Raw genomic sequence first — 144179 nt, 5'->3', positions numbered from 1 at the left:
CACTTCACAAGCATGGGATAATAAGCTCCTCAGGAATTGGAATAGCATCTTGTAATCATACCTTTGAACAGTTGAAGAAGAAATCGCAAGTCATACAACAACAAAGAAGAAATGAAATTAAAAAAATACAAAGAGAGAAGAAGAGGAGAAAATAAAAAGGTAACATATCTATATAATTAGAGCCTTAAGCAAGAATAAAAGAGCCCACAGTATGACATCTCAATGTATGTGCAAAGAAACACATATTTGAATAGCAATAAGAGCAACAGTCAGATGTCACATGTCAAAGAAAGCGTTATTCACAAGCATGATCAAACATGCTGTATTTATTAGAGATGATATTTCAAAAAAAAATTTAAGCTGCCGAGGCTAGTTCTCTGTTTAAAACTTGTATCCGAGTCATTCCAGCATTTGGGTCCCGTGAACATCAGAGATTTTTGTGAGAAAACAGTTCTGGTAAAAGGTAAATTGAGGTTTCACTCTTGTCTTGTTTGATAAAAAATAAATTTGGTTGTTTCTGATAAATAAAGATTCTATGACATGAGGTAACATATCAGTATTCATTTGAAACGTGAGTATTCCTAAATTAAGAGAGTACAAATCATGACCTTTCAGAATCTTATTTCTGAGAAAGAACACATCAGTGTGAGATTAAAAACTAGTATTATTAAAAATAATTTTAACAGCTCATTTTTCAATCAATAAAATTCACTCCATGTGAATATTTGATGTGTTTCTCCAGGCTAAATTTCTATAGTTTAAATAACGTAAGACAAGGGTAGAATGTAAGACAAGTAAAACACGCACTGGGAAAAAACCCCTTCAACTTATTAAAAATGCCAACATTTTATGAGAGAAATGTATGCATAGTCAGTATGTATTTTCCATGATAAATTATGATCAATGAACAATCCAAGGATTTATAAGCCTGGTGTTGGCTTAGTGGTTAGGGTGGCTGGCTTGGGATCCTCGGGTCCTGAATTTGAGTCCCGTTTGCCACTGAATTAATACCAGGGGGTTGACTCAGCCTGCCATCCTTCCGAGGTCAGCGAAATGAGTACCAGTGTACTGGTCCCAGTGTATGCCCCGGTGAGAATAGGTGTACCATATCCCTATGTGTCATAAGAGGCGACCAGGGTTGGCGTCAGGAAGGGCAACCGGCCATAAAAACATTGCCTCAATAAGGGAACCATGATTGCATGGAGCCTGCAAAAAGCTAACCCCTGCTTAGCAGGGGAAAATGGCTGTGAAAAGGGTTTTTTTTTTTTAACAATTCAAGGATTTAGTTGAGTTAACTCTGTCTGGATGCATATCGTTAATACTAATATGACTAGGAAACTCTGTAATTGAATTGCAAAATAGCATGTAGTTAGTTTTATCAAGAGAAAGTTTGTTTGCCAGTATCCGATCATTAACAAGCTTTAATTCAATATTTACTGTGTGAAGAAGAATTATGGGGTTCTCGTTGTGATAATAAAATATTCCAATAATCAGCAAGCAATATAAATGACAAGATATCAGATGAATTTTGAAAGTCAATAATATGCAACCCCCCCACCTCACCACAAACTCCCTTCATAGACCCCTCAGACCCTGATTTTTTTTTTTTTTTTTAATGCCATGAACAAACTTTGGTACATCATGGGTGATGAAGGTTGTGGTCAAGTTTCATCGAAATTGCATGTGTAGTTTCTGAGAAGAAAGCAAATACCTATTTTGTCGGGGAGCCCCCATAGACCCCCTTTGGTCCTGATTATTTTAATGCCATAATAACAATGTTTAATGTGTGCAAATGCAACAATAACGACAATAAAATAAGTATAATTCCTCATGATAATACATATCGATATTGGTTAGCAAATCCACACTACAATTTATTGTACGATCACAAACAACCCTTCATGAGTAAATGGATGAACCCATGCGCACGGCAGAACGTTGCGTTTTAAATAAATAAATAAAAGCACCTATCCCAAGGATGAAATGAAACAACCCCAGCGGTGTTGAAAAGTGGAAAATAGCTGAACAAGGGATGAAAAGGGTTGAAAAATCACCCGAAATTAACTTTTATCATTACACAAATATGGCAGAACCAGAAAAGGGTCTTTGGTCTTGCACATCTGGGGTGTGTCCATTACCAGTCAGCTTAAGCCACTTGGCGAGCACTCTACAAAAAACTCTTAGCTCTTCCACGAGCCTCGTCGACGTATACAAAAAAAATAAGGAAATAAAAACTTGGTAACTGAACACAACCCTGCAAGTGCTGAGGTGTGTTCCATTACTAATCAGCTTGTAGGGTACTTGCCAAGTGGCTTAAGCGCTCAAGCAAGTACTCTAACAAAATGGTTTATAAGGAATGGCTGGCTTGGCAAGCGATAGCAAGCTGATTGGTAAAGGAACACCTGAATATGGTCTTTTTTCCCAAGGGGGGGAAAGGCAATAAAACATGGGAATTCCTCCAGATTTTTTGCAGTGGAGTCGAAAGCAACATCTGCAAAGCAAGTGCGAAAATAACATGGTCCCTTTTTTTTGGCGTTTTGGGTGAAAAAAATATATTTGGGGCCCAAAGAATCTTCATCAATCTCTGCTCTGAACTGTTCCTTTTGTCCTGATGGGTCCTGATCCCTTCAGTTATACAAATGATAGCTCTTCCACCACCCTCGACAATGGATCCAAAAATAAATAAATAAGGAAGTGCTCTTGCTGGTGAAGGCCAGTGTTGATCTGCGTCGACGGATGGGTAGAATGATGTATGAAATCACCATGACGTTGACTGAGGTATGCTTCGGGTGTTAACCCTTTCTTAGAGCAAAAAGCCGATGGGGATAGATACTAACCTTCACGAGCAAGACTACTTCTTCATTCTATGATGTAACACCCTGCCTGCGAAGCATCAGTCAGAAGTTGGATTTGAATCTGTTTTTAATTGAAGGCAGTATAGTCAACTCTCGCAGATGGATTGGTGGTTCTTAAACACTCTCACCGTCTCCCTCAGTAATCAGACTCTTCTCAGTTCCTTGAGGGCATAAGCATTCTTCGAGTAACCCCTCTTGGTTATATCTATAAAATCTAGTTTCCAAAAACCTCCCCCTTTTTATTATTCCTCTTTTCTCTGTTTGTGGAACCGCCTTCCAATTACTGTACAATAGCACTCTTTCCTCCAGGGTTTCAAGCAAGCAGTGCAACACCATCTCATATAATGTCCCGCTCCTAACCCATGATCTTTACTACCCAATTAACCCTACCTAACCCAACCTTCTTACTTGCCGGTTACTGTTTCATCCCCTCCTTCTCGCCTCTTTCCCTGTTCGCTGTTTCCCTTGCTTGTGTCTAACTGTTGCCCCAATGTGTGTGTGTCTTGTCTTTCTACCATCTGTGTCTTCATCATAAGCTGAGCTTTTGTTTACAAAATAAAATGAGAATGACCTGCATTATACCTCGGTACGACAGAGATATTGTGGATCAAAAAACAAACTCACTACTCTGAACGCTCGGCTTGCAATTACTACCCTGTCTTGACCAAAAGGGAGTTATTACAGTATTCTAATTTATTTGCTTCTACCTCCAGTTGCTGTAACAAAAACAAAAAAAAAAACTGCTGGATTATCTGTGATTAAAATGTCAATCATAAAGGATTTGAACATGGTAATCGATGGGTGTTGTGATACAGTGGTTTTTTTCTCAACAGGTGCAGCGTGAGAATGCGCAACAAGGAGCTGAGGCTCTGAGCACAATAACGCTACTGCCAATGCACATCACCGTAAGTGCGACCGGTCCAACCATGGAGCAAGCACAAGAGCAGGTACACAAGCTTTGCTGTGTCAGGACTTGCAACTGCTCAACACAATTTCAAAACTGGCAGAGGTCTTGGGCAACTGGACCAGTTTATGATTAATCCAATTGATATGATAAATCGGTCAAAGAAAATACAAAATCGCCATGATAAATGAAATGGACATTATAATGCCTCTGAATCGAAGAAAGAAAAGAAAATTCGTCTTAATACCCTCAGACGCTCTGCAGAACCCAGGCCCTGTTTTTATTTTCCTGCCAGGAACCAAGGACTGACTTGTTTTAATGGCGACTGTTCGCTGACATGGCTGCTTTTCACAGGCCGCATTCAATGCTCTGAAACACCTGTCGGATACAGGGCTGGACACTTCAGTTAGCAAAGAAACGCCTGAAGGGTAAGTGGAGCATGCTCGAAAGATGTTTCTTGTGTGCATTTCTGTAATGAATAAAACTCAGTTTGTTAGTAATCTAGAAAAAAATGGCACACGACATTTTTAGGTTTGCATTGGTAAATGGGCCATTTCTAATTCTACCCGACTCGAGCACACGAACCAAGCTATTCTTACCACATTCCATCCATGGACCCCCCTCATCCCATTCCAATATATATATATATATATATATATATATATATATATATATATATATATATATATATATATATATATATATATATATATATATCAAAATATGTGGAGCGTGATGAGCACTACCCCGATCTCCAATGGACAATCCTACACATAAAGTCCTACACCAAAGCGTCACCTCCAGTCAGAAGGCCTCAGCTCGGCAACAAAGATTACATGGTCAACATCAGTTAAATATCAAACGGAGCCGCCTATCTGGATTTCGGGCTTATTTGCCCTCATCAGGACGGCGTGCCGATAAATATCTAACCAATGATGACCACATTCGTCGTGCCTTCTTGTTGAATGGTTTGCATTAGCGGGAACAATCGTCTGGGTGGCAGACGGACGGTTGTTTTTGGTGGATTATGTGGTTTTACCGTGCGAGACATAATCTGCAGCGATGCTCACCATAACAGCAAGGAGGTGTGATTGATGTTTAAACGATGAATGTGGTCATCATTGGTTAGATATTATAGATATGTACACACTTGCGAAGTATGCTTACACATTTTAAGCAATGACGGACTTTGCTTCTCTATTGTCTTTGGTTGCTCACCTGCATTTATGTTTTTTTCATTTATTTATTTTCATTTATTTTTATTTTTATTTTCATTTGCAGACACTTTCCGATGGTTCTGTGATTTTTTGGCTTCGACGTCTATCGGCACGCGACATTACAATGCTTTCCCCATTGTCTCGGGTCGCTCTCCTGCATTTGTTTTTTTCCATTTATTTATTTTCATTTTATTTTTTATTTACAAACGCTTTCCGATGGTTCTATGATTTTTCCCGGTGTATTGGCTTCGATGTCCATTGACACGTGAAATTTCAGCTTTCTACCCAGAAGGTACTGAGCATTAATATCAGTGAGGCAGTCAGTCAGTGAGTGGTTCAAATGAGATGTATGTATATATATATATATATATATATATATATATATATATATATATATATATATATATATATATATATATATATATATATATATATACAGTCATGCGCCACTTAACGATGGGGCTACGTTCTGAGAAATGCGTCGTTAACCGACGTCGTCGTGTGATCATTATATATATATATATATATATATATATATATATATATATATATATATATATATATATATATATATATATATATATATATATATATATATATAAATATTTTTTCGTTTTTGTTTTCTAACATCGTACTTACACAAACCTAGACAACGAAGCTATATGGTATAGCCTATTGCTCCTCGGCTACAAACCTGTACAGCATGTTACTGTACTGAATACTGTCGGCAATTGCAACACACATCCAAGAGAGACGGAAGACGCGTTAGTTTTACCTTTTTTGCTGTTCATGACGGCCATGTGTGTTGTTAGCGGCAGCTTACAATCTCCTCTTGCATCGATTCAATTATAGAAAGGTGAATAAATAGCGTTTGGATTTTATAAATACGTAATCATTGCATCGATGTTATCATTTACAAATGAAGAAACGAGCACCTGTCAATTGTGAAATATATTTTCGGAACAGTGCGATTGTTTTGACAACATAAAAAGCTTCACTAAAAATAAATTTGTGTTTTAATTTTGACTGTAACAACAACGATTTATTCGCGGAATTATTCAATGCAAAGGTAATTTACTTGCTCGAAGGTAAACGTGCAAACATTGGTTCAGTTTAAAAGCCGATTTCCTTGAATCCCGATTTAGCACGACCCTGCTTTTTTCGCCATGACATTTTATGAAGTTTATCGCATTATAACGGAGCCACACTGTCGTTGTTTATTCTCATTATGAAGTATTATGTACTGTACATAATTGTATGTGCTATTTTTATACGACTGGCAGCGCTACGTCGGCTACATCACTCGGCGATAGGAATTTTTCAGTTCCATTATAATGGAGCTGGCAGATCCGTCGTATATGCGATCCATCGTTGCCCAAAACGTCATTATGCGGCGCATGACTGTGTATATATATATATATATATATATATATATATATATATATATATATATATATATATATATATATATATATATATATATATATATATATATATATTGTTGCAGTTCTTGGAACTGCATGCATACAACAGATAGCTGTCCCAAGACAGTTATTCCATTATTATAAGTGTAGATAGTCCCTTTCCTTTAGTCTAGCGGGACAACTGGGGCGTGCGTTGCGATGATCTCATAGCTAGGTTTGCTTACATCATTTTCTTCTTCATTTCGTCCCCCCTCTTCTTTTTGTCTGATTATTCCTGAGGTAAATCAGCCACGTGCACCTTCGCTGTGAGGTGGGCCCTCATGGAGGCCAGCGCGTGCGGCGCCGCTGTGAGGAAACTGCAGCGCAGAGCTTTCACCTCGATTGATGCAGTCGTTCAAGAGAGAGAATTAAAAAAAACAAATTTCCCCGCTATCTAATATGACTGTCAGACCATGTGACCTATCAATTATTCATGAACACCCTGGTATCCTCAAGGCATGGGGAACATGTGTGTGAAGTTTTCCCTCGATCTGTCCAGCCGTTCTTGAAAAGAAGATCATTTCAAGATTTTTGGGTAAATCCAATATGGCTGCCAAACCATGTTACCTATGACATGATTGGTGGGAACGTTTTGTTCCTCATGGATAGGTGGTTGTAGCTGTAAAGTTTTACCTCGATCTGCTGAGCCATTTAAGAGAATATTTTTGAAGGTTAAAAAAACAGGATATATGGCTGCTGATCCACATGACCGATGATGTCATCAGTTTTTTTTCTGTTGACCAATTTATCCCAAGATGACCCTCAAAAAATTTAACACCGATCGGATGTAGTATTCTATATATGCAATAATGAAGCCACCTATGACATCATATATATATATATATATATATATATATATATATATATATATATATATATATATATATATATATATATATATATATATATATATATATATATATATATTGTGACATCCACGGGACTTGAACAGTCCCGCCAACGTAGAATGAGCCGAAACGATGGAGGCGGTTTATTTATTTATAACCCAAACATGGCGGTTCTAATCGCTCTACCGCAAACGGGACGAGGAAGGTGGCACGAGTCACTTTTCACTGAGTTGATGATGTTTATTTGTTTTTATTTTCACCAGAAATAACAAGACTCGGCAAGAAGAGGGATCCGGGGCGATTCGACGGGATGGTGTGGGATCGGGCGCGGGGAAAAAACACAGACAATTCCAATGAATATACAGTTCTCAATCCCTCTAAGGTGCCAAGCACACACACACACACAAAACGTAGCTATTTCTGGTGGTCAGGCTGGACCGTGGTGTGGACGCAACTGTCCCTGGATCGGCGTCGGACGAGCCAGCCTTGCTCTCGTCAGGGGGGCAGGAGAAACCGCGGTGCTGTCGACCTCCTGGTCCTGGCCCAAGTCCGCCCACAGCCGCCAGGGAACCAGCTCCCACGCCAAGCCGCGAGCAGGAGAGGGAGGCAGGTCCGCCCGCCGCCCAACCCCGTACTCCGAGTCAGCAGAACCCCAGAGCCAACCAAAGCGAGGCACGAGGCTCGGCAAGGCTCCCAGGCACGATGAAGAACACGATCGACTCAGCACAACAACCAGGACGCTCTCTGCCGCCACAGCTTCCACACCAAAAAAACACGATCGTTCTGGTTGTAATCTTCTTCTTCTTCCTTTTTGACCCCGAACAGAACCTTTTTATCCTTCGTCCTCGTCACTCCCAATCGAGCCGTTTATTGGCCCACCGCCATCGCCTTCCGCCAATCGTGATCACGGGGCGGAGCCATCCGCTGCACTGTCCTGTGACGTCACGGCCAGTCTTCAGAGAATACCAAAAGGGGTTTACGCAGACACACTTACCCTATCACGTGTCCCTATCTAATTACGTGACATTTATCATTTCCCCCTTGAAGAAATGAACATTTACTAGACAACTTATCACCACTGAATTGCTACTTATTACATCGAGATCCTGGTAAACTCGAACAGGATGGCATACCTAATTAAACATCCTAATTACCCTTTGAATGCATACCCCCCCCCCCCTCAAACGTAACACTGCCCTCTCCTCTGGTACCGCAGCTCCTGCAAGGTATATCACAGGCGCTACCGTACCAGCCTCAACACTTACTGACTCACACCTAATTAACCTAACGAAATAAAGTAGGAGGGGCAATGGGCAGCGAGTCGCAGCTAACTTACCTATCCTGCTTAATGTACTACCCCCTTATGGCCTTATCCTCGCCGAAACAATCATTCGTTTTATTTTTATTTTATTTTATCACATGAGAGCACTGAGCGAAGTTGCACTCCATCCTCCGGATCATCGCTCTTGCCCAGCACTCTTCCAGTGATCTGGGGAGGGGAAACAAAAGGTTCCACAAAAACACAACACTTATACTTTATATTCCTACTCTAAGCCTTAACGACACTATTCACAGGATATTTACACTTGACCGCCTCCCCCAGTGGATGCTAATAGACTCAGCGTTACCTGGGGAGCCAATTTTCAAATTTGCTTGCCCCAAAATTATGCGGACATCATGCCCCTGCTTGCACCTGCCAAGTTGTGTGGGATCAAGTGGGACTCGCACATCTTCGCAACACTCACACCATGGTCACCACCACATTTCTAGGTCATGGTCCTCATTTTAATCATGCAGGCTGAATCCCGTCGTGGCCGTGGGGTGAGTTACCACAAGATGATGCGGGCATCTCAGGTGCAACCATGCCCACAGGTAAGCTTTAGTCCAACCCGGACGTTTCTCCGCCCCGCTCCCTTTGATTCCCTCCCCCCTGGTAGCCATCAGCTCTAATCCCGTACAACACTCTGGAAGGGGTCTCACTGGCTCCTCTGGCCCTCCTGGGTCGCCAAGGTCCTACCCGCCTTGGTCGCCCAACCAGACCCTCTCCCAGTTGCCTCCAGACACTGTCACCATTAGCCACCACGTGGTGAATCTCCTTGAAGGGGGTCGCAATTCACGCTCACCGTGAGCTTCAGCAATCCCTGTGGACAAGCACATCATCCCCACCCACAAAACCCACATGACTCCCCCACCCCATCGGCCTTACATGTGACACCTGCATTTCTAAAACTTCACCGACCATGACCTTCCCTGTTACCACACCATGCCCAACAAAAAAAACAATGTGTGCACCATACACCTCACCTCTTCACTTAAAACAACTCACACAGCACTTCCCACCCGATCCACGCACCAGCCATTGGACAGCCACTCGTGCCCGCCTTGTTTCCAATTACCCACTGTCCCGACCGTCACTCTAAAACCCAGCAGAACTTACAAACCCATGCCAATTTTTCCACAATTCACTTTTTTTTTTTTCCACCAAAGGAGGGCACTTCGCCACAATCTCAGCAGCCAAGCATGGCCGTATATGCTCAGCCCAATCTAGTCTCCCCGACCCCCAACAGTGATCTCCGGACCCGACCTATGAAAGGGCATCTCGGATAGACCTGGCGGTTCAGCAGGAGGATTCATCTGAAGCATTTGGGTAATGCCAATTTCTCCCAGCCCCCCTCCCTGATCCTGAATCTCCGCCTGTCGGATCGTCACCGATGGCCTCTCGGACACCCGACCCGGCCGACTCCACGAGGCCAGCCTGGCCGCGCATTCGGCCGCTCGGTGCACGGTGGATGGATCCTGTAGCTCCACTAGCGCTCGGACCTCAGGGTCAGGAAGAGCAGCTAAAAATTTCTCTAGTGCCAGTCTGTCCCACGCCTCCACTGTAAAGTCCCGATATGCGATCCTGACTGATTGGTAAATGTCCTGTGCCAGCTCCTGCACTGTCTCACCCGGCTTTAATCTGCGGTGCTGGAGCTGGGCCCGCACCAGATCACAGTTTGCCGCGAACCCAAACCGACGGCTCAACGCCTCGCAAATGTGGGAGCTGGTCAACATCCCCTCCGCGATCACGTTTAACACATCTGCGGCTGGTCCCCGCAACGTTGCCACCAAATTCCCTGTACGTTCCCGCTCATTCCACCCGTTTAGTCGGGAAATGCACTCAAATTGCGTCAGAAAAGCTTCAACGCTCCCTGTCCCGTCGAAATTTACCAGGGGGATCACTTTTACGGTGGCCCGCTTCTCAGTTTCTCCCTTGTCCGAATCCAGCCCAGGGATCAAACACCCTTGTGGCTGCGTATCCAATTTCGGAGCCCACTGTTGTCAAAGATGTTTTGTGGTGAGGGTCTCATGGGTCAATTTTGCCTCCTGTTCCAAACGTTGAATGGACCGATTCACCTCTTCCCGCAGGATCTTCTGGGCCCGCACAACCTCCTCCAAGGCTCCGTCGCGAGTTTGTAGCTGCTCCTCAACCAACCCGGACACTCTACTTGCAAAAGACGGCTCTACCAGGCCTTTATCCAAGACTTCATCTTGGCTCATAATTTTATCTTGTTCGTCCAAACGAGCCTCCAATCCTTTTACCTCCTCCGCCAAATTCATCCCTTGCTTCCTCAGCTCTCCCCACTCTTCAACCTGCAGCTGCATACGAGCATCCACACAGGCACGATGACGCTCCAGGCTTTCATCCACTTTATCAACCCGAATGTTCGTTGCATCAATTTTATCTACCAATTTTTTTCGTATATTTTCCCCCTCCAATGTAATTTCTACCTTTGTTTCCTCCAATCTATCCTCGAATTTACTTTGTATTTCTCCCAATTTAACATCCACACACTCCTGCATCTCAGTTTTCATTTTCTCCATCTTTTCCCCCAATTCATCCCTCATTAAATCAATCCGTGCACCCAACTGTTCCCCCATTACCCCCAATTGATCTGTCATCTCTGCCCCCTGTGCCGTCATTTCTGCCCTCTGCGTCACGAATTGATTTTCCATTTGTGCCGTCATTTCTGCCATTTGTGCCCCCTGTGCCATCATTTTTGCCCCCTGTGCTGTAATTGCACTCATTAAACGTTCCAACATTGTCCAGATCGTCATTGTGCCGGTTTCCGGCGCTGCCGGCTCCGTTACGGGCGATGAAGCACGGTCCACGCTCGGAATGGGGGAGGTTCCAACTCTACCCCCGTCTCTCCCTTCTTCCCCCGACTCGCTGCCAGACACGTGGCCTTCCTCCTCAAACATCTGCACATCTGCCATGGTGCAGAAGTCCCGTTTGCCGCCAATTAATTTAAATTTGAAAAATCCCGCCAAAATTTTCCCGCGCTCGCGCGCTTTTCTGTAGTAGTTTTATATTCCAATTCGTGGCGAGATTTTAATCCTGGTATATAATTTAGAGGGGTTCGAACATCCAACACCCTGACACCAATGTGACGTCCACGGGACTTGAACAGTCCCGCCAACGTAGAATGAGCCGAAACGATGGAGGCGGTTTATTTATTTATAACCCAAACATGGCGGTTCTAATCGCTCTACCGCAAACGGGACGAGGAAGGTGGCACGAGTCACTTTTCACTGAGTTGATGATGTTTATTTGTTTTTATTTTCACCAGAAATAACAAGACTCGGCAAGAAGAGGGATCCTGGGCGATTCGACGGGATGGTGTGGGATCGGGCGCGGGGAAAAAACACAGACAATTCCAATGAATATACAGTTCTCAATCCCTCTAAGGCGCCAAACACACACACACACACACACACACACACACACACACACACACACACACACACACACACACACACACACACACACACACACACACACACACAAAACGTAGCTATTTCTGGTGGTCAGGCTGGACCGTGGTGTGGACGCAACTGTCCCTGGATCGGCGTTGGACGAGCCGGCCTTGCTCTCGTCAGGGGGGCAGGAGAAACCGCGGTACTGTCGACCTCCTGGTCCTGGCCCAAGTCCGCCCACAGCTGCCAGGGAACCAGCTCCCGCGCCAAGCCGCGAGCAGGAGAGGGAGGCAGGTCCGCCCGCCGCCCGACCCCGTACTCCGAGTCAGCAGAACCCCAGAGCCAACCAAAGCGAGGCACGAGGCTCGGCAAGGCTCCCAGGCACGATCAAGAACACGATCGACTCAGCACAACAACAGGTCGCTCTCTGCCGCCACAGCTTCCACACCAAAAAAACACGATCGTTCTGGTTGTAATCTTCTTCTTCTTCCTTTTTGACCCCGAACAGAACCTTTTTATCCTTCGTCCTCGTCACTCCCAATCGAGCCGTTTATTGGCCCACCGCCATCGCCTTCCGCCAATCGTGATCACGGGGCGGAGCCATCCGCTGCACTGTCCTGTGATGTCACGGCCAGTCTTCAGAGAATACCAAAAGGGGTTTACGCAGACACACTTACCCTATCCCGTGTCCCTATCTAATTACGTGACATTTATCATTTCCCCCTTGAAGAAATGAACATTTACTAGACAACTTATCACCACTGAATTGCTACTTATTACATCGAGATCCTGGTAAACTCGAACAGCATGGCATACCTAATTAAACATCCTAATTACCCTTTGAATGCATACCCCCCCTCAAACGTAACAATATATATATATATATATATATATATATATATTATCACACTTATTCCCCATGGGGAGTACTTGCCACGTGCCAAGTTTCAATTTTTTTCCATGGTGTGGTTTCAGAGATACAGAGGTTCAAAGTTTTTCCTTTTTTGCAACATAGCTGCCACACCACATGTCCTGTGATGACGTAATTATCATTAAACCATTCTACATTAGTAGTTGCACCTGTGGTGAAAATTTCATGTCAATCCGAGAAGCGGTTGCAGAGAAAAACTGTACTCATGTTCTGTGCAGACAAACAAAGACAGACAGACAGACAGACAGACAGACAGACAGACAGACAGACAAACAGACAAAAATGCAATACCCTCTCCTCTGGCGAGGGTAACAAGAATGGCACTCGGTAGAGTGCAAACCTCCACCAAGCTGAACAGTTTACGGTTTGTATCCCACTGAGACAACTGAACCAAAATCTAATACGCTTGTTCTTGCCACCTACACAACTCATCCACTAAGTTTAGTCCACATCCACATAATTTAGTCCACATAAGTGTCATAATCCGTCCACAACCTTTTGAAATATCATGCTAGATATCGTTTTTGGCCCTATCTCTCAATTACAAAGAATCACTTAGGAATCAAAAAAGTATCGTATCTGGATCTTCATCAAAATCGAATGTTTGTCCTTGTCAAAAGCCCAATCTATCTCTCAAGTTTCACCTGAATCCGTTCATAACCTTTTGAGAAAACCTGCTCACAAACAAACAGACAAACAAACAGGTATGAAAACATAACCGCCACCGAAGGTGGATGGAGGTATTAATTCTTCAAATGTTCAAGTCCTTGTCATCTTCTCTTCCAGTTTACAAATCATGACATTTTACACAACAGTGAAAACCTTACTCATTTCATTCTACAACAGCTTCTTCCCTTGTTGTACATAAATTTCACAAAAAGGTGGGCTGTAGTTCCTTGCAATCAATTGCCTCAAGGCTTTGGAACAAACTCCCAATTTCAATGAGTAAAATAACTGCAGTTGTATATTTTTTTTAATTGAAGTACCTGAACACTTATTTATACCTTTTTGTGCAGCTTTTTTTCACTCCCTCTCCCCCACCCTTTCTCCAGTTGTGTTGTTTTTTTTTTCTCCACCTTATACCCCCTGACCCATATGCATTACAATAATCAGCTTTTATGTTTTTGTTACAACAGTCCTTACCCCACTTTCCATGACGCTTTGCATTGTAACAGGGTTTCCCGGGATGCTGGAGTTCTGCCCGCAGTCCTTCAAGCGTCTCCACAAAGCTCAACTGATGCTTAAGAAAAACAATGTGGATCAAAAACCGAGACGGCAAGATTACTATCCATCATTTTCAAGATATTTGGTCGTTTCTATTACAAAAACAGGACGTTATTTACAACCAGGTCAAATTTTGAGAAACATGCAGTCAACATCTGTTTTATTTTGAGTTTTTAATTTTTATCATGTGATGCTTCATTCATGCACGAAGTTTGATCTTTGACCTCTGCTTTAAGAAAGATGTGTGGTTCAAATCTATTGATTGGACAATTCAAGAAAATCTACCTATTTGGAGATGAGAAACACATTTTGATGAAATTGTGGTTTTTGTCAGAGGGGATCCCAGGTGAATACAACAGCTCAATATTCGTTGGCACTGGGTTTACAGTTGCTGTGTGGATATTATGGCCTTACCAATGTCTGTTACAGATGGATTCTTAGATATCATGCTTTTTACTTTTAAAATATTTTTTTAATTTGAACCTTTGACATGAACTGGCTGATTCACGGGCTCAATGTGCCTTCGTGCTTGGTCGTTGGTATTTATCGGAGAAGAAAATGAAGTAACTTGATATGTCAAACTTTGTCATTTTGAGCATCGCAAAGTGATGACGTTAAAAATCCAGACCAAGTGGTGGTGTCATAACATTGGACGGTCATGTAAATTTTGGGGAATTTTGTCCTGGTTCAGAATTTTTAAGTAAACTGAGATGCTGAACAATAAACACTCATTGACTTAGCACTTTCAAAGAATTCAGTATTTAATTCAATTAGGCATTTTCTTTAATGTGAACAAGGAACAACAATTTTGAATTGAATCTAGGTTACATTAGATGAAGAAGCCATTTTAAGCCTTACATTACCTAAATGCTTCATGAATACAATTATAATTATCTTGCATGATGACAGTGGATTGTCATTGCTGACTTGATGATTCTGCTGGTAAAGAGCAATTTGGTGCTGAGCAGGTTATCCAGTTGTGTTTTTTTGATGGTGGAAAGTTTTGCTGGAGCTGCATCTGCATGTGTGTGCTTGTGCTGAACACCGGTTCGTATGATCTGACTTCATAAGGACAATATCGACCCGATTTGAACGCCATTGTTCTTTGTTCAGAGTTTATTAACCTCCGCCATCTTCGAAGATGGATGGAGGTCACTGTTTTCACCCCTTTCTGTTTGTTTGTTTGTTTGTTTGTTTGTTTGTTTGTGTTTGTGTGTTTGTTTGTTTGTTAACAGTATTACGGAAAAACTCCTCGACGGATTTCGACGAAACTTGGTGGGGGGGTGAGGTATGGTCCAAGGATCATGCCATTAAATTTTGGACTTGGTCCCCCCCCCCCAAAAAAAAATTGTTCGAGAATTTTTTTTTTTTTTTGCATTTCCACATGTTTTTAGTGATTTCCAACCCCCCCCCAAAAAAAATTGTTACCCCCCCAAAAAAAAATTGTTGGAGAAATTTTTTTTTGCATTTCTACATGTTTTAAGTGATTTCCAACCACCCCCCCTCCAAAAAAATTGTTGGAGAAAAAATTTTTTTTGCAACTTTTTCAACAAAATTTCGATTTCTTTTTTTTGCATTTCTACATGTTTTAAGTGATTTCCAACCCCCCCCCCCCAAAAAAAATGGAGAAAAGAACTATAATTCTGTCAGCACTGTTGACATCATATTTAATGAATAAGATACAAGGTTCACTTGAGTGACCCAGCAGTATTGGCGGCGGAGGTTTTGCACTCTCCCGAGTGCTCCCCCTCTAGTTTCATTTCTGTTTTGGCTCAGCTGGGAATGCTCTTTGTGGAATATTTATTACACACAAGTGAGCAGGATGTTTTTGGATGATGTATTTGTCAAATTATTTGGGTGGATTTTAAAATATATCATGTATTCAGGACGACAGATTTTCTCAACCAAATGTTGGCAGGTATGGTGCAACCTTTTGGGATTGAACCCTTCTTGTCAACATTTGTTTGAGAAATGCGTTGTCCTTATTTTTACATTGATGCACACCGAATCTAGTTGTAGAGGAATTTCCTCTCTTGTGAGTGTCTCTCTCTCGATATGCAAACAAACATTGCTATTCCTCTCGTTGCTCCGCACCTTGCCTCTTTGTATTGCTGTTCTGCTTTTCTTTTGTTCCCTTGCTCTTATATTCTCAAAGTTTGTGGATCTTCCTTCCAGAGACTGGTCAATCCAATTCCTCCCTTGAGGACTTCAAGTAATCAGTGCGTCACCATCTCGCGTCATACCCCATCCCTACCTGGAATATTTCCTAATACAAGTGAACCGAACCAAACCTTTGCAGGTCACTGTGTTTTCTCCCCTCCTCTTTCTCTCCCCCCTTTTCATTAATTACTTTGCTCGTGTTCACCTGTTGCACCATGGTTAATATGCTGCCTTTTTATCTCTTTGTCCCCTTGTTCTTCCATGAGTCTAGATTTTGTACACAAGAAAAACAGACCCACCCTGAGACGTATTTTAACACGCACACCTTTTTGATTTGGCAGTTTTTATTTATTTGTTTTGTTTTCTGGAGAAGTCGAGGAGGCACGGTTTTGTACACATCCTGATCATCACCATATATCTCTGGACAACTGAAAAGCTTTCCATCATAATAGAGAACAATGACAGTTTGGTCTCCCATCATGAACAGTTTCATTTTTTGCTGATTTGTGTGTCCCACATCTCCATGAGCAGTTTAGAAAAGTAAGCATTTTAACAAAGTGTGAATATGAATTTTGAAAGTTGACAAGTTTTTTTTTTTTCTTTTCTAAAAGCATTGTTTGATTTTACTATTGTATTCCAGTTACACTCTCTGATGCATGATAAGGGTTCTGCTATGATTTTGACAGATATGTTTGGGTGAGCGTACTTACCCTTGCTGTGTCTGCTCCTGTTTTCACCTTTTGTTGTTTTTTGGTGAGCATTTCCACTGCTGCTGTACCAAAGCAATAAAATTTTGTCAAAAGCCATATTCTGGCCTCATTGCAATCATTGTGAATACGCAATTGGATAAAGCTGTCAATTACATTTGAAGTTTTGCGCGCATATGCAAAACTTACAATTCACAATTATTTTTGTGCAATTTTTTTGGAGAAGCAATCGTAGTTGTGTGTTGGTGTCAAATTCAGCCTGCCGATTGTCCCATTCTTTTTAAGAACTATAAACTCAAAGCAATACCTTAACTCTTCACTATAGCAGAACAGTGGATGTGCATGATAATTAAATAAAGCTAAACTTTCATTTTGTAAGTAGGTGAACAAGTGTCATGGTATTGAGTCCGAGACTGCAAATGCCCACAATGCTTCTTGCACTACATTTATCCTGAGGTCGAGGTGTTCAACATTTATATGAGTACACCAACCACCCCCCCCCCCACCCCTCTGTCCCAATCAACTCTTCCCACTCGACTTCTGCAATTGCTTGGTGATCCAAAACTTTGGTGCCAGATTGTCATTTGAATGTTGTGTGTATCAGCAGATATTGAGGCAAATGCATAGCAGCCCCGCCCTTATCAGGATGATTGACAGTCGTATAGTCCAGCCCACCGCTCGGATCCCTGTCGATTATTTTACGAAGGAATATGTTTTTCGTACATTTTGTGGAATCCTTTGAAGCGATTGAAATTACAATACAAAAGGATGATGCATGAGGTAAATCTCTGTTGGATGGTACCAGAATCATTGCCATTTATAGAAGCAGCTTGGAAATATGCCGTCTAAAAAATATTATTATTATTATTATTATTATTATTACTAGTGCATGGCCGTACGTGCAACAAAAAAACAAACTTTCAAACAACCACACAGGCCGTTCCTTCGCTCTCGTAAATGACAACTGGATTGGAGCATTGTGTTTATCTATAAATGCGGATAAGAAATCGAGAAATTATTAGAATACAGTAAGCCATCACTATCCGGAAGTCCGTACGTTGTAACCCGTAATGGGGAATGTGGCTGAGGATCTCTTCCCCAACGGCCACGCCTACGCAGCAATGTGTCCTATCATTGGTAACTAAATGGCGCCCTTTCCCCATCGGCCACGCCGACGCAGCAACATGTCCTGTCATTGGTTGGTAAATAAATGGCCATAACTTGGGAACCACTTGTCCGATTAATATCAAACCTTGAAAAGGCACATACTCAGGTCCCCAGCAATATACCTGGCAAGTTTCAATTAGATCGGACCAGTGGTTGTCGAGAAACAGCTGTCACAGACAGACAGACAGACAGACAGACACACACACACACACACACAGCTGGAATTAGAGATAGATGATGATGATTATTATTATTATTATTATGAGCGCGAAGAGAATTCCGAGGTTTGACCGATCTCGTGTTTTGGGGTTTGATTTTTGCTTTTTCCACGGTCTGGAGATCTGAAAAGTGATCCTTGCCTCGACAATCAACTGAACAAACCAAGTAGGTTCTCATGTGTAGCCAAAGTGACTTTTTAAGAGAACATACTCCAACTTTAGTTTTGTATGTAGCAGATGGGAGCAGCCATTTTTTTTCCCGCACCATCCCTACATAGAGAAGTATACGAGTGTACTCTCTGATGCCAGCGACAACCGCCCTGCCTGCTTCACTTTATTTCCATCTCACTCAAAACCCACCATTCAATCTCGCCTTTCCAGCCTTCGCCGACAACACACAAGTGTGCGCACACCATTCCATGATGTTCCTCCACCAGAGAAGACCACCTTGTTATCTCGCACGCCATCCGTACCCTTCTCAGGTTTTCGAGCGGCTGGGCCAATGAGCATGCCGCACTCAGAGCAAAGGCAACGGTGTGTGACCCTTGCTCCCAGCAGCTATGCCTACAAGAGGTGGGGAATCAACTTTTGACCCCGCTAAACTCCACCCCTCCCCAGCTGCTCAAATAGCGCAGTAGTCCACATGCTGTGTAGTCCAGCGGAAATGTGAAAAATCATGTTGTGGCATCATTATGAAGTTTTTTTTTTTTTTGTCGATTCATCATCTCTGAGCTTTCCTAATCAGAATCAGCCGGGTGCCAGACTCGCACCCTTGAGGAATTTTTTTTAGAGACGAAAAACAAAATGGCCACCACCGACTTTCGCTAAATTCCATTTTGGGCTATATCTTCACTTCTAATGCACTTACACACACAATTTTGGTGTCTACGACTATGTTTTCTTGGTCAAGGAATCCGATAATGATAAAATTGAAGGTGGATATATAAGACCTGTCTCATATTTTCAAGATGGCCACCATTTTAGTATGAAAAATGGCTATTTTGCAGTTCCACTGATCACTTCGAGTAAGAAATTGAATTTGATGAACCCTCAAATATTAATACTACACACAATAATAGTCAATGACAGCTGAAGTAACTTACTTACAATGATCAATGAATTGATGATTATATTGAAATACGATTTTTACACAAATATATCCGGATACATGTGGATAGTTGACGATGACTTTGGGTTATGTGTTAAAGTAAGTATGTACATGTATATGATTTTTAAATTACCTTTTATTTTTAGGCAAACAAATATTAACTTTGTTAAGAATGCAATGTTCTACATTATGTTCAATCTTCGTCATAGTCATCGTGATTAGCAGCTACTGCCCTTGTCTGTTCGTTACAACTGCAAAACTTCGAACATGACATCTGTGCTGCCACACAACCACACCTCCCGGTGGGACATGGCCGGCTGGTGGAGCATCCACACTTGATCAGCTGCAGAATGGTGACTGGTGCAGCAGAAACATCAGGTGGAAGTGTGGTTGGACACAACGTCGCACCGTCCTCACCTTCTTGCCATCCATACTTGATGGGATCCAAGTTCGGAGGGTCTGATTGAGTGGCCGATTTCCATATAATGACTTGATGATGAGCATGATGTACATATTGAACAAAGGCATCATGTGATGGGGGCAACGACTTCAATTTTGGAGCAGCGGTAATCTTGGAGTTGGCCATGTTAGACTTCCACAACTGATACCAGTATGTGGACATATCACCTTCGACTTTGGAACCATAACAGGCAGCAATGAAGGAAGTTGCCTCAGATATCATCTTTTCCTCATCTGCTTCCAGCTGACCAAGTAAGGTGGGATGATGTCCGCCCATTAGTACCTTCAGCGCTGTGGCCTTTCCAATGCCAAACAAATACGACACAGTATCGCATCCGGTCAGAGCATGTACAGCAGGCAGATATTTGGCGATGCTCTTGTGTTTCAGTGCTGTTTGGCGAATGTCTACGTTCACCCTCCCAGCACACGGACTCTCCATGCTGACACATCCACAGTCATCTTTTTCTCGAGGTAGAAATGAATCAGCAGGACAAAGACATCTGTATCGTCGCAGACCACTTTGATGTGTGTGTGTGTGTGTCACCATTGACATCTGACACAATTCTAACTAAGTGATGGATGATGATGACATCTGCTTCTTCATGGTGTGTTTTCAGATCCTGTCTCTGGAGAGTGGAATTGTTCCATACTTGTACTGGTGTAGGATCTTTTCCGGTGATCACCGGTTTGGTTTGGTTGTCCACAATGTGGGTCATCAGATACTGACAGATCAAATCGATCAGTTGTACTTTATTGTAGACTACATTTTCGACCACTTTTTGTGCTGGAAGTGTTGTGTGTAAGTTGAGTTGATGTTTTCGACTTGAATCATCAATTTGTTATCATATACTGGCCTTCCATCCAGCTTGATGCTCTTTTTAGTCGAAGTCATCAGGGTCACTTTCTTGGTTAGTGTCTTGTTGAAGCTTGTTGTCCATCCAGATTCAAATTCCGCCATTTGTTGTCATCCAATCTTGAGAGAATCATCAACGTTTACCTTGTCTGTCGCATGAAACATAGTAGTAGACACCAAAATTGTGTGTGTAAGTGCATTAGAAGTGAAGATATAGCCCAAAACAGAATTTATCGAAAGTCTGTGGTGGCCATTTTGTTTTTCGCCTCTTAAAAAAAAATTCCTCAAGGGTGCGAGTCTGGCACCCGGCTGATTCTGTTTCAGGATAGCTCAGAGATGATGAATCAACCAAAAAAAACTTCATAATGACGCTAAAGCACGCTTTGCCCTGAAATGGCTGTTTGGCATCTAGACTAGTATGTGGGCTGGTCTGAAAGCTGTTCACTGGTTTAAGAGGTGGTTAGCTGGGTGTTTGCTGGTCTTTGAGTTTGTTGCTGGTGAGAGGAACGGAGTGGAACTTCAATGCTGGGCGAGTTGGCGGTCCACGCACCGTCGAGTCCGGACGCAGTGTGGAGTGAGAAGCCAGAGCCAGGGGTCTCCAACCTGTGGCCCGCGGGCCACATGCGGCCCCTTAGATGGATTGATGCGGCCCGTGGTGCCATATTAAGTTTACATTACAATGCGGCCCGCGATACTGCCAATTTGTCAGGGTCAATGATCAAAGCGTTCTGTAATTTTTATTATGATTTTGATTCATATTAGACACATGTATTTTTAACATGATTATTCATTTATCATATTTGTTGGCAAGAAAAATATATTCTGCACTAATTTTTGTTTAAATTTCCACATATTAATTATATTTTTTTTCGGAATTTAGCATCCTTTTTTGGGTACGGCCCTCCGCCCCTCACCACTTTGGTTTTGTGGCCCTCTGCCAAAAAAGGTTGGAGACCCCTGGGCCAGACCAACAATGCCACCCATTAGAGTGCAATGGTTTAGAGTCTAATCTAGGTTTAGAGAGAAACGCCACCCATTAGTCTCATCTAATGATTAGACAATGCTATTTCTCACACGTTCTTTTTCTCCTCCAACTCGTCGATTGTGGACGCACAAAGAGGAATCAGCGAGGGCAATACCTAACCAAACGTTCTTTTAAGAGCAACTCCTGATTCGCACCTTGTCCATTCTTATTCTAAGCAGTGACACCGCACCCCGTTCGCACCTCTTCAACATGCACCCAGACACCCTTTTACCCCCACCCTCACTTTCCCCGCACTTTAGACCAGCACATGTCTGCGTTTTCATGCAGGGTAAGCAAAGTCGCCAATGCCTCAGCTTCTCTTACCTCTCTCCCTGATCTATCCTGCGGAATGAATCAAGTGGCGACTGTATTGTTAATATAAGTAAGATTGTATAAGCTATCTAGATTGGAGTTACTCTGCTATTTGTCCCGTTGCTACTTCATACATGTCTTTTGCCGCACCACACGAACACTGTATGTCTCTGCTGTACGGATGCCTTCACTGTGCCGCATGTACAGAGGTGGCATTAGTCATTTGGGGGCCCCAAGCAAAACATAATAATGGCCCAGTGGGGCCCCTGTTGACCTGTCAATCTGTCATCACACTGAAATACGCATTTTGACACTCCGTCTGTCTGACGTCAACGTATTCGGTCATCACTTATAAAATCTTAACCAATCAAACTTGCCAAGAGTGTTGCGTTTTGAGAAGAATCAGGTCTGGACCGCAGGAGTACAACAACATGCCATATCTCCATCTCCGCCATATCTCTCTACTTTTCTTGTTCACCCAATACCATTTGTCATTGTGAAACATCCTCACGTGTCCGAAGTGGAATTAGCATTTTCATCGTAATTACACGAACAGGACACAAGTCCATTTTTCTTGAAAACATTTAGACACTGCAAAATTGAATTTTGAGATGGTAAGGAAAGAAACAAGTAGAACAGAATGCACAACACAGTAATTGTGTCATTACTTGATATGTTCACACTCTAATCAATATACCATTTGATTAAAATTAAGTTGGAGAACATTGCTTACAATCACTCATAATAATATTGGATGTAAGGAATGAAATTTTAATTTTTTACATTTAGTAGTGCTCTCCATGAGCATTTAACATTTACTTCGCTGGTCTCACACTAATCCGAGTATCTCTCAAAATCTTTGAGCCAAGCAGATGGTCTTAAAACCCTCATGCTTCGTGCTGGACTTCCAACCATTTCATCCCTTTCATTCCCCTCTAGATTTGCAACTGTTTCATGTCTTTCATTCCCCTCTGTGACCGGCATTGGTGCAGTCTCTGGATAGAGGACCAGGTGAGATGCCTTCCATTTCTTCCCATCACTGAGAATGTATGTGCCTGGTCCAATTTTCTCCCGAATCGGCAGAGGATCAGTGTATTTTTTTTTTGTATACCTTGTCGAGGCTCGTATGAGAGCAAACACACAACACACAGCAAAGGGGCATGAGACAAGAGGGGCGGGAGTGGGTGGGACAAAACAGTGGGGAACAGAGACATTAGGAGATCTGTGGAAGGGAGAGGGATGGGGCGGGGAACATGAGGAAGAGAAGATGGACATTACAGGGACTTTCACAAAGGAAAGCAGGGGAATTGAAGGAAGTGGGCTTGGGTGGATTATCGGGGGTAGAAAAGATCGAGGATTTGGATGGGGGATGATAAGAGGTGGTGGTGAACAGCAGTTTTAAAAGCCTGGAGGGAAGAATGGGATTGAATAGAGTGAGGGAGTTTATTCCAAAGGCGGGAAAAAAAAGAGGAATGAAAGAGTGAAGATGAGCAGTGATTCGTGATTTTGGTAGTTTTACCAGAAGGGGGTTGTTGGCGGACCTTGAGCGCCCTGTGGAAATGTGGTGGGGACAAATCGCAGAGAGAGAGAGCAGGGGGGGCAAGGCTGGAGAGGAGAGGGTAGAAGACAGAAAGACCACCGACCAACCTGCGGTGATTGAGTGAGAGGCCCAAAGACTCAGCTTCATTGCAGGAGATGCCGATGATCCGAAATGCCCTGGTTTCGACAGCGTGAAGCTGAGAAAGGTGGGAGGCAGGAGCACCAGCCCAGAGGGGAGAGCAGTACTCCATCAGGCTACGGACAAAAGCTTTGTAAGTGGTCAGGAGCTCAAGAGGGCCGAGGAAGGACTTTGCATGACGGAGGATTCCCAGTCGGCGACTGGCTTTTGAGGTGAGGTTGGAAATGTGACTTTCCCAGGAAAGGTCATGGCAGATAGTGAGACCCAGAAGCTTGAAAGAAAAGACTTCTTCCAGACGATTGTTGAGAAAGTGGATGGGGGGGGGGGGTTCTAAACGGTCCTTTCAAAGAGACATAGTGAGAGCGTGAGATTTGTCTGGATTGAAAGACATGTTGGACCAGTTTGTGATTTTATCCAGATCTGCAGTGAGCGAAGAAGCTGCTGCTTGCCGGTCTGAGGGATGACAGATGGTATGGCAGAGGGTGGAGTCATCAGCAAAGAGATATAGAGGATTTTCCAGAGTCAGAGAGATCATTGATGAAAACCAGAAAAAGAACAGGGCCCAGAACGCTACCTTGAGAAACTCCAGCCTGGACAGGAAGAGGGGATGAAAGAACTCCATTTAGGCCTAAGTCACATTTGCTATACGACGAGGATATGGCGGCCGTACGCCCTCTGAATTGACAGAAACGTGCGGCGGCCGCAGTTTCTGAGGTGGCCTCAGGGTGGCCCTACGCCGTATGGCTATATTTTACAGGCCGTAGGGTCGCCGTGGAATTATAGCGCGGAGTTATAACTTTTTTCATTTCTACGTTCGCCGTAGCAATTCAACAAGCCGAAACAAAAGAATTGGTAAAAAAAAAACCCACTCGTTACCGTCCGTCTGGCCACACGTTCGCCTTAGGGCCCCCCTGTGGTCCCCCTGTGGTCGCCTTGCAGGCACCTTGCGTCTGCCTTGAAAATTCTATGGCCGCCGCAGGAATGCCCTAAGGTCACCGTGTGACATCAAATCAAAGACCGTACGGCACCCCCATGTTTTCGATCTCCACAATTTCTAAATACGCCGTGCAGCTACCCGAAAAAAAAAAAAAAACATATGTGACTGCTACATTGTGTGACCGTGGAAATACTGCGGCTGCCATATAATTGCTAGTGGCTGTAGATTTTGGAGACCCCACGGCCACCGTGGCAAATGTGACAGGCCTTAGGGCCACACGTTGACTGCGACAGGAGAGGAAGTCTGCGAGCCATGAGTGGAGATGGCCTTGGATACCATGGGAAGAGAGTTTGGTGAGTAGGGCAGGGTGCCAGACTGTGTCAAAAGTACGTGATATGTCCAGGGATATGAGTCGGATTTCCTGTCTGGCATTGAGGACCTCCATCCATTGATGGGAGAGCAGAAGCAGCATATCCAGGGTAGAGTGATCTGGTCTGAATCCAAATTGATGATCGGAAATCAAGCCGTTGGAGAAGAGGAAGGATTTCATGTCTGAAGCGATGATGGATTCCATAACCTTGCCGATGATTGGGAGAAGGCTGATTGGGCTGTAGTTGCAGGGATCTGTTTTTGCACCTTTTTATGCAGGGCAGTGATGTTACCAGATTTCCAAGCAGATGGCAGATGACGTTGAGCAAATGAGAGGGTGAATCGAACAGAGAGAGGGTGAGCAAGAGCAGAAGAGCAGGTTTTTAGGACACGTGGGCTGATGCCGTCTGGACCGGTTGCAGAAACTGAGTCGAGGTTTGAAAGCAAGCTCTCCACCTTGTCAGGAGAAAAGGACACAGAGTCCAGGGACAGTTGGGTGCGACTGGGTAAGGTGGGTAGAGAAAGTGATGGGTTTAGGACACAAGATTTAGCTGCAAATACCAAGTTTAGGCATTCAGCTTTTTCACGTGCGGTACCAGCAGTGTGGCCATTTGAGGTAAGGGAGGGATGGAGGGGGAACATACACCAGAAACAGATTTGATTAAATGCCACCAGGATTTTGAGGAGGGAGAGAGGTTTGAGAGTTCAGACTTGAGATAAGAAAGATGTTGTTTTCTGCCTCTCCTGAGGGTAGATACACACTTGTTCCAAGCTTTATGGAAGGAACTGAGATTGCCCTCAGTTGGGTTTGCTTTCCATGAGGCAAAGGCAAGTTGTTTCAGGACAACTGCCTCGCCACAAGCTTCAGTAAACCAAGGGCGGGAGGAAGGGTAGGACAACTGAAGACGAGAGGTTGATAAATCTGTGCATGAGGGAGAGAAAGTTTCTTTGAAAGAATTCCCAGGATGAGTTGATGTTTGAGAAAGTAGTGATAGGAGACCAGTCTATAAGTTTGATGGCTGCTTGGAGACCCTGCCAGTCGGCTTGAGTGAAATTCCAGACTCGACGGCGGTGAGGTGGTTCTCTGATAATAGCCAGAGAGATGTCCACTTTGACAAGGATGTGGTCAGAAGAACCGATTGGAGCGAAGGAAGAGCAGCAGATTTTGTCAGGGAAATTTGTCAAAATCAGATCCAGAAGAGATAGAGCACCATTGGTTGAGATCCGGGTCGGGAAGTTGACCGATTGAGTCAGTCCCAATGAGTCGCAGAAAGCTTTTGCTGAGGTGCCATGACGGGTGAAAGAGGTACCCACACCTAGCCAACTGGCATGATGGCAATTGAAGTCACCACATAAGAGGAATAGAGAGTTTGGATGAGAAGATAGAAGATGGTCCATGTTTTCGGATAGTGAGGTGTAGATGGAGTCATCACTGTTAGGTGGACGGTACAATACACATATAAACATGAGGTGGGAGTGGAGGGGAAGCCATAGCCAGAGGTATTCCTGGGGGTGTGCGGGAGTGAGAGCAGTGCATGGAGAGTGAGGAATAGAGTCTTTGATGAAGAGAGCAACACCTCCACCAGGGCGAGGCTCAGGTCTGTCATACCGGAGGAGGGATTAACGGGGAGAGATACTTGAGAGTCAGACATGTCATGGGACAGGAAAGTTTCTGTTAGGCAGATTATGTCTGGTTTGTCAGTGGCAACCTGTATGGAAAGACCTGAAAGGTTTGAGCGAAGGCCCCAGATATTTGAGGTCCACACGTTTAATGAAGAGGTAGGGGAGGAGGCTTTGGGTGCAGGGGGTAGGGGGAGGGGGAGGGTAGGACAAGGGATGAGGGGGGAGTTAAGGAGGGTTGTTGAAAGAGTGTGGGGGATTGCAGAATAGCTAGGGAAGGGGGCCGAATGAGGAGGAGAAAAGGCTCTGTGGTGCTGGGGGAGAGGGGGGGCAAGAGAGGGGGAAGAAGGCAGTTGAGGATCTGTGGAGGTGGCGGTGGGAGGGCAGGGGAAGGCGGCAGCTTTGTGGATGAGAGGGGGAAACTTTGAGAAGGATGAGTGAGGGGGATGAATGGTGGGAGAAAGGTGAGGGGGGAATTTTTGAGAGAGGTGAGAGGGAGGCTTGGAGGGAGAAGAGTGGGATGGTTGCTTTGAGAGTGTGAGTGAGGAGTGAGAGGGGGGAGTTGGCACTGAAGTTGGAAAAAAAGAATGGTTGATGGAAAGTGAACATTCATAGCAAACTGGGGTTTTTTTAAGTTTTAGGTCAGAGATGCGATTTAACACAATTCTTGATGGATGCAATGAAGGCGAATTCAGAGAATGGAGAGAAGAAACGCTGTAACAGTTGGATTTTTTCGGCAAGGAATGAAGGAGAGGTCGAATTGAGAGCAGTCTGTTAAAATAGCACAATAGTAGTGCATTATGAAACAGTAAAGAGTACCACACGTGTGAAAGAGGAAGATGAAGCATTATAAGATCGTTTTTGTTCTTATTATTAATGTTTGAGAGAGTTTTCCACAGAATAGGTCATGGAAGTGTTGTCGAGAAAATCGAGGAAGAAGAGGAGGAGGAAGAAGAAGAAGAAGAAGCATAATCGGGAAAAGGTGAGCGTATTGTTGTTGTTGTTTTTTTGTTTGTTTTTTAAGATAAGAAATAGAGAGATTCGTTGGGAGAATGGGGGAAGTTAGGAAAGTGGGGAGGATAGAAATTGAAGGTAATGGGGAGAAAAAAAAAACGATCAAACACTGAGGGGAACCGGCAGGCCTCAAGCCTAGGCCAAGGCCTAGGCCTCAAACACCCGGTAAGAACGTCGACAAAAACTCACAAAATAGCATGATTTTTGAAACAAAACTGAACTAGGAACACACAGTAACATGTAGGTGAGAAAAATTAAACAGTTAAAATGGGACAAATAACGACCGGAAACTTAACTTTGAGAACGTCAGCAGAGAGCCCCTAAGGAGACCTTTCGACGCTCCAAACCCGGAACCGGAAGTGAGGAACCGGAATTTTGTCGGCCCTTTCCTCACATGCACGGGTTTCTTTGCTCGCACGTAATCCCTCAGTTGAAATGTCGGAATCTTCGCTTCTCTTCTCCGGGCGGTGTACTCCTTGCGTTTTTGTCTGTCTTTTCATGACGGTGTCTCTCATGTTCAGGAGCGGTTCGGAATCACTGACGACTGGAAAGATGTTCAGCTTGGTGCGCATCTTCCTTTTGTGCAGCAACTCGAATGGCGATACACCAGGAGTGCGTGTGGTGTTGCTCGGTAATTTGGAAGGATTTCAGTCACCGCAAATTTCCAAGGTTTACGTTCTCATTCCACATTCTGCATACACTCATTCAGCACTCTGTAAAATCTTTCGACAGTATCATTAGCTTGGGGGAAGTAGACGCTGGAGCGACTTTTCCATATTTCCCTCTCTTCCAAAAACTGAAAGAAGGCAGTAGAAGTGAATTGCGGTCCATTGTCGATTTGTCGGTAACAATCCAGTGGGGATTTCCGTTTCGACTGAAAACCGAGCACAGGAAAGCAGTAACAACCTCTATGGTGACACTTGAAGTAAACACCACCTCAGGCCACTTATTGTGGTAGTCGATCATTGTGATGGCGTAGCGGCAATCCCATGTGCCAAGTTCGAACAGTCCAACAATGTCTGTTGCCACCTTCTGCCATGGTCCCTCAGGCAGTTTGACTGGCGGCTGCGGAGCAGGGAAGGTTTTTGCGGTTTTGTCGCTCAGTTGGTAAGACACGCAAGACGATTTAATAGATTGCACAAGATTGTCCATCTGGGGCCACTAGTATAGGTCATGGAGGTGCTGTTTAGTGCGCACGATGCCCTGGTGACTTACATGTGCCAGGTTGACTACTTTGGTACACAACGACAGTGGTACAATCAAACGGATCCCTTGCAACACATATGTATTGTCCACAGCCAGTTCATGATGGACAGTGAAGTATGAAGCAAGCTCAGGTGCAACTGCTTTCCTTGAGTTTGGTCAGCCTTTCCCGATCTGGTAATGCAGCAGACACAATTCCGGGCAGGTTTCTCAGGCAGCAGAGAACTTGGTTACAGACAGAGCAGTCAGGGCAGCCAAAATAGCAGCAATCAGCTCAGGTTCATCCTCGGCATCGCAACTAGTCGGCAGAGGAAGTCGAGATAGACAGTCTGCAGTGCAATTTCGTTTCCCAGGGCGATACATCACATCATAAGAGAAGCAAAGCAGTCGAGCAGACCATCTGGCAATTCACAGTCCAGCACGACCAATGCCTTTTGTAGTTAACAGTGTGGTCAGTTCGAATGGTTAAGCGATGTCCCCAGAGGTATTGTTGCGGGGCCGGACGTCGGCCGCGAGCACGACCCCCAGATGGAGCAGTACAGTCGGCTCGACCGATTGCCTGGAATTCAGATTGTACTGTTCGGAAAAGTCCGAAGAGTACGGGTTCCTTTTGGACCGTGAAGGATCAATATTTCCACCACGTGGTACAGGGTTATTCGCCAAATCTCAAAATACCTTGAGACTACGTGGCGATCTACCGAGTCTTCACACCCTCGACGGAACTCGTACGAAAACGAGCCGCTTAGCGCGCTCGTTCCGTGTGTGATTCCGAGCGGTTTAATCGCCGAGAACCGTCGGTCCAGATGTCCCCTTACGGCGGCACAACGGCCTTGCTAATTTTCCCCCACACGCGACACGCTCAGTCAATGCAAGAATGGACACGAACGAGCTGAAAACATTGAACAAATGGGGGTTTATTTATAATGCAATGGGGGAATGAGGGGAGCACGTAAGGCAGAGCTATACCGAATATAAGAAACTAGTACAGGTGCCCGTCTTCGACGGGCGTCACTGGCAACATATGGTAAAAGACAGATAGCATGAATGTATTTTAAACAATATTGTGACATCCACGGGACTTGAACAGTCCCGCCAACGTAGAATGAGCCGAAACGATGGAGGCGGTTTATTTATTTATAACCCAAACATGGCGGTTCTAATCGCTCTACCGCAAACGGGACGAGGAAGGTGGCACGAGTCACTTTTCGCTGAGTTGATGATGTTTATTTGTTTTTATTATTAACCAGAAATAACAAGACTCGGCAAGAAAAGGGATCCGGGGAGATTCGACGAGATGGTGTGGGATCGGGCGTGGGGAAAAACAGACAATTCCAATGAATATACAATTCTCAAACCCTCTAAGGCGCCAAGTACACACACACACACACACACACACACACACACACACACACACACACACACACACACACACACACACACACACACACACACACACACACACACAACGTAGCTACTTCTGGTGGTCAGGCTGGACCGTGGTGTGGACGCAACTGTCCCTGGATCAGCGTCGGACGAGCTGGCCTTGCTCTCGTCAGGGGGGGCAGGAGAAACCGTGGTGCTGTCGACCTCCTGGTCCTGGCCCAAATCCGCTCACAGCCGCCAGGGAACCAGTTCTGGCACCAAATTGCGAGCAGGAGAGGGAGGCAGGTCCGCCCGCCGTTTGACCCCGTACTCCGAGTCAGCAGAACCCCAGAGCCAACCAAGGTGAGGTACGAGGCTCAGCAAGGCTCCAAGACACGATGAAGAACACGATCGAATCAGCACAACAACAAGTATGCTTCCCGCGCAACAGCCTCTACACCAAAAAAACACGATCTTTTTGTCCCGATCTTCTTCCTCTTCCTTTTCGACCCCGAACAGAACCTTTTTATCCTCCCGTCCTCGTCACTTCCAATCGAGCTGTTTTACTGGCCCACCGCCGTCGCCTTCCGCCAATCGTGATCACGGGGCGGAGCCATCCGCAGCACTGTCCTGTGACGTTACGGCCAGCCTCCAGAGAATACCAAAAGGGGTTTACGCAGACACACTTACCCCATCCCGTGTCCCTATCTAATTACGTGACAATTATCATTTCCCCCTTGAAGAAATGAACATTTACTAGACAACTTATCACCACTGAATTGCTACTTATTACATCGAGATCCTGATACACTCGAACAGCATGGCATACCTAATTAAACATCCTAATTACCCTTTGAATGCATACCCCCCCCTCAAACGTAACAATATATTATATGATTTTTATCCATTGATTTATGAGGATGTTCAATATCACTATTAGGGTCAAGGCTCGGGCTTGGACTTGGGGGTGGGGGGGGGATGCTTGCAACAGAATTTTTATCAGAGGAGTGACTTGAGGAGTCTTCATATTCCTTGTTATTATTGGCATCTGCCATCACGATCAAACTCTTACTTGTGAGACGTTGAAGAAGTACTTTTACGGAGCGGTAGACTCAAGGCTCACTGAAGCACTGAAGGCTCGAAGGCTGTTTCTGTCGGTTCAAATTTCAAGGATCAAGCGGCCATTGTTGTTCAATTCAAGTTGGGTTGCCAGATTTTTATGTGCACGTGCTCAATCCCGCACCTACCCGGAAAAGACCCAAGTACACTGTCAGTACTCACCTCCACACTAAAACGATGATCATGATTTTGGGTTTAACCGTAACTGACCGGGCGATACTTTGTTGGCAGTTGGTCCGGCTGGGCAGCGGGTATCGGTCGATGAAAATTTCAAAACGGCAACCATGTATAAAAAAAGCAAAGAAATACTTTGTACTTAGTCAGAAAGTCATGGTTTTGTGAAGAAACTACGGCACATGTAAAGTGCAAATTAGTCAGGTATGAACTCAACTGTTTTTCTCCCCAAATGGAGCGTGATTCTATGAGCCAAACTCATCTTAGTGGTCCTCTAAAAAATGGGAAACATTTTAATTTCTTTTTTGTGCAATAATTCCTCCCATTTTGCAAATGGAGTTTTTGAACTGTTTCACCACAATAATCATCAAAACGAATTTTGAGGGGCCTCTTAAGGAAGACAATAATATCATTACTATATATGTCAAAGCTTGTTTTATTTCATGCAGTAACAAAAATCTGATGGTGGAACAAAAAAAGGGGCGTGCCGAAATATTAATTTAGATGTAAGTATATACAGCAAAAGCACTTAAACAATTCACTACTTACCAGACGGGCCCACGGACACACATGCACACACACACCCAAAGATGACCGGACCAATTGGTCTTTATTGAGACCTATCTCGGACCTGTCCTCATTGTGCGGTCTTCAAGGACCAGGTCCTCTGGGCAGGACTGGACCGGGCACCAGCGAGGGCGAGCTGGATCCAACCACCGCGAGCCGCGATCAGCATTTCGAGCTCCGGCGGATCCTCTCGCGCTCCGGAACACGTGCTGGGGAGACGAGGCGCCGATCCTTCCCGATCCAATGTGTCGATTCCCCCGAAGAACGACCGACCAAGAAGGGCACAGGAACCGAACCAAATCAGGGCGAACAAGACCCATGAAAATGAACCAAGAAGAAGCCGCAATTTCCGTCTCTCTCTTCCCTTCTTATCCCTCTCAGGCGCGGCTCGGTTCCGGCGTGACTCCCCCTCCCCCTCCTCAGCCAGCGGAGAACCTCAGGACGGGGAATCGTTGCTCTTCGCTGCAGCGTTGCTTTAACCGTCATTCTTGTTTACGTTTCTGACTCCTGGGGCGGGAGTTGTTCTCTGGTGCATCGTGATAAAACTAACTATTAAAATAAATCACAGCGCATTTACGTTGATTCACCCACTTGACAAGGGAGGGGGAGCTATCTATAAAACACATACTTACTGAAATATCTGAGCTAAAGGACCTGAATGTTGAGTGTGATCATGGCTTCCAGATTCGCAACAGTATGTCCTCCACTTTCCCACAGCCCAGGCACAGGCTGGAGCTTCCTTCTCAACTGTCGAGTATTTCCTTGCGGCAGGAGACAATGTGCATGATGCGAAGGCCACTGCGTGCTCAGTATTGTCAGAATGCAGCTGTATTAACACTCCCCCCAGTCCGTAAGCAGACAAATCGGTTAAAACAAATGTGGGCAGGTTTGGATTGAAAAGAACAAGAGCAGGGTTCTCCACAATCATCAGAGTCTTCAAAGCAGTGAAACTCCGCTCAGCTTCAGCAGTCCAGGTAAACTTTACGTCACTCCCAGATCTAAGCAGTGCGTGCTTTGGTTCAATGACAGTGGCATAGTTTAGCCATAATTTCCTGTACCAAGAGGTAAGTCCCAAAAAAGAGCACAAGGAAACAATGTTGAGAGGAGCAGGTCCCTCAACTATGGCTGCAATGTGGTCAGAATCAGGAAGGAGACCGTCTTTTGAAATGACATGTCCCAGAAAACGCAGGCTGCTTTGATTGAATGAACACTTTTGAGTGTAGTGTTTTAGTCCAGGCTCATACAAGTGGTGCAGAACAGCACTGAGGTCGTGGAGACAAGTCATATGTGTCAAAGTGAAGTGCAGGAAATTCTTTAACGGCCACAATTACTCCCACGTTCTTGTGAGGTTGGTCGGAAGAAGCTTGACCCAAGTCTTTCACGAACTGGCTGGCCAAGCCTGACGTTCAGCTCAGGTTGGAGCAGGGATTTTGAATTTGTTCAGAGTGCCGGCGAGAGCTCGCCTTCTCTTCACGAAGGACACCGTGGGATCTTTAACGTCCACCAATGAATGCTGGCAGATGTGAACGGCCAGTTTAACGTCCGGCCGAGGGATGGCACACACGTTGATGAATCACCCTACCTGTGTAACACCGGGATGGCAGTTTATAGTTGTGTCGGGAATCGAACCCAGGCTAGACAGCTCAATTCTGTAACAATTCGAAGTTTCTTTGAATGAGATGTTACTCACTGGTGGATTAATCGATTAAGGTAAGTTCATCTATCTATAATTCCAGCAATCTCTGTGTGTCTCTGTCTGTCTGTCTGCGACCGCTGTTTCTCGACAACCAATGGGCTGATCTAATTGAAACTTGCCAGGTATATTGCTGGGGACCTGAGTATGTGCCTTTTCAAGGTTTGATATTAATCGGACAAGTGCTTCCCATGTTATGGCGATTTATTTACCAAACCAATGACAGGACACGGTGCTATGACGTCACAATTGACATCACAATTCTTTTTTTTCGCACGTACGGGCCCGCACAAGTGTATTAAAAGTGGAATACTGCGCATGATTTCCTGGGTTTGGGGATTTTGTAAAGCCGTCCGTCTATCGGTGTTGCGGGCATGCTCCAAATTTACCGATGCGATAAACCACGATCTGCAAAGGATCGACTCATCTCATCGGACCGAACCACGAACACGTGGTTAAACCGAACTGGTCACAAGAATGACTGACATGAGGATGGAGCAAACGTTAATTAGGAACGATTTATTCTCGAGTTGGATCATGTCGAATATGTTTCCGTTAATTGTAATTTGGCACAAAAGGTGTAAATGCGACTGCAGGTGTGTTCAGTTACAAATAGTTTACTGTAGAGCGCTCGTCAAGCAGCTTAAGCACTCATGCAAGCGCTCCATTGGAAACCGTTGATGAGGAACGGGTGGCTTAACAAGAGCTAGCTAGCTGCTTGGGAACTGAACTGTGTGCACTGCCAATAATTCCCGGAAGGTTCCCACGTGCGTCTCGGCCCTTTCCAGAAGGTTCCAGATCTGAAAAGTGGAAATACTGTATCGCATCAATGGAACTTGAAAATTATCGGATTTTCAGAGAAATTCTCGTACATTCAATGGGAGCATGACTTTAGCGGCCACCGGTGTTTCGAGCTCCACGGGAAGCTGTGGTGTTGGGAATCACATGAATATTCATGAATGCATGATGACGCGAACCGAGAGTGACGTCAGAGAGCTTTTCCTCACACACACGCACACGCACACGCACACGAAAACACCGCACGCTGTGAAGTGCAGAGTACCGTACTGTTTAGTCAAAGGTCAAGATCATCTGAAGCGTGTAAAACCCCGATGAAGTCACTGTGAGAAAATGTATTCGCCAAATTTATGTACAACACTGGATGTTGTAGTTATAGTTGTAGTCGTTGGAATTGACACATAATATTAATACGCGAGGCCATATTTTGTGGACGTATCTCCTCCGCAACTGTCGGACGGATTGTCGCCATTTTCGGTACGCGGGTGCTCTGTGGTCTAATGAACAGCATGGGCTATGTGAGATCGCGCCACACGGACAGGTTTGGGAAATTTTGGCGATTTTCTAATTTTTACGTTCGTTTGCACGGCGACGTGTGACGTCACCGCTGAGGCGTAATGACGTCATGACACCATCGATCATCCTCCTGACGTCATTACGTCCGTCGTCGACAGACCGTCACCGCCGAGAGGCGTAATGCCACTCCTAGAAAACAGCGTCTGCGATGTAAAACCCTCTTCTGCACGTGTTGACTACCTCAGAAGGTGCATTTGACACAGAAAATGTAATAAGAAACATCGTATATAAAGAAATTCGATAAATCACATTGTGAACACTGGATATATTGACATCCTAACGAATCCTCACTTTAGAAACTTCACGCGGAGCGCGGGTTTGGCGAGTTCTGTTTGATGTCGCTCGCCCTCCTCATCGCTGGGCGCTCCGAGTACACTGTTGTTGGTAGTAGTTGTAGTAGTAGAAGTAGTAGTATCATCAGTGTCTGCAGGCCGATCGACACCAACATTCCAGGGTAATACTCACGGGGTACCGACGAAGGTTTTCCGGAAATATGTCTCAAAAAAATTCCCATCGGTGTTATTTGGGTTATTTCTCCATTGTGGCGAAGCAGGGCCGAGAACGGCACTCCCTCTCGGTTGGGAAAGTGTAGCCGCAAGTACAATATCCTATTAATCTTGTCTCGCTTCTCAAATCCGCCAAACTGTTGGGGAAGAAGAAGAATCGCACTCGGCCCCTTTTTCGCTGGCTCGGTCCGGCCTCGCTCACGTGGTCTGTATCAGACCAATGGCGTGCGCCTTCGCTTAGGCTTGCGTGAGTTTATGGCGCGGATTTAACGCTACGATCATTTCTCCAGCTTATTCCCATAAGGTGCTTTCTCCGTCAGCTGTATTGTCGTCGGGGTCACCCCCTCAGAGCTGTCGATGGCGGCCGCGGGGGGTGGGAAGATGCGGGCGAAGCGTCGCCAAGGCTCTGTCAAGCCCTACGCCAGGGACAAGGTAGGCCTGAATGAGGCGCTCTCGGATACATCGAAGCCGCGAGGCCTACGCGTAGGCCTTTGCCCTGGTACTAGGCCATTCGCATCGGTTTTATATTTGTCGGGCAGCTTTGGAATTCAGTCAAAGGTCATAATTTATATTGTTGTTTCCTGTTTTGTGAACCGTCTGTGGAACCTGGAAACTCTTCTTGGTCATTATGGGCTGAATATAGGAAGGTTGTGTTTTTTTTTTTTAACCGTTTCTAAGGAACAGGGAAAAATTGTCTCAGGTCTGTCATCGTTTATTCAGACTGAAGTAATTTTTATTTTGCAAAACCGAAAAGAGACCCGGTAGATGTTTTATAGCGGAACGAATTTAACGTGAACTTGTACTGGTTAGAACTTTCTGCGTACCTGGAGCTTTGAACACGCCGCGGCCTCTTGCTCGGTGGCGTCTCAGGAAGGGGGGACAGTCAGGTAACGAGCGAAAGGGCGCGCTCGCAGCACGTGCTTGGGCTTGCTTCACGCGAGGAAGCATGCAGGGTTCGGTGTTTGTCGTGACTTCAGACTCGCCCTTAATCTTCTTATTCACTGGTTCCCTACTCCACGACTGTATTCACATTCAATGACTATGTGTATATACACACACACACACACACACACACACACACACACACACACACACACACACACACACACACACACACACACACACACACACACACACACACACCTACCTGGTGCTGGCTTAACGGTTAAGGTCGCTGCTTTATGATCTTAGGGTCTTGAGTTCGATCCCCTGTTCGGCCGTTAAACAACACCAGGTGGGTTGACTTCGCCTGTCACCCTTCCAAAGTCGGCAAAATAGTTACCAACTTACTGGAAACAGGGGGGCACTGCATCAGCTACATATCCACGCTCCCAGCAGTGATGCAACCAGCAGCCACAGCCTACATACGAAACGAGAAGGGCACTCGGTGGAGCGCATGTGAGAACATATCAGGCCCAATACATTTTTGAAATATCATGCTATACAGTACTATATATAGTTATTGGCCCAATCTCTCAATGGTGAAGAGTCACATTAAAAATTAAATAAATCCCGTATCCAGATCCAGATTCAGATCTTCACCAAAATCTAATTGGTTCGTCCTTGTCACACACCGAACCTGTCCACAAAATTTCATCCGGATCCGTTCACAACTTTTTGAGATATCCTGCGCACAAACAAACAGACAGAATGGGGTGAAAACATAACCCCCTTCACCTTTGGTGGTGGAGGTAATAATGATAATCTGGAATATCCGTGCTCCAAGTTGTGCAGAAGGCGGGATGGCGTGAGCAACTGGGTCCATGCCTGGTTTGTGTTTGCCGAGGCTCAAGTAGACCCATTCATGTTTTCATGAAGAGACCTCAGTCTTCAAGCTTTGTAACCACCTTTCGGTGGTGTCATGGTTGGAGCCTTTCCCTTCCGAGTCTGAGAGGTTGGTGGTTCGCACCCTGGCCAAGACACATCAGAGACTTTAAAAATGGTGCTGCTTCCTTGCTTGATGCTCAGCATTTGAAGAGTATATAGCATGGACATAGGTTGGCAACATTTATGTTGGTTTGATGCGTCGAATGGCCTCTTGCATTGAAGTTCCTTGTGAGGGAACTCGTATCGAACTGTTCTCATCACTGACATCGATAATCTTCATCATGACGTCTGGTCGGATCGACGAGTTCAACGTCCGTGATGGTGTGGGACATTTGATTTCAAGTCGAATGCTTGGATTACTATGTTGAAACCAGCAATATTGAAGATGGTAAGATGATGACAAAGAAGGCAGTCCTGCTGTCATCATGCAGTTCTGCAAAGTCCTCTCATCTTAATAATGTGGACTTTCCAAGGTCTATGAAGGTCTATTTTGTATTTCTTAATCAATTGGTGGCTAGGACTCCACTTGGTTTATCTCTGCCTTCAATACCTACTTTAATCAACTTTCATAACGATGTGAGTTGGATGATGTGTTGAGGGATATGCTTGTTGTCGGAGTTGCGCAGGATGGCATATTTCGCCGCAGCTGCCGACGTTGCCCCAGTCATTGAGAGTGCAGACAGAAATGGCACAGACATTGCTGGTTATGTATGCAGTATAGCCAGCCTGCTTGCACTATTTCTGCCATCAGTTAATTGTGTGGAGCATCAGCATTCGGCCTAACAGACCACATGGAAACCATCGAGGAAGACTTGCATTCACCCGCAACATTCAGGTTCCAATAGGATGTGTTTTAGCTAAAATGGAGAACGTATACCACACTTCAATTAAGCTGTCTGCTATTTCAGTCACAAAACTGGACAGCATGCTACTCTTGCAGACTGAACTAGATGGATACAGTAATAGGTGATACAATACACATTTCCTTGATGCAAAACGGGAAAGGCCCAAGTGCTTTGGCCGTCCTGATGTTTGCAGTCAGCTGTTTTATGGCATGTCACAAAACAAGTACTCAGGACGACAGCGTGCTGCCACAGTGTGGATCTTCTGAATGGAGCAATACATGACAAACTCTAACTTGGTCGCCAGGCCGTAGCTTGGAAAGGCAGTTATTCCACCTGTCTGGCAAGTCCAAGAGAAGGTCCCCTCAGATGGCAGAATTTCATATTCATGCCGCAGCTCTAATTTCAATGAGATTTTCATATCTGAATGTGAAATTTTATTTCTTTGAAAGAAAATGGCAAAGTCATAGGTTTTAAGGTGTGAAATCATGAAGTAATTTACATATATGCAAATTAAGTGTTCGGCATGGGTTGATTTGAAATAGTGATGTAAATTAAACCAAACTTTATAATTTTTTTTTTTTTTTACATCAACTCGAATACTCTACCCTGCCCTTTTAACACACAAGAAAAAAAAATTGTTCACTTAATTCTGCAAATTAGGCCTGTTCTTAATAAGTGATGTCCCGTACGTAACAGTTTGCATGGACTTTTTTAGGATTACACGAAAAGCTCCGAAAATTTTTCATCCCATTTTCAGAAGTTCTCATCTATCATTTATTGGCCATATCCTGTATTTCTAGCTTAAAATATAAGTAGATAATTAGTTCACAAGTAATTTTAATATGATGCGTATGGGACAACACTGTTATGTATGGGACAACAGCATTAGGCATGGGACCTTGCCTGCAAAGTCTGTGGGAAAGAAAACTTCAATTTTGCCAAGATCTGACCACTACTTTGTCCAGTAGACATTTTGGCTATTCATGTATTCTCATGAAATCTGTCCACACATGACCCAGTTTCAGGCAGATTAAACAATATGGGATCACTCCATTTGTAAAGAGGGGTGTAACCTCCTTTTGAAGAAGATGTGAGTTTTTGTTTATCATAATTTCAGGCACCTCTAAGTTTCTGGTTTTTCTATAAAACATACTGGAATATGTATTAACCTTTTACAGAAAATTAATACCTTCTTCTGTTCCCTTGTGTAAGTGGAAGTAGTCCATATTTTAACTACGTTGCCAAATTTGATATTTTCATTCGAGTTGATAAATGTTTACATCTACATATAATTACCTCTATTGAATGTGCAAAAGCCCTGAGGTCCTGAGACAAATCAAAACAAAAATCTATATGAGCATTTAAAAAACAATTACTTACCAACAAATTGCTCTATGCAAATTATTTTTGTTTATTTTTTTCATTACTTGAACACGTACTAACACAGATCTATCCAATGTGTCCTGTCTGGGTTTAATCATCTTGTATAGTACATTTTTGTGCATTTCATTTTCTTCAGAAGTACTTGCAAGGTTTCCAAGGTTGCAAGGTTAATAGGTTTCCAATTGAAAATAATTTTGCATTTTTAATACTTAATAATCAAATGATCATTTTGTTTCAGGTCAGGTCAGGTATGGGAGCATGTGCCAGAACAGCACGTCGCTGCGTCCACTTTCCGCCGGTACTCCAGGGGCCTCCGTCTGGCCATCCCCCAGGCAAATGCCAGGCCCATCCCCATCTCCTTGAGATGATGGTCAACCTGTTGCAACCATGAGGCACGTGGTCGACCCACTGGCCTCCTCCACTCATGAGACTCCCTCGCTGAGAGAATCTGGTGAGCAGGATCAGAGTCAGGAAAACGAGCCACATGTCCATACAGCCGCAACTGACGCTCACGGACTATGCAGGTAACAAATCTCATCCGAGTCTCTCTCAGCAACCGCTCGTTGGACACAAAATCCGACCAGCGATAGCCAAGGATTCTCCGAAGAGACCTGGTACCAAAGGAATTAAGTCTCCGTCTCAGATCCTTGGTCAGAGTCCAAGTCTCGCACCCATAGAGCAAGACTGGAAGTACCAAGGACCTGAAGACTCGGACTTTCGTCTTCCCGCACAGGTACCGGCAGCGCCACACCCCATGATCCAGTGAATCCATGACTCCCCAGGCCCGACCCAGACGTCTATTGACCTCTGACTCGCAGCCAGCAGAGACGTGAATATCACTGCCAAGGTAAGTGAATCTCTCCACGACCTCAACATCCTCACCACAAACAGACACAGACAGGACAGCAGCATCCAATATGTCACCGAAAGCCTGGATCTTAGTTTTGACCCAAGAAACCCATAATCCCAACGGCTCAGACTCCTCATTCAGCACCTCGAGGGCCCCCAAGAGGATGTCTAAAGTCTCCGCAAAGATGACTGCATCATCTGCAAAGTCAAGGTCCGAGATCTTGACATTCCCAAATGACGCACCGCAACTTGATCTCTCCGACATCCTCCCTAGAATCCAGTCCATACAAGTGCTCCAAAGTGTGGGGGCAAGTACACATCCCTGACGAACTCCAGTAACAACTGGAAATAAGTCAGATGGTACCACCACACTTCACAGCACTCTCAGTACCAGAGTAGAGTTCAGACATCAGATCGATCAGTTTTGGTGGCACCCCACGAAGACCAAGAATCCTCCAGAGGACATCCCGATTCACTGAATCAAACGCTTTACAGAGATCAACATAGGCTGCAAGCAGCCCCTGCCGAAACTCTCGTCTGCGTTCGGTGAGGACACGAAGTGCAAGGATACGGTCAATCATTGACCTCTGGTGTAAAGCCTGACTGCTCTGGACGCTGGTGCTCAAGCAGATGGTGGCGAACCCTATCGAGAATTATCCGAGCAAAGACCTTGCCCGGCACTGAGAGCAGCGTCACCCCTCGGTAGTTGTTGCAGTCTTGGCGATCACCCTTCCCTTTCCAGAGAGGGACAACAAGGCCCCTCTTCCAGTCAGTTGGGATGATGCCTGTGTTCCAGGCAGAGCACAAAACTGCATGCAACGACACGAGTGCAGCATTTCCACCAGCCTTGAGAAGTTCGGCATGGATGCCACAGATCCCTGGAGCTTTGCCCCGTTTCAACTGGTTCACCGCAGCCCGTGTTTCCACAAGCGTAGGTGGACCACAGTTGATTCGAGGGTCAGCAACAGGGATTGTAACACCCTTGACGTCCAACTCGACAGTTGGGGGATCAGCCTGGTACAACCGCTCAAAGTAACCGGCCCAGCGGGCCTTCACTTCAGACTCCTCTGTCAAGAGCCTACCACTCTCTGCTCGAACTGTAGTGCTCCGAGGGATGGGCTTGGATGAACGTAATGCGCGAATTCCCCTGTAAACGGGACGAGAATCACCTGTCCACAGGTGATGCTCTACCCCCTCACAGATTCCTCGCACATAGGCCTCCTTGTCCACCCTCAGTGCACGTACAGTTTTACGCCTCAGCTCCCTGAACAGCTGAGCTCTGCCATTCAGCCTGGCCCTGCGACTCTGGTCAATGGTATCCAGTGTCCCTTGAGAGACAAAATTCTTCTTTGCCCTGCGGTGAGCTCCAAGGCATCCACCGGCAACATCAAGGACGGTGGTCTTGAAGGCGCTCCACAACTCTTCAGGACCCCCCAAAGCACCCAGACCCCCCAAGTGTCCACTCAGCCTGTTCGTAAACTCCTCAGCTACTCTCTCATCCCTGAGCTTGGCAACATCCAGCCTCGGCTGGGATGGTACCATTCTCCAGGATTTAAGGTGCAGCTTTAGAGTTGCTACAACAAGCCTGTGGTCAGTATTGAGGAACTGAGCACTCCGGTAGACCCTGCAGTTCTGGATCATCCTCCAACGACCGTCAATGAGGACATGGTCAATCTCCTTTGCCACACCGCCAGCGTTGGAATACCAAGTCCAGCGATGAGCTTGTGGGCGCTGAAACCATGAACCAGCCACCCTAAGTCCATGACTTCTTGCAAAGTCAAGGAACTTAGTGCCATTCTGGTTCATAGTTCTTGACCCATGGGGACCAACACACACCTCATAACCGTCCCTATCAGTTCCAGTCGATGCATTGAAATCCCCCAAGACCAGAAGTGTATCTCGTCTGAGGCACTGATCAACCACAGACTCGAGTGTGGCGTAGAATGCATCCTTCACGGTGAGATCACTCGCCTCAGTCGGAGCATAAACAGAGACCAGGGAAATGACACCTAAGGAGTGACGAATCCTTAATCTCATAATACGCTCGTTGACCGGTGTTACCTCAATTATCATTGGGGTCAGCTTATTGGACATAGCTACAGCAACTCCTTGGGTATGGTAACCATCAGAGCGACCAGACCAATAGTAGGTGTAACCACCCACCATTATCTCGCCGCAATCCGGTCTCCGAACCTCAGAGAGAGCTGCAATCCCGATGTCCAAACGCTTGAGCTCAGATGATAACAGAGACAGGTGATCATCCTCTCTTAGGGATAGGACATTCCAGGCACCCACCCGAAGGGACCGCCTCAGGTTAACCCAAGGAGACCGCCGTCTGGTGGACGACACCTCAGCACCACTCCGACACACTCTCCCGCAATCTGACCCAGGGATGTTACCCCGTGGTTTCCCTCCTATCAAAGATTGGGGGTCCCGAAGGCTTTTCCCCAATCCCGTCATCTGGTGAGCTGCCCTGCGAAGGGAAGCTGCACAGGAGGTACTCCCACGGAGTGGGTTTTCAGATTTTTCTGCGTTTTTGCGTTTTGCGGAATGACGGGTTTTACGGTGGCCGGAGTGCAAATCCTGCCACCAACCTCCTAATAAGAAGTGACCCAACTGCAGGAGGAAGTCCGCAGACACAGTTGGGCACTAGATATGGATGGCCGTTGGCTCACAAGGAGCTCCTCCGCCCTTTGTAAGGTTTTGTTTTTAATCCTGCTGGGTGTCCATTTCCAAACACCCTCCTCACCAGAAAACCTGGTGGGGGAGACGGTTTAGTCGCCGACAACCCGACCATGGAACAGGTTAGTGCAGGTTTACATGGTACCTGTAGCAGGTCACAGATCGAACCTGACCTGACAGACCTGACCTGACAGACATCCTACAACATGAATTGCTGAGTTTCTAATGGTTATATGTTGGATCTTTTTGTCAAAATATGCTCAAGCCTGTTGATTGTGTTATGAAAGGCAATTTACACCAACAATGTGTATATCGCATGTAAAGCCGATGGAGAATTTTGTCCCATACATAACGCGTCCTTTGTAAACACTAATTAATCTCTCTTGACTGCTGTGTATTTTTTTTATGTAAGAGAATTTGTAACGAGTTGTGTAAATGTTTCAACTCTCTCCGCACTGAAAATTCTGCTGAATGATAAATATTTTCAGAGCACTTTGAACTTGAACACATTTCTTTGAAAAATCGTGTTTCTTGTGATCCCATACATAACACACCACTTTTTCTTTAATTGCATAATCATCCCAAGGACGAATGACAAATAAATTGAAGTGGGTATTCTCCTTTCAGATGCCCAACATTTGAATAAAAATCATGACTATCTTAATTGCTTTTCAGAGGGTTCAACTTTCTTAACGTCCCACACGTAACGTGTGTGAATTATTGGACTTTCCCAGTACACAGCCACGTTCTTTCGGCACCGCTGTGGTTGTTTAAGGTTATACTGTGAAAGAAGTAAACGTTAATGAATAGAATGCAAGGTCACATTGGAAGACAGGATGTATGTAATTTGCAGGGTGCTTGATACACTTGTTATAATTGACTGGAGATGTTGCATCTTCTCTCTGTTAAATCGCAGGGTCTGTTACACCGTGTAACAGAGAATGTGAAGAACTACATCCCGTCGTGGTTGCAGAGCTACTTTGTGCAGCATGATGAGAACGACGTGGCGGCTGACCTTCCTCTGGAAACCGGAGCCGATCAATCCGATGCTGTGGAGGATGCAGAGTATGTGGAGGATGACGACTGTGCGTTGCGGGAACGGAATCATATTGGACGTGTAGGTGGAAACATCAGTGAAATCGATGGAACATTTGACGTTCCTTATCCTGGTATGTAAATATTTCTCTTGGAATAATGCTTCTGTAATCGAGCTGAGAGATGTATTTATCTTTATTGCATGTGTATGAAAACTTATCTCTTCTGTTCAGTAATTGTGATGTTCATTTGTTTGTTAATTGCCCTGTGCACATGGTGTGAACCAGGATTAAGCAATTGTTTGGTTCTGTCTGTCGGTCTTTGATCAAGGAGCTATTTGATTTCAATCGACTTGTGTATTCTGAACATTGTAGAACGTGAACCTGCAGTTTAGCTGTACTTTGGCTCTGAATTTGGCAAATTGTAAGGAGTCTCGTCCTGTGCGTGCATGCGCACATTGTGGTAAAGCAATTGCATCAGTCGGTTAATCAAACATAATTAAAAATCCTTCAAACCTCCGATTCAATGCTTTGCTTTTGGATGTTTTTTTTTTATACACTCTTTAAAACTACTATTTTATTTCATTTGAAATATGTATTTGAACATTGTAGAACACACATCGCCTTGTTTGCACCTCCAAAAGTTTTCAGTTTAACAGTAGTTGAGAAAAATGGAACACCCTCTCGACTAATAAAATTTTCCGCAAGCTCTGAAGGTGTAGTAATAGTGAGATTCAGACAAAATGGCAGCACGCAGTGATGCAACCACATAGCTAACTTTGTCCAAAAGTTGTTTGTTTGGTACATCTCTTTCTCAAAGATTATTCTTAAATCGTTAGTTTCTCTGAGAAGATTTGACAGAAGGTTCAGCTCTGAATTGTTCCGTTTGACCCTTCGGCTTCGTATGGTTGCCATAATGCCTGTTATTCAAAGTCCATGAACAAGGCTTATATAGATCGTGCTCAGAAATGCAAACTAATTGAAAAGTCCCTTTCCATGTCCTTTTTTCGCCAGACTGCACGGGGAGAGGTGTTCTATGTACCTTGTAGTTATCTCCACCACTGAAGGTGCAAAGCATGTGCAGGATTGCTGCCAAAAGTGAATTGCCAGACTTGCGTCAGTAGATTTGCACCCACATTGTTAACGTAGGGGTGATACCATCTGGGGATGCTACGTGGTCTCGTATGAACGGTAATGTAAAAACTCATCTGTGATGTTGGTGTTCAATTACCCATTGTGTGCATGTTTAAGCATTTCCAGTTCGTAATGACGTGCATGGCTCGTCACTCCAAGGTCTTTGATGCTACCCTGATGAAAGGCTGCTCAATAAAAACAGCCAAAATGGCAAATTTGTGACTCTCTTGCCCCTAAATATGTTTTCATTATGACCGTGGATATTTCTCACTTCGCTATTCACAGGTTGCTAGATCTGTGTCAAACTCCAGTACAAGCATTCACTCATGGCTCAAATCTCGAGTTTGAAGGTCAAGCTTGAAATAATGTGGTTACGGATACAGGAGGAGGACATTTTATACATCCAGGCCTGTTATATGAACATTACATTAATTTGATCAGTTTATTCACTTGATCTATAACTAAAGGGTGTGCACGCATGTGTCCGTCACACTTTAGTCGAAAGGGTTCCTGCTGCCATAGAGTAATAACAATGGTACCATTGGAAAACGAATAGCCTATTTACTTGGAACAAAAATTTTGAAATTGTAAAACATTTGCTTGATCACAAAAATACCTTTTAGCAGCATTTATGACAACTTACAACAATAGCAACTATTAGGTGTTATACATATACAGTATTTATTCTAATATAAGCCTTGGGCGTTTATTAGAATACCAGTTTGATCAAGGAGGGGAGGGGGCCTTTATTAGAGATGTTCTGCCTCTCCGGTCTGGACCGGATAGCATACAGCTAACCCCCATCCGCCAATGAACGTAACGTCTAACAACCATGCTGAGGCTTAGAGTTCTTTATTCTTCAGGTATGGTATGAGTTGGCAATCACTGTAACAAAACCAAAAATAAAATGTTATAGTAAGTTGACACATATTACGGTGATCGTTATACATGTACAAGATGTGTATATTAAAGGGCAGCTACTTTGTAGTGATATGCTTGGATGAGTTAGCTCCCTTGTTCCAGGAATTCGGGCAAGGCGTACTTTCACGCAAACAAAAACGAGAAATTAAATTAACCTAACTCAGTGCAGAGTACTGCACTGTCAATGAGAGCCGTTATTAAAATCACTGATCAGAGTAACGGTACAATAACAAATTAGTCACTAGAATAGACCGCAGAGCTTTACATTTGTCTACACATCAAAGTTGCAAGTTCTTTCCTATAGGTTGTTGTTGTAACACAATTGTCGAAGTTCGTCGGTAAAACTAGAGCATCGAACTGTTTCATGCTGACATAAAGTCACAGTACAAAATTCTGGTGTTGAACGATAAACAAAACGCATCACTCACACTGTTGTTGGACACAGTCTGGCACAAAATGCATTTTTCATCGCAGCGGGCAAAAAACCACATGGCAAGGCGAAATTTTTTTTTCAACAAGCGTTTCCTGGCTCACGGTAGGCGGAGCCACAGGGAAGCAACAACAATGAATAAGCATGACTAGTCAACCGGCACAGTGTGGCGGCACACTCCCCGTCTGACGTCTTTAAAGACGTCACACACAAACACAAATATATAAGAAAACAAACAATCAAAAATGGCATCACTGATCCGTTGGAACATATCACAAATTAACACTGCACATATTCATTTAACACCACAGGGAAGCAACACGACCAATTCACTAATAGGTCGTGTGTATGACACAATCTTCCCTTCCTTGGCAACGCGGATGACGGCTTTGCGAATCCTGCCATCTGAGCCAGGCAAGACTTGAGTGATGACTCCGACCGGTCAGTCATTGCGGACAGAATCCTTTTCCTTGAGGATTATAACGTCCCCGTCCTTCACTTCCGTCGAACTTGGAGTGAGTGGACGTACTCGTGGCGCCTTCTGCGCCAGAACTCTTCTGCGAGGAGTTGAACTCTTTTCCACTGGATACCGTATATGTATTTGATGTCCGCGTCGTAGAAAGGTTCAACAGGCGACCCCGTTTTCTGTGTTAATAGCATGTTGGGAGATAACAGGAAAGGAGAATCTGGATCGGTAAACACGGGAACCAGTGGTCGGTTGTTCACAATGGCCATTACTTCCATCATGAATGTTGTCAGCACTTCGTGGGTTAGATCCTTCGAAGCAAACTGTGCCATCATAGATTCAAGAAAACGTCTAACGACACCGATTAGCCGTTTCCAACTTCCCCCCATGTGTGAAGAATGGGGTGGATTAAACAGCCATTTCACACTACTGTTGTACAGGAATTCTTTTACCGGGCCTTCCTCCACGTTAATGGCATCAATGTGTAGAGGGTCTGTTGTGCCGAGAAAATTTGTGCCACGATCTGACCTGTACTGTACCACTTTTCCGCGTATGGCTTGGAATCTCCTGAGAGCATTTATGAAATAAGAAGAGGACATCTCTTCCACAATTTCAATATGTATGGCTCTGCTGGTTAAGCACGTAAACAGTATAGCCCAGCGCTTGCTACTGGCTGAACCACCTCTTGTTTTTCTGGTCAGGACATTCCACGGGCCGAAGGCGTCGGTAGCTACATACGTGAAGGGCGTCACGTGATCCACGGGGAGGTCTGACCGCTGGAGTGGGCGTCCACGCAGCTTGCGGCATGTGACGCAGTGGTGAATGAGGGAAGTTAACAACCTTTTACAGCCTGTGATCCAAAAACCTGCTGCGCTTATTTTCTCCGAGGCATCGGAGAAAACATGGGCTTCTCCTTTAACAGTTTCGTTCGGGCTTGGGGCGTAGGTCCTGCGAACTTGTAACTGTTCTTAGTCACTCAGAGAATTTCTCCAATCATCCCATTCTTTTTCTTGGTGTGGAGACAATGGCTCGTCCCAGATTACAGTCTCCGTCATGAGATCTCGGAGAAGTAATTTACCTTGAACAATTATGGGGGCGATGAAGCCTAGGGGGTCGAACACACTGCTAATCGTAGACAAAACCCCCCTACGTGTGAATGGTTTTTCTTTGGTGTTGACTTCAAACGTGAAGACATCATGCTGGAGGTCCCACACAAGGCCTAAGCTTCTCTGTTGCGGTCAGGTATCTCCGTCAAAGTTCAAGTTCTTGAGGTTTTTAGCATAATCCTCAGAAGGAAATGACTTGAGTACTTCTGGGCTATTTGACGACAATTTGTGGAGGCGGAGGTTACCGCCGTTCGCCAGAGCTTCTTGTGTGGCAGACAGAAGTTGTACCGCTTGTTCCACAGATTGACATGACGTCAATCCGTCATCAACATAAAAGTTGTGTAGTACAAAGTTTGTGACGTCATCATTGGGTTTTTCTTGTCCAGCGACGACAGCTTTCCGGAGACTGTACGTGGCCACAGCGGGAGACGGCCTATTCTCGAAGACATGCACTGTCATTCTATAGTCAATCAGCGGTTTCTCGGGATCATTATCTTGATACCACAAAAATCTGAGGTAATTGCGGTGTTTTTGTTTGACCAGGAAACCATAAAACATGGACTGAATGTCAGCTGAAATCGCCACTTCATCAGAGCGAAATCTTATCATAACACCAAGTAAGTCATTGGTCAAATCTGGCCCTTTTAGCAACACGTCGTTGAGTGATACGCCGTTGTACTTGGAGGAGGAGTCGAATACGCCCCGTATCTGGTCGGGCTTATGTGGATGGTAAACCCCGAAAAGTGGTAGATACCAGAATTCCTCATCTTCTCGAAGGGGTGGGGCGATTTCTGCGTGGTTTCTATCGATAACCTGCTTCATAAACTCGACCATGTGTTGTTTCTTTTCTGGGTTTTTAATGAGGCTGTGGTGCAAGGAACTAGCTCTTTTGATGGCTTCCGGTTTATTGTTAGGTAGCCGCTGTCTGTCTGCCTTAAACGGCAGCGGTGCCACCCAATTACCTTCAGGTGACCGATGCATCTCATCTTCCATTACTGAAATGAATTGTCTGTCTTCAGTGGACAGGCCAGATTTGTTGTCATCTTTATTCACTTGGAAAATGTCTGAAAAGTTGTCGTTTTTGCAGGTAACAATTTCTTCAACAAAGAGCTTATTGTCACATGGTGGGAAAATTGATGGACGACTGTCCGGCAAAAAGTTAATTTTATTCACCACAGGAACACCTGTTTTATGAACTTTGCCGATACAAGTTTCACCGATTATCGCCCAGCCAAGAGTTGTTTTCTGGGCGAATGGAGATCCTCTCGGGCCCGTCCGTTGTTCCAAAATATGATGCGCTTCTGGAATGTCACGGCCGATCAAAATTAATATCTCGGCGTCGCTGTCAACAAATGACATTTTTTTTCAACAAGCGTTTCCTGGCTCACGGTAGGCGGAGCCACAGGGAAGCAACAACAATGAATAAGCATGACTAGTCAACCGGCACAGTGTGGCGGCACAAGAGACAATCTACAAACGTACAATTTTTTATTTTTTATTTATTTGTTTTATTATGAAGATACAAGTATTGTCAAGGGAGAGGGGTATAAATTATGCAGAATACGACACCACACTGACTTGACCGCCGTCAAACACACCTGTCAACAAAGCCGGGTCCCGGCCTGGCCAGGCGGGCCAGGCTCCCTCTACAGGCTACAGCTGTCTCAATTGTTTCACACCGAGTGATGGGTAGGGGGGAGGGGGGCTATTATTAGAGACACCCTTGAAACATGAAAATTTTCTCAAAGAGGGGGGGGGCTTTATTAGAAGGGGGGCTTCTATTAGAATAAATACGATATATATATATATATATATGCCTGGTGTTGGCTTAGTGGTTAGGGTGGCGGCTTGGGATCCCAGGGTCCTGAGTTCAAGCCCCGTTGGCTGCTGAATTAACACCAGGGGGTTGACTCAGCCTGTCATCCTTCCCAGGTCGGCGAAATGAGTGCCAGTGTACTGGTCCCGGTGTATGCCCCGGTTAGAGTACCATATCCCTGTATGTCGTAAGAGGCGACCAGGGTTGGTGTCAGGAAGGGCATCCGGCAAGAAAAAGCCAAACCCCTGCACAGCAGGGAAAAATGGCTGTAAAAACGGTCATTTTATTTTTATATATATATATATATATATATATATATATATATATATATATATATATATATATATATATATATATATATATATATATTCATTTTTCACGTGTTTCACTGCATTTTACATCCTCACTGAGACTCACAGATAGACATGTTTGTGAAGTCCGATGTGCTTCTTTTGATAAAACCTGTCGGCAAAGTGATTCGTAGGCACTGCTAATCTAATTGAAAAGGGAAGGGGGGCAGTGGGGAGAATAAAGGTAAGGTGGGCATTTTTATTTTTTATTTTTAGCGACACAAGTCACGACGCATGTATGGAATCATCCATTCATTAATAAGGTACCTACCAATATACATGTACCCCTTCTCTGCCCAATGTTTCTTAGGACTTGTTTAACTCTAATTTAAACCTAGTAATACACCCACTCCCGATGAGAGTGGCAGGAAGGTTCTTGTTATTACCCTTTCTGGGGCATATAGATTCGAGTAGATCGAGGCTCGGGTCCATTGGTCTATGGTGGACGCGCAAAGCATAGAATGCCTCAAGGATGCTGGGATTCCTCCAAATTTCTTTCAGTTTAGTCTTAAACAGTAGTAAAGACTTTAAAATGGTAATCATACATGTTTGTGGTTTATCATATTTTTCACTCCTGGTAGGGGTGCCCCACAAAATGCCAACACGGCATTTGTCCAAGGAGGAAGAACCCATCGGGGAGGGGCAGGTGGATATTATTAGTATTTATATTGTTTTGGAATAACATTAATATTATGCGATTATCATGATTGTTATTACTTTTGTTATTAGAAGTGGCCTTGGAAAAACACGATACGCTAGCTATACACCTTAACACGGATTTTGCTGAAGGTGGAAAATCCCCTTGGGGAGGAGGGGGAAATGCAATCGCTACAACCTCTTCTGTGTGACGCTTCGTCATCCTGTCTAGTTTGGTTGAGATTGGATAAGTAAGGACCGAATGTATCACAGACAGACAGACACCAGATTTCATATTTTAGTCTGATTTACTGTTTGTTGGCACTACCCTTGCAGGGAGACCATTCCATGCATTGACCACTCTGAGTAAGAGACCCCTGCCAATTTACTGTCATATCTCATTTTCTGATTGGAACTTTTTATCAAACCTCCACAGGGATATAGCAATGCTATTATCTTTTACCAACAGAAATGCAAACATGCATGAAGGCACAAAAAAGTTGTAAGCATAAAAAAAACTATTATCATGGAAACCATTTTGAATCGAATTACCGTGACCAACATGTACTTAAAATATATTAAAATCTGTACTTCCTCCCCTTTCCCCCTTGCTGAAATTTTTAAAAATATTTTTATTTTATTTTTAATTTTTATTATTATTATTATTGTTATTATTTCCCCTCAGATGATCACTTCAACAATGAAACTCTGCAACAACAGCATTTAACCCTCAAAGCACGTAGGCCAATTGGACATGGCCTTCTCTCTTCTCACACTAGCCACTCGGCATTTGCTTTCCCATCGTTAAACCAGTCTAGACATGAGCCATCAGCAAGCGGAGTTAGCAGGGATCGACGAGGAACACTTGCTGAAATGCGGGAGTTGACCGAAGTGCGTGAGTTTGGTTCTCAGTATGAGGATGACAGCATATCGACGACGAGTGGATTTTCTTCTCGAGCTTCTGACAAAGGTTGGGTTACAACACATTTTACTGCCTTGAACAGGATGTACATGTATTCTATGATGTGCAGTCGAAACAAATACCCCATGTTAACCCTTCCTGTTGGTGGGCACATTCTCATCACCTCATTTTGGCATCCATTCTCATTTTGGAGTGGTCCAGCCACTCATTTAAAAGGGTCTTGTTATTTTCATCAATTTATCTCAATTAGATTACAACAGTAAGAAGAAAAGGCTTGTTTAAAAGTTACTGTATTTTTACGCAAATTAACCGCAGGCTATACGTTAAATTAGTTCCCAAAAAGTCCAACTGCAGGGTCGTCTTGGGCAAATCTTAAAATTTGAGAATCAATTTTGAAGGGAATAGATTCCGATTCTTCACCAAAATGTCATCAATTAGTCTTTGTCACACACCCAAACCTACTCAACTAGTTTCGTCCGAATCGTCTATAACTTTTTGAGATATCCTTGCACAGACAAACGGGTGAAAAACATAACCTCCATCCATCTTCGGTGGCAGAGGGAATAAAGAGAAATAACGAATAATATTTATGTTTATGAGTAAATAAAATCAGTGGCATGATTTATATTACCTAAATCATGCCACATAAGTAAAAGTTGTTTCAAAATTAATCCACAAAACCTCTGGGAAAATGGTGATTTTCTTTTTTTTCAATTGGATTAATTCGAAACGATACCTGCTGCTGTTTTTTTTCTTTTTTACTTTTACGATGTGGTTAGTTAATTTTTCATGAATCGAGAACTGCCGGGAACCTATCCCCCTTTTTCCCATTGAAACAATGCCCCACTTTTTGTGGATTCACCATTCTCGGCATTTTCCAGGAACGTATCCCCCACGAATAGCAGGGTCCACCAGTACATCTATATCTAATTCCAAAGCTATTTAAGGTACCGGTAAATTGTCTTCCGTAAAGCCCACAACGTCCGTCCTCATCTTCTGTGTTGCTGTGAAACAGCTGAAGCACCTCAGAGTTGGCAGGTGTGGGTCTGTCACAATCCACACTCTCCACTTCTTCTCCAGAAATCGGCATGCTTTTTCGTTAACTTTCAGTTTGAATTTGGCTGTAAAGCTTTTACATTTTCTCTCACTTGCACTGACAGCAGGGGTGTATGTTCAGTTACCAAGCAGCTCGGTAGCACTTGCCAAACCAGCCATTCCTCATAAACAGTTTCAAATGGAGTGCTCACTTCAGTGCTGAAGCTACTTGGTGAGTGCTCTACAAGAAACTCGGTAACTGAGCACACCCCTGCCATTGTACGCCAAGGACTTTTAATGATGTGGACGATTTCGTGGAATGATAGAAAATTCATCAGCCCGTAGGGTATTTATACATTTCTAATGGATGAACAGCGTGGTTTCCCATCACGTCGGTACTGGAAACTGCACTGGTATTTAACACATCAGTACAGGAAACTTTAATTATTAGAACAACCCTTTCTGAAGATAATAATTTTAATGTCAATTGGTTATTTACCGTAGTTGACTTTGAAAAGAGCATTTCGTTTCTCTTGACAAAGCTGTGTCAGCTGCTGGAAATATGGAGCTCGCATATCTCCTGGTCACATGGAGAGGAAAGCTGGCTTGTGGGAGGGGGAGTTGTGAGGGGTATTCCCATGTGTGGGTGATACGTATGCCTGGTGTTGGCTTGATGGTTAGGATGGCGGGCTTGGGATCCTCGGGTCCTGAGTTAAAATCCCGCTCGGCTGTTGAATTAATACCAGGTGGGGTTGACTCAGCCTGTCATCCTTCCGAGGTCAGCAAAATGAGTACCAGCTTGCTGGGACGATTGAGCCATTCGAGTATCCTGCGTCGGAGTGGCGACCTATCCAGGATTGTGCCCAATAGCCCAGGAGACTGCTTTAGCAGCACCCATGCTCCACACAGACAGAGTATGGTCCCAATGGATGGATAGATGGGTGATACGTGCCTGAACTTTTCCTGGAGAACTTTTTTTTTTTCTCCAGGTGCGGAGGATACCAGCATTGGGTTATTTGCGTTAAAATACAGCCATCTCTCTTCTCCAAATACGAACGTGTAATGATGAGCTTTACCATACCCTTTACAGAACCTTGGTGGTCTTGGCAAGGGTTGTGCTGGGTGGTTTGCTTTTGCCTTCTCAGCGGTCAGGGCAGGAATTTGGAATTTGTTCAAGGTGCCTGCTATCGTTCATGGAATCGTGAAGGACACCGTGCGATCTTTAATGCTCACCGTTGAATACTGACAGATGGGACACCCAGCTTAATGTTCATCCGAGGGATGTCACTCACTAATGAATCTCCTTATCTGTGAAACACCAGGGTGACAGTTTATAGCTGGGTTAGGATTCAAACACAGTTCAGAGGAGGGTGTGTGGACCTCGACACTCTCCTGCCAGCCCCTATGGCCACATACAATTATGGAAACTGAATAACCCTGTTCTCGGTAGTGAATGCAAGTTTAATTCTTGAATTTTTGAATTAAATTTTTTTGTGAGTTGGAAATGCAGTTTAATTTGAAGTTTTTCTCCTCTTCCCCTTCCCAAAAATGTTTCTTTTGAAAAAGAGGTTTGTGAGGTTGATTTCATTGATCAGCATGTACACTCACGTACATGTGCGTAGTTGTCCTTTCTCTGGGATTTTATTATGATTATCATTATTATTATTATATACTAGTACGTGCCCGTACGTGCGTAGCCGTACGTGCAAACCCAAAAAAAACTTTCAAACAACCACACCGTCCATTCTTTCACTCTCGTAAATGACGACTGGATTGGGGCATTGTGTTTATCTATAAATGCGCATAAGAAATCGAGAAATTATTAGAATACAGTAAATCATCACTATCCGGAAGTGGTGTGTGCCCGTACGGAATGTTCACATGCATTCCACAAATTATCGCTTGCATTGAGACAACAACTGCTGTGATACCTCCACACACAGAGTTAATTAAAATCAAGTGCGTGCCCGTACGTGCGTGGCCGTACGTGCAAAAAAAAACAAGAAACTTTCAAACAACCACACAGGACCGTTCCTTCGCTCTCGTAAATGACGACTGGATTGGGGCATTGTGTTTATCTATAAATGCACATAAGAAATCGAGAAATTATTAGAATACAGTAAGTCATCACTATCTGGAAGTCCATACGTTATAACCCGTAATGGGCAACGCGGCTGAGGATCTCTTCCCCATCGGCCATGCCTACGCAGCAACGTGTCCTGTCATTGGTTGGTAAATAAATGGCCATAACTTGGGAAGCACTTGTCCGATTAATATCAAACCTTGAAAAGGCACATACTCAGGTCCCCAGCAATATATCTGGCAAGTTTCAATTAGATCGGACCAGTGGTTGTCGAGAAACAGCGGTCACACATGCACACACTGCTGGAATTTTAGATAGATGTATATATATTTTTAAGTGCTGCCAAAGCGTTGGCCAAACTGAAAATAGAAACGATTTATTTTCAAGGATTCACCATATTCTTTGTTCTGAATTTATCTATTGCCATGTGAGTGTTTGATCAAAGCAAAATGAATTGTATTAAACATAAAAATTCCTTCCTGTGTGTCTGTTTATCTGTCCTTGAATCTCCACATCGATCAACTTTCACATGAATCATTCATTTTGAAATGTAACCTGAGAGATGCAGGACTGCTTTTGAGGTCTGTGCACTCAACACAAAGCTGTCTGTCTTCAGATCAAATCTTTGCTCAACAATAAACGGTTATACTTGTGTTTCGCAGGCTGGAAGATGTATCCTGTTTGCTCTCGGATGAACATTAGGTTTTTGGATGTCCCTTCTGCTGCCATTAGCTTTTTTATATCTCTCCTCTGGTAGCAAAATGAATGTCCTGTCGGCAAGGATTATTTTTTTGGCATTTAAGATCCTACGGTGTCCTTCGTGAGGGTAGGCAAGTTCTAGCCCGCACCCTGTCCAAATTCCTGTCATCTTGATTTAAAGATGACTTGATTTTGCTTTTACCCTAAATGTGCATTACATCCGCTGCCGCCATACCCATTCCTTGAGAGTTCGTTCTCCATTTCTCGGAATGCAGTGAGTTCGTGACAGTTTCTGAACACTCTTGACTATCGACCAAACCTGGATGCATCACTTCAATGCAGAAACCAAAAGGCAGTCTGCACAGTGGAAGTTTCAGCCTCACATCCACCAAAGATGTGCCGCGTGCAGGCATCAGCAAAATAGATGGTGGTCATGTTTTGTGATTCTCTTCCCATAATTTTCATTCATTGCATTCCAAAAGGGATTACTGTTACCGTCAGGCATTGTAAAAGCATTTTCGGTCAGCCATGCAGAAGAAACGTCCTAACTTACACAGTCGGACCTCAGCTCCCACCATGACAATGATCCACGATATCTGGCTGTTCAGGTGCAAGAACTCTTTGAACAATTGCGCATCGAACTAATCCCATCCATGTCCACCATTTTCACCAGCCCATGCTCACAGTTATTTATTTGTGGTCGCAACTTTCTCTTCCACACGATTGTTTGCATCAGCCATTTATCAGTGGGCTCGACATACCCCTGAATAAAGCTTTGCTACAACCTTCACATCATGGACGGACAGGTGCCCAAAGTGTATAGCACTTATTATGGGCTATGTTAAGAAGTGAACTATGTACCGTATGTCGTTTTTCTCAGTCCTGCATGCTTCTTGAAATACATTGGGAGATCTTCATATTTGAATGCACCTCATTTCCTGTTAATGCTAACTCACTCATGAGCTGTTAATTTTTTGTTTTAACACCAAATGCATGCAACTTTGCGGATTATCAATTTTGCATTTAATATGCAAATGGTAAGTAGAAAGAGAATTAAATATTTGCATTTAAAGTACAAATGGTAAAACGAAAGATGATTATACATTTGCATTTAAAATACATACATGGTGAATTATGAAGGGGTTTGCACTCGGTGGCTTATTGTGTGTAAAGGGGATCGCCAAAAGAAATAACCCAGCATGGCTCTGCATTATTATATGTTTTATTGTTGTCTTGCTTTTTTCTTTTTTTTTCTTTTCTTTTAAACAAAATATTTTCCTTCTACATTTTTTTTTTTTTATATTGTCACTTTTGAACATTAGGTTCTCTGGCTGATGTTGACTGTCATGTGGTTATCATATAGATGTTGGTGTGAACCGTGGTGCCTCAATGCCTTCATACTGGTCTTTCCCAGCCGATCATAAGGGACGTGGTACCCCTCAGTCTGCGGCCTGCAGCTCAAAGAAGCCTTCCTTCAACTTGTCAACGTTCGACTCTCCTCGCTCAGTATGCGTAATGCTTTATATGATGTGGTTTTTTGGGGGGAAATTGTTTTGCGTTTTGGGGTGAGGTAGTGCTTTTGGGCAGTCTTTGTTGAACATTTAAAATGCTGATGTTTTTGCTTTATTGTTTTGGTCATTGAGTGGTGTCACATATACTGCAGGCTGGCAGGGAAGTGCGTTTTAATAAATTTGCCGATTCACCATTTTACCCTGGCAAAACTACTTACGGTGGGGCGTCGGCATCGCGTATGTTAAGGAAAGCCTCTACCATGCCTTATCAGGTTGGTGTACTTTCAAAAAATGTTTTTCATCTCTGCGGTTTTACATAATTTTGCGTTCTGATTCTTACCCTTTTTTTTAACCTCACATTCCAATCCCAACCTCCTTATGTCTACCCAGGTACCATATCGTACTAAAGTACGAGCACAGCCGGCAAAGGTGCAGGGTTCTGGTGTGACGAGCCTCACAGCACAACGCATCCTTGAGTCACTTGAGAAGATGTCATCTCCAGTATCGGTGTGTGATTAAATTAACACGAAATATCTTTGTAGCTTTTCTATTCCCCATGTGTGACTGCTTGTTTCTCGCTCTCTTTGACCCTCACCCTTTTCATGAGTATCATTTTGGGAAGAAAGAATCGGCCAACACTTTACTTCAAAATTATTGTTGTAGCTGTGTTTATTTACTGTTGTTCACTACCTTCTTAATTGCACTTTGTGTCTTTTTTAGGATGCTCGAAAGATTCCGACCAGCTCATTGTTTCCCCTCTCCAGCTCGGTATGGTTATTTACATGCCGACTATTCGGTTTCCTGCTTCTTCATTGGATAGTTTAAATACCAGTTAATTCGCATTGGATTATTTGTTTTTTAAATTTGCATGTTTTTTATTTTTATTTTTTTTTTTTTTAAATCGTTTTGTGTGTTCTTTTGGCTGTCCCACATGTTCTTTTGCTTGTCCGGTGTGCTTGGTGGGGTTTTTTTCCGTTTTGCTTGCTTGGTGGTTTTATGCCTCTGCTGACCAAGTCGTAGGCATTATCTCTTTGGGAGGTCGTTCCGTCTGTCCATCCATGGTTTTTGTTTCCTTGATAACTAAAGAACGGCTGCAGGGATCCAAATCAAACTTGGTACAAGTATGTAATAATAATAATAATAATAATAATAATAATACCATTACTTTCGCTCCGTAAAGGCGCATAGGGCTGCCGAGGCAGTTTCGTTGGCAAAGAGTACAGTCCTGGATGGGTCGCCCTTCCGATGCAGATTACCCCGAATGGTTATTACCCAAGTACTCATTTCGCTGACCTTGGAAGGATGATAGGCTGAGTCAACACCACCTGGTGTTAATTCAATGGCCGACAGAGACTCAAACTCAGGACCCTTAGGTCCCGAACCAGACACCTTAACTGCGAAGCCAACACCAGGCCGTTACAAGTATGTATTATGATATAAAGATAAACTTATTAGATTTATGGGGTCAAAGGTGAGATGTCGTTGGATATAAATACGATAGTTGAGAACAGCTGAAGAGGTTTAAACCGAACTCCATACAAGTATGTATAATGCTGTAATGTGGGCAGAGGCATATTGGTCGACGTCGCAACATCAAAGAGTGCCGTTCTAGTTTTTCATTCCTTTCGTGGGTGTGGTGTTTTTTGTTTTTTCATTCATTGCGCCATTCTTATTCACATAAATTTACCATTTAACTCACGAACAAGAGCATAAGCCGTATTATCTTTCATTTTTGAGTTTCATGTGACCTTGATGCTTTACAATGTGATTTGATTATCTTTTTTTCAATTTTTAATTCCCCTTACCAAGTCTGCACAGTGGAAGTTTCAGTCTCACGTCTGCCAAATATGTGCTGTGTGCAGGCCCCTTGAATTGTACGCCAGGGGCCTGCTGTTATGCCTTTTCAGGTTGGTGTACTTGAATGCAAAAAGCCAACATCCAACGGGTCCCTTCGGGTGGGTGCCTGGAATGTCCTATCCCTAAGAGAGGATGATCACCTGTCTCTGTTATCATCTGAGCTCAAGCGTTTGGACATCGGTATTGCAGCACTCTCTGAGGTTCGGAGACCGGATTGCGGAGAGATAATGGTGGGTGGTTACACCTACTATTGGTCTGGTCGCTATGATGGTTACCATACTCAAGGAGTTGCTATAGCTGTGTCCAATAAGCTGACCCCAATGATAATTTAGGTGACACCGGTCAATGAGCATATTATGAGACTAAGGATTCGTCACTCCTTAGGTGTCATTTCCCTGGTCTCTGTCTATGCTCCGGCTGAGGCGAGTGACCTCACCGTGAAGGACACATTCTACGCCACGCTCGAGTCTGTGGTTGATCAGTGCCCCAGACGAGATACACTTCTAGTCTTGGGGGATTTCAATGCGTCGACTGGAACTGATAGGGATGGTTATGAGACATGTGTTGGTCCCCATGGGTCAGGAACTATGAACCAGAATAGCACTAAGTTCCTTGACTTTGCAAGAAGTCATGGACTTCGGGTGGCTGGTTCATGGTTTCAGCACCCACAAGCTCATCGCCGGACTTGGTATTCCAACGCTGGCGGTGTGGCAAAGGAGATTGACCATGTCCTCATTGACGGTCGTTGGAGGATGATCCAGAACTGCAGGGTCTACCAGAGTGCTCAGTTCCTCAATACTGACCACAGGCTTGTTGTAGCAACTTTAAAGCTGCACCTTAAATCCTGGAGAATGGTACCATCCCAGCCTCGGCTGGATATTGGCAAGCTCAGGGATGAGAGAGTAGCTGAGGAGTTTGTGAACAGGCTGAGTGGACACTTGGGGGGTCTGGGTGCTTTGGGGGGGTCCTGAAGAGTTGTGGAGTGCCTTCAGGACCACCGTCCTTGATGTTGCCGGTGGATGTCTTGGAACTCACCGCAGGGCAAAGAAGAATTTTGTCTCTCAAGGGACACTGGATAACATTGACCAGAGTCGCAGGGCCAGGCGGAATGGTAGAGCTGAGCTGTTCAGGGAGCTGAGGCATAAAACTGTACGTGCGCTAAGGGTGGACAAGGAGGCCTATGTGTGAGGAATCTGTGAGGGGGTAGAGCATCACCTGTGGACAGGTGATTCTCGTCCCGCTTCCAGGGGAATTTGCGCATTGCGTTCATCCAAGCCCATCCCTCGGAGCACTGCAGTGAGAGCAGAGAGTGGTAAGCTCTTGACAGAGGAGTCTGACGTGAAGGCCCGCTGGGCCGGTTACTTTGAGCGGTTGTACCAGGCTGATTCCCCAGCTGTCGACTTGGACATCAAGGTTGTTACAATCCCTGTTACTGACCCTCCAATCAACTGTGGTCCACCTTCGCTTGTGGAAACACGGGCTGCGGTGAACCGGTTGAAATGGGGTAAAGCTCCAGGGATCTGTGGAATCCATGCTGAACTTCTCAAGGCTGGAGGAAATGCTGCACTCGTGTCGTTGCATGCAGTTTTGTGCTCTGCCTGGAACACAAGCATCATCCCAACTGATGGGAAGAGGGGCCTTGGTATCCCTCTCTGTAAAGGGAAGGGTGATCGCCACGACTGCAACAACTACCGAGGGGTGACGCTGCTCTCAGTGCTGGGCAAGGGCTTTGCTCGGATAATTATTGATAGGGTTCGCCACCATCTGCTTGAGCACCAGCTTCCAGAGCAGTCAGGCTTTACACCAAAGAGGTCAACGATTGACCGTATCCTTGCTCTTTGTGTCCTCACCGAACGCAGACGAGATTTTCGGCAGGGGCTCCCTGCAGCCTATGTTGATCTCTGCAAAGCGTTCGATTCAGTGAATGGGGATGCCCTCTGGAGGATTCTTGGTCTTCGTGGGGTTCCACCAAAACTGATCGATCTGATGTCTAAACTCTACTCTGGTACTGAGAGTGCTGTGAAGTGTGGTGGTACCATCTCTGACTTGATTCCAGTTGTTACTGGAGTTCATCAGGGGTGTATACTGGCCCCCACACTTTTCATCACTTGTATGGACTGGATTTTAGGGAGGATGTCGGAAAGATCAAGCTGCGGTGCATCGTTTGGGAATGTCAAGATCTCGGACCTTGATTTCGCAGATGATGCAGTCATCTTTGTGGAGACTAGATATCCTTTTGGGGTCCCTCGAGGTGCTGAATGAGGAGTCTGAGCCACTGGGATTACGGGTTTCTTGGGTCAAAACTAAGATCCAGGCTTTCAATGACATCTTGGATGCTGCTGTCCTGTCTGTGTCTGTTTTAGTGAGGATGTTGAGGTCGTGGAGAGATTCACTTACCTTGGCAGTGATATTCATGTCTCTGCTGGATGTGAGTCAGAGGTCAATCGACGTCTGGGCCGGGCCTGGGGAGTCATGGATTCACTGGATCATGGGGTGTGGCGCTGCTGGTACCTGTGCGGGAGGACGAGAGTCTGAGTCTTCAGGTCCTTGGTGGATGCGAGACTTGGACTCTGACCAAGGATCTGAGATGGAGACTTGATTCCTTTGGTACCAGGTCTCTTCGGAGAATCCTTGGCTATCGCTGGTCAGATTTTGTGTCCAACGAGCGGTTGCTGAAAGACTCTGATGAGATTTATTCCCTGCATGGTCCGTGAGCATCAATTGCGGCTGTATGGACATGTGGCTCGTTTTCCTGACGCTGATCCTGCTCACCAGATTCTCTCAGCGAGGGAGTCTCGTGAATGGAGGAGGCCAATGGGCCGACCACGTGCCTCGTGGTTGCAACAGGTTGACCAGCATCTCAAGGAGATGGGGATGGGCCTGGCATCTGCCTGGGGGAAGGCCAGACGGAGGCCCCTGGAGTACCGGCGGAAAGTGGACGCAGTGACGCGCTGTTCTGGCACATGCTCCCATACCTGACCTGACCTGACCAAGCTTGCTATTGAAATTGTTGAAATTTTCTTGAAGATTAGACCAGCTATTCCAGTCGAATGAAAGAGGATTGTTTAAATAAGTTATAGATTAGAAAAAGAAAAAAAATGACCATGTGTGCATCTCTTGCGTCATACCGGCTGTTTTTTGTTTTTTTTGGGGGGGGGGGTGCTCGGGCAGTCAAAGCGACCACAAGTTTGAATGGTGTCGTGTTTTTGTTTGTGGAAAATAAAATCGGTGTTTTTTTATTTTTTTATTTTTCAGTTTGTTGAGAAAAGTCTTATTGGCTCTTCTTACTCCAATGCATTGGCTGAAAGTCAGGTAAGCTCTCTCTATCAGTTAATTTTTTTTCTTTTTCATTTCTGTTTGGTTAGAGAAGGGATTGTTGCTGTTTGTGATTGGATGAAAATGTTTTTGAAAGTTGCTGTTTGTGATCGGATGAAAATGTTTTTGAAAGTAGGCTTTTGTCATTGTTCACCATGCTACTTAACGCCATGGCATTCAGTATGGCAGCACTTCACAACTTTCATGGGATTGGGATTGTCTCCATTGTTGTTTCAGCTTGTCATGTTTTTTATTGTTATATGACCGTCCCATCCTATCAAATGCCAATCCATACCATCATCTGCCCTTGAGGGGTTTTTCACCTCAATCATAATAAAAGGAATAATATCTTTGGTCTGTTTAAAATTATTTATATACACATATATATTTTTTGCCACGAATCTGCTTTTCTGTTTTCACTGCACATGTATTGTGGATTCTCCAGATAGCCATAATATAATTTCAGATTGAACTTACAATGTTCATTTTATTAATCAGTTGATTAATTTATTATGCTCTCCAGAGGTCGTTGCAGAGTCCTCCTGTACAGAAACTTCTCACACCAAGTTCTGTGTCGATGTCCCCGAAGCGGGCCATCCCTGTCCGGCCCTCCTTGGGCCCCGCACGCGTTTTAAAGCGAGTTGCAGAAACATCTGAACCTGATCCGATGGATACTCCACCCCAGGTTTCATGGAATTCACTCGGGGTAAATATTCATTTATTTTGTAGCTTTCAGGCATCCAGGATTGATTGGTTCATTGTTCATCGTCCACGAGTTTTTGGGTTTTTATTGGCACTCATGGCCATCAGCCAGAAGTTTAGGATGTACTGGTTTTTCTTTTAAAAGAATAGGATATTGTGCATTCTGGGGATGGTGTGGATTCGTACTTGAATTGTCCAAAAATCGTTGTGCAATTGAACATGGCCATTGCGATGCTTTCAGAGTGCCTGCTATGGAAAAAGAAGGTTGTGAATAGGACATGCTTTTATTTATATACTGACGGACCCCGTTATTTGGGGGTCATAAATTGTGATCTGCTTTGACCTTCGCATGTTCGCGTTTCATTTTTATTTTTAGCTCGCCTGTTCGAAGAACAGAGAGCTATAGCGATACCCCCGGCGTGAGCGTCAGCCTGAGCATGAAAATGTTAAAGTTTTTGGTGCAAGTTATTTCCTTTCTAATGTTTTTATCTACCACACTTTTTTTACTGATTGCAATATACAAATAAATCTATTGCTTTAAAATTATTTGGATCAGACCACTGCAATGCTTTATAAAAAATATTAGACTAGTCTTTTAAAAACGATAAATGTATAAACAGGCGAGTATTGGGTGGCTTTGACACCAACTCAGGTTTAAATACAGTTTAGTACTGGTCTCCAAAAGCCACCTGGGAAATTGGAAATTGGCCAACATCATAGAATTAGATAATAAAGGTGCAAAAGCAGATCCCCTTAACTACAGCCCAATTAACTTGTTGTACTTCCAATCATTTGGAAAATTTGCATTTATTTCATTTCCAATCATTTTTCCACATCAAATATTGGAAAAGCACTCCACCATCATCCATAAAATTGCAGTTCTAATTCTAGTCGTTCAGCACGAGGATCTTGAATCGTACACTGTGAGTGACGATGCACTTGTAACATTGCTAAATGGAGAAAGCAAGAACATTTGGGACTGTTGTGTGTTTTAGGGTAGAGCAAACCAGACTGTGGTTTCTCAAGTTTCTTCAAAGCCAACTTCCAACAGGTATTTATTTATTTCCTCTCTCATTCTTAATTTTCTAACTTCGACAACAGAGTAATGCAGTAATTATCTATGTAATGTACCCAAAAATTGTATCACCTTTTATTCATTTATTTATTTATTTTTGTCACTGGTTTTTGCATCGCAGCATGCTTGCCTTGAATTTTTTTTACCCGTGTTTATTTGTGGCATGCTCAATCACACTCTTATTCTTGTGCATGCAGCAAGACGTCTACTGCGAATGGAGTTAGCCGAGGTTTTGGAGAAACTAAGTTTGAATGCTCTTCCAAGCAGCCAACTCCTCGCACAGGAAAGAATGCAAGTATTTCTATCTGGGAGACTGGTACAGGGTGTGCGACACCTGTCGAAATGTAAACTTTGCCGCACATTTTATAAATCTGATTTGAACACATGTTTGGATGTGATGCGGGTCTACTGAAAAGCTTCTTTGTTTTCGGTCATGCTCGTTGTCAGCTGTTCACTGTTTCTTTTCATTCGTGTCACAGATTGGCCTACTAAGTAGCGTTACAAGCATGCTGGGGAAGTTTTGCATGATTTTCCTCATTTTTGTATTTGCTTTTCATTTGGTTGTTTTGAAATATAATTTGTCTGCACCTTAATATATACCTTTTTTTCTTTTGCTGTTTGGCTTATTTGTCGGATGAAGCAAGCTTGCTCTCGGCTAACTGTGAAACTACCTTTCAGAATTTAATTGATTGCTCCATATCAGTGGGGGAGGGAAGTGGGGAATGATATTCCATCTGCAAAAAACATAAAATCATTGTTTTCTGACTTCCAGGAAAGGAGAAGTGAACCCAGTTCATTTGTGGAAACGTGCCCCAAGCAACAGTTCACCTTCTCCTCGCCACCAGCAATTCACTCGGGGTCTTCCACCTCATTATCTCAGCACTCGACCGCAAGCAAATCTGTGAGTGAGCTACTCCAAGATATCTCCATGTCTTTCTGCTATTTCTCATCGCAGTAAAAAATTGAGCTCGTCAGGGAAGGTTTAAATTAACCTGACCCAAAATTGGATCGGGCATTGCTATGTTGGACTTGCCTACCTGTGCCTTCCTGTCTCTCGTCCAGTTGTTTGATATTTCTCTCAGCTCACTGTAAAGCCATAAAAATGTAAAAGCTTTCAATGCTGTCAGTGAAATGGGTTTCAACAGCTGCACATCAGGCCTGGTAATGACAAAAGCAGTGAGGTAGAAAAGGCTTGGGGTGATATGTGGGATGGTAACGATAATTGATCTGCCACCTTCTAGGAAGTGGCCAATGATTTATTGATTTTCTCTGATATCCTCCAAGGCTTACTGAAGAGTTCGATTATAGTAAGAGACAAAACAGGTAGACATAAATGCACACAAGTAGACAGAGTAATTGATAGTCTCGGTTTAAAAGCTATTGAAACATTCACACAATTTTCTTGGGGGTGGGGGGGGGGGTCGGGAAGAAAATGGTTTTCGAACAAAAGTTTATAACTACATTAAATGGCATAATGGTTTATCCAAGACTGTTAGAGCATCCGCTCTGAGTCTGGAATGTTGGCATTTCGAACCCCAGCCAAGTCCTGACCAAAGACTTTGAAATGGTACTTGCTGCTACCTTACTTGATGTCCAGGATTTAATAAGGATAGAGCATCAACAAACAATGCTAGGTTGACATCCATTACGCAGGCTTGATGAACCTAATGGCCTCCTGCATTGAAGTTCCTTGTATGGGAGCTCATATTATTGTAATTCACTCTGCGTCCCCAATCAGCCCAAAACGAGACCACCAGAGATAAACTCCAAAGATGCCGAGCCAAGGCATTAATTTTAAATGCAAAATGACAATGGTTGCTCAGGAAAACGTTACTACCTTCAATCTGCTTGCACACACCAATGATCTAACATGTGCCTGCTGCCAGGTTGTTCATGTATGGACGAGTAACTAATTCCCAACCAATGGTTCCCAGTAACTAATTCTTTCCTGGGAAAGCCACATTTCCAAGCTGGCCTCCGAAGCCAGTCGTAGACTGGGCATCCTCAGTTATGCAAAGTCCTTGCTTAGCACACCTGAGCTCCTGACCACATACAAAGCTTTCGTCCACAGCCTGATGGAGTATTGCTCTCCCCTCTGGGTTGGTGCTCCTGCCTCTCACCTTTCTCGGCTTCCCACTGTGGAAACCAAGGCATTTAGGATCATTGGTATCTCCTGTGATGAGGCTGAGTCTTTGGGTCTCTCACTCTCTCACCACAGGCAGGTTGGTGGTCTTTCTGTCTTCCACTGTCTCCTCTCCGGCCTTGCCCCCCCCCCCGTTCTGTCTGAGATATGTCCCGTCCCCCCTCATATTTCCGCAGGGTGCTCAAGGTCTGTCAGCAACTCCCTTCTGGTAAAACTAACAAAATCTAGAATCGTTGCTCACCTTCACTCTTTCATTCCTCTTTTTTTCCAGCCTTTGGAACAAAGTCCCACACTCTCTTCAATCCCACTCTTCCCTCCAGGTCTTCAAAACAGCTGTTCACCACCATCTCTTATTTTCCCCCCATCCAAAACCACGATCTTTTCTACCCCCGTTAATCCACCCCAAGCCCACCTCCTTCAAATTCCCTGCTCTCCTTCCTTGAAAGTCCCTGGAGTTTACCTTGTTGTTTACCCCCACCCCATCCCTCTCCCTTCCACAGATCTCTTCATGACTGTTCCCCACTGTTTTTTTTTCCCCTCCCTCTCCCACCCCTCTTGTCTCCTGCTCTCCTTTGTTGTATGTTCTGTGTGCTAGCTCTCATACAAGCATCAACAGTGCTATAAAAAAAAATCGTGCCAGAAATAAATACCTTATGCACGTTGTGTGGTTTGTTAGGTTGACCCAGCAGCATCTATACCACCCTTTACATTCTCTACACCGGCAATCAGGGCAACAGAACCAACTCCTCTTTGCTCTCAACTTGCTGTAAGTGCCATTTGATTATTTATTTATTTTTGTGTACAACATTAAGGCTCATGATAGCATCCTCATTTCTTTTTTTTTTTTATTATTTTGATATTTTTTATTATCAAATAATAAAAAGGTTATTTTGATAATTTTTTAAACCCTTACAACAACATTGAATTTTTTAAAAGTCTTATTTACATGTGAAATCCTTTTTGGGGGGTTTTTTTTTTTATTTTTTGAAATTTTTTTTGTGGAATTTGGTATTCAATTTTTCTACCTGTCCCACAAAGGATGAAGTCGAGAACAGGCATTATTTTAGACAAATATATTTTCTTTTCACAAGAACTTTTATCCTGGAATCTTTAATGCATAACCACATTAAGGTAGATTTGATGTCTTTAATGGAATAGGTATTCTGAGCAGTTTAAAGGCATCAAATCGATAAAATAACTTAAAGAATGTTTGGATTATGAATAGGTAGTGTGGAGAGTATTTTGAACTTGTCTCATCACCTTTTAAACGTTTTTTTTTTGTTGGTGATATCAGCTGCCCCTCCAGACATCTAATATTAATTATGTGCAAATTAAAATGTTTTACTTCATCAGTTCACAGACACGAGAATTGATAGACAGAGGCCTGCTTCCCAATGCCTTGAGTTTTTTATTAGAGTACTAGCAGGGGCTACCCCATGTTGCCCGGCTGAGTGAGATTTTCCCCACCAGTCGTTTCGGGACATGTTGGACATTGAAAAGCGAGCCCGTTATCGGCCTCATCGTGATTGCCTTTTGCCTCCAGGCCGGCGGCTGCACTACCTGACCCCACACCCCAATATACACTTTATAGCAGCTTTTGGTTGCCTCAAAATGGACATCAAGGCCAACGTGAAAACGGCGGTCACTGGGGAATGTTAATGCATATTGTGTGTGTGATTGTAAGATGAGGATTGTTACCTAAAATGGCTCACAGTTTCGAAAATAGGCAGAAAATACTTGTAAAAGTACCTGAGAGAAACGGGTGTACCTCTGCACAATTTACGAGTTGCAGAACCTTCTCAACTTGCCGAAAGGGCTGACCACTTGCAACTATCCATACTGCAAACTCCCAACAATGTGGGCCGGTGCAAGGCTGGGACTGTGTTTTGAAGCATGGTACCCAAACCCCCGACCATGCCTGCCAGTAAATGGACTTTGAACCTTGCTGGAGTGCTTCCTGTGAACATGGCAGGCTTGGTCATTTATTTAATGGATGTCTGAATTTGGAAATACGATGCCGTGTGTCATTACCAACAAAGTATGAACTCGACATCTCTTATCCACGCATAATTTTTGTATTTCCTATATTTTTATAACTCCGATTTACATCCAGGAACACAGCAATTATGGTTAACCATTTTGAAATTGCCACCCTTTCTTCTAAATGCTGAAAATTATGTTAAGGAGACTGACTTGGCGATTTCGTGCTCGCAAAGGCAGGTTAAAAGTTCCTCGTTTAACTGAAGCGAGTCACTGAAAATGCACACACAGCATGAAAGGCCTTGTTAGCATTCATACGTCATTTCTAAAGTCCTGCATTGGAGCCCTGCCCCACCAGGCTGATTGACAGGCATTTTCCTTTCATATTCCTATACATAGTTTCCCACTTTAAGATGTAGTACATTCGTGTTTGAACCGATTTTGAGTTAGCCTGTCTGAAAATAAAAAGAATTGCAAACGGGCTGTTTTGGGTCTGTCAGTTTTGTAGCTCAGTGATGCTGTCGAAAGGTTTAATGAGTGTGTTAGTGTTATTGCATGTGAAATCCTCCACACACAACTGGTAGGTGCTTTATAGGTTTATGAGTTTATATATATATATATATATATATATATATATATTTTTTTTTCTTTGAGGATTTGTGTTTGATTCAACCTATGGAATGTCTTTGCCATCCCTACATTGGAAGTCAAGTGACTTCCTGATTTAAGCTGCTGGAAAGTACAAATCCCCCCCCCCCCCAGATTTTCATGTTATTCAATACTGGTATAACCAAATAGTATGAGATTTCCATATACTATGGACCATCACTTGTTGAATTTGCTCATGTCCTAGCTGATGTGTAAGCATTTTTCATGGCTCTGAGATGACGAGTAGGATTTTAACTCTGACCATTATCATTTCCTCCTGCTTGACTGATAGCCCATCTTCCAGTTCAGTTCTCCCTTGGATTGGGCCGGAAGCAGCAAATGTACGAGCTCTACACCTGCAAGCACAGTGCAATCAACCTCAGGTTTGCTGATGCACATTTTCCTCCATGCTCTGCTCTAGGTGATAATTGTGTAATGACCTACTCCACCGAAGGTGGACGGAGGTTATGTTTTCACGCCTGTCTGTTTGTCTGTCTGTGAACAGGATATCTCAAAAAGTTGTGAATGGATTTGGACAAAATTTGGTGGAGAAGTTGGGTATGTGACAAGGACAAAATGATTAGATTTTGGTGAAGATCTAGATTCGAGAATTTTGAAAGTGATTCTTCACCATTGAGAGATGGGGTTAAAATTTATATACTACTGTTGGACCCTGACATTCGCGGACGCCGTGTATTTGCGGTTCATAAAATGTGACCTGCTTCTACATTTGCGGCCCTCTGCTTACAGGTTCACGGGGTTTTTTTCTCGCTTTTTCACCGGAGCTTTGATCATTATTATTATTATTATTTTTTTTTTTCCTCAAAGTTATGTATGGATTCGGATGAAACTTAGTGGACAGATTGGGTATGTCACAAGGAAGAATTGATTTGATTTTGATGAAGATCCGGATGCAATTTATTTTTTAATTATTATTATTATTATTATTTTAATTTTTTTTAAAGTGATTCTTCACCATTGAGAATGGGACCAAAAACGATATATAGCATGGTATGAGTGTCACCAAAGAGGAATTACATTGGATATGGAACAACAACGATTGTTATTATAATCCATTATCCTACTCACAAATAGACAGCAAACAGGTGTGAAAACATAACTTCCGCATTTCTAAAATTGTCAATTTTCATCTGATTGACTTGAAATTTGAAGAGGAGTTGCATATTTGGTCATTGAATTCAACGAGCAATTATTTTTGAGGTCAAATTTGCTTTATGGATTTCGCAAGTGTCGTGCTCTGCACGACATCTTTCCTATTAATTGCAAAATCGAAGATTTTTTAAGTATACATTGGTGTGTCGATTTTGTTATTTTGTCTGTCTGTCTTTGTTCGTCTCTTTGTCTGTTTTATTTGTCAATCGCCGACAGGTCACAATTTTAAACCGATATTCACGAAACTTCACTAAGTCGTAGGGGAAGTCTCAACTGAGAAGTCTATTGATTTTGAGGGCAAAGGTCATCTCGAGGTGAAATTTCTAAAATCGCTATTCTTTTCATCCGATTGACTTGAAATTTAAGCAGTAATAATTGCATAGTCCATCACTGAAATGGGAAACCAACTATTTTTGAGGTCAAAGGTCAAGCTTCTGAAATCATCAATTTCAATCTGAAAAATAAATTTTCATCCGATTGACCTGAGCTTTGATTAAACATTGTTAATTTTAATCTTGATGAATTGGACAATTTGATGTATCCATGGCAACCTTTGGAGAGGCGGGTGGATTTTGCAAGTATCGTGCTCTGCACGACGTCTTTTTCTTGTTTGTTTCTCTGTGTGATATGCCTGGTGTTGGCTTAATGGTCCGGGTGGTGGGCTTTGGATCCGAGGGTCCTGAGTTCAAATCCCGCTCAGCTGTTGAATTAATACCGGGTGGGGTTAACTCGGCCTATCATCCTTCCGAGGTCAGCAAAATGAGTGCCAGCATGCTCGTATCCTGTGTCGGAGTGGCGACCCGTCTAGGATTGTGCCCAATAGCCAAGGAGACTGCTTAAGCAGCAGCAACGCTCTGCGCAGAGTATGGTCCCAATCTCCTCCTCCTCCTCCTCCTCCTCCTCCTCCTCCCCATCCTCCTCCTCCTCCTCCTCCTCCTCCTCCTCCTCCTCCTCCTCCTCCCCCTCCTCTGTGATATCTCAGCCATCCTTTGAACAAGGAAGCTGAAATTTGGGTACAATAGTGAACAAGTGCTTTGGCAAAAACATACTTTTATTTTTTGATTAATCAATTAATTGATCAATTCCTTAACTATCGATTTATTCATTACTTATTTATTTTCTTTCTCATCTGGGCAATATCTCAGGTACCGTTTGAGGTAGGAAGCTGATATTTGGATATGACGGTGACCAATTGATTTGAATATAGGGTATTTTTGATTTATTGATTCATTAATTAATCGATCAATTACTTAATTTTCAAAAAGTTACAGATTCGGATGAAGCATTGGTGGTTTAGGTATGCTATTAGTCAATTGATGAAGAAAAATATTATTTTACTATTATTTATTTATTTTAATTACGCAATCAATCGATTATCGTACACTGCTCCCTCCCAATTCTGTCTCCATGTGCTGCACGGTGGCATTGAAGGATGTATTATTTATTTATTTGGCATGGGGGCGGTGTACTTTGTACCTGTACCTGTATATTATTAATATTGCTTTTAACAGACATGCACAACCATCCTTGATCATGTGGAACGTCGATTGAGGCTTTTATTTTTGTTTTTATTTCGCCCTCACCTTTTCACCTTTATTCGCTTTGAAGTTTGTTTTCTCCCCCCCCACCCGTTTGAGTGATAAACACAAAACTTTCAATGGAGCACCTACCCATGGGTAATGTTTGAACAAAGTTACATGATTGTATGGAAAATGCAGCCAGCATTCCAACAAGTCTGTTTTCTGTTGGCATGGGTTGTAGGGTGTTTCAGGTATCAGAAATAAACGACCTCAACCTCACTTCGCTCCGTGATGCCTGTGCTGCATAAACACCATATCAATTCAGTCCATCAGATTATATCTACTTAATTTTACTGGTGGGAGGTGGGGGGGGGGGAGGAGCTATTATTATGATATAATTTTAACTGGTTGATCACTGAGCAATTTTAATTTCTTCTCCCCAGCATCCACTGCAATTGCTACAAAATGTTCTCCACCAAACAAGGATGATGGTGAAACAGAGTCTTTCTTTACTGTGCCAAAGACTCTTAAAACCACGGGTAGTGTTATGGACGTCCTTGGAAGTGGTGCTGATTCCAAAAAAGGTGATGTCCCAGAACTTTACGAGGCCTATGACTTCATCACAGTGCCAAGATGCTGAAATGTGAGGTCGTGTTGTGGAGGATAATTTGATCTGTCGGCTGGAGGAAGTGCATCTAAATGGTCATTTTGTGAAGACCTTGGTCATGAATATAATCTCCAAACATTTATATATTCATGACAACTTGTTGCTTTGTGCACATTAAAACTTTTCATTTGCAGTTGTATATTTCATCATTTTGTCGGTAAACCAGTACAACCTTATTTCGGAAAATAAATTCTTATATTACTTGTTTTATTTATTTATTTTGATTCACAAGCTTTGTGCATTTGTGTAATTTAGCATAATTATTAATACAATGTAAAAGGCCAACATGATTAATATTGAACGTGGGTGTTTTTTGTTTGTTTGTTTTCTGCCTCTGTTCTCTTTGTGTTTCCATTTGTTTCAGCCAAGGATGGACAAGGACGGGTTCCAACCAAGACACTAAAGTCAGGAAGTGTTATGGACATCTTGAAGCCAAAAAAGGGCAAACAAAGTAAATGTAGTTCTTTGTGGATGTTTGTTGTTGTTTTTTTTATTGATTGATTTATTTTTTGGTCATTGTAATGTGCAACGACCAAGGACGTGGCCATATGCCACGGAACATATTCCTTTATGGAAAGAATTTATGGTTGATGGCGGTGGTGTGACACACACACACACACATACACACATACACACACAAGCATTTAAAGGCCATTTTCCCCGCTAAAGCAGGGGTTAGCCTTGCGGGCCCCATGACAATCTTCTCCACTTTACCCTGTTTTCTGCATCTCCCCTTCTTAATCCCCTTGCCCACATTTCCTCTTCCACCACATTTAGCCAAGTTTTTCTCGGTCTTCCCCGTCCTCTACTTCCGACTACACTCATTTCCATCACTCCTCTCACCCAGTCACTTTCATCCTTCCTCAACACATGACCCAACCATCTCAAACTGTTTCTCTTCACAACCTCCATCACAGACTCTATTCCCATCATCTTCCGCAAGTCATCATTTGTCTTCCTCTCTCTCAACGATACTCCACACATCCACCGAACCATTTGCATTTCCACCCTTTCCAGCCTTTGTTGCTGCTCCATGTTCAGTACCCATGTCTCACTCCCATAAATCATCGTACTCCTCACACATGTAGCATCCACCTTTTCCTTCAGCTTCAACGACACTCCCCTCTTCGTCAGCACGCCACTCGGTTCCCGAAACTTCTTCCATGCACATCTCACTCTAGCAACCGTCGAAGAGTCTGATCCACCTTCTCCATTCACCATGTCGCGGAGATAGCAAAATGTTTTCACCCCTTCCAGCTTCACACCATCTCCAAGATCCAACTCAACAATTCCTTCATCTGCTGCTCCCTCGATGCACACCTTACACTTGAATGTAGCTGCCACACTGGTTAATGACCCTCTCACCCCACTACGTTTTCGATGAACCCATTCAGCACACATTGTACACTGAATGGAGTTCACTCCGACACCCTTCCTGCACACAGCACACGGCCACTTCCCAGTCCTTTCCACCTCACCACATGCTTTACCACTTGCCATCACCTTTGTCTTTCCGATATTCACCTTCAAACCTTTTGCCTCCATGCATTCCTTCCACTTGTTCATCTTCTCCTTCAGTCCATCCATACTCTCTGCAATCAACACCAGATCATCTGCATACAGCAGCTCCCACGGTAAACCCTCCTTTACCCTCCGAGCCAGCACCTCCATCACAACTACAAATAGAAGTGGACTTAGTACCGACCCCTGGTGCACTCCTACCCTCACCTCAAACTCACCACTGTTCCCATCCTTCGTCCTTACAGCTGTGCGTGCTCTCTTGTACATGGCCATCACTACTCTGATCAACCATTCCTCCACTCCTAACTTCCTCAATGCCCATGCCATTACTTTGTGACATTACATTGTGACACGCGTCCAATCCTCAAGATTTTTGATTTTTGGTTTTCTGAGTTGATCTACTGTGCTTGATGCTCAAGGGATGTATGTGTTCCTTTCTTCAACTTTTTTTTAAAATTAAGATATGGTTTTAGGAGCTTCAGTTAACATTAAATAAAGGCATTGTTTAAAGGTTTCCCAAAGGAGTATAAGGAGCACACCGGGAGTAAATTGACATGTGCATCATGGGTTGTATTGGCAGGTGTGTTTTTATTTGCAATTCAAGTGGTACAGAGGTTTCTTTTACTTATTTTTATTTTTAGATCCTCGTGGAGGATCTCTAAGTCTTACTCACGTTGTTGTTCTTCATCTTCTTCTTATGGACTTTTTTGTTTCACAGCCTACAGTTTTCATCGAAACTTCCTGAAACTTGGCATACTGTATATATATGTAAAAATACCCTACGCAGACAGTACACATCTCCGATTTTGAAAATTCCTCCTATAAAAAAAATGTTATGACATCAAAATATCTCCGCTAATGGAAATCGCCGAAAAAATTATCTCAAACTAGGCAAGCTTTTTGAATTCTGTTTGCGGGAATCGAACAGGGCATGAGCAGAGATGAATTAGCGCACATATGATGCATCACTATGACGTCATATCAATTTTTATGACGTCATTCCTATTTTTTGACTTTTTGTTTCACAACCCAGAGTTTTCATCGGATCTTCGTGAAACTTGCCATGTACAGTATATGCAGAAAGCCCATGCGCAGGCAGCAACCATCTCCGATTTTGGAAAGTCTTCCTCGAAAAAAAGTTGACATCATAATATCGCCGCTAATGGAAATCGCCTATACCATTATCTCCGAAAATAGGCAAGCTGTTTGAATTTTGTTTGCGGGAATCAAGCCAGGCATTAGCACAGATAATTTATCGCAAACCTGATAAATCACAATGACGTCGTATTCGTTTTTATAACGTCATCATTAAGAGGACGAGGATCTTAGCTCATTTGAGCTTGTTACAATGAGGTTTGCAGAAACGTTTCAGCCAGCCTTGGTTAAGTTGGCTTTTTATGCCTCCGCTGACAGTCGTCGGAGGTATTATGTTTTCGAGTTGTACGTACTTCCCTGCTAACTTTCTTTGTTTTTTTTCTGCAACTGCTTCTCCGATTGACATATTTTTCACCATAGGTGTGACTACTTGTGTAGAATGTTTTTTAATGATAATTGTGATGTCATATGTCATGTATGGTAGCCATGTTGGGAAAAAAGTTTTTTGGACCTCTGTATCTCTGAATTCACTCTATGGGAAAATTAAAACTTGATACATATCATGTACTCCCCATGGAAAATAAGTGTGATCATTATAATTTTTTTTTAATATCACAGATGGCTTAGTTATTGCACATACGTCGAACGCTTTATCCGATCTGTTTGAAAATTTTTGAGGGTCATCAAGGGCTACATTGTTTGGGTGGGGGGGGGGGATTTAATGACATCATCGGTCATGGAGGTAAGAACATGGCCACCAAACCATGTCACCGAAGGTGAAGGAGGTTATATTTTCACCCCTTTCTGTCTTTCTTTGTGTACAGGATTTCTCAAAAATTTGTGGATAGATCCAGATGAAATTTGGTGGACAAGTTGGGTGTGTGACAAGGACGAACTGATTAGATTTTGGTGAAGATCTGGATCCGGATCAGACTACTCAAATTTCACAAATGATTCTTCACCATTGAGAGATGGGGCCAAAAACGATATATAGCACGATATCTCAAAAAGTTGGGGACAGATTCTGATGAAACTTGGTGGACACGTTGGGTGTGTGACAAGGCAGAATTGATTCAATTTTGGTTGAAAATCTGGATCCGAGAATTATTTCATTTTTAAAGTTGCTCTACCATTGAGAGATAGGGCCAAAAACGATATATAGCATGATGTTTCAAAAATGTATTGGGCCCGATATGTTCTCGCTGATCATGATTGCAAGGTGGTGGTATGCACTCTACCGAGTGCCCTTCTAGTTTTTTATGTGGGTGTAGGCATATCTGGCGACATTGTGACATCTAAGAGTGCTCTTCTAGTTTAAGTTGAATATCTGAGAATCTCTGGGTTACTTCTGGGAGATAAATCGGCTATGTCCATACTGCTGACCTGTTCCAACAGAACTGACCGGAGATAATCGACAACAATAGTACACTTTTAATCTTTACCATATCCTACAGTGCACCTTTATTCTCTGTTTGGTCACCAGTGTCAAAAAACAATCTCTTGTTCACCCACCCAACCTCTTGGCTATATGTGAAAAGATTATTTATTTATATTATATTTTATATATTATGCACTAGTTTTTGCCTTACACTGTACATTAGTAATTGCCTGGTTTTTGCCTTTAATTATTTCTTCTTGTTTTGATTTTTTTTTTGCTTTCTTTTTAATGCACCTTCCCCACCCCCCCCCCAACCCCACTTCCTTTCCATCCTATGGGCTACTACTTCATATGGACATGCCTTTCAAAATCCTCTGGACCTTGGATAAACACCATTGTCTATTGTTTTATCCAAAAAGGAATATTTATTATGAACAGGACAAGTTTACATTGCAATACAAAACTATCTGATGCTCTGGAAAATGCTTCCGTTTTTGCTGATGATTCCACACTGTGCCAGACATGACCCCATACCAGTGACAGGCAGACAGCAGTGGTGTGACTGCTGAATTGAATTATACAACATATCGCCCTCATAAATTGATTATACACTGTTGTCCAAAATGGAATTTATTATATATTTCGCTCATAAATGGAATATGGCTTCTAATCCAGGCACAAATCAGTCGCTCCAGGATAATCATAAAACTAACTCCACTATCTAGCTACATTGTTGTCCACTGGAAGAGGTCAGTCTCTTGAGCTTCTAGGCCTCAACATTAGCCATGATCTTTCCTTGCTTGACGACAAAGCAATGCTGGTCTCCATTGTCAGCTGTAGATTGGTCATCCTCTGTTCCACATCATTCCTTGAAAACTCAGATACTCACTCTACAAGGACCTTGTCCATAGCTTAATAGAGTATTGCTCCACCCCATGGGCTGGTGCCCCTGCAGCGCATGCATATATATATATATATATATATATATATATATATATATATATATATATATATATATATATATATATATATATATATATATATATATATATATATATATATATATATATATATATATATATATATATATATATATCGCTTTCAGCATCATTGGAATCTCCTGTGACGATGGCAAAGCACAAAGCTTGTTTCTCTTGCATTGCAGACTGGCCGGTTGGTGGCCACTTTATTTTAAGCGTCTCTCCTTTCGTCCAACGCCGTCTTTTCTCTCAGTCCTCAGACCTAACTCACCTCTTCAAAATGCATGTTTTTCAGTAACCCCCTTCTGGTTCAACAACTCCTCTCTTTTGATCCTCCTTTCTCCCATTTGTGTAACTGCTGTCTGGAGACTAATCAGTTATTTTTCTACCCATATTAAGTCTACCTAACCCAACCCCCTTACTTGCAGGCTACTCTTTTTTTCCTCCCCTCTCTGTCCTCTTTTCCTTTTTAGGTCATCTCTACCGAGATGACCTAATAAAGCTGGACCAAATGTCCGTCCGTCAATTTTTCTTTCCGATCTTGATGAAACTTAGTACATATGTGGGTAGAGGTCGATGAGTGTTGCACAACGATATAACTTTTGTTCGGGTTCAAGGTCAGGGTCAACGTCACGAGGTCACATAAGTTATAAAAATCGCCATTTTCAAAACCTATGTAGTCTGCCATTCTACAAGATATTCAGCAACTGTTTATTGATTATGATAGTAAAAAATATTATCTTGTATCTAACCGGACAGATTTTTGAATTTCCGTCCCGTTTGGCCGCCACGTAACCTGGAAGATGGTCAAAAACACCTCCCGGTACAAGGAAAACTTTTTAGTTCCGATCTTGATGAAATTTGGTATGTGGGTAGAGGTCGATGAGTGATACCCAACGACATATTTTTTTCCCGGATTCGAGGTCAAGGTCACAAGGTCACAAAAGTTGTGAAATTCGCCATTTTCAAAACCTATCTAGTCTGTCATTTTAGGAGATATCTGGCAACGGTTCATCGATTATGATAGTAAAAAACATTATAGAGATGATCGTCACCCCCACATGGGGGTAATTTTTGTTTATTCCCTTACTTGTCCCAACTTTCCCCCACTGCCCATACATTGCCTTTTTACCCGCTATCACCTCGCTCTTCCAATGAGCTTAGATTTTACTTTTTTATGTTAAAAAAAACTATTTTAAGCCAGTCATCCACAAATACTAATGTTTTGTTTTTTTTTTCTCCGCATTTTCTATGCAGATTCAAATACGGATCTAACTCCTTCACAGAGTTTGTCCCAAACGACTTCTTATTCCAGCTTCGGTGGAAAGTCTTTGTCTCCATCAGGCTCATCAGAATGCTTGTCCTGTCGTCAGTCTAACGCTGTCATCGATGGATATTGTGAGTCGTGTCGAGCCAAGAAGACCAACAATCCACTCAAGGATATTGCGATGCTGCGGGTTTGTATTATTTGACGTGAAATGCAAGTCTGGCGTGATTGCTTATTCACACTGTGAGCACATAGATGATGCTGCTAGGATCCCCTAGACTGTGTTGGTTTATCCATTATTCCCTCTGCCACCGAAGGTGGAAGGAGATTATGTTTTCACCAATGTCTTCCTGTCTGTCTTTGTGACTTGCAAAAGTGTTACTTTCAAGTATATTAGTCTGTCGATTTTGTTCTTCTGTCTGTCTGTCTGTGTCTGTTTGTCAATCGCCTACAGGTCACAATTTTAAACTGAACTTCACCACATGGCAGAGTTTGTCATAAGCAAGAAGCCGATTGTTTTTAATGTCAAAAGGTCAACACAGGCAAAAGGTCAACAAATTTGTCAGATTTCTAAAATCCTCAATTTTCATCTGATTGACTAAATTTGAACAGGATTTTCATATCAGATTATTGAATTCAACCACCAATTATTTTTGAGGTCAACATAGGCCGAATTTCTAAAATTGTCAGTTTTCATCTGATTGACTTGAAATGTGAAGAGCAGTTGCTTATTTGGTCATTGAATTCAACCACCAATTTTTGTTGAGGTCAATTTTGCTTTATGGATTTTGCGGACGTCTTTTTGGCTGCTCTTAGAGCACCCTTATTCTGGACATTTCCATCTGTCTGTCTGTCCGCGAAACTTTGGTCAAGCCTAGGGCCTAAACCACTCAACCGATTCCAATGAAATTTGGTAGGTAGGACCAATATTTCTGGGAATCGTGTGCTTTCCAATATGGGATCCCAGGCCCTTGCAACGGCATAGCAACGGCCCTTTAAAGTGGTCAAAAAATCAACAACAAAAAAATCGAAGCTTAGAGTTCTGTGCACAATCTATCTAGCTCCCTTCATGCCAATTTGCAGCCCTAACAAAAAATATTTGTAGGAGGAGATAGGTTTTGGGCGAGTACATGTCGAACATTTCAGAAACGGTTAATTGCGAATATCTCAAAGAGAAAGAGTCTGATTTTGATGAAACTTGGGTGAAATGTGTACAATGTGGCGAGCATGTACACAAAACGAATGGTTGCTTAGGCCTAGGTCATATTTGCCACGGCGGCCGTGGGGTCTCCAAAATCTGCGGCCACTAGCAGTTGTACGGTGCCGCAGTATTTCCATGGTCACACAATGTAGCACTCACATATGTTTTTATTTTTCGACTAGCCGCACGGCGTATTTAGAAATCGTGGAGACCGAAAACGTGGGGGTGCCATACGGTCTTTGATTTGATGTCGCACGGTGACCTTAGGGCGTCGCTGAGGCGGCCATAGAATTTTCAAGGCAGACGCAAGGCGACCGCAGGGACCGCAGGGAGGCCCTCAGGCGAACGTGCGGCCAGACGGACGGTAACGAGTGGGTATATATACCAGTTCTTTTTTTTTACTGAAATAAAAATGCAACAGTATATATAACTGAATATACTGTTGCGAATTCTGGCCCGCCCGGCGTGCGATCGGCCACGTAACTCGAATGGCGACCATGTCGCCCACCGGAACAGACAATTCAGTCATGACCCTCTCGGAACAACGCCGGGAGCTAGTCACGGGTGGGGATTTAACCTCACCACCACCCAGTCCGCAGTCCACCCGCGCGAGATAGGGTAAATCGCCGAAAGTCGATATACCTATGGTACTCGCACGGGTAATCTGTCGAGGGATGGGACCACGCCACAGGCCGACTCCGGACACGAACCGCTTAAGCGGTTCGTTCCGTATTACAGGGATAACCGAGCGGAGTTATCGTCTGCCTTGACGGTTCCGATTAATTACCGGGATGTTGAAACCCACTACAAATCCCTTACGTGATGCAAGATGGAGATTCAATAAAAGAAAAAGACGAAGCAAAACGGGGAACAACTGGACAAGCACATTTATTCACGGCAGGCACGTATATTACAATAAAAGAAAGGAACAAAAGCAATACACGTATACGTTTATGTAAAGAAAAACGCAAGCAAAGAACCAACGCAGATCTACAACCGAATATGACTTACACGGCAACACATAACAGTTCTACTTTTCAAGACTGGCGCCACCCACAGACATTTATACAAAACCCCAAAAGACAATGGAAGTGCGACTTCCCTGAGCGCGTCGAGTCCTTGACGACCTTAACTCCGAGTCCCTCCGGCGTGGTCTACTGGCTCGTGCCGCGCGCCTGCACCTGTCGTCCGCCCGACAGCTCGGACGAACGAACAGAACCTCCGACCAAGAACGATCACCACAACTCTCCACAATTCCCCTTCAGGGACAAGGGAACAGGAAAGGGAACGACGTTCTCGTCGACCTTCACGCCCACGCCTTTTGTCAATCGCTTGAACGAACCAAGAGCCTCAAGCTTCCAACTCTCCACACCCATGCCTTTAGTAGGGGCCGGCTCCGCCCCTTTGCCCCGCCCCATTTCTGTCTCCACCTCCCTTCTGGAAGCTTCTCAAAAAGGGGCGTGCCCTCGCGTTCCCCCCTCCCCGTGCCGTGCGGGGGACGGGGAAAGTCAGTTTTGGCTCGGGGCCAGGGAATCATTCCCCCAAAATCAGGTCCCCACCTTTTTTCACCTTTGACCCCTGGCTCAAATCGCCCCTCCCCCATGCCAAAGTGCGGGAAAAGCAGAAGGGAAAATCCCACAGGCGCTGTTGGTTTTTGTTCATGCACGCGCCGTATGACGAGGGAAGAAAGACTCGGGCGGGAGATGCCCCTTCGCACCCCGGCCGCCCTCCCATCCGTGCCGCGGAGATCGTGACCGCACTGTGCTCGTTGAATGGCGAGTGGCGAAGATGTGGTAGCGTAGTTGTGGAAGGTGGCGTCGTGTAGTGAATGGCGTGATCGTTGAGATGTTGGTTGTGGCGATGTTCGTTGTTGTTCTTGCACCAAATTAACAATAGCCAAAGAAAAACGGCTAACTGAAGCGTCGCAGCCCGAATGGATCACATATATTCCCTCTATACAACGGGTTTGGGCTAACTACACATGAACTTACCGATATATCTCACCTGAGGTCCCTTTATTGTGTAATGCGAATTTCCACAACCGTAACACTACTATAACTATAATATACCGTGGTGCCCCCAGAATCCGAACGCCCCAATGTTTGAACAAATTGGAATCTGAACAATTTTTTCGAGAAAATTTTGCCATAAGAACCTAATACATTTTAAAAAACGGAACACAACATAGCGTTCATGTTTGTTCAAGTGTCTCCCCCACCTGTTCGAGCCGCATCTTCGCGCTTTGTTCATTCAGTTCGTCGGTGGAAGTCCTCGTGAAACCATCTCTCGTGTGTCGATCGATACTTTACTTTAGGCCTCAGTCACATTTGCTCTACGGCGAGGATACGGCGGCTGTACGCCCTCTGAATTGACAGAAACGTGCGGCGGCCGCAGAGAAACTGAGGTGGCCTCAGATGGCCCTACGCCGTATGGCGATATTTTACAGGCCGTAAGGTCGCCGTGGAATTATAACGCGGAGTTATAACTTTTTTTCATTTCTACGTTCGCCGTAGAAATTCAACAAGCCGAAACAAAAGAACTGGTAAAAAAAAAAATTTAACCCATTCGTTACCGTCCGTCTGGCCGCACGTTCGGCTTAGGGTCACCTTGCGGGCACCTTGCGTCTGCCTTGAAAATTCTATGGCCGCTGCAGGAACGCCCTAAGGTCACCGTGCGACATCAAATCAAAGACCGTACGGCACCTCCACGTTTTCGGTCTCCACGATTTCTAAATACCCCGTGCGTCTACCCGAAAAATAAAAACATATGTGACTGCTACATTGTGTGACCGTGGAAATACTGCGGCCGCTTTATAATTGCTCGTGCCCGTACATTTTGTGGACCCTCCGTCCGCCGAGCCAAATGTGACTTAGGCCTTACATTGTGTTTTCACCTTCATTTGTGATGTTTGTTTTTTTAATCATCTTGTGTTTTAATTAATAACAAAAAAGCAATCCGATCACGTGGTGTGACGGACTGTCAGGCAAGGATTGAATTTCACAGCAAAACCAGTTGTAATTTAGAATATCCATGATTACGTCAGCCCGATGCGTTTGATGAATGTGATTGTGGTTCTGGTGGCAGCGCTCGCAGAGTGCGCGAGCGATCGGAACCTAGGACGGAGCTCGAGCCTGTGTGGACCTTTGGATTGGTGATTGTACCTGTTTACATACAATACACCGCCACCAAAGGTCATTTACTCATCTTATTTCACCTTAAACATGGTGAAATTCAGTTTAAAGTGTCTTGAAAGTGGGTTTTCTTTGGTTCCATGAACGGATTAATTCACTCCATTATTTCTGATTGGGAAAATATTTTTGGAATCCGAACTTTTTGCAATCCGAACAGTCTCCTGGAACGAATTAAATTGGGATTCTTGGGGCACCACTGTCTATAGACAAACACTTATACTCCGATCTCTAGCGGTAGCGCACGGTGGACGCACGGTCGACGCAGACTGCCACGGAGGCCGTACGTAGGTGCACGGTTGGCGTAGGGGAACCGTGCGTCGACCCTGCGTTGCCCGCAGGTAGTCACACAGACCGCAAGGCCACCGTACGGCAACCATGGAAATAGTGCGGCTGCCGTAATTTTTTGGGGGTTGGGAAAATTCATTTTTCATTGAGAAGAGCTTACGGCAGCCGCACGAATAACGCAAGCCCACCGTACGCCCTACGTACGGTCGACGTGGAACACATCTACGTCATAGCTTGGCTTGTCGAATTGCTACGGCGAACGTATAAATGAAAAAAAGTTAGAATTCCACGGCGCCCCTACGACCTGTAAAATATAGCCAAACGGCGTAGGGCCTCCCTGAGGCCACCTCAGTTTCTCTGCGGTCGCCACACGTTTCTGTCAATTCAGAGGGCGTACGGCCGCCGTATCCTCGCCATAGAGCAAATGTGACCTGGGCCTTAGCAACAGCGAAAATACTTTATCGTACATCGTACACTTATTGTGGACAGTACAAAAAATCAATACCTCCGAAACTGGACCGCCGAGGGACCTGTTTTTTGTGCCCAAGGAGAATGTCTTACAGCATCATATAAAAAAATAAAATCTTTAGCGAATAGGTAAATGGAATTACCAGGGCTGCCATTTGTTAGAGTCTCTTTGGAAACATGCCTGAAATTTCACAAGGCGGGTTTCTGGGCGCAAACTAAGAGGGCTGTGATAATCATATTTATTGTGCTAAATTCATTGATAGCATGTACATGAATATCGGCTAGTCGCGTCGGTCAGCTTTCCATCTAGAGCGAGCAGCCATGTCGCCTACCGGCTTGTTACTTGGCGGAATCTTCGATTTTGTCAGGTATGTTGGTCTGTTCCGTTTGTTAGTTTGTTTGTTTGTCCGATCGTCTACAGCCCAAACGGCTGGACCAGTCGTTCTTAAATTTTTAAACCTGATAGGCAATCCACCTGAGACAGTCCGCGTCCAAACCCCGTCTTAATCAGACTAAACGTCACGACGTGACGTCACACAACGTGAAAGCACATTTTTGGACATAACTCGGTGACCGGAAGTCGTAGTGACTTCCGGTTGATGCCAAATTAAACTTCATTCAAATATCTTAACGATTACTAGATGCATCTTATTACAAATTACGCATAGTTTTCGCAAGCGTATGATGTCAAAGTTTTGCCTATTGACGTCATTTTTTAAAAAATATTTACGCTCGTGTGCAGCCGAAACAACTGAAGCAATCGTTCTCAAATTTTAAGACGTGATTGCCAATCTGGCTGAAATAGTCTGGGATCAAATCACGTCATAATCTCACTTAACGTCACGACGTTACGTCAAAAAAGGTGAAAACAAGCTTTTGAACATAACTCGGTAACCAGAAGTCGTAGCGACTTCCTGTTGACGCCAAAACAAACTTCAATGGAATATCTAAATGTTTTAAAATGCATGTTAGTACAAATTATGCACAGTTTTAGCAAGCGTATGATGTTAAAGTTTTTAGCTATTGGCGTGATTTAAAAAATATTCGATTCGTTCTACAGGTCACAATTCTAAACCAATTTGGATGAAATTTTAACAGCTCATAGAAATCCACAGTGCAAAAAGATATGTGACTTTTGGTGATGTTCAAGATCAGGATCTGGATTCTGTATCACTTTATATTATCACCCATTATAAACCAATGGGGAATTTTGTGAATTACACATGGCTATTTTTCAAACAGTTTTGCACTTATTATATTGAAACTTATACTGTCTATTTATGCATGTAATATTAACATGTGTACAAAGGTTGATCGAAATTGACCCAAGGTCAAGGTCAAGGTCACCCAAAACATGAAAAACACACACATAAAATACATATTTTTGTTTTACAACATATTTCAAACCTGATAACGGGATCGTAAAGCTGGTTGAAAAGCAATGCTCCTAGGTATTTTCAAATATTTTCTACGATCAGAATGAAGGCAACAAGCACCGATGATAAGTTGTTGAATGTCACATGGTGGTTTTAAATGAGTTGTGAAAATTTTCAATCTGCTGCCGTTACCATGACGACGCGCGCCTGATAATTGTTATTTGAGATCGTGTCATTTTATTAATGTACGAACAAATAAACACCACACATTCCATGACATTACAGCTTGGACCACCACATGGAAAGGTCAACTAATTCGCAGTGTCGTGCTAAGCACAATTTTTCATCTTGTTTGTTATCTTGCCAAAACGAAGTTTTTGCAAGATATGTTAGTCAGCTTGTATGTTTTTTTTTGTTGTTTTGTTTTTTTTTTGTTTGTCATCTTGCCAAAACGAAGTTTTGCAAGATATGTTAGTCAGCTTGTATGTTTTTTTTTTTTTGTTTTGTTTTTTTTGGTCTAATCACGTATAAAAAATTCTGCAGAGCACAGTTATCATTGGAAATTTTTGTAACTTCGCATATCAGAGGCCTATAGAGGTTCCTTTCAGTGCACAAAATTTTGAACGTCAAGGTCAAAGGTCAAGGTCACTTTGGCGCAAATCAGGGGAGTCGACGAAACCCTTATTTTTTGAGTAATTTTGATCGGATCGTCTTCAAACTTCATGGGAATATAGTTCATGGTCTGGCGCTCAGCTGATTAATGTTTGGTGGCGATTGGCCTTGACCTTCATATGTTTTTTTTTTTTTTTTTTGGTCTGTAATCACGTATAAATCACTCTGCAGAGCACAGTTATCATTGGAAATTTTTGTAACTTCGTATATCAGAGTCCTATAGAGGTCCCTTTCAGCGCATAAAATTTTGAAGGTCAAGGTCAAAGGTAAAGGTCACTTTGTCGCAAATCAGGGGAGTCGACGAAAGCCTTATTTTTTTGAGTAATTTTGATCGGATCGTCTTCTAACTTCATGGGAATATAGTTCATGGTCTGGCGCTCAGCTGATTAATTTTTGGTGGCGATTGGCCTTCACCTTCATGGTTAGCGCCTAAGGTCAAACATATTTGATGCCAAGGTCAAATTTTCAAGTTTTAGGAACCATATCGTGTCGTACATCAAATGGAACACCTCGATGAGTGCTTTCTAGATATGTGAAGCTTGAGACATTATGACGTCATTTGGTGACGTGATGAGGCAAAAGCATATTTTTCATGGTTACTCTGTAGAACGATTCTCATCGGAATCTCTCGTTGGCAGATATTCCTCAAGGAGTCGCTCCTGGTGAATAGCAGCTCTGTTAACCTCAGTGTGACCTTAAAGAAGTCACACATGGTCACCTTTTGGCAAGATACGGGTCACCCTGAGGGTGACATTGGGTTTTTTTTGTCTGTTTGTCAATTGCTTACAGGTCACAATTCCAAACCGATCATGAAACTTTACCAACTTGTGGAGGTAGTCTTAACTGAGAAGCCAATTGATTTTGAGGTCTGAAGTCAAATTTCTAAAATGGTCATTTTTCATCCGATTGACTTGAAAATTAAATAGCACTTGCATAGTTTCGTGCATTACTGATTTGGGAAAACAACTATTTTTGAGGTCAAAAAAATAGGAGATGTGTTCCTGAAGGGGGAAAAAGAAAACATTTTTCCAAAATACTTGTTCCAAAGATAAAGTTGTGCTTGATAATGAATAAATAGTACTTGTAATGATTAATAAAAGTATATACAGTATACTCCGTGGGAGTACCTCCTGTGCAGCTGCCCTCTGCAGGGCAGCACACCGGATGATGGGATTGGGGCAAAGCCTTCGGGACCCCCACTCTTTTATAGGAGGAAAACCATGGGGTAACTTTCCCGGGTCAGATTGTGATAGTGTGTGTCGGGGTGGTACGTAGGTGTCGTCCACCAGACGGTGGTCTCCTCAGGTTAACCTGAGGCGGTCCCTTCGGGTGAGTGCCTGGAATGTCCTATCCCTCAGAGAGGATGATCACCTGTCTCTGTTATCATCTGAGCTCAAGCGTTTGGACATTTGTATTGCAGCACTCTCTGAGGTTCAGACTGGATTGCGGTGAGATCATGGCAGGTGGTTACACCTACTATTGGTCTGGTTTATCTGATGGTTACCATTCCCAAGGAGTTACTGTAGCTGTGTCCAATAAGCTGACTCCAATGATAATTGAGGTAACACTGGTCAACGAGCATATTATGAGACTAAGGATTCGTCACTCCTTGGGTGTCATTTCCCTGGTCTCTGTTTATGCTCTGACTGAGGTGAGTAATCTCACCATGAAGGACGTATTCTATGCCACGCTCGAGTCTGTGGTTGGTCAGTGCCCTAGGCGAGATACTCTTCTCGTCTTGGTGGATTTCAATGCATCGACTAGAACTGATAGGGATGTTTATGAGACGTGTGTTGGTCCCCATTGGTCTGGAACTGTGAACCAGAATAGCATAAAGTTCCTTGACTTTGCAAGAAGTCAAGGACTTAGGGTGGCTGGTTCATGGTTTCAGCGCCCACAGCCTCATCGCTGAACTTGGTATTCCAACGCTGGTGTTGTGGCAAAGGCGATTGACTATGTGCTTGTTGATTGTCGCTGGATGATCCAGAACTGCAGGTCCGCCGGAGTGCTCAGTTCCTCAACACCGACCACGGGCTTGTGGTCGCAACTCTGAAGTTGCAGCTTAAATCCTGGAGAATGGTACCATCCCAGCTGAGGCTGGATGTTGGCAAGCTCAAGGATGAGAGGATAGCTGAGGAGTTTGAGAATAGGCTGAGTGGGGATTTGAGGGGTTTGGGTGCTTTGGGAAATCCTGAAGAGTTGTGGAGTACCTTCAAGACCAACATCCTTGACGTTGCTGGTGGATGTCTTGGAACTCACCATAGGGCGAAGAAGAATTTTGTCTCGAGGGACACTGGATACCATTGACCAGAGTCGCAAGGCCAGGCCTAATGGCAGAGCTGAGCTATTCAGGGAGTTGAGGCGTAAAACTATACATGCGCTGACTGTGGACAAGGAGGCTTATGTGTGAGGAATCTGTGATGGAGTAGGGCATCACCTTTCGTAAAGTGATTCTCTTCCTGCTTGCAGGGGAATTCACGCATTGCGTTCCTGCAAGCCCATTCCTCGTTGTACTGCAGTTGGAGTGGAGGGTGATGGGCTCTTGACAGAAGAGTCCGAAGTGAAGGCCCGCTGCGCCGGTTACTTTGAGCAGCTGTACCCGGCTGATCCACCAGCTGTTGAGATGGATGAAAGGGGTGTTACTATCCCTATTGCTGACCCTTCACTCAATTGTGATCCACCTTCGTTTGTGGAAACACAGGCTGCGGTGAACCGGTTGAAATGGGCTAAAGCTCTTGGGATATGTGGCATGCGCGCTGAACTTCTCAAGGCTGGTGGAAATGCTGTACTCCCGTTGCTGCATGTAGTTCTGTTCTCTGCCTGGACCACAAGCTTCATCCCAACTGACTGGAAGAAAAGTTGTCACTCTCTGGAAAGGGAAGGGTGATTGCTAGGACAGCATCACCTATCGAGGGATGGCGCTGCTCTCAATGCCAGGCAAGGTCTTTGCTCAGATAATTTTTAATGGGGTTTTCTACCATCTTATTGAGCACCAGTGCCCAGAGCGGTCAGGCTTTATACCAAAGAGGTCAACAATTGGCCGTATCATTGCCCTTCGGGTTTTCACTGAACGCAGATGAGAGTTTCGGCAGGGGCTGCTTGCAGCCTGTGTTGATCTCTGCAAAGTGTTCGATTTGGTGAATCATGATGCTCTCTGGAGGATTCTTGGCTTTCCTGGGGTGCCACCAAAACTGATCGATCTGGTGTCTGAACTCTTCTTCTTCTTCTTGTTTCGGCTGCTCCCATTCGGGGTCGCCATAGCGGATCATCCGTATGATCTGCATAGTGATTTGGCACATGTTTTACGCCGGATGCCCTTCCTGACGCAACCCTGGTCGCCTCTTACAACACAGGGATATGGTACACCTATTTTAACCGGGGTATACACCGGCCCAGTACACTGGTACTCATTTCGCCGACCTCGGAAGGATGACAGGCTGAGTGAACCCCCTGGTGTATTAATTCAGTGGCCCAACTGGGCTTGAACTCAGGACCTTTTGGATCCCAAGCCACTGCCCTAACCACTGCGCCAACACCAGGCTACGATCTGGTGTCTGAACTGTACTCTGGTATATAGTCCGGGAGCTAACAGAGATTTTTACTACATCTTGAGTACAAAAGGTTTGAGAGCTAAAGTCTTTAGATGGTGGGGTGGGGACCTCCGAATGGGCATTCTTAAGTTTTCCAATTGGTGCATTACGTAGGCGGTGCTGCTTAAAGAAGCCGCCAAAATCCGTTTCAATTACATTTTGAGTACATGAATCAAACTGGTGCCAAGAGTTTAATTTTGGCACTGTGATTACCGATATGTAATTCTTAAAGCCACTGTCACACCTTGACGATTTAGCCAGCGTATGCCGATTTCTGAAAAATTTGTCTGAAACTCTGGCACGCGTCGAATACGTTATGGGTACGTTTTGTATACGTTAAGAGCATGCTGAAAAACACTGCCATAAGTCGTAGTACGCTGGCTTAAAACGTTGTACTTTTGGGTTGTCCTCAAATTTTTGCATGCTTGAAATTTTACGACGTATGCCGGCATATGACTCACACGTTCCGCTACGCTGGCCATAAGTTATAGGCACGTTATGCAATCGTTGACACATGTCGACTCGCGTTACTTATAAGTTACTCATAAGTCGAAACACGTCGAGGTAATGTTTAGCGTACCCGAAACTTATTTCTAACCTCTGAGTAACGTTTTGTAAGCACGCTACACGAACGTTGTTCACACTTCGCAACACGTTACTTGAAAAAGACAGACGTATTTGACGTCTTCAGGACGACAACAGAACTTAATGAACGCGTTTCTAACTTACAGATACCGTATAATGGCGTATTGGCAGCGATTAGGGGAATTGGTATTTCAAAAGGGGCTTCGCAGGAGGAACCCGTTTGTTTTTTAGACTTCGTGGTGAGTACATGTCCATGTCATTCCGAGAGATGGAGGATACGGCAAGGCTGAGACGACAATACCTACCTGTCCTCGAACATCAACATGACCTCATCGAGTTTACACTGCACCAGTTGCGTGCCAATAGAGCCGGGAGAAGAAGACGTGAACGGAGGAGAAGGAACTGGGTCAGACCATGAATCGGGAGGTGACACCATTACGGCATATATGACCAGCTCATGGTGGAACTCCGGAACGAGGACCATACATCCTTCATCAACTTCCTGCGAATGCCCCCAGCGATGTTCGACGAGCTGCTAGCCAGACTGGGTCCAAGGATAACCAAGCAGTACACCTTCTACAGGGATCCGCTTGAGCCTGGCATGAGGCTGGCACTGAGCCTGCTGCTGTTGGTGCCGTGACCAGTGCTGGATTAACCATAAGGCAGATAAGGCATGTGCCTTAAGGCCAGCCAAAAATTCTTTTCGCATTAAATATTTGTCTTTTTTTTGTATTAAATATTTTGTTCTTGAATCAGTTCATCTTTTGTCTGGGGTCCATTTCCAAGAGCCCGAGATCTAATTTAAAATTTTCAGGCCATTCTGTAAAATTTCAAAATGTGCCTTAGGGCCAGCCGAGGCTTAATCCGGCACTGGCCGTGACTGCAGTGCTGTGGAAGCGACTTTACTCATTTAATGAAAACGATTTCAATTGCCGAGCACCAGCGTCCAAAAACAATAGGCGAGTGACAGGCATTTATTAAAAGTGAAGTTGCAACCTATGAATAGAAAACCTCACATAATCGTCGACGATACGCTGCCACGCTATGCATACGTTAGACTATCGTTGGGCATAGGTTGTGGACGCCGAAAACACGCTAATCAATCGTTGGTATAACTTATCTATAAGTTATCGAAGCGTTCTGTGTTCATTACTCGTACATTATGCATTTGTCCAAGTCGTTTTGAATACTTTTAAAACTGAAACAAAAAAATAGTTCATCGTGGGAATGAGAAAAAAAAATTAGCTGAAAAGAACATCGAACAATGGTGCAAAGTAGTCTCCTATTCGTGGACGCAATAAGGATCCATCATCACCCACACCCTCCCCATCACGCTCACCTACTACTACTGACATGGACATACTACTACTACCAATACTACTACTACCACGTGGTCGACATACTACCACGAGTTCATCGGCGATACGTGCAGCGCGCTATGCCTAAGTTAAACTATCCAATACTACGACTACTACTACTACTACTACTACTGACACGCTCACCTACAACTACTACTACGACTGATACTACTGACATTGACATCTACTCAACATGGAGTCTGGAACACTGACGGGTTCCTCTTGTGAAGCCCATTTGTATATACCAATTCCCCTAAACGCTGCCAAATCGCCATTATACGGTAGATGTAAGTTAGAAACACGTTCAGTAAGTTCTGTGGTCATCCGGAAGACGTCAATCAAATTCGTCTACATACGACAATGTGCGTTTGAGATACGTTACACATAGGTTCAAAGCACGCTACTCATAGGTTCAAAGCATGTTACTCATAGGTTAAAAATTAAGTTTCGGGTATGCTAAACATTACCTCAACGTGTTTTGACTTACGAGTAACTTACAAGTAACGTGCGTCCTACGTGTGTCAACGATCGCGGAGCGTGCAGAAAACTTATGCCAGCGTATGCGGAACTTGTGAGCTATACGTCGAGTACGTCGTAAAATTTTCAGCATGCTTGAAATTTCACGACGTACTCGACGTACCACTGAATATGACAGCGTACTTCCTCGTTTTTCAGCGTGCTCCTAACGTATACACAACTTACCCATACCGTATTTGACGTGTGCCAGCGTTTTACACACATTTTTCATCGGTCGGCATACGCTGGCTAAATCGTCAAGGTGTTACTGCGATGTTGACACTTCCAATTTTCAGGCGATTATGATTTAAATCGGCATGCGGCAGGTTTTTAACAGGCTATGCCACGAGTTCGTCGGCGATATGTACAATGCGCTATGCCTAAGTTAAACTATCGTTGGGCATAGGTTGTGAACGCCGACAACAGGCTAAGCATTCGTTGGTATAAGTTATCTATAACACAACGAAACGTTCTGTGCCCGTTACTAATATGTTATGCATACGACCACCACGTTATGAATACGACCAAAACTTAAAAAAAAAACCCTCCAAACTTTAGCGTACGCCAACGTTTTACATACATTTTTATACGTTGCTATTGCTGGCTAAATCATCAAGGTGTGACAGCGCCTTAAGTGACAGATTTGGTGCAAAACACATTTAAGAATGGCCGAAAGAGGGCGCTATTTTTAGCACATTTAAAACACATCTCAAGTACATTAAGGAAACGTTGTGGAAATATTCTTTTGACCTTCATAATAAAAGGATCGATCACTCGTTCTTAAGTGATCATTTTGGTGCGAACCCCATTTAAGAAGGTGTCAGATGCAAATATCTGTTTTCGTTATATTAAGATCAATACAAAACAGGTGAAATAAAGGTCATTTCTTACCGAGTAGCCCTCTGTCTCTGGGGCAGCATGCTAGAGTTACCACATGTCTGAGCACTTAGTCGAGAAGAATATTGGTTTTCCAATATAGCAGAACATTGTCACTTTCATGGTTGTGACAGTATTACTGGATTATTTTGAATACGTTGCCTGATATAGCTGAAATACTGCTAAGTAGGGCGTTGAAATCTTGATTGCATTCTTCAGCACACTTCTGGGTTGTCTGAAGGGTTTTTTCACACTACCGACAAGCTGGTGATAGGCTCCTTAAGGTTTGGCATGTATCTCACTTCCTGTTTTGGTAGCTCATCCTTGTAGAAGATGGCAATGAAGCCAACCCACATGGGATGAACATCAGTCTCAAACGTGTGGCACATCATCCATATGACGTCAAGACGCCTTGCCCTAATTGCCACGTCTGGTAGGTTAAATACGGATGTGTTCTTGTAGCTGAAGACTGTCATTTTGGGTACACCGAAATACAGAGCAAGAGGAGTGTCAGCGACAGTGAGAGACCTCTTCTTCTGGACAGCTTTCTTTGCTCCTGGTATTGGCTTTCTAACTGACATTGGTGTTTCATTAATCTGTCAAATGCTGGTACTATCACATGGCAAGTTTTGATACAGAATTCCCATCGTATTATGAAGTGTGTTGCTCCCCGACAACGTTTGCGTCATTTCATTAAAATTGTCAAACGCGAGTCCCATTGGAAGTCCTTGCAAAGTGTTCTCAGGGCAAGCTTCTTTTCTCTCTTGGATCGCTTCAGCGGTAGCTGTTTCGAGTTCCTCCAAGCAAGAATGGTTAAGACGATGACCAAACCTATTCAGAACTTGAACAAGTTTCTTGCTACCAGTGATAGATCTGATAGCCATACCCAGAGTGACATGTTTTGCTGGTTTTGCATGGCCTCTTTGAACAACAAACAATGCATCCTGACTTGTTGAATCAATTCGACGTTTTATCCGCTTTCCACATTAGTCAGATATGTTGCCTGTGTACAGAACTCTGAAGAAGTTCATCACGGATTGGGGTACAATTGTGTCCCCGTCTCTGACATCATCTAGTGTTGGATTTTCTGGTATGTTTTTATGGGGAGCATATAACAGCTGCTTTTGTAAAATAAGTGCTGATTGGTTGAGGAGTCGTTCTTCGGACTCTGCATAGTCATTAGCCACTCGTACGGAATCATCAGCGATTTCTGCGTTGTACAGAATGCTGCCCAATTTCTTACCTGCTGGACTCTGCATCTTGAGTTTGGACCCAAATTTATTTCTAAGGTTTCACATGAGACTTTGCTTATGCATAGGGGACTCATCAGCAGATGAACAAAAGTCCAAATAACGTTGATAAACAGATGTCAACAGTTCTGCACATTTGTCAACAATTACAGACTTTTCAACACATTCATGGATATGTCTAATTGCAACTGTCTTTTTCTGTGGAATGTCATCAGTATTAGAATTTCTACTGGCTGCAAGTAAGAATGCGCTCTTGCATGAGTGATGATACTTAGCTTATTTTGCAACCAGGTCTACACCAACGACTTTGGAAAGGATAGCTTCATCCTGAAGTTGCTCAGCGGCCTCTTGAATTTTATTTTATGTCCGGCCTCTAATGTCTCACACGAACCTAACAGTTCGATAACTCCACCTTTTTTCTTCTTCCTCTTTGAATTGCAGAAATTGCAAGTTGCAGGAAGTATTCCAGATGACGAGGGTTCAGCTTCGTCATCTGCCCTTGCATTTGAATGCAAATGAGGCAAACTCCTCTCACTGAGGTCAGATGGTCTATCTCCAGGAGCTGAGGTTGTTGATGTAACGGCTGTGAATTTCTGATAGCAGGCTACATGATACCCATCATTCTCAACCGGGTTCTGAGGCAAGCTGACAACCAAGTCATAGTACACTGATTTCAGAAATTGGGCTTTTGCACGCCTTTTCTCAGCTGCAGCCTGCACAGTACTCCAGTTCTTCTCATCGAATGGAAAAACATCACAATGTGGAGTCTTCGCTGAGGGCTTGCCGGCAATGTGGAGAATACAATGCCTGGATGCAGGAACATCGTTGTTGGAAGGATCAGATGATTCCATATCTGTTTCACTGGCCGATGACCTGAAATGGATTTCATAAGCTATAACTAACAAAAATGCGCTTCAAAAACATGTTATGAAATCCAAAAAAGTTGGGATTACATATGACACAATACCAGTATTACCAGAGTTTATCAATACTGGTGTTAATTCTAAAATGATAGATAATGGAATGAGAGACATCTGCAGCTCTGTGGCGGAGACTAATAAGTAGTGCTGTTCGCTGACACCATTTCTTGTATTACTGGTAGAAAATATTTACATTATTATTAGTGAATATAATAATAAAGAAAGCGAAAACAGTCACCTTCAACAAATGTTACCTGTGCGTGGCGATGCAGTCAAGAATGGGCCAGGGATCCATTAATTGTAGGCTGAATTATGGGATATACTAAACCCCTCCTCGTGGACAATTCGTCAATTTATCCACAAGCCACAATAAGTTATTGGCTTAGGGTCCCTAATTTATGTTATCTGAACTACTCTAACTCTCAGTTGTAAAATATCTGTAACTACTACATTCAGAATGATGAAATGGGAATCACAGCACCAACTATGCTGCACAGCTGATCTACATGTATCACCAACACACTGCATGGGCCCATCCTTGCATGCCAGCAGTATATATATATATATATATATATATATATATATATATATATATATATATATATATATATATATATATATATATATATATATATATATATATATATATATATGACGAGTTATGTAGGCCCACAAGTGATTCGTCATCTTCCATGCAGTTATCTAATAGTTTAATACCCGTCGCAAATGTTGGTTCCTGAGTACACCAATCTTACTTCCTCCTTCACAGGAATTTGACCATAATTGATATTTGAACCCTTCTTGAATGGGTTTTGCACCAAAGGGGTCACTGAAGAACTACTGATCCTGCATTAGGAAGGTCAAAGGAATATTTTCACAAAGTTTCATTGATGTACTTGAGATGTGTTTTAAATGTGCTAAAAATAGCGCCCTCTTTAGGCCGTTCTTAAATGTGTTTTGCACCAAATCCGTCACTTAAGAATTACATATCGGTCATCACAGTGCCAAAATTAAACTCTTGGCACCAGTTTGATTAATGTACTCAAAATGTAATTTAAATGGATTTTGGCGACTACTTTAAGCAGCGCCCCCAATGTAATGCACCAATTGGAAAACTTAAGAATGCCCATTCGGAGGTTCCCATCCCACCATCTAACGTCTTTAGCTCTCAAACCTTTTGTACTCGAGATGTAGTACAAATCTCTGTTAGCTCCTGCATTATAGTGCTGTGTGTCTGAAGAGTGCTGTGAGATGTGGTGATTCCATCTCCGACTTATTTCCAGTTCTTGCTGGAGTTCGTCAGGGGTGTGTACTGGCCACCACACTTTTCAGCACTTGTATGGACTGGATTCTGGGGAAGATGTCGGAGAGATCAAGCTGCAGTGCATCGTTTGGGAATGTCAAGATCTCTGACCTTGATTTCGCAGATGATGCAGTCATCTTTGCGGAGACTCTGGATATCGTTTTGGGGGCCCTTGAGGTGCTGAATGAGGAGTCAGAGCCACTGGGATTACGTGTTTCCTGGGTCAAAACTAAGATCCAGGCTTTCAATGACATTTTGGATGCTGCTGTCTTATCTGTACCTGTTTGTGGTGAGGACATAGAGGTAATGGAGAGATTAACTTACCTTGGCAGGGATATTCATGTCTCTGCTTGCTGTGAGCCAGAAATCAATAGATGTCTGAGATGGAGATTTCATTCCTTTGGTACCAAGTCTCTTCAGAGAATCCTTGGCTATCGCTGGTTGGTCTTTGTGTCCAACGAGCGGTTGCTGAGAAAGACTCAAATGAGATTTGTTACCTGCGTAGTCCTTGAGCGTCAGCTGCGGCTGTATGGAGATGTGGCTCATATTCCTGACGCTGATCCTGCTCACCAGATTCTCTCAGCGAGGGAGTCTCGTGAGTGGAGGAGTCCAATGGGCTGACCATGTGCCTCGTGGTTGCAGCATGTTGATCGGCATCTCAAGGATAAAGTGGACGCAGCGACGTGCTGCTCCGGTGCATGCTCCCATACCTGACCTGACCTGACCTGACTGCAGTAAAATGAAAATGAACAAGTGCAATCATTGGGGGTTTGCTTCACAATAACAAAAAAACATTTCAAACTACATTACAACTGGAACAATTATTATTACCAATCAGAATGTGAATCCTGGCATTGAACAAAACTGTCTGGTCGATCTTACGATTGGTGATCTTGATCAGGACTCTTCTCAGCTTTCGGGTCTTCTTGAGGAATTGATCAAGGAAAAGTTTCTTCTCGGCCTTTTTTGTTGTTGGGGTCACCAGGTGTCTAAACGGGAGATTTATTTTATTTTATTTTTACCTCTATTTGATATTGGGCCTAAAAGGTGTAAATTTTTTGTCACTTTTCAATTTTGCTTTAGGAGGGAAGCATGGGGATTTGCGATGGCATGCCATCGACTTCGCTCTAGTTGAGTTTGAAGGCGAGAATCTGCTTTTGTGACTGTCTGTCTGACATTCCCATAGTGATTCATTGTCTTCCTCATACCCCTCCTACCACTCACTCAATTGCGTTAATCTTCCATCGCACCTCTGAATCAAGTAAGGCACACAAAGTACGTTTCTGTTTACATAATGCTTTCAGCTACTGTGTTTAAAGAAAACATCAAGAGCATATATAGACACGAGCAGGTTTTAAAGTCTTGCCATGTATCTTTTCTTTAACCTTGCTGTTTTAATGAAATGGAATACGTTACTGTTGATTAAAGTCCCCCTTTCCAATTTCTACCACAGCCACCATCTGATTCCTGGGAATGTGACACTTGCATGGTTCAAAATAAGGCCGACGCAATGCGCTGTGTTGCTTGTCACGTTCCACGGCTTCCTGCGGATACCGGGCCTGGATTTTCTTCATTGCTTCCACCTAAGTTGCCAAATGATACCCATATGAAGTTGGGAACTTCATTGGAACGTGCTCAGAATGAGGTTGGGTGGAGCTGTTCAACGTGTAAGGGTCAAACTAAGGCGACTGATGGAACGTGTCAAGCATGCAAAGCGGCAAAGACAGGTACCTGCTTTCTCTGAGATAAACCAATTATACTTTACATCAAGACATTTTTAGCTCACCTGTTCGAAGAACAGAGAGCTATAGCGATACCCCTGACGTGAGCGTCAGCGTGAGCGTGAAAATGTTAAAGTTTTTGGTGCAAGTTATTTTTTCCTTTCTAATGTTTTTATCTACAACACTATTTTTTTTTATACGCCCGATATATATATATATATATATATATATATATATATATATATATATATATATATATATATATATATATATATATATATATATATATATATATATATATATATATATATATATATATATATATATATATATATATATATATATATATATATATATATATATACATATCGGGGCGTATTATGTGATACCGGTCATCCGTCCGTCCGTTCCTGTCCGCACTCTAACTCCCAAAGTTTTCAATTTTCACGTTTCATATTTGGTACATAGGTACAGACTGTGGAGACGGTGTGTCGCGACATACATTCGTCATCTAAAGTGGTTGTCATGGCAGCCAGGATGCTGTTTTCCATCCGTTCCTGTCTGCACTCTAACTCCCAAAGTTTTCAACTTTGACGTTTCATATCTGGTACATAGGTACAGACTGTGGAGACGGTGTGTTGCGACATACGTTCGTCATCTAAAGTGGTTGCCATGAAAATCAGGATGCTGTTTTCCATGTAGTAGCACAATTCTGTATATACCTTCTTGTTCGGGCATATGTTGTACTCACTTGCGTTCTTGTTACTGATTACAATATACAAATACATATATTGCTTTAAAATTATTTGGATCATACTTCACTGCAATGCTTTATAAAAAATATTAATTATTAGACGAGTCTTTTAAAAATGATAAATGTATAAACAGGCGAGCATTGGGTGGCTTTGATACCAACTCTGGTACAAGTAAGGAGCCATCTACATTTTTTTTTTTTTTTTTTTTGTAAGTAGATTATTTACATCCTAATGGCATGCAAGATATGATGACATGTGAGTACCTCATTCTGTACACTCCCCATAATTGTATCTCCTCCCAACCCCTTTTGCCTTTCTTCATTTCCAAACTCTTCTACCCATTCATTCATTCATTTATTTATTTACATACATTTCCTTTGTTTTTCTCTTATTTTGCATTTTTATGCTCTTCCCTCCCTCCCTTCCCTTTCCTATGCCTGCCATTTACTCTGCTCCAAATGAAATTATCTTGTTGTTTGAGTCAACATTCAACATTCTTCCTGGAACTGGATGTGTCTGTGTTTTGTCTTTGCAGGTTGCCCAGATACCCTCCCACCAGCACCATGTGTTGGTTTTGGGGAACAGTTCAAAAAGGCTCCTGGGACGTGGGACTGCGATGTTTGTCTCGTGCAAAACAAGCCTGATGCCCCTGTGTGCGTCGCATGCTCTAGTTCCAGGCCAGGGAGCAAAGCACCCTCAAGTACGCTTGGAGCCACAATGTTTGCCCAAGGAATTTTTGATTGTTTGCATGGTTGCATGAAAGTAATGAATTGGTATTTAAATCGGTATTTTGAAGTTTGCTGAAATCAGCTGATAGCCTTGGATGAAAAGGCTGATTGTGCCTTTGTCTCAAAAAAAAGAGTCTAAGAAATGCCTAAAGGCTATAGCGAATAGTTTGGTTGTTCTACAAAGCTGCCGGGGAAACATTTTAACCAAAGTGATTTTGGAAGAAAAAAAAAACACTTTTTGTAGTTTTGTCTGCCCTTCCTCGTCAACCTTATCCTATTTCCCCTTCATCGTTTCAAAAAATTTCAAAAAAGAACCTTCTTTTTCACTCCACAACAATCTCATTTTACTTGAACGAGCCGAGTGCCCGCCCTGCAGGCGATCTTGTTCCAAGCGTGCAACACGTTACTTTGACGCATACCTTTATTTGGGTGGTGTATAGGCAACTGACAGCTCTGTGTAGGAAAAATAAATAACCTGGGTTGCGTGCATGAAGCAAAAACATACCGACAGCTTATAATTCAAAACGTCTCACTACACTGCAAAATGTAGGGTTAGAGAAAGTGGACGTACTGTAACTGTACTGTGGACGTACTGTTACTGTACGGAAAATATTGTACTGTAACTGGTGGAGACTTGTAATTCCCTTCCCCACCTGGAGGCGGCGCTACACGATATACATTTACAAAGAGAATTTGCATTGGGTGTTGGTACATTTATATCAATATCCTGAAATTGAGTTGGGTGTCACCATGCAAATTACTTGGGTATTGGTACCACTCCCACCAGCCATGGCACTTCAGCAAAGAACTTCTGTGACTCGGTGCTGACTCACTCTGTGAACTTCCTGACCTGGATTTCTCCCAATGGCATATCCTCCCTTCTAGACTTGGTGATGACAAACCTCCCCGCTAATGTCTCCTACTCTTCTTTTGCTCCAATTGGTTCATCTTGTCATATGCTTGTGAGAGTCAACATCCCTCAGGCTATTCGCAGAGAGCCTCCTCAGCACTGACGAATTCTGGCAGCTCACACAGGCAGATTCGGAGGAAATGCAAGCAGCTCTCTCACTTAAGGACTGGTCTCCTATATCAACTGCCATTGATATTAACTCATCCTGGGAATTCTTCCACAGAAACCCACGCTCTCTTATGCACAGATCCATCCGGTCTCGTCTTCAGTTATTGTACTCCTCTTCTCGCCCATGGTACACTGAATCCTGTGGTGAGGCAGTTACTCTGAAATAACTTGCCTTCTCTTCCTGGAAAGCCAACCTGACCAAAGGCAATCTCAGATCATTCCACAAAGCCCACAAGTGTGTGTCCAATCTCAGGAGATCCAGAAAACAACATCTGTCCAACCTCAAGATTAAAATTTCAAACTTGTCTCCCTCTAAAATTTGTTGGCTCATTCTCAAATCGGTCTCCACAGTATGCTCCCCCCTCTATCCCTTCCCCCACTTAAAATGGCACCTACAATCGTTTCTGCTCCTGAGAAGGCCGAATGCCTCAATTCTGTGTTTACTACAAAATCTTGTGTCCTCGACCCCTCGATCTCCCTACCCACTCCACCCAGTGGATCCAACTGCTCCTGGACCATGTATTTTACCCCTGAGAAGGTGGAGAAGTTTCTGGAAACCCTCAACACTGATTCTGCAACTGGACAAGATGACATCAGGTCATGTGTCCTTAAAAAACCCCCCAAAAAACCCTGCGCTGATGCTTTTGCACATCCTATCTCTGCATTTTTCACACTATCATTTGCTGTAGGCCTAGGTCATCTTCCATCTGCTTCGAAATCGGCCAACATCACTGCATTACATTAGAAAAAAAAGTGCAAAAACCGATCATTTTCATGACAGACCAATTAGCTTGTTTCATGTGTAGCCTGTAGCTGTTGGCTGCATCATTTTCTGGAGGTGCAACTGTGTCTCTGATGCAGTGCTCCTGTTACCAGTAAGATGGTACTCATTTTGCCAACCACTGAAGGATGACAGGCTGAGTCAACCCACCTGGTTTTGTTTCAACGGAAGAGCAGGGGCTCAAACTCAAGACCCTAGGATCTTAAGCCAGCCACCTCAACTGTTAAGCCAACACCAGGATTACCAATTTAGCTTACTTCCAATTATCAGGAAGGCAATGGAATTGAAAATTGCAGTTTATATGAAATTCCTCCTTTTGTCCAACAACCTCATCTCAGCTCATTAACTCTGATTCAGACCAAATCATTCTAACTTGGAAATGCTGCTCTGACTCTCCCAACAATGGATCCATCCATCCATTGGGACCATACTCTGTGCAGAGCGTTGGTGCTGCCTAAGCAGTCTCCTTGGCTATTGGGCACAATCCTGGATGGGTCGCCACTCCGACACAGGATACCAGCATGCTGGCACTCATTTTGCCAACCTCGGAAGGATGACAGGCCGGAAGGATTTTTAACCCCACCTGGTATTGATTCAACAGCTCAACGGGATTTGAACTCAGAACGCTAGGATCCCAATCCCGCCACCCTAACTATTAAGCCAAGACCAGCAGGCATATAACAATGGGTGAAGGCCCTCAATGTCAGACAGGAGGTTAAGGCCATCTCTCGAGACGTATTTTGAGCTTTTGATAGTATGGCATCTCAACTTTCACCCAAAACCTTCTGCTTGTGGCATCCAAGGCCAACGCCATACTTGGCTTACTGAGTTACTGACTTCCTCTACTCTCATAGTCGATGTGTGTCTCAAAACAGAATCCTTTCATCTACTCTCCCTGTGAAGGCTGGAGTGTGCCCAAGGCAGTGTTCTTGACCCAGTCCTATTATATTCCTAATCTTCATAAATAATCTCTCTAACTCTGGAAAATCCCCTTTATCTATTTGCTTATGACTCCACCCACTGCAATGACATCACTCATCCTTGAGATTAGCAGGCTGCATCCTCTTCCCCCTTTCCAGACCTTGATAAATTCACAAGCTGGTCAAACTCTTGCATTATCTTTTTCAATCGTGACAAATCTCTCTCCAAAAGGACCGTATGGCAATCGCTCCAATCTACTTTCTTAATAATCCTCTTGAGAAAGTTCAGTCACCTAAATTCCTTGGTCTCACTATCAGCTACGATCGTTCTTGGGAAAACCACATTTTAAAGTTGGCCTTCAAAGCCATCTACTGACTGGGCATCCTCTGTCATACAAAGGCCTTCCTTGGCACACCTGAACTCCGATCCATCCACAAGGCCTTAATCCACAGCTTGATGGAATACTGCTATCCCCTCTGGGCTGGTTCCCCTGCCTCTCATCTTTCTCAGCTTGACGCTGTGGAAACCAAGGCCTTCAAGATTATTGGAATCTCCCGCAATGAAGCTGAGTCCATGGGCCTATCACTTCGCCATCGAAAGCAGGTCGGTGGTCCCTGTCTTCTACTGCCTCATTTCGGGTCTTGCACACTCTGCTGCTTCCGTGCTTTGCCTCCCCCCTCCCCATGTTTCTGCATGGCATACACACAGTCCACCATCAACCCCTTATGGTGAGACTACCTAAATCCAGGATCACTGTTCCTCTCCACTCATTTGTTCCTCCCCCCCCCCACCTGTGGAACAAACTTCTACATTCTCTTCAATCTTATTCTTCCTTCCAGGTCTTCAAGACAATTGTTCACCACCACCATCTCAGATTGTTCCCAATCCAAAATCATGATCTTTTCTACCCTTGTTATCCCACCCAATCCCTCCTTCAAAATTTCCAGTTTTCCTTCCTGAGAGTTCCCTTCTATAGCCGTCTTATCCCCCATGCATCCTCTCCTGCTCCCCATTCCTTCCAACACCCATTGTTTATTGTTTGTCCAAGTCTCCCTCTATCTTGGCCTTCAACTCTGCTGTTGGTGTCCCCCCCCCACCTCCCTTCCTGTTCCTTTTGTCCTGTTGCGTCCTGATCTGTTAGGCATTCTAGTACTAGCTATACCACGAGCCTTGACTATGTATACAAAAAAATAAGTGGCTCAATTGAACAAGAGCAAATGTAGTGCGTGCTGCCAAGTGGAGTAAAGTTTATATCATTAAAAAGTCTGACTGCAGCTACCTCATGTGTCTACTTTGATTGAATAGAAAAAAGCCTTTAAACATCATAAGATTTAATGTCAAAAGATATGAACATCAGATTATTGAACCTGTCAGCACACCTCTTGAGCTTCACATTAGATGAGGCATTGCATTTGAAAATTTTAACCATGTCAATGTGCATTTCCTGTTTTTGTCTATTTTTATTTGCAACACCTCGTAAACTGCCAAATTGTTCACTGAAACGTTTAATAATAATTCAAGTGGAAATCTGAAGGTTTGAACTACAACTTATCTAAGTGTTGGCATTTCTGAAGATTTGAAGTGCACTCATGTGATTTTTGTATTCTGTCATTGTTCCGTTCGTTTATTCACTTATTTATTTATTTTTAAAATCCCATTCAGCAATAACAGGAATCATAACCAATGTTACACCCACAACGTCTCTGAGCTTCGGGGACAAGTTCAAAAAGGCTCCTGGAACATGGGACTGCGATGTTTGTCTTGTGCAAAACAAGCCTGACACCTTGGCTTGTGTTGCCTGCACTAGCCCAAAGCCTGGAAGTAAACCACCCCCTGGTAAGCCTGAAACTAGATTATTCATGTAATTGCAATGTAGTCTGTTGGATTATTGGATTTTAATTTTTTTTAATTTGCAGTCAATTCATTCCTATTGAAAAATATTTTAGCACTCGTCGACCCTCTACCCCTCTACCCCCGTACCCCCCCCCCTTCCACATGCACACAAACCCCTCACTATCCACAAAATGTTTCACAACAATCAATGCATCCCGAGAATGTATCTACCGAGGAAAGAAGGAGGTGGCGGCCTGATGAAACTCTATCAAGTACACAGAGCGACGACTGTCGGGTTGATTAGCAGAGTATTTGAAAACTTCAACAGACTACCGAATATATTTTGTATACAAGCATGAACACAACAAACCAAAAAAGGTATCTCTCACTCACCTTGGAAAAAAATACTTCCCAAAACGGGTACAAATAGAAGATGTCACCCACCAAACCGAAACGGCAACAAATTCAGGGTGTAACATAATTCTGGAATCATAGGTTAATTGTGTATTTGTTTTTGTGTAACAATTCCAGAATTAAAGGCTTTTATTTTGGCAAATGTTCAAATTGTAATCCGTGGTGTGCTTTGCAGTTCTAAACTTGGTGTTTTATAGTTTCAGTGCCTGCAGCAGTGTATTTTGTAGTGTCATACTGACTTTGTTACATTCCTCTTGAATACATTCTTTCAATGTCTCTGCTGTTCATGGACGGTTGGCATACACAACATTTCAAATGGCCCCATATGAAAAAGTCTGAAGGGGTCAAGCCTGGTGATCTACGGGGCCATTCCACTGGTCCACGCAAACCCAATCCATCGTCCTGATATCATGGCATCGAACCGGGGCCAAGTTACCAAGGCAAAATGTGGAGGTATTCCATCATGCTGAAACGCTGTAACATTGCATGCGGCATATCGTCTAAGGCTCTAAGACTTCATTCAACATTGCTACATATGTTTCTCCAGTTGCAGCCACTTCAAAAAAGTATAGTCTGTGTCAGGTTGTTCCATGGATGTCACACCAGACCATTACCCGCGGATCATTCTGAACACAGGTCTCTTCCGCCCAATGGGGGTTCTCATTCGCCCAGTAACGGCAGTTATGATGGTTTACCATTCCACTTAAATGGAAAAGAGCTTCATCACTAAATTGATATCATAATAAATTGAAGGTTGCACTAATTCCTGTTGTATTACCCAGTCACAAAACTCTTCATGTCTGTTGCAATCATACCCGTGAAGCTCTTGCACACATTGGACTCTTTAGAATGCATGAAACAGACATGTGACGTATTCCCAATGCTTGACCAGTTTTTCGTGTTGATCTATGGGGGCTCACAGCAACATTTGCTAAAACATCTAGAGTGTGATCAGGATCTGCACTTGAGCATGGACGACCACCTCTTCGTTTATCTGCCACACTTCCAGTTTCACGAAATCGTTTCATTAACTTTAACACTGTTCCTTGTTGAGGCACAGGTTTCCTTAGATGTCGGCGATGGAATTCTTGACAAGTTTCTCTCTGGCTTAAATCTCCGGCATGTAAGAGGGTTCAGCTTCGTCTTGCATATAGTGTAATCCATTTTCATAGGTTCTTTCCTGAAAAGAACAAAAAACAATTAACCAATGATTCCAGAATTTTGTTACACTGTTACAGCCCCAACAATTACAAAAAAGACAAAATACCAACAGATATATAGTGACAACTGGGAGAAAGACAAAAGAGCAGGGAAATATGAAAAAGAGTTGGACAGATTGGGGGTAGACAAAGAAGAATAACTGGAATGGCGAAGAAGTCGGCTCGATTAAGATGGAGAACGAATCATTATAAACGAAACCAAGACTAAGGACACTACACGAATGACTTTAAAAATGGAAGGACTGAGCCAATCGGACAAGTGCATATTTTGTAAGGTAGAAACAGCACGAGTCACCTGTAGGGATGTAAGAAAAATTCAAGGCAGAACAGCGGTACATACAAAGGCACGACAAGGTATGCAGAGAAATCCACTGACACATTTGTAGAAATTTAAATATCCCAGTTCCATAAAACTCATGAAAACATGAACCAAAAGCAATCATTGAAAACAAGACCATAAATGCTCACATACGACCAGATGATCCCATCCACCATAAACATCGGAAGCAAAGCACTGTGACCGGAGGTAGTTCTCAGATACAAAAGGAAAAAGAAGGCATTGCTTATTGAAGTTTCAATACCCAGTGGTTTTGGTCTAAAGAATGCAAATGAAAGTGACCAAATAGCAATTTGGCAGAAGTCAAGAAAATTACCAAATCGCAAGATCTTGTTTGTTTTTTTTGGATAGAATGTCTAGGCTCGTATGAGAGCTAACACGCAACGCACAGCAATGGGGGGGGGGGGGGGCTGGGACAAGAGGGGCGGGAGAAGGAAGGACAACGGTGGGAAACAGAGAGAGGATATCTGTGGAAGGGATGGGGTGGGGAACATGGGGTATACAAGATGGACATTACAGGGACTTTCAGGAAAGAAAGAAGGGAATTTGAAGGAGGTGGGTTGAAATCTCAAGAATGAAGTGAAAGATCCCAGAAGCTGAAAAGTGCTGAAATTGCACCAGTGATAATTGGAGCAAGGGGAATGATAAAGAAGAACCTCAGTGATCCTACAAACCATCTCTGGGAGCATTACTACAAACGAACTGTAGGTGGAGGCTGTCCAGGGCTCATTGACGATCCTGAAAAGATTCTTCAGAACAAAACTCTGAGAACACTATTTCACAACTTAGCCCATGAACCATGATCCTTCACCCACCGAAACAAAGGAGGATACTTCGAGTTCTGGGAGGACTCTGTTCCACCTTGTAAAACCTGAATTATGGAGATAACATTCAACGAGACACATACACATAATTGTACAGTATCGGCTATTCCTGAAATATGTAATTTAAAGGATTGCTGTAAATGATGTTAACCTCAAAACATAGTTCTTTTTCCAAAAGTAATAACTTTAACCTGTAAGCAAAATGAATGGTTTTCCAACTATATGGCTCATCAGCTGAGCAATAAAACACAAAAACAATGCACAATTGAAAGCTTTTGCCTATTTTAAATTTCTTTACATTTCATCTTCTTATTTTTAAAACATGTAAAGAAAAATAAAAAAGATCCTTGTGAAGCATGTCCCCATGTTTCATCAATGCAGAATTCAACAAAAATGTCTGAATAATAATAATGTCGTTTGGACAGATAAACACGTTTTTAAAAAAAAAAAACTATTTATTTATTTGTTTTTAGCAGTCGGAACTGCTGCTAAGGTGAATTCTGCATTTTAAATTTTGAAATTCGGCTCAGGTGAAGAGATTCTAGAGATTATTTCTTTTCACCTGTATGTAATACTTATAAACATCGAGAGAGTTATATTTGCACATTATTTGATACTCTGGATAGTGGTTATGGCCGGATCGTGGTTTTCTCCGCGGGTGTACGAGTGGTGTTTGTCTCCATATGGTGCTTATAGTATGACTGGTAGAAAATGTATTTCAGACATTGTTTTGTTTCCATCTTCACAGTTATTCTATGCAGTATCATTTTGATGAGATGGCATGAATCGTAATTAACACTCCACTGCTCCTCCCAAACTCCCTCCCCCTCCCCCTCCCTCATCCCCAGAAAACACTGGACGTTTATAAGCATTACAGCTGAAATGTGATCAGCTCTAGAATCTCCTAACCTGAACCGAATTTCAAAATTTACACTGGAATCAAACTTAATAGCAGTTATGACTGCTAAAAACGTGTTCATTTGTCCAATTCGCACATTGTTTTATACTCCGGTTGTCTCCGGACGGTGTTTAGTATGACCCAGCTCGCTGTTCCTTATCAACCGTTTCATTGGTGTGCTTGCTTGAGTGCTTAATACTCGTGGGCAGAATCGATTCCAATCATGGGACTGAAAGGAATCGAGTCGTGAACTGGAATATACATAAATTCCAAGTAATTCCTACTTCATAGAAAGGCGGTATTTTCGGGTAAATTTTTATTTGCCCTTGTTGGGCATGTTCTGGTTACACATGCTCTGGTAATATATAATTTAAAAGGAACATGCCCCTGGGGTGTCGTGTTTGCAATATCGCAGCAAAAACAAATCACTTGCAATCTAAACATGCACCAAGGGAGTGTTCCTTTTAAATGAATAGTGAGGCATTTGGAGTTGGCTGGTAAAGCTTGCTTTGCTGATGGATGAGTCGGCAGTATATCGATTGATAAAGTTTGGACAGCATTTTGTTCAAAAGGTCCAGAAATGCAGTTTGGAACTATTTTGGGAAGGTTAAAGAAGACAGTCCGAAAGTTGCATGCTCACATCGTTCAATGGACGTTACTCATCACTGTAATACGTCCAATATGCTAAAAACATTTGAAAACCAAACACCAGAGAGAGTGTATCTATTCATGATGGTTGAGAATGCGGATTCAAAGAAACCAAAGTTTGTAACAGCAACAAGTTCGCTTTCACAATCGATGATTTAAAGCACTTTTGCCCCGTTAACGCCCTGGTACGCTGCCTTCTCTCCCCCTCCCCTCACGCTTCCTTCCTCGCTCCCCACTCCTTCCTCACTGCCCCACCCCTCCTCCCTTTCCTTCCCTCTTCTGTATTCCCCCCTCCCCCTCCTCAGCTTTCTTACCCTTCTTGCTCCTCCCCCCCCCTTTCTCTCAGTATTCCCATCAGCGAAGCGACAGGTGGTATTTGCTAGTGTATCCCTGCACCCGCACATTGGTTAATGGATGCATCCCTAACTGTGATTGCTGAATACACCAGATGGAGTCCCATTACAGCTATTGCTGCATGATCTGGGACCAACAGGTGCCATCTTCCACATGGACACATTTTTTTCCACCCCACCAATCACAGCCAGGAGGCATCCCCATTATTTTTTAGCCTTCAGGAGTTATATTAAGAAGACTAATTATATTCTGACGAGAATGGAACACCGATGTGTGGCTGTGATGATCCCCAAATTGGGTGAAACTGGGTGGTAGCTTCATTTTTCATCTGCTTGGTGACAGCATTTGATCTTGTCATCTTTGCACTGTACGATGCCCTTCTAGGGCTGCAGCCATTACATCATTGTGATGGTAGGCATTTGTGCAGGTCAGAGAACTTGATTATCTTCATATAAATTTCAAAAGCAAAAAAGTTGCATCCAACCAAAAAGTAACGAGATCTACCCCGCTTATTTAGTACGAAGCAAGCAAGAGCAGTCTCGGGCGATGTTCATTGCTTCCCAGCGAGTTTCCTCAGGCCGATCGAGTGCCTCAGTGCATGTCCACTTTTATTCCCAAGGCATAAATTCATTTCTGGTCAGAGCGAGAGGTCAATTGAGGAGCGTTTAGGTTTTGCCGAACCTTAAAGGTCCCTTGACACTCAAAAGTACTGAAATTGCATATATATATATATATATATATATATATATATATATATATATATATATATATATATAATGTCCTATAGGAGTTTTTCATCATGATTTCTGATCTGACAATTTTTTTCACAATACTCGTTCTGTAAAATGTAAAATTAAAAAAACAATCCTCTTGGGGAACGCCCCTAAAAATTCTGCCGAAATCTACTGAACGACGCGTAACCCACATGATGTCATCTCCAGAACAACAAAGGCTGCACGCAACTTACTCGGGTGGGTGGTCTACGTGATTGTATTGGCGTCCTGTGTGTTTACACATTCGATTGGTCGACTCAAACGCTTCATTCATTTCTGCTTTAAAAAAATCAAACATTTGGTTTTGAATAATGGATGACATGGACTTTGATTTGTCTGGTAACGACAGTGAGTGAGAGAAATGAAGGATTTTGGTCTGAATCAGATGGAGAATTGTCGGATAACGTAGTCGTGGGAGGTGAAGTCCAGGCAGCTGGAAATGAAATACGGCCTTACCAGTTCAAGCCCGAAGCAGGACAAGCAGAGGAAAATGGCGATGAAATTCCCGGCGTTCATTATGATCGGGAGGACATCGAAGGAAGATTTGGCAATAACAACTGGTTACACTAGATCCAATTCGTAATTCAATAATGTAAATTCGACTTGCATACTGCTCGATATCAGAAATATTTTAGTAAGGTGACGTGACCAGCGCAGCGCAGCGGAAATGTTGCACCGCGGCAAATGAATCCCAAGCAAGGCCAGCCCATGTCATCGGCCATATCTCTCCACGCATAAAACGAAGCAATCTCGCTGTCCGGATACAATGAAAACTTGTGTGCAGAACACACCTTGCGACACAATTGTCTAGAGTAGTCCGATAAATCTGACGTTCTGTTGCATTTTTATTTATTTTATTCCTACTGTCGTCATGTAGTGCCAGTAGAAAACAATGAAGAATCGAGAATAATAAAAGAAAGCTACAGCATGTCAGATTTATCGGATTAGTCGGACGGATTTATCGGACTAGTCTAGACTCTATAGTTGACAAGTATCTTGTATTAGCATGCACACAATGTATAAGTCAATGCTTAAGAGTCCTGAGGCTATGAGGCCGTGTAATAGGACAGATAAATTTGTCTTTCATAGTTGTGCCAACATATTTTTCCCTGTTCATTTATTACAGCATTTTGGCTAAATGTTAATGAATAGCAAGCCAATGGAAGCAGTACCTTCACTTTAGAATAAACCCATGTATGTCGAGTGCAGCCATACCTGGTTTGCATGTATGTGGAATCGTACCTATCCCAGCAGGCTGGTTTCAACGAATAATTCAATAAGCTGCAAAATGTGGGTGCAGGTTTTTCACATTGTTTGGTTTTAAAATTATCTCCTTGTGCCTTGAAATGATGCAATATTAATCTTTAGTATTTTACTTGTATGTCCCTGTAAGTTTCTTTTTTATGGAAAGGTTCAACAGTCACATTTTATATTTTGTGGACATGGTATAACCCTTTATTGTGCATATATGTATTGGATTTGTACACGACTACGACAAGGTAGTAAAGGGATAAATAATTGCCTCGTGATTGTTGTGCATACATGGCTCAGAAGCAGAATTTCTTTTCCGCGAAACAATCACAGGAATTAAGACGATCAGTGAGATAGCAAACACGTGCACAATGCATTTGTACGTACTTTATACGGCGCGTGACGTCTAATCAATCCACTCTGAGCGAGTCGCGTTCTGGAGATGGCATCAACGGTCACGTGACCTGCGGTTTGCTGAACTCAACGTTTTTGAGGGGCGGGGCATAGAAAGTTGTGAAAAGCACTACAAATGTTCGAAATATTGGTCTAATTATCCCATTGTTGATTTTAAAAAAGAAACATGCGTGATTTCTTCACTCGGAAGGTAAAGTTAATATATGAATAACCAGAAACTTTTGCGTGTCATGGGACCTTTAAGCAACAAACGGCAATCACATCATCGATGGTCTGCTCTGCTCTCTTATTTACTCGTGATCCAATATTATGTGTGTGCACGCATGCGGTAGTTTTTTGTTTTCGTTTTCCAACAGATTTCTTCCTCTCCCCTTTTTTGATCAGAAAATTTCAAGAATGGGCTAAATATCCTTGTAATAATTAATGCAGCAAATTTGTGTTTTCTGTGAACTTCTTTAAATTTCTGTATTTTTATTTCAAATCTCTGTGAGCATTGCTGGTTCACCACGCTCCTGCAAATACAACACGATAATTGCTAAATGTTGTTTCAATGGTTAGTTTTTGTCCACTCTTTTTAAAATGCTATTTCTTTCAGACAAATTTTGACAGATAACAGCAAAAATTAATGAATAATTGCAAATTAAAAACCTTACACTGATCTTGTCAAAATTATTCAACAAAATTTGTTTTAAAGAGTGTTGACTGTATTTTCTTTCCTTTATAAATAGGACATTTTTTATTAGACAGCATCCTTTTAAAAGGGCAAAGTTAACGATTTGATTATCCTTTCCTTTTTGAAGGTATTTCTTCAGTTACTGAGTGCTTGTATAATGGAACTTGTTACTTTCCTCTTTGTTTTGCAGTTCAACAAGCTCCTTTGAAATCTGAACCGCCTCAATCACATTTCAAATTTGGCATTTTGAGCGATACGGCTCTACCAACCATCAACGTGGATACCTTCAAATCAAGCAAGTCTGGCGATTTCAAATTTGGTTTGCATTCAAAGACACAGACTGAGACATCCACATTCAGCTCGCCATTCCACTTTGGTGAGCAGACTAGCAGCTTGGTCATTCCAACCAATGGGAAAGCAAATGAGGTCCATATTGGCACAGCGCTGGGATCTCTCACTAAGCCAGCGAATGATGGTGGAACCGTAAAAACTGGATTTCCAGAGATTGGGAAAAGCACGGATCTTGAAGAACCCGCATCAATTACTGCAGTGAAACCCATCCAACCAGTTTACAGTGGCTTTGGTTCTCAGAGCAAAGTCTCAGCATCTGTTGCCAATAGCCTCGGTGCTACTGAACCTCAACCAGCTTTTGGTTTGACTGAAGCCTTCACATTTGGTACAACAGAAGCAAGTTCACGTGAGTGGAGATTCTTTTCTTTGACATTTCTGCCACACTTGGCTGACTGTGGGTGAGCTGGGCATCATCGTTTTTGTTCATTGCTGCAGGTATCTCATTGCTGGGGGGTTTCTCTTGCCTTTTACAAACGTCTGGTACTGTCTGGTCAGCCCAATGCAGTCAATATGTTGAATGGGTTTAGAGAGTTGCTGGTTTTTGTTTTGAGCTACTTGATCAGTTGTGATGCAGTTGCACTGGTATAACGAATAGATGCGTTCTGTGGACTGATTGTTGTGACAAAAGATTAGTTATACTGTGATGTTATTTAAGGCGGGTGGGGGGAGCGGAGTGGTAAATCTTCTTATGGTTCTGTTGGTGCAAGCGCAAACATGCTCCAGCCTTCGCTCTATGAAAATGTAGAGCACCAACAATAACCGCCCTACTACTTTGCCATACTGCACCTTCTCAGCGGGATTCTAACCTAGGACCCGATATTTCTTCAGCCTTTGTGAAACCAAACTGTTAATACCATGAAATCTACAACTCTTAATGACTACAATGATTCACCAATATTACATGCAAAACTCTTCCTCACCCAACATTTGACAATCTAGATAAATAATACAATGTTGTCTCTCTTTGTCTGTATGCTATTCCCCATTATCTCTCACTGCTTCGCTCATTGTCACCAAACCTTGCAGGCATAATTAACAGTCTTAGAGCATCGAAATATACTTCCAACACATTCAGATGAGTATCAGGTCTGGCTCGCCGTTTCGTTCAAAAATCGACTTTGACCAAAAAACGTTCTCCAACCAACACCACAAGAAAGTGGGAATAATTGGGGGCCATTAAGGAAATAGTCATAGCCAGTCGAAAGTAGACTTTGGTCAAAGTGTTCACCATTCTTGATGTCATGACATTCCCCTGAGCGGTGCTTCAAGTCCATCCATCACAGATGACATCATTCAAGACATCATTCAAGACATCATTCAAGACATCATTGATGTCTCCATTTATTCTGTTTGGCACAGGATTTCATTTTTTCTACAGCCCACCCATCCAAGCAAATGCCATTCCATCCCATCACTCACCTTTTACCAGTATATCGGCTGGTATATAATTGAATTGCATCGTGCTGTAAACTTTGAGTTTCCCATTCCGTGCTGTTTCGCAATCTCATTCGGGTGTTATCATAAAATCTCAAGGCTGTGCACTCTTACACTGTCCATTATTTTTAATGGCTGTCATTTTGGATGAAGAAGATTCCTTATGAAAACCGAAAGCTCTATGTACGTACTTGTCCTGAACCAGGAAGGGATGGTTGGGGGGAGGGGTGAAGTGAAGAACAGATATTATTATGTGCACTGGCTTGATACATTTTTTCTTTTCTTCAATAATTTTTCTGTTGGATATAAGCGAGGTGTTAAATTTTTATTGTACCGTTACTGGTTGCTGAAAGGGCTCTTCGTTATATTGAAATTGTTGTACCACCTGTTTATTTTACCAAGGCGTTACTTGTAAATATTTATATTTCTGATGGTCTAATTTGTTTTTGTGTGTGCAGATATAAAAACTCCTGAAACAACTTTCAGTTTCTTGACTGCACCGAATACTACTACTACCATTTCATCGGTCATAGCACAATCAGCGGCAATGGTTCCCCCTCTTCCCTCAACACTGTCGACGTCGCAGAACATCGAACCTTCACCACCTTCGCTCATTTTTGGGAACTCGTTAGAGCAAACGACTTTACCGTCTTCCTTGTCATGTTCTCTGTCATCGTCAACATCATCAACCACTACTTTTTCTTCGGGATTGGCGTCGGCCAATCCCTTTATATCCACACTTGCAGTGGCGGCCCAACCAAGTCCTAAGGCACCAAACCCCAGCCTAGCCATGCCATTTATGTTTGGAACACCTGCACAACAAGCCACCTCCACCGAGTCAGCCTTCATTGGATCAAACACATCTACTATTGCACCTTTGATATTTGGAAGCCTTTCTTGTGGAATTTCTGCTTCTGTCTCGACAGCTTCCAACAACTCAACTGCCTCACCATTCACGTTTAACCAATCTTTGGAAGCACCTGCACCAGCAGTCACCACTTTGACTGGCATAACGCCTTCACCCTTTGTCTTTGGAGCACCTGCAAAGGCTACAAAGTTGCCCACCAGTGCCCCAGCAAACCCAACACCTGCTTTCAATTTTGGGGCTGCAACAACTCCTGTCAAGCCTCTCGAGGCCCCGCCTGCCAATGCTCCATCCACTCCCTTTTTATTCAGTGCTCATGTGGGAAGTGCAGACCCTTCCATAAGCAGTGCTCCGACACCTGTTTCAAATCCGTTTGTGTTTGGTGCAGGGGTGTCTGATGCAGGCGCAAAGAACATGCCACAGAGGTCGTCACCTTTTGCCTTCTCAGCTTCGGTTCCTGGGAACTCAGGTGCGAATTTCCTCTGGCATGTTGTTTCTGTATCACTAATTGTTTTCAAGGTGCCTGGGCAAAAAAGGAAAGAAAAAAAAAAGCAAATATGATTCCGTTGTACAATATTTGGTTTAATGGTTGCAGTTATAGATGAAGAGACAAACCATGAACATTTGTGTACGATTAAGACCAATGCTGGACAGATGGACTGAACTGGCTTTTACTCCCTCAGACTGCGTTCGAACAATGGCGGGTTTGCGCTCGTGAGAACAGAGGAGAGACACGAGAACCTTAAGCTTTTATAAAACCAACGGGTTTATTCCCGAAACAAATAACCAAAGGAAGATTGACAAATGGAGGGATACGACACTGGTTGGAGGTGGGGAAGAAAGGGGGAACACGGAATTAATAATAAATAATTATATACAATGAGAAATATAACCTATAGAAATCTAAGGTGCCTCACTTCGGACTCAGATGAGGAAAGGGAACATGAACTGGGTAGCTTCAGCTGCTGGTGGATGACGTGGTGATGAGGGAATGGCAGGAGAGATGGAAGTGCACAGCAGGATCCAGGGACGACGAACATGCTGCAGGCATGATGAAACGGGCAGAGGCAGGCAGGCAGCACAAGCTCTCGGCGGAGTCTGCTCTCCTCTGAGTCTATGATCCTTTTGGGCTCCCCCCAGACTCGTTAGCCTCACCAAAATGCACCACACCCATGTGATCTAGGCTCCTCCCCCCGTGCTCTGGACAGCACTCAGCCCCTTGAGGCATCCATAGCTTCATCCCTGGAAGCATCCATAGCTCTGCCCCCCTACCCCCGACCTTTCTCCCTTGCCCAGCAGAGCCCCAAAGACGCCTGGTCCCACCTAGTGGGACATTACAAGGGGTTATATGTACATTTCCTTACCTTAATGCCTATGTAATTTGCACCATGCACCACCCCCTGTATGGTGCACATTCGAACAAGACAATCCTTAAGCTGACATTTCCCTACTTATTACGTCGAGGTTGGTGAGTGCCAAACAATTCTCATTTCCTCTTGTACAGTTGAACCATTTATTTAATACATATGCTTATGGGGAATCAGAGGAACTTCAATAACACAAGCAAGCAATACACTCTATCTTCTGATCCTATTCGTACATGGATCTTGAGTTTCTTTTATAATAAGCAAAAGTGGGGAGGGTAAGATCATGGAATGATATCTGGCAATTTTCAAGACAAGGTGGCTGCTGAGGTTGAAGTTTTGGGGTTGGGAAAAAAGATTACTTAAAGCCTTTTTGCAGCGGCCATTCAGAGGTCAGATTTTATTCAAAAGGCTGAAGAACAATTAACGATCAGAAGGTGATAAGAATTCAAGCAGACATCTGGACATTATCTAAGCACACATTCAATTGAAGTTAGACTCCAGCTTCCAGCCAGACTTTGATGCCAACATATAATTATTTATATATCAGAATCCCTTAATATTAATAAGTGAAATAGAATAGTAGATAATTATATTCTACTGGAAAATGATTAAAGATTATTTGGAAGGCCAATCTGTTTTGGAGAAGACGGGTGTTTTACTTGGCAGACTGGTAATCTCCCAATACAGTAAAGAAATATGTTTGTTTAAAATGCAAATGTATACATACATACATACATACATACATACATACATACATACATACATACATACATACATACACATCCTTCTTGGGCTCCCCCCAGACTGTTGTACTTCACAAACATATTGCATGTCTATCTGTGAATCTCAATGATGATGTAAAATTATGTGAAACACATATGAATTTTTTTTTATGACATGTAGTTGCTGCTGCTGCTGTTGTGGTTGTGGCTGTTGTCTCTGCCACCGAAGGTGGAAGGTGGTTATCTTTCACCTCTGTCTGTCTGTCTCTCTGTGTCTGTTTGTATGTTTATCGCCTACAGATCACAATTTAAACTGATCTTCATGAAACTTCACCACATATTTGAGTTCGTCATAAGCAAGAAACATATTGCTTTTGAGGTCAAAAGGTCAACAACTTTGTCAAATTTCTAAAATCCTCAATTTTCATCCGATTGACTAGAAATTTGAACAGGATTTGCATATCAGGTCACTGAATTGAACCACCAATTCTTTTTGATGTCATCATCGGCTGAATGTCTAAAATTGTCAATTTTCACCCGATTGACTTGAAATTTGAAGAGAATTTGCATATCAGGTCACTTAATTCAATGAACAAGTATATTTTTTGGTCAACATAGGCCAAATTGGTTAAGGTTCTGAGGGCGGTTATGTCACGTAGTGGTAATGGGAATGTTATACGTGTTACAAATACGTGCCTCCCTGCCATTGTAAATATTAGCCCCAAATACAAGCTTGAAAGTGTCTTGACTTATCCTGTCCTGCTTTGATCGTGACATAGTGTGCCTGAGGGACATTGACTCAGGGTTGATTGGCCTCTGATAGACAGAAGGGTGCGACGGATAACCCTGGTTCGCTTCGCCATTTAACAGACGTGAGCTTAGCAGGGCTACAGCCCCCTAATTCCCAGTAGGATTGTGCTGCGGCCAATACAGGGAAGATAATTTAATTCTCAATTTTATAGACCACTCCACCCCCAAGAGGGAACATCCACAGACACGTGTTTCGGGCTTGTTGGCCCTCGTCAGTGTGGAACGTAAGTTTCTCATTAAATTTAAACCCATGTGTAATGACTGCTTGCAGTCCCTGCTAATTTGTCTGACTGAACCGCCAGACTCGCCAGCGCTGAGGCTGTTCTCTGAAAATGGCCAGAGATGTTGACATTCACAGGCAAATGATCATATGAATCAATTGGGGAATTGGAAGAGCAAGACAATGGTGTAGAAGTTGTTCATAACAAAATCCAGAAGAGGATTTGCCATTGACAGAAATCCAGGGAGGAAAGTTTACATATTGAGTCAGTCCCATAGTCGCGGAAGTCCTTTGCAGAAGTGAGCTCAAATAGCTTTAATAAGGGTGCAACATGTCTGCAGCGATGCTACTTTTCTCTCTTTGTGGCTTTTTGAACCATTGCCTGTCAGGCTTGATGCACACTGCGAGTTTTCCCCCTTTGACGTCACAGTTTAGCATAACAGTACGGTGACATCAGCGTTGCTGTGGATTGAAGAGCTGATTATAATCATCCTTATTCCCAACAGCAAGCAAAAATATCATCCTAACAGTGATATAGCAAGGCAATAGACAATGCAGTCATGTAGGAGATGACGCTGAGTGGTCACAAGTCATGCAGCAATTAGAAATGGCTATGACTGCACACAATTTGCCTTGTAGTTACGATACACAGGTGATCCTACCTTAATCCTTATTTGGCCGGAAGAGCATGAGAGTTAATTTATTTGATAATCAAGCCACCTGGGGTAATTGATTAGGTTAGAGACGGGATTGGGTCTTGACGTTTTTGTGTTGACTGCTATTGGCATTGCAAGTGGTATGTGCTTGGGAACCTTGGTGGTGTACATTTCTTTCTACGCTGTTGCTGATGACTTGCCAACAAGTGATGAAACCGGTCCGACAGCTGATGGGGGCGTGTAGCATTGAGATTCTCATGTATGAAGTACTTCTTAATATCTGCAGCTGTAGAGGAACTAGGGTAGCGTTTGAAACAACAAAGGGCTTTCCTTATGGAGCTTTTCTTGGTTGCTTTATGCAGCTTTATTTGGCTAGGGAGGAGTTGATTTATTTGATAATCCTAGCTACCTGTGGTATTTGATTTGGTGAGAGCTGATTAGTTATTCCCTCCATTTGCAAGTGAGTGACGTGTTGCATCTTGTTATATATTGTCGCTGATGTGGCCCGGGTAATCAAAAGACCACGGATGCCGTTGGTGACACTCAACTCTGGCCGGATCTCCGCGCCCAGGGTCGGGTTACCATACCTATGAGATGAATGAAGCAGATGGAGAACCATGGCAGCGGCTCAGTAACCAATATTAATTGGCCAAGGGAACCAGCATTACATGGCGCACCCTATCGTCTGTCAGACCAATCAATAATTTGGGCCAAGCTGTTATCACGCTTCACGCTATTTGGGTCATCACGCTTCTAATGCAAGCTACATGAAGTTTTCCCTTTAATCAGAGAGAGGTCCCTCTTGATGTCAATAGCGGTAACAACTCCCTTAACTTCCTCCAGCCACTTCTAATTCTTGCATTCAATGATGCCTTCACATCACCACCTGCACTAATCATACCACCAAGGTAACAGAATTTATCTACACGTTCCAGAGATATATCCCCATGAACTAACCTTTTCGCTCTAACTGGGAGTCACTTGTTAACCTGCGCAAACAGCATGTTTGAAGTCAGATACCACCTGCAGTCTACCCCTGATGCCAGTACACCTCTTGTGCACCCAGCAGTTGCAGGATTTACACAACATTGAATTGCTACCTCCACCTTTTCTACATGCAGCACAGGGCCACCTCCCTCCTTTTTCCACATTTCTTTCTCCCGCACCACTAATCAGTGCTTTTGTTTTCCCTGTATTCACTTTCAGTCCTCTTGCCTCAATACCCTCCTTCCATACTGCATATTTACCCATTACCTCTTCCACACTGTTTGCTATCAACACTAGGTGATCAGCATACAGGATTTCCCAAGGTGAACTTCCTCTAAATTCCTGCAATGTAGCCTCAAGAACCATGATGAACAGGATTGTGCTCAAGACTGACCTCTGATGAACACCCACTTTCACTTCAAAATCCTCACTCTGCACTCCATTTACCCTCACAGAGGTTTTTAGGCCATCATCCATTGCCATGACATCTCAGGTGGTGGGCCCTACACTGGCTCTACTACCTCCAGAATATCCCTGTTCCAAGGGAACTCATTTTATTTTAGCAGGTGCTCACAGTAACTCCTCCAAGCATATCTAATCTCCCCATGGCCAATCAGTACATTTCCCATATCCTTCACACATTGTTCTCCTATGAGATCCTTATTTTGACTGATCATTTGCTTTGCTATCCTAAATATCTCCCCTCTACTATCTGCATTATTTATAACATCCTAAAGTGAATCCTGTACTAATTTTTTAGCCTTGTAAACTTCCCTTCTTGCCCTACATTTAGCCACTAAGTATTCCTCCTTATCCCCTCCCTTTTCCAAATCCTAAACAATTTTCTTTTTTCTTGAATCGCCAAATCCACCTCATTATTCCACGACCATGTAGCCTCATGTCGAACTGGGCCCTTCGACCAGCCACATGTCTTTTCAGTAGCTCACAGCAGCCCCTCTTTTTAAGAGTTCCAACAACTCTCTACATCCTCTCCTACCATAGGGCTTCCAAGATTCATTACCAGAAGTTCCTCAAAGAAATGTTCCTTTACATTCTGATCTTTCAGTTTCCATTCTCTTCTCCTTGGGACGTCATGTTTCCTCTTTTCCCTGCTCCAACTTACTTTACATCACGCACTTGCAGCCGATTTTGGAAGGTACATTCTTCTCCACCTATTGTTTTCACATTCTTAACCAACTTCCTATCTAATCTCCAAACTAGAAAGTAGTCCACCTGGCTCTTTATACCTCCTGCTCATAAGTGATCAGTCTGCTCGGCCTTTTGTTAAACTTTGTGTTGCAGACGACCATATCTAAAGCATCCCCAAACTCAAGTATTCTTACACCTTCAGTGTTTCTAACTCCGAAACCTGACCCACCATGCACACCCTCATATCCTTCTGCCAATGCTCCAACATGTCCATTCAAATTCCCTCCGATCACAACTTCTCTCTCGCTAATCCCTGAAACAACATGCAGAAGTATGTCACAAAACTCGTCTTTCTCCTCACTTAATCCTATCTGTGGGGCATTTATTGATAATACTGCTAATATACGCTTATCAAACAACAGTTTTAAGACTATAACTCTTGCATTTACCCTCCTAACCTATTTACCCTCCTAACCTATTTACCCTCCTAACCATAATTAGCTTGACATAATTAGTCAAGCTAATTATGTCTCATGGTATTCTCACAGAATACTGAGAGACATAACTAGCTTTTTATGGTTTCCCATAAAACCCTGAGGGGGCATTCAAACCTAACATTAACTATCCCTAACCGGGGGCTCTGTTAGGGTGGCTGGCTTGGGATCTTAGGGTCCTGAGTCGAGCCCCGTTAGCTGGTGAATTAACACCAGGTTCGGTTGACTCAGACTGTCATCCTTCCGAGGTCAGCAAAACAAGTACCATTGCATTGGTAGAAGGGCACAGTATCAGCGGCACAACCACATTTCCAAGAAATTATAGCTACCCGGCAGCCAAGCTGCCACACGCAAGAAAAGAACAGAAGCGGGGGCTCTCATGCACGCATGTTCCGACGTGCGGAGCCCCCTCCTCACCGCTCGACTCTTCTTGAGCTGAACTCGTACCCGATACTCCCTGGGGAAGCCACTCTGCATCTGCCACTAACCAGCCAGTGTCTGATTGCGGGTTCCCGGTCTGCATTCCTCCTTCCTCACTCTTACCATTCATTCTAAGGTGCTCACACACCGGTGCCACACATTCCATGCTTATCACACACACCCCGCACATGCACTCCATCGTATGCTCTCCCTCACTTCCTGTACTGGCCAGCATGTACTGGCCCATGCGGCTTCAACCCCATGGTCAGGCAGCTTGCCATGTGCCGAGGAACACTTTACAACCTGGCCGTGCCGTCTCTGCTCCACTTCACGATAATCCTGTACTGCCAGCTCCTCTGGCACAGATTCCCCCCATTGGGTTACGCGTGCCTCACACATATTCCCCCCCCACACATACACACATATCCCCCCCCACACACACATCCCCCCCCCACACACACACACACACGTTCATCGACCGCCTCACCTGTTTCAAAGACTCTTTCCAGATCCTTGCATCCAATGCCGCGTTACCATACAGGTTTGGGTCCCCAAAGGGGGCAAGTGTTGCACCATTAGGCATCACATGTCTTGGATATAATTAGGCTGTGCAAAACTGAAGGCCACGTGACACAATCTAGTGATATGGATGGAGACAGCGACCAACCAACTCTTCATGGGACTTCTTGGAGACCACTAAATGAAGCTGCCAGGACAAACATAATTTACCCAAGACGTAGTGTTTTTAAAAATAATAATGGCATGGGGATGAAACGGAGGGAAGCAATCACAAATAACAGTCAGCAATAAAACATCCCTTTACGCACTATCCGTCATACACACCCACAAATCGATGAACGAATGGAAGATCCTTAATTATCCTATGTCCTTGGGACCCAAGCAATCGCACCACAGGAGATGGACACAAGAGGCTGACAAGATGGACTTTGGCCTCATGCCACCAAGGCTGTTAGAGGACTGATTGAGGGATTTTGTTTCATCTAGTTGCACTTGTGGAATTTAAAGATCCATTTTGAAAAGAATAGTCCTGGGCTGGTACTTTACTAAAATTCCAAAAATGGCATGTCCTTTGCATTTCACGTAAAATTCACTGATTATGACCTTTCCTGGCGTCGTGGTGATGCGTTAAGTATGGAGAGATTGCAAAGGAAAGTAAATCGGATCAGGCATCTAATATTTACCAATTCTTGCCATTTGAAAATGTCCATGTGTGCTTCTTTTTTAATTTTTTTTTTTTTATCCCCTGCAGGTGTAGGCTTCTGTGGTGCAGGACAGTCGTTGGCCCAACCACCAGCATTTGGCAGCCAACAGCCTTCAGTTGGTGTTCCCACATTTGGTCAAGTATCGTCACAGACGCCTGCTTTCGGGTCTTTGGGACAGCCATCACAACCAGCTGCGTTCAGTTTACCAGCCAATCAAGCACCATCGTTTGGGGGGGGACAGCCATCTTTGTTTGGGCCCTCAGCGACGTCAAACCAACAGTCTGCGTTTGGATCAAGCAATAATCCAGCACTTGGTTAGTTATTCTACACTTTAAAAAAAAATAATAATCCTGCCGTTCTTGGTAAAGCTCTTTACTTTCTTGGAACTCCAAGCTATGAATTATTTTCTTACCCCATTTCTTCAGTTTATCATTACACTGTGCTCAGGGAATAGCCTTACTCGTGTTTTATCTCTTCTTTCCCACCACAGGGGCAGGTTCGGGTTTTCAATTCAATTTAAACTCTGCTCCCAGCTTCAACTTTGGGGCAGCCGCGGCGAGCACAGTACCAGTTGCTCCCAGGGGCTTTTCCTTTGGAGGAGCTGCAGTTCCACCAAGCAACCAACCCACACATTCTTTCCAGTTCAATGCCACTCCAAACTTTAACATCGGGTGTGTGTTGTAATAGAGTGAGTGGATACAGGGTGTATTTATTTTTGCTTGTTTCGTTGCATTTTTACTTGTTTGTTTGTTTGGTTCCTTTACCACTGAAAGTGGAAGGAGTTTTTTTTTCACCTCTGCCTGTCTTGTCTGTTACTTGGTGAATTTTTTTTTTTTCACGAAGGAGGCTGGTTTGCAGCGTTTGTCTGTCTCTGTCTGTCTGTCACACGATTTTTCGCCACAGTTTTCAAGCAATCGTTCCGAATTATTCTTATTTTTTCTATGGAGACAGGTGACCAGCCAAGGACAGCAAAGCATAATTTTGGTGAAGATCTGGAAACGATAATTTTTTTTATTTTTATTTTTAAACGATTCTTCACCATTGAGAGATGGGACCAAAAATGATATGTAGTACAATATCTCAAAAGGTTACAGATGGATTCGGATGAAACTTGGTGGACATGTTGGGAGTGCCACAGGCAAGAATTGTTTCACATTTGGTGAAGATCCAAATCCAGATATGAGAATTATTTCATTTTTAAGTGACTCCTCACCTTTGAGAGATGGTGCTAAAAACGATATTGCATGATATCTCAAAAAGTTGCGGACGGATTTGGATGAAACTTGGTGGACTTGTTGGATGTGTGACAAGGACCAATTGATTCAATTTTTGGGGAAGATCCGAATCTGGATCTGGATATGAGAATTTTTCAAGTGATTCTTCACCATTGAGAGGTACATATGTAATACGTCATGCGTGTCTGTATTTTGTTAAGAGCGTATATTGAAAACCGTTCAGCAGAGGAAATTGAAACTTTACCACATGTTTCATGACCATGTGATATAGCGGTCATTCTTTTGAGGTCAACATAAGCCAAAACGTCACGTAGTCCAGGTCAGGTATGGGAGCATGTGCCAGAACAGCGCGTCGCTGCGTCCACTTTCCGCCGGTACTCCAGGGGCCTCCGTCTGGCCATCCCCCAGGCAGATGCCAGGCCCATCCCCATCTCCTTGAGATGATGGTCAACCTGCTGCAACCACGAGGCATGTGGTCAGCCCACTGGCCTCCTCCACTCATGAGACTACCTCGCTGAGAGAATCTGGTGAGCAGGATCAGCGTCAGGAAAACTATCCACATGTCCATACAGCCGCAACTGACGCTCACGGACTATGCAGGTAACAAATCTCATCCGAGTCTCTCTCAGCAACCGCTCGTTGGACACAAAATCTGACCAGCGATAGCCAAGGATTCTCCGAAGAGACCTGGTACCAAAGGAATTAAGTCTCCTTCTCAGATCCTTGGTCAGAGTCTAAGTCTCGCATCCATAGAGCAAGACTGGAAGTACCAAGGACCTGAAGACTCGGACTTTCGTCCTCCCGCACAGGTACCGGCAACGCCACACCCCATGATCCAGTGAATCCATGACTCCCCAGGCCCGACCCAGACGTCTATTGACCTCTGACTCACAGCCAGCAGAGACATGAATATCACTGCCAAGGTAAGTGAATCTCTCCACGACCTCAACATCCTCACCACAAACAGACACAGACAGGACAGCAGCATCCAAGATGTCACCGAAAGCCTGGATCTTAGTTTTGACCCAAGAAACCCGTAATCCCAGCGGCTCCGACTCCTCTTTCAGCACCTCGAGGGCCCCCAAAAGGATATCTAAAGTCTCCGCAAAGATGACTGCATCATCTGCAAAAATCAAGGTCCGAGATCTTGACATTCCTAAACGATGCACCGCAGCTTGATCTCTCCGACATCCTCCCTAAAATCCAGTCCATACAAGTGCTGAAAAGTGTGGGGGCCAGTACACACCCCTGACGAACTCCAGTAACAACTGGAAATAAGTCAGAGATGGTACCACCACACTTCACAGCACTCTCAGTACCAGAGTAGGGTTCAGACATCAAATCGATCAGTTTTGGTGGCACCCCACGAAGACCAAGAATCCTCCAGAGGACATCCCGATTCACTGAATCGAACGCTTTACAGAGATCAACATAGGCTGCAAGCAGCCCCTGCCGAAACTCTCGTCTGCGTTTGGTGAGGACACGAAGGGCAAGGATACGGTCAATCGTTGACCTCTTTGGTGTAAAGCCTGACTGCTCTGGACGCTGGTGCTCAAGCAGATGGTGGAGAACCCTATCAAGAATTATCCGAGCAAAGACCTTGCCGGGCACTGAGAGCAGCGTCACCCCTCAGTAGTTGTTGCAGTCTTGGCGATCACCCTTCCCTTTCCAGAGAGGGACAACAAGGCCCCTCTTCCAGTCAGTTGCGATGATGCCTGTGTTCCAGGCAGAGCACAAAACTGCATGCAACGACACGAGTGCAGCATTTCCACCAGCCTTGAAGTTCAGCATGGATGCCACAGATCCCTGGAGCTTTGCCCCGTTTCAACTGGTTCACCGCAGCCCGTGTTTCCACAAGCGAAGGTGGACCACAGTTGATTCGAGGGTCAGCAACAGAGATTGTAACACTCTTCACGTCCAACTCGACAGCTGGGGGATCAGCCTGGTACAACCGCTCAAAGTAACCGGCCCAGCGGGCCTTCACTTCAGACTCCTCTGTCAAGAGCCTGCCACTCTCTGCTCTAACTGCAGTGCTCCGAGGGATGGGCTTGGATGAACGCAATGCGCGAATTCCCCTGTAAGCGGGACGAGAATCACCTGTCCACAGGTGATGCTCTACCCCTTCACAGATTCCTCACACATAGGCCTCCTTGTCCACCCTCAGTGCACGTACAGTTTTACGCCTCAGCTCCCTGTACAGCTCAGCTCTGCCATTCAGCCTGGCCCTGCGACTCTGGTCAATGGTATCCAGTGTCCCTTGAGAGACAAAATTCTTCTTTGCCCTGCGATGAGCTCCAAGACATCCACCGGCAACATCAAGGACGGTGGTCTTGAAGGCACTCCACAACTCTTCAGGACCCCCCAAAGCACCCAGACCCCCCAAGTGTCCACTCAGCCTCTTCACAAACTCCTCAGCAACTCTCTCATCCCTGGGCTTGCCAACATCCAGCCGAGGCTGGGATGGTACCATTCTCCAGGATTTAAGGTGCAGCTTTGGAGTTGCTACAACAAGCCTGTGGTCAGTATTGAGGAACTGAGCACTCCGGTAGACCCTGCAGTTCTGGATCATCCTCCAATGACCGTCAATGAGGACATGGTCAATCTCCTTTGCCACACCGCCAGCGTTGGAATACCAAGTCCAGCGATAAGCTTGTGGGCGCTGAAACCATGAACCAGCCACCCTAAGTCCATGACTTCTTGCAAAGTCAAGGAACTTAGTGCTATTCTGGTTCATAGTTCCTGACCCATGGGGACCAACACATGTCTCATAACCATCCCTATCAGTTCCAGTCGATGCATTGAAATCCCCCAAGACAAGAAGTGTATCTCGTCTGGGGCACTGATCAACCACAGACTCGAGCGTGGCGTAGAATGTGTCCTTCACGGTGAGATCACTCGCCTCAGTCGGAGCATAAACAGAGACCAGGGAAATGACACCTAAGGAGTGACGAATCCTTAATCTCATAATACGCTCGTTGACCGGTGTTACCTCAATTATCATTGGGGTCAGCTTATTGGACACAGCAACAGCAACTCCTTGGGTATGGTAACCATCAGAGGGACTAGACCAATAGTAGATGTAACCACCCACCATTATCTCGCCGCAATCCGGTCTCCGAACCTCAGAGAGAGCTACAATCCCGATGTCCAAACGCTTGAGCTCAGATGATAACAGAGACAGGTGATCATCCTCTCTTAGGGATAGGACATTCCAGGCACCCACCCGAAGGGACCGCCTCAGGTTAACCCAAGGAGACCGCCGTCTGGTGGACACCTCAGCACCACTCCGACACACTCTCCCGCAATCTGACCCAGGGATGTTACCCCGTGGTTTCCCTCCTATCATCAAAGATTGGGGGTCCCAATCCCGTCATCCGGTGAGCTGTCCTGCGAAGGGAAGCTGCACAGGAGGTACTCCCACGGAGTGGGTTTTCAGATTTTTTTGCGTTTTTGCATTTTGCGGAATGAAGGGTCTTACGGTGGCCAGAGTGCAAATCCTGCCACCAACCTCCTCATAAAAAGTAACCCAAGTGCAGGAGGACGTCCGCAGACACAGTTGGGCACGAGATATGGATCGCCGTTGGCTTACAATGAGCTCCTCCACCCTTTGACATACACATAGTCTGCCCTACACATAGTCCGATTTTCAAAAATCCTCAATTTTCATCCTTGAAAGCTTGAAATTTGAACAGAATTTTCATTTCACCTCACTGAATTAAACGACGAATTATATTTGAGGTCAACATCGACCGAATTTCTAAAATTGTCAATTTTCTTCTGATTGATTAAATTTGAACAGCATTTTCATAAAAATTACAATATGTTGTGGTCTGGCAGCCATATTGGATCCAAGGGAAAATCTTTCAACATCTCCGTAGGAGAAACTGCTAAACCGATCAATGCAAAATTAATTGATTGATCAACGACCGATGGGAAATATGATTTGATAAAGATAATGCCATCGGTCATGTGGTCTGGCAGCCATATTGGATCAAAGAAAAATAAACAACCTGAAACAAAAGACTGCACACACCAAGGCCCTTTTAAGACTGTGGGGTATGTATTCTATGAATCTAGTTTGTTTTGTTACTTGTGAAAATCTAAGGTTTTTTCAAGTGTATTGGTTGGTCTTGTACGTTATTCTGTCTATTTGTTTGTATGTCAAACAAACAAACAGACATCGATGTTTCAATGCACTCCTCCCATATCTATGATGACTATAGTTTTCATTATACTGTAACACAGAGTGCTGTATTCTTACTATCCTTATTATGATTCACGGTGTGTGTGTGTGTGTGTGTGTGTGTGTGTGTGTGTGTGTGTGTGTGTGTGTGTGTGTGTGTGTGTGTGTGTGTGTGTGTTTTTTGCTACTCCTCTTACAGTTCTGACCTGATTACATCCAGACTTGTTATATAGGATCAGCATGACCCTGATTAGTGTATCAGGGTGTTTTAACCCTCGCCAGTGGATAGGGTATTGCATTTGGGTCAATTTGTTACTTAGAGAAATCTTCGATTTTGTCAAGTATGTTGGTCTGTTCCGTTTGTTGGTTTGTTTGTTATCTTGCCAAAACGAAGTTTTTGCAAGATATGTTAGTCAGCTTGTATGTTTTGTTTTTTTTGTCTGTAATCACGTATAAAAAATTCTGCAGAGCACAGTTATCATTGGAAATTTTTGTAACTTCGCATATCAGAGGCCTATAGAGGTCCCTTTCAGCGCATAAAATTTTGAAGGTCAAGGTCACTTTGTCGCAAATCAGGGGAGTCGACGAAACCCTTATTTTTTGAGTAATTTTGATCGGATCGTCTTCAAACTTCATGGGAATATAGTTCATGGTCTGGCGCTCAGCTAATTAATTTGTGGTGGCGATTGGCCTTGACCTTCATATGTTTTTTTTATTTTATTTTATTTTATTTTTTTGTCTGTAATCACGTATAAATCACTCTGCAGAGCACAGTTATCATTGGAAATTTTTGTAACTTCGCATATCAGAGGACTATAGAGGTCCCTTTCAGCACATAAAATTTTGAAGGTCAAGGTCACTTTGTCGCAAATCAGGGGAGTCGACGAAACCCTTATTTTTTGAGTAATTTTGATCGGATCGTCTTCAAACTTCATGGGAATATAGTTCATGGTCTGCCGCTCAGCTGATTAATTTGTGGTGGCGATTGGCCTTGACCTTCATGGTTAGCGCCTCAGGTCAAACATATTTGACCCCAAGGTCAAATTTTCAAGTTTTAGGAACCATATCGTGTAGTACCTCAAATTGAACACCTCGATGAGTGCTTTCTAGATATGTCAAGCTTGAGACATTATGACATCATTTGGTGACGTTATGAGGCAAACGCATATTTTTCATGGTTACTCTGTAGAACGATTCTCATCGGAATCTCTCGTTGGCAGATATTCCTCAAGGAGTCGCTCCTGGTGGATAGCAGCTCTGTTCACCTCAGTGTGACCTTAAAGAAGTCACACGTGGTCACCTTTTGGCAAGATACGGGTCACCCTGCGGGTGACATTGGTTTATTTGTTTGGCCGGTCGTCCACAGCCCAAACGGCTGGACCAGTCGTTCTTAAATTTTTACACCTGATAGGCAATCCACCTGAGACAGTCCGCGTCCAAACCCCGTCTTAATCAGACTAAACGTCACGACGTGACGTCACGCAATGTGAAAACACATTTTTGGACCTAACTCGGTGACCGGAAGTCGTAGCGACTTCCTGTTGACGCCAAAACAAACTTCAATGGAATATCTAAATGTTTTAAAATGCATGTTAGTACAAATTATGCAGTTTTCGCAAGCGTATGACGTCAAAGTTTTTCGCTATTGGCGTGAATTAAAAAAATTCGATTCGTTCTACAGGTCACAATTCTTAACCGATTTTAATGAAATTTTAACAACTGATAGAAATCCACAGTGCAAAAAGATATGTGACTTTTGGTGATGTTCAAGATCAGGATCTGGATTCTGCATCACTTTATATTATCACCCATTATAAACCAATGGGGAATTTTGTGAATTACAGATGGCTATTTCTCAAACAGTTTTGCACTTATCATATTGAAACTTGTACTGTCTATTTATGCATGTAATATTAACATATGTACAAAGTTTGATCGAAATTGACCCAAGGTCAAGGTCAGGGTCACCCAAAACATGAAAAACACATATAAAATACATATTTTTGTTTTACAACATATTTCAAACCTGATAACGGGATCGTAAAGCTGGTTGAAAAGCAATGTTCCTAGGTATTTTCTACGATCAAAATGAAGCCAACAAGCACCGATGATAAGTTGTTGAATGTCACATGGTGGCTCGAAATGAGTTGTGAAAATTATCAATCTGCTGCTGCTACCATGACAACATCAATCCTCTTGAGACATTATGACATCATTTGGTGACGTTATGAGGCAAAAGCATATTTTCCATGGTTACTCTGGAGAACGATTCTCATCGGAATCTCTCGTAGGCAGATATTCCTCAAGGAGTCGCTCCTGGTGGATAGCAGCTCTGTTCACCTCAGTGTGACCTTAAAGAAGTCACACGTGGTCACCTTTTGGCAAGATACGGGTCACCCTGCGGGTGCCATTGGTTTTTTTTTATTTGTCTGTTTGTTTGTTTGTCTGCACAGAACTTTCGTGTTTTTCTCTGCAACCGCATGTCAGATTGAGACAATTTTCACCATTGGTGCGACTACTCATGTAAAATGTTTTGATGATAATTATGACGTCATAGGTCACGTGGTATGGCAGCCATATTGGAAAAAAACTTTGGACCTCTATTTCTGAAACCACGCCAAGGAAAAGATTGAAACTTGGCACATAGCAAGTACTCCTGGGGAATGAGTGATTTGTTTTTTTTTTAAATAATGTCACAGGTGCCCTCGTTATGATGTCATAATTGCATATGTGGAACGCCACATCCGATCAGTATAAAAAATTTTGAGGGTCATCTCAGGATAAAATGGTCCACAGAAAAAAAAATCATGACGTAATCGGTCACGTGATTCGAAAGAAAAATCTTCTCTGAAGTGGCTGAACAAATTGAGGTGAAACTTTACACGTATGACCACCTGTCTATGAGGAGCAAAAGGTTCACACATTTGATGTCATTGGTCACATAGTTTGGCAGTCATATTCGATTTACCCGAAAACCGATAAAAATACATCCTGGCAGGAGTCTGCAATCTCTGATTGCTCTTTTTCTGGTTATCTTTGCTGGTGGTCATGGGGGTTGGAGGGGGTTTGGGTGTACGCAAATTCTTTCTGTAAATGTCGTGAAGCGCCACCTCTTGGTGGGAGAGGGTTTACAAGTACCCACCATTTACAGTCCTGTATTCCTGTCCCCACGTTTTCCAGTGGAGTAAGGTGTTTTGAATTCTAAGCAGTCGGTATGTTTTTGCTTCATGCACGCAACCCAGGTTATTTTATTTTTGCCTGCACAGAGCTGTCAGTTGCCTATACACCGCCCAAATAAAGGTATGCGTCAGAAGAACGTGTTGCATGCTTGGAACAAGATCACGCGTAAGGTAGATACTCTGCCAGTCTTAGAATAATTTGTCCAACTTTTGCGAGTTTGATTTGTGTTTTTAGCATTAACACCCAGTTTTAAAGTAATTCTGGCCATCGGTGCAGGTGTGCATCAGCCGTATGACAACTCACCCACTTCTTATGATTCACCACTTCAATATAAATGTAAAAATCTAAGTTGGAGGTGGCCATCCCAACTTGGAAGAACAGTTCTATGCACACCTACAATACAACCACTACTTTTCAACTTGTTTCATCCAGCAGTTTTGGAACACATTGGAAAATTGGACAATTCGTTTTTGATTCCACATCGTTTTCATACCGAGATACTATTATAATACAGTAAACCTCTGGGACTTGTAATACACTCTCCCATCAGGAGCGGCACTACGCAATCTACATTTACGTAGAGAATTTGTGTTGTCTCCTCCCCCCCTCCCCTCCCCCACTTCCCTCCTGAAATGTTTTTTTAAAGCCTAAAATCTTCCTGATAATACGCTAAGTGCAACCACCAACTTTCAACTCTTTCTGTCCAGCAGTTGAGGAGTGCACACACACACACACACACACACACACACACACACACACACACACACACACACACACACACACACACACACACACACACACACACACACACACACCATTATCTATGCTAATAAATGTCAATGTGTGTCAGGTTGTCTCCTTCATAACTTCAAAACTAAAACCTAGCAGCCTGAATCTTTGCAGGCACACCAAGAAAACTCCAAAGAAGTGCAAGAGTGAAAATTGGATGTTTTGGTTCATTAAAACACCCTTTTTGTAAATAATTACCGGCCTTATTTAATTATATCTTTCATCAGGCGATCCTCGGCCATCTTGCTCTCTGGGGTCTGAAGGCGTTTCCTGGGTAACCTTGCTGGGGTCTGAAGCCGCCATGTTTTTTGGCCTCCTCAACCATGCCTTGACCTGGAACAGGCCGCAACGATTTCTTAATGATAATGTTTTTTGTTTTTTTCACTTTCCTCACTCATATTATTGAATGCCTGTTCATCACAGCTACGAATCGTTGGGTATATTGCAGTGCTTATTAACGCCTTGAGATGCCAGCATCCGTGGCTTTATTTCATTTCTGCATATTAATAACCAAGAGAATCTCTTAAACGAATAAAATTACACTGAATATATAGAATGTAAGCTCCAGGGTTGAAAATATCAGAAGTTCCGACTCCTAAAAAAGTGTTATTTGTCCAATTCGCACATAGTTTGGACATTCGGACATCACTCTTGTTTGCCAACCATTCAATTGGAGTGCTTGAGTGCTTAAGCCGCTTGTCGAGCACCCAAAATTGAATGGCGTCCAGTTGCTGTCCCGAACGGGATGTACTGTTGGCAGTTGCTGCAAGGTAGAGTGTGTTCTGAAACATGTTTTCGCTTCAGTGTGGATTTCATTCAACAGCAGCAACCACACAGGCATTGTTCTCTCAACCTCTATCTTCACAGGATAGGGCGTCACTCCACAGGGTTGTGTGACTGGTGTAAGGTTCCCGAGGATTTGGTTCATGTTCTCTCTCTCTACCCTCGATATGATGAGCCCAAATCGCATCCACTGCATTCTGTCCCCACACATGGGGATCACGTGGTCAGGTCTGCTGGATGCGTTTTGCCATCTGACTCAGAAGCACCCCCGGTTCTGTCGATCAGTTTTAAAATTCATTAAAGAAATGGGACTAGCAATATAAGCCTCTAGTATTCATATCTGAGGTGCTTAGGTCCGTGGTGTGTATAGAGCCTCGCAGCTCTGAAATCGCCTTTAAACCCCCAAAAGAAAGAAAGAACCGCACCACGTCATTCTGAGTGAATTGTTCACTTACTGTAAGCGCTTTTGTCACACCACGTTATTCAGAGCAAGTCGTTCGTGCTCCGTCATTCAGAGGGAGTTGTTCGTGATGAGCATGATCCCGAATTCATGAGGAGTTCCAAGGTACGTCGGGAGATGGATAATATCCTGAAATGTTTCAAAGAGGTCTACGAACAGAAAATGAAGGCAGCCACTCAAGTCTCCATTATGAAATTCCTTTTTACAATCCCAAGTGAATCAGCCTCCATTTCATCTTCTGAGCCTTCAACCTCAACTGGACAGCCTTCCACACCTGAATATGCCTGCCACAAGCAATATGTACTGTATCCATCCCCAATCATGGCAATATTTATTAAAAAGTAATTAATTTTTATACGCCCGATATATATATATATATATATATATATATATATATATATATATATATATATATATATATATATATATATATATATATATATATATATATATATATATATTGGGGCGTATTATGTGATACTGGTCATCTGTCCGTCCGTCCGTTCCTGTCCACACTCTAACTCCCAAAGTTTTCAAATTTCACGTTTCATATTTGGTACATAGGTACAGACTGGAGACAGTGTGTCGCGAAATACGTTCGTCATCTAAAGTGGTTGCCATGGCAACCAGGATGCTGTTTTTCATGTAGTAGCACAATTCTGTATATACCTTCTTGTTCTTCATAAATTGGCGTGCTTGAATATATAATTGTGTGTGTGTGTGTCACAGAGACTTTTTCGGGCGTATACAGTGCTCCCTCACCTATCGCGGTTAATGCGTTCCAGACCCACCCGCGATAGGTGAAAATCCGTGAAGTAGAAACCACATATTTATTTAAATATATTTAAACACATTTTAAACGTATTTTTAAACCATTATACAGCATCCACACACTCTTATTAACCTTCCCCCCCACACACATTTTATCAGTTATTAAAAAAAATTAAAAAAACATTTCATCGGAAATGCGACTTCATGGGGCTGCAAAGCCTAAGACCAAAAATAATTTTTAAAATACTATATTGTACTATAAAATATAAAAAAACGTATTATGGGTACCGACCTATGAAGATATGACGATGATGATGATGATAGCTGTGCAGTACTGATGACGATGAAGATGACTATGATGAGATGAATGTAGTACTGCACAGCCAAGAAGAGCATTAAATCTCTTCTACTGGAGACGCCTCTTCATTTGAAAACCCACGATGTAGTGAAGCCGCGATATAGCGAGGGAGCACTGTATTGTGCTCACTTGCGCTCTTGTTAATGTTTTTAATTGTTATATGTTTTATCTACACATTGTTTACTGCTTTTTTGCCCCTCCTCGCTACCTCCTGTTTCCTCACTCCCCACACCTCCTCAGTCTCCCTACCTCCTAGCTCCACCACTCCCCCCTTAGTATACCCGTCGTCTGGACGGTGGTTATGTCTGGTCAGACCCTCCCCTCATACTGCCTTAACTTGTGCTCCCCTCATACTGCCTTAACTTGTGCTCCCCTCATGCTGCCTTAACTTGTGCTCCCCTCATGCCACCTTCCTTTTCCACACCCCTCCTCTCTCCCTCCTCCTTGCGCTCCCTCACCCCCCCTTCTCCGGACATGTCTGGGCGGTGTTTGTCTCCAGACATGTATGGGTGGTGTTTGTCTCTGGACAGTATTTGTAGTATGACCGGTAGAAAATGAATTTCCGACGATTTTGTTTCCACCTTCACTGCTGTTCTATGCAGAATAATTTTGATGAGACGGTATTAATTGTAATTAACGCTTTACCGCATGTCTGCCTTCCCTTTCTCTCACCTCGCACTACTTTCCTTTCCCCCACCCCTCCTCACTCTCCCCCCTCCTCTCTCTCTTTCCCCCTCCACCTTCTCACTCTCCCCTCATCCTTCTCTCTCTCCCCCTACTTTTTCTCCCCCCTCTCAGTATTCCTTTCAGTGAAATGACGGGTGCTATTTGCTAGTATATAATATGATATGATATGATTATACAAAATCACCTCCTTCACATAATGGCTTCCTTCCCACTTGAGGATGGAGATTTAGTTTGTCAGGAAGATGCAAAAGTCCCCTTACGCCTCACCACCTCTCTTCAAACAGTGAAAGGTGTAGGTAGTACTTTCGATCACATAGCAGGGAGAACCCTGTACCACGTAATCAAATAACTGACCAAATACAGCACTGGAGTTTCAGGAGGAACCCAAATAGACAAGGATGGAGTAATCAGGAGGAACCTGAAACCTGGAGAGGCTCAGAACCAAAAATAATTTTATTGTCTCGCCCTCCCATAAAAACCTTGTGTTTCATACTGTCTTGGTCAAAGTTGTTTCCCATTGGAGAATGAATGACACAAAGATTTCATCGGATTGTGAACTTGGCCGGTTTGTTCAAGGTTCATAACACATCAGGTTTATCCCTTTAAAAGAGATCCTTTTTAAGCTCCTGTGTTTTGTCAGAGACTCTGCACATCCAGTTGTTGAAATGAGAAGCTTTGACTTTTAGGCTTTGAAATAATTTTGCTGAGACAAGATTGTAAGCTGTTCTCATTGAAATGATGATGCGTGTAATAGATTAAAAAGAAAACGCTTCAAAAATATATTTTCTCCCTTTATTCCCACGACCTTGTATCTCCTGTTTTTCAGTGGTGGGTCAAACCCCGTGCCTCAGTTCCCCACCTCCGGAGGGTCAACCATCAAGAACCGCAACATCAAGAAAGCCGTGCGGCGGCGCAAGTGATCGGTGGCACACCACGTCACTTGCACACCACCTGGAAACATCACAGAATATTTGTAAAGCTTCAACTGTCTCTCCATTTTCATTGCAATTTTTGGTGTAGATAACCTTTTTGTTCGAGTATGCAGATTAGCCCGGTTTTCTGTTATCTTGTGGATCGGTTTCCACCAATCTCGTTCATGCGAAAGATCATTTGGAGTCTCAGCTTGCAAGTGATGTACTTTGCTTGAACTAGCATTGTGGCGTACCCAGTAGTCCCAAATATATTGTAATGAGATTGGTAGTATACACGTAAATTCCTGGATGAATTTCTTTCTTTTTTTCTTCTTTTTTGAAGCATGTTGCCATACGTTTTTCCATGGTCATCGTCATACCCATCCACTGTGTGCCTCATCGGTGTGGTCTTGGCGTGTGTGTGTGAATGGAGAGTCTCTCGGCTGTGCGTACACCGCGATTATTGTATGTGTGCATACGTGTTGTCTGCTCGAGGTTCTTTTCTACGACTCACTTCTGCTTCTGATGATGCCGTTTAACCCAGAGCATCGTGAGTGCAGAGGTGTAACCGTTTATGCCACCCCTCCCCCTTTTTTCCCCTGTCAGCTTGTGTGTGAAAGAAGTATGTGGTTCTGGATCTGATGTGAGGTTTTAATCTCAGAAGTGCATGGATAATTAGCGGAATCTCATTTTTATCTTTGGAGTTCACATTGTAATTAAAGTTTCATTAATCACTGTTCTTTAATGTGCTTGTAGCAATTTTTCTTTCCCTTTTTATGTCCCTTTAAAAAAAACAATTTTTTTTTTTTCTTGGTGTAATTTAATAATAATCTGCATTATTCAAAGTTGCCCAGTCCATTCCATAAAATGGGTTTGACAACCCCCCCCCCCCCCGATTTGAGAGGGACTAAATTTCACCACTTACTGTTCTGTCCTTGCATCGAGTGAATAATATTGGCAGTATTGGCAGAGTAAATTCAAAAGGTCTTTTTGCTCAGAACCAAAAAGTCCCTTTTGCTTGTAAAAAACGGAGTTTTATTTTTCTATGCGATTTATTAAACGGTAACTTTGGATAATAAGGAAATGGGCCCCGTTTACACTGCCTTGTTTGTTTGACAAGTGGATTTGGCTCATTGTCAATGCCTCAATAAATAATACATTACAACATTTTCCATGTGGACCTACACGGCAGACAGTGCAGTCGATTTTGTACATGGATCTTGTGGTGGGAACGATGCATTAGGTTGTACCTAAAGGGGAAACGTCGTTACGATTTGTCTGGCTGGTTTCCACGAGTGTGTTTGGATGTTTCCACAGTGTTGAAAGCGTGGCGCTCGCTGTTGTGAGAGCACAGTTAGAATGTGAGGATATTTGGGGGCTTTCCATTTTTTGGGGGGTGGGTTGTTGGGAAGCTTTGCTTGTGAGGAAGCAAGTATAAAATAAGATTGAGTCGGAGGTTCTCTGTTATACCTCGGTTATGTGTAAGATATTTACTGGATATAGGATCGCATTTGGTTCCTTTGTCTTAATCCTAAAGTTCTCCGATATAGTTATTCTTAGGTGGATTGGGTTAGTAATAAAAGCCAGTTGCTTTTATTTATGATTGTGTGTGATAGATTACTTAGCCCCCTCCCCCATCCCCTTTACCAATAAACAATCACAGCCCTGGAATGGGATATGTTGGAAATATGTTATTTGATTAGTTATTTTTCAGTGTTTGATTTTGTGCAAGAGAGGTCTAAGGGTACTTGCTTACATTTAGGACAGGAACATGAGGAGGTAACGCAAAAATACACTTTGAGGTGTGTTCATATGTGAAGGTATCATCATTTATTTTTGACAAAGTTCCCAATTAATTTTTTTGACAAATTTTTAAAAAATAACACTTCCCTCATTTAACAGTCCCTGTGATGTGTTGTACACTTTTGGCACCTATCCCATCATGTGAAGGCTCCAGGAAAGCTTTCTACGAGGTATGTAGAGGCCACTGATAAATCATTGACGCCATGCTTCAGCTGGAGAAGTTGCAACAGCGAAAGCGGTCTTCTTTAATTTTTGGAAAAGACCCAGTCACTGGGTACAAGATCCAGTGACTATTTGGTGGGAGTGGGATCAGTTTGTGGCACTGCTCTTTGAAGAATTCCTGTACTTGAGCATCCAGATGTGATGGGACATTGTCGTAGAAGTGAAACGCTGACTTTGCAAGTTCTGGAGGTTTCTTCTGCATGTCTGACAAACTTTTTCCAACACCTAAAAGTAATGTACCAGTAACATTTGTTCCTTTTGGAACATAATGGTTGAGAATGATGTCGCAAGCATCCCAAAAGATGACCACCATCATTTTCTGGCTGATATTTTTATAATTGCTCTCTGAGGCAGGTGTACCTTCTGTTCTGCTAGCCTACACTGTACATACAAACATAGGCATTGTGATAGAGGAGGTGGGGGTGGATGGGGTGCCAAATGACAGCCCCCCCCCAAAAAAGAAGACATTTTCATGCTCCACTTGGTTGTAGATAAATTACAATACAATGGACGCGTGACAGCATGAGAGGACTGCGTTTTACATTTTAAACTCTGTGGTACATGTCAATGCGTCACGTCGATGTTTATGAACTCTTTCCATCTGGTTTAACATTTCTCGTCGTGATGGGGCTGCCGGCTGCATCTTATCTAATTGTCCTGTGAATCTTCGAACAGATGAGGTTATGCATTCTGTACTACGGAGATCGGCCATAGGCTGAAGGGATGGAGGGGTTAGAATTGTTGGACAGTTATTTCGTAATTGCATGTCGATCAGATCCAGACATTTCGTGCCGAACGAGCCCAATTAGCGATGGCTGGGATCACGTGTTAAGTTCTTTAACTTCCTTGTCCGCCTCTTTTTTTTTCCTTTCGACATCTTGGATTGGAATCCCCACTTTCCTATAATTTCACCTTCTTTATAATGTGTGCGGCCATCCAAGAATAATTGTAATCGGTGTCTTTCTTAATTTTTTTTTTCTCTTCCATGGTAGCTTTCTTCAGCCTAGCCCACATGGGCACCTGGGATACGCCATGACATATGGTGAGGACAGGTGTGTGAGGCAAAACAGCGAAGAAGGTGCCAGTGCTTGAAGGGTCTGGATGGAAAGGTAAACGTGGTGAGAGGCTTCAGCAAGTGTGTTGGGCTGGTACGATGACGTAGAGGTACGCACACTTCCTTCTCTGCTGACGAGCCTAGATTTGAATTCTGACCCAGCTATAAACTGTCATCCCGGTGTTTCACAGGCAGGGTGACTCATCAATGTATGTGCCCTCCCTTGGATGGATGTTAAACTCGGTTTTTCTGTCTGCCAGCATTAGTTGGCGGACGTTAAAGATCCCATACTGTTCTTCGGTCAGAGTAGGGGAGCTCAGTCAGCTCTGCTGCTGGGGAAGCTTAGAGCTCTTTCACATGCCCCTCCACCCCCAATAGAAGTGCCTGACTAAGACAGTGCCTGTGAGGTGCTGGTATTGACCTTTGGCCTCAGGCACAAGCCCTAACTCCACCGCTGTATACAATGCACAACTTAAATACAAATGGGGCTGAGATTTAGCTTTATCTGCAGCAGCATCTCATCACATGTTCACGATATGGTAGTGGATTTCCCACAACATTATGAATTTCATAGTGGGTTGTGGCATTTCTCTGGGCAAATAGAACTCGTGCTGCCCATCTCTTTGGACCAGGTTTCTAAACGAGGGAATAAAACCCACACCAGTGAGGGTAATGCAACAAGGCCTTATCCACTGAACCACCAACCTGTTCCATGATATGAGGGTGGAGGAAAAGACCCATGGTACAGTCCTGGTATGACAAGAAGGAGATGCTGACACTTTAAAAAATATAAATCTATGCAGGCTGTGATTGATTATATTCATGGTCTAACGGGGTTTTTTATTAAAATGTTCTTTGCACCAGAAGAGCTACTCAATAGTGATTTGGTTCATTTTTTAGCAATTCTGCAGGGGCATAATGTACACTCCATGGCCAAAAGTATGTGGACACCTGCTCGTCCAACATCTCATTCCAAAATCATGGGCATTAATATGGAGTTGGTCCCCCCTTTGATTTATAACAGCCTCCACTCTTCTGGGAAGGCTTTCCACAATTGGAACATTGCTGTGGGGATTTGCTTCCATTCAACCACAAGAGCATTAGTGAGGTCGGGCACTGATGTTGGGTGATTTTGTCTGGCTCGCAGTCGGCATTCCAATTCATCCCAAGGGTGTTCGATGGGGTTGAGGTCGGGGCTCTGTGCAGGCCAGTCAAGCTCTTCCACACCAATCTCGACAAATCATTTCTGTATGGACCTCGCTTTGTGCACGGGGGCATTGTCATGCTGAAACAGAAAAGGGCCTTCCTCAAACTGTTGCCACAAAGTTGGAAGCACAGAATCATCTCAAATGTCATTGTACGCTGTGGCATTGATATTTCCCTTCACTGGAACTAAAGGGGCCTAGCTCAAACCATGAAAAACAGCCCCAAACCATTATTCGTCCTCCACAAAATTTTACAGTTGGCACTATGCATTCAAGCAGGTAGCGTTCTCCTGGCATCTGTCAAACCCAGTCACACCCATATCTCTCTGTCTCTGTCTCTGTCTGTATTTGGCATCAGGTGGGTGCTCCTATATAAGGGGGGAGGGGGATTACATCAAGCTGCTTGGTCTGAAAGTCTGTCATGCATTTATTTATTTTACCTACAGACATACACCTTTCAAAAAAAATCATTGTCAGCACTGTTCCCCCTTTGTGGTACTGATGTGTCAAATATGGGGTCTTGTCTCAAGGACTATAGCAGACTCCACAACCTTCTGCACAACAAGGAGATCAGCATCTCTTGAAGCATGGTGTGTCTGACGATTGGCATTTTCTTCATGTGCTTTCCCACAAAACCAAAAAATACTGATTTCTGGACTTTCCCCTCACAGGATTTCTATCATCGAGGACACTTTACAAGGTATGATGCAAGTGAGAATTTTTGTTAATTTGTTTGAGGTCATGGTACAGAACTATTAGAGAACCAGAAGCCTTGGGAATTACACCCTTCAGTCACACCTCGGTCCACCTTCGTGTATATATACTGGAGTTTGCAGCGGCTCGAAGTTTTGTTTGGGATTTATGATTTCCAACCCCAACCCCAATTCCTCTGAATGTCTTGATTCATGCAAACATCCAGGGGTGTGTTCCATTCCCAATAACATTGTTACCGCTTGCCAAGCCAGCCGTTCCTGATCAACCATTTAAATGGCATGCTTGCTTGAGTGCAAAAGCCACTTAGCGAGTGTTCTACAAGCTTTTTACCCCACACATGTGAAGTGAAAGGTGGGGTTAAGCAATTGATTCATGTTCGTCCATCTGATAAGTTTATTATCGAGGAACAACTTATTTAAGTTGAATGTTATATTTTGAACACAAATCGGACCATGAATGAGAAGACAAGTTTGCCATTTTACCTCTCACTGCCAGACAGGCAGACAGATTACAAAGATTATCTCACTTCTCTCTGCATGTGCAATTGAGACAAATTCAAACAAAATTGTAAATCATTTCAAACAGGAAATTTACTTTTTTATATAATGTTATAAAGGGCACAAACAACAGGCACGAAGAACTAATGTACTACTAGATGGGGTTATGTAACAGACACTGGGTAAAACGGTGGTAAAACCCAGAATTTATTTATTTATATGCCTTTAAACCTATTAAATATAATTATATAGCTAAACAATGTAGAACACGAATAGCCTTCATCACACAAGAACCTGTTGAACGTGGCCCTGACCGGAACTGGGCCGACCCTTGAGAATGGCAAAAGCGAGTGTGGTTGTGGAAGGAGGATGCCCGGGATGATCACCAAGGTTCAAGAGAAAGACCAGCCGAGCAGGTGGAGCTCGCGCAGCGTTCCGAGTGAGCTCGCCGTCGGGACGAATAAAGTGCTCCGGGTGCTGGAGCAGGACGCGCTCGGTCTTGCGTTGATGTATGGAAGCAGGTCCACAAAGCAAAGTTCCTGCAACTTCGTCTCCAGGTCTGTTCCCACAGCCCGTTTGCAAGGCCTAGGCACAGCGATGCTCGCTCTGCGTTCCATACTCACCCTAGGCATTCACAGAGACTGCTCGACATTTGCAGGCGATCTCGTCATTGCTGTCAGCGCTCCGTGTGTCCTTGCTGAGCGAGCCTTGAGCCGATAAGACTCCGAGCTTGGACGCATCTCACGAGTATATTTTATAAGCAGATTTAATTTAAAAAAATTGCCAAAATACATAACTGTATTTTAAAAGTAGATTTTTTTATTTATGTACCTTGTGAAACCCATCCATGAAAATGAACATGATGGGGCCAATGGCCCGATCAATATCATTGATGATGATGAAAAATCGTGCTATCTTTCGATTTATAGCACAATAAGATGTGGCATGTGAGAGGGTACAGTATCGTGGTGAAGAAGAGGCCACCACTATGGCTCAGTCCAATGCTGATTGGTGCTGCATTCTACGGTGATAAATAAAGCCTTCATCTCCATAATTGTGACTCAACATTGTCTTTTTACAGGGTGAAAAAGTGGTGTATAAGTGAAATGTATTCAACGAAGGCTCGTACGATAAAGGCAAAGCGTCATAGCTTGACACACGAACTTCATGCCAGCCACCATCTTGCCCCTCTCTCGCCCTCCCCTCACAGAAACCTAACCCTGCTCTCGATGGGGGGCAGCTGCCTGTGACTGAAAAGCACAATATGCTACGTTCTTTCCTTTTTAATTTACACAAGCAAATCTAACTTCAAAATGCACTCGTACCAGAAGATGCCCCTGTGAACAACACTAACGATTTGCAAAGAAACATGGAGTTGATACATCCAAACTCCAACATCCTACGTCTTCAGTCAATGACATGTTCAACTATTCATGTCAAAAATTCACGCAACACAATGTGATTTCCCCTTTTCCTTGTTGTAACCCCAAATAAAGAAACAATATCACAGACCACCTTGTCGAACCATTGCAGTTTGCCTTTGGACCAATAATGCTCAAAAATTATACATATCAATAAAACCAAATCTTGGAAAGTTAATTCCCAGAACTTTTAACTTACAGCTCGGGTGTCACACGAGAACCACCTCAGTGCTGTCGAGTTTGGCATTTCACTCAGGCCGACTGGCAAGGTCTTCAAGCAGCAATCAAACTTCGAGACTGGTCTCCCATCTCTATTTTCTCCGACATCAACTCGTCCTGGGAATTCTTTTAAAGAAACTTGCTCTCTCATGCACAGATTCATCCCATCTCTTCATTTGTCTGACCCTTCCTCCCGCCTGTGGTACACAGAGGCTTGTGGTGACGCAGTTGTCCTGAAACAACTTGCCTTCGCCTCATGGAAGGAAAATCCAACTGAGGGTAATCTCAGTTCCTTCCACAAAGCTCGGAACAAGTGTGTCTACCCTCAGGAGAGTCAGGAAACAACTTCTTTTAATCTCAAGTCTGAACTCTCAAACCTGTCTCCCTCCTCCAAATCCTGGTGGCTTCTGGTTCAGCCTGTTTCTAGAGTATGTTTCCCCTCCATTCCCTCCCTTACCTCAAATGGCTGCACAGCTGACACTGCACGTGAAAAGGCTGAATACCTTAACTCTGAGTTTGATTCTAAATATTGTCCCAAACACATCGCTTTCTGTACCCACCTTACCCAGTCGCACCCAGCTGTTCCTGGACTCTGTGTCCTTTTCTCCTGATATGGTGGAGAGCTTGCTGTCAAACCGACTGATTCTGCAACTGGTCCAGATAAGAGAGCAACAGCCCACATGTCCTAAAAACCTGCTCTTGCTCACCCTCTCTTTGTTCTGTTCACCCGCTCATTCATTCAAGGTTATCTGCCTTCTGCTTGGAAATCGGCAAACATTACCGCTCTGCATAAAAAGGTGCAACTCCAGACCAATCTGCCTTCTCCCAATCATCAGCAAGGTTATGAAATCCATCATCGCTTCCGACATTAAATCCTTCCTCTTCTCCAATGGCCTGATTTCTGATCATCAATTTGGATTCA

General features: G+C 43.5%; 2 protein-coding genes, 1 long non-coding RNA gene and 1 pseudogene across 11 annotated transcripts in view; 2 read left to right on the top strand and 2 right to left on the bottom strand.

Moving 5' to 3' along the window:
- Positions 1-14197, bottom strand: part of LOC147013053 (uncharacterized) — a 66041-nt gene extending 51844 nt beyond the window's left edge. The window contains exon 1 of the long non-coding RNA XR_015051170.1: positions 14099-14197. This is a non-coding gene — a long non-coding RNA (uncharacterized LOC147013053). The remainder of the gene's footprint in view (positions 1-14098) is intronic.
- The window catches only part of LOC147013052 (double-stranded RNA-binding protein Staufen homolog 2-like), a 66367-nt gene extending 49222 nt beyond the window's left edge, over positions 1-17145 (top strand). For all 6 annotated transcript variants that reach the window (XM_085854525.1, XM_085854528.1, XM_085854527.1 and 3 more), the window contains 3 exons: positions 3689-3802; positions 4114-4187; positions 14131-17145. In XM_085854525.1, coding sequence (XP_085710651.1) covers positions 3689-3802; positions 4114-4187; positions 14131-14200 — 258 coding nt within the window. In that variant the 3' untranslated portion in view covers positions 14201-17145. The remainder of the gene's footprint in view (positions 1-3688; positions 3803-4113; positions 4188-14130) is intronic.
- An 18821-nt stretch (positions 17146-35966) lies between these two features.
- Positions 35967-137809, top strand: NUP153 (nucleoporin 153). 4 transcript variants are annotated; one of them, XM_085854519.1, is made up of 25 exons: positions 35967-36235; positions 44306-44558; positions 51968-52252; positions 57385-57527; positions 57685-57804; positions 57923-58039; positions 58253-58300; positions 62645-62701; positions 63228-63410; positions 64402-64457; positions 64679-64772; positions 65254-65382; positions 67301-67390; positions 69545-69635; positions 72389-72529; positions 72977-73063; positions 78844-79043; positions 97898-98171; positions 99456-99620; positions 104091-104264; positions 112258-112764; positions 114311-115186; positions 122813-123079; positions 123256-123436; positions 136038-137809. In XM_085854519.1, exons 1-25 carry the CDS (start codon positions 36161-36163, stop codon positions 136129-136131), a joined length of 4707 nt encoding a protein of 1568 aa, XP_085710645.1. In that variant the 5' UTR covers positions 35967-36160; the 3' UTR covers positions 136132-137809. The 4 variants fall into 4 exon arrangements, with proteins under 4 accessions (XP_085710645.1, XP_085710646.1, XP_085710648.1 ...); XM_085854520.1 differs by lacking the exon at positions 67301-67390; XM_085854522.1 differs by lacking the exon at positions 72389-72529.
- Positions 93220-95072, bottom strand: LOC147013051 (uncharacterized; annotated as a pseudogene).
- Positions 137810-144179: the final 6370 nt, after the last annotated feature.

Source organism: Eptatretus burgeri, chromosome 14 (genome assembly GCF_056783735.1).
Source record: "Eptatretus burgeri isolate ZD-2024b chromosome 14, Ebu_testis_v1, whole genome shotgun sequence".
NCBI lineage: Eukaryota > Metazoa > Chordata > Myxini > Myxiniformes > Myxinidae > Eptatretus > Eptatretus burgeri.
The sequence above is the reverse complement of the archived record's forward strand: the minus strand, read 5'-3'. Positions and strand labels throughout refer to the sequence as shown.

Coding starts and splice junctions, on each gene's coding strand:
- NUP153 (XM_085854519.1), top strand. CDS start 36,161: ATGGCGGCCGCGGGGGGTGGGAAGATGCGGGCGAAGCGTCGCCAAGGC. Junction 57,528..57,684: donor CGTTCGACTCTCCTCGCTCA/GTATGCGTAATG, acceptor CATATACTGCAG/GCTGGCAGGGAAGTGCGTTT. Junction 62,702..63,227: donor ATGCATTGGCTGAAAGTCAG/GTAAGCTCTCTC, acceptor TATGCTCTCCAG/AGGTCGTTGCAGAGTCCTCC.